A 144,179-nucleotide genomic window follows, 5' to 3' on the forward strand; every position below is an offset into this window, starting at 1 on the left:
CTAAGAAGTTAGGTAAATATTTTTCTAATTGTATATGATATAGGGCTTTTTAGCTATAAAAGCAATGGAGAACATTACAGAGGAGAAAATGGGTGGTGATATAAAGTTTCACCTTTAGTTTTAATTAAAGTGTAAAGCGAAATGTAAGATACTCCTTTGCTCCTCATATCGGCACCCCTTGAACACATCCTTTATCAGCAGTTCATATCCTATTGCTGGTAGAAAGAAAAATGGTACAATATTTCTATTCCTTCTGGTGGATGATATTGCCAAAATAAGATTTACAAGGCAAAACTGATCTGCGGGCTGTGCTTTGTGATGCACCAGATAATTTCGGACTGCTGTTGTTTTTACTCTAGTGATAAAAAGTTGCTTGCAGAAGGACCTGGGGAGACAGTCCTGGTTGCAGAAGAAGAAGCTGCTAGAGTGGCCCTGAGGAAACTCTACGGATTCACTGAGAACAGACGGCCTTGGGACTATTCCAAACCCAAAAGGGATTTCAGAGCAGAAAAGACCATCTCTGCCAGCTAGCCAGCCAAAGATGTGGGAGCCTGAACGTTGTAAGCAAAACATTGAGACAAGAGTCAGATGTCCAAACCTTTACATTTTTCAAATTGTAAAGAAATATGTTTTATTCCTTGTACCGAGTTTCTAAAAGTAAACTGCCGAGCCACACTGCCTGGGCCATGCTGTATTTACATCCCATGACACAAGTATTCATCAGGGCACAGGTTTTTTTGTTTTTTGTTTTTTTAATAATTTTTGTTTCATCATCGTTTTTGATGTTTTCCCAATAAATTTTTTCTAGGTCCTTGGTTTTATTACTGTATATAACTTGTACAATTAGGTGTATTTTATTCCCTTCTAGCTTTGAGGTATAATTTGAATGTATTTTTTTTCTTTTTCTTTGTTTTATGTGAACTTTGCTGTAATACCAATAAAAAAGGTACTCTTTCTCTAATTGTTTCTTTGTAGTTTAATTTGATATACCCAGGTGAGTGAACTTTGCCTCTTTAATATAATTTTAGCTAAAATAGTAATGTTATTACTTAACCTTTAGAAATGTAGGGTGCATATTACAGCAATTAGGTGTTTACATGATCTCTAGATTCTATCTAGGTTTAAAAATCTGTATAGTAATGCGAAGATAGTTGCTATGACCATAGGAAATTGGTGGGGATATAAAAGTACTGATACTTGGACTTGGCATAGGAGAAAGACATTAGAGTTATTTACTTTGAAATTCTGACACCCTTTCTCACCCCTTTGCACTCCATTCCCTAAGCCCAAAATGTAATGGCACCAAAAATGTAAGGTTGATGTCTACAGACTCAATTACATAAGCCTTATTCTTTTTAGTACATGTGCTCTTATTATCTGTATATATATAAAATAGGGAACATTATTCTCAAAATGATTTATGTGGTCATGAGAAAGTGAACTAACTATATTACTGAAAACAAACTCCCAAGAATGAAATAGGGGCTGTTTATTGTGTTCAGCACGTACATGTATACTAGAGGCCGATGCACAAAATTTGTGCAAGGAGCTCGGCCCTTGCAGCCCTGGCTGCCTTGGCCCTTGTAGCCCCTGCTGCTGCCACGGGCCAGCCCACTGCCATCAGGTCTAATTAGCATATTAGCTCTTTATTATATAGGATTTGGCCACGAGATGGTGCCCTAATCCCACTTCACAGTTACAGTAAGTAGTATGCAAAGTGCCATTATGTGAGACACTGCCTTTTATCCCAATACAGGAGACTATGTATGTATGTATAGGGTATATGATTACAGTGATGACTTTTCTAGGCCCTTTAGAGCTCTAATGAATATGTGTGCAGAAGTTAACTTGCCTCTTCCCTCTGGATGTAAAGTTGAGAATTTCATGTAAGATCCATTCATGCCAAGGTCTGGATGTTTTAGCTCTTATATTTACTGGAAAGAAGGAAAATGGCAGAGCTTTCATAGATAAAGCTTTTTAAAGACTTTTTTTACCCAATGCTTGCTATATTTTTTCTACTTTTTTTTTTTTTTTTTTATGATGGAAGAAAATGCACTGACTGCAGAGTGTCCATCTTGACAGTTTGTAAAATCAGATGTGGACATCCCTCTTATCAGGGGTCCAGCTCACAAATTCCTCAGCTGAGGGATGCCCAGCTGGCAGCATGCTGCCCACGTCTGCAACCTTAAACCCATTCTGTTCTCCCCTCAGCTGGCCTGTGTTGTCTCCAACCCTGTTTGTAAAGCCCTCTACCATTTTGCAGCTCCCAACTTCGGCAAGCAGAGCACGTGAAAGTCCTGGCTCTCTCTAAAGAATACCAGGTGATTGCTAAATTGAATCCCATCTTGCAAACTGAACTTTTCCAGGAGAAAAGTCATGCAATCAAAAATATAATCACAAGCACATATACTTCTGAAAAAAAGCAAGCCGGTTGGTGTCGGAACTTACGTGCTTTCACTAACACTCGCTTGCTCTTGTTCATGTACCTGACTGCCTGTCAGTGCTCACTAGCAGCAGAAGACTGAGGTTTTCAGAAATATCTGACAGAAAATCAATTGAGAAAATTAAAAACATTAAATTATTTCCCCTTCCGTTGAGGAAGAGCTCCATTATATGATTATTCACATCTGTTGTACATTAACATTGCAAAGAACTGATGAATTTGATCTAATGAATTTTGCAGAAGAAATGAGTAATGAGGTCACTGACAGGTAGAGAAGGATATTTCCAGTCAGAGAAGGAGGGGTTTGCTTGACTTTCTGAAGACACTTCCTCTACATAACTTATAGCGTTGTCATCTCCACAGTCAGAAAACAGTACGGGCCAGGGGATACCATCAGTACACAGTTTAGTTAAAAAGACCAATACAGTCAAGGATAGGGGACCGTCCTTAGAGTAACATGACAATGATGTCTGTAGGGGTCCCAACAACCTGACACTAGGACTCACTTCTTCGTCCCGGGATTGTTTTCCTGTCTAGCAAAGAAAAGCACTAGGGATATCACCCTTCTCTTTGCCTTTGGTAGCTGGGATTATAAACTTCAGATGGAGGAGGTATACCACTAAGAAGTTTAAAAATTCACTTTTATTTTTCTATTTAATATTCAATTAAATCTGCAAACACTAACAATATACCTGGTAACAATGTACCATGACCTCCTGGTTCATGGGTTGACAATCAGCCACTGGGCCACACCAGCCGGGCCAGATACTCAATTTTAATGTGCCCAGTAAAATGTGGCTGATTTATATTATTGGGGAGCTGCCCACCTGTGTCACATAACAGGGCTACTCTATTGGGCAGTAATAAAAAGGTGAAGTCTTCTGGTCTTTTCAGGAATGAGCAGTGCTGAAGTCAAGAGCCCAGGGAGCTAGTCTTGGCCCTGCAAGTGTCTTTTTGTCTTTACTCTTGGACTAATGCCCATTGGATCTTAATTCCTATCATGTAAACACACTGCAACAGTCAGATACCTCGACGTGCTAAGATTCTCTCTCTTCTAAAATTAAACTGCGTAGAGAAATACTTATCTCTGTACCCCCTGGTACTTGGTACCCCAAAGGTAGTTGAATGAATGAGTGAATGGAGTGCACAGTTTTTGGATTACTGATTACACTATTCTTATTTTAAACTATTTAAAGTAATATAACTGAATGGGATCAGAAAACTGGAAAACCAGTAAAACTAACTCGAAAAGGCATTAATAACTAACTGTACCAGCATGTTTGCTAGAGTACAAGTGTTCTGAGGTAACTGTTCAAAATAATTTTTGTGGGCCCGGCCAGTGTGGTTCAGTGCTTGACATCAACCCATGAACCAGGAGGTCATGGTCAGGACAGTGTCTGGGTTTTGGGCTCAATCCCCAGTAGGGGGCGTGCAGGAGGCAGCCAGTCAATGATTCTCTCTCATCATTGATGTTTCTATCCCTCTCTCTCAAATCAATAAAAACATATTTAAAAAATAATTTGTTGGCATCTTTATTTTAACTAAGGAAAACAATTCCCCCTTTCTCCCTTCTCTCGGGGTTAACCAAAGTACCCAAACTTAGGCAAAGCTCAGCCCACTTGACAAATAAGAATTATAAATGGCAAATTGGTAGATTGTTGAATGTGACGTTTTAATATATAAAGAGTAGAGTTCATGGGTTAGAAAAGGTTTTTAAGCTTTTATAAAAAAATATTTGAAACAATTCTGATTTAGATAAGACTACCCAAATCTTGGAGAAAGTAGTGGGAAGAAAACAAAAAAAATCTCGGCAACTAAAAAATGGTAACATTAGAATTGTGATTACTTCTCCAAAAAATCAAAACAAAAATCTTGTCATTTCACAAAAGAAGTGCTCCAGCCTGCCACCCAAAGGACACATTGACACACCCACCATTCACTCCGATTTCCAAAGTATATGAATCCCCAGGGGCTTCTTTCTGCGCTGGCTACCAAATCCCATTAGCTGGTAATACTTGGCCCTCACTTGAGTGAACAGGCAGCTGAGATGAGAAGTGCGTTTAACCAGATAGTTCTTCTTCTGAAGGGATCTACAGACGGAAGGGGTGAAGCAGGGAATAGTGTCTGATTGCCAGGTTTAGAGGAGAAAGCCAGGGGCTTTGGGTTTCCTGCAGTTTACCAAAGTGCAAAGGTTTATTAGAAGAGATTGAAGTCCTTTCAAAAGGCTCTGTTTCTTTAAAAAAAAAAAAAATATATATATATATATATATATATATATATATATATATATATATATATATATATTTACCCCACCCCCCCCCCGGACTGATTTTAGAGAGTAAGGGAGAGGGAGAGAGAAACATCAATATTGAGAGAGAACCATTGATTGGCTGCCTTGTGCAAGCCCTGCACTGGGGATCGAGCCTGCAACCTGGGCATGTGCCCTGACTAGGAAGTGAACCGTGACCTCCTCGTTCATAGGTTGATGCTCAGCCACTGAGCCATGCCTCTCAGGCAAGTCTCTGTTTCTTGTGTTGTACTTTCAAACAGTAGACAAATAACTTGCTTTCTTTCTTTTTATTTTTTACTGCTCATAACACTTCATTTTTACTTTGTACAAAATACAAAAATGCAATCCAAAGAGTACAGAAGACCAGTAGCGACAGGCACACTGCACAACAGCAAACCTTGTCTAGCAAGACATTAGTTTTCACAACTTTATTTTAGGGAATACGTGCATTATATAAAACAACAACAACAACATCAAAAACACAAAGAGGCTAGAGATTTCGCTATTTCTACCCCCCAAATAACGCTTACTATCAAGACTTTGGATAAGACCAAAAAAAAATTTAAAAGGCCAATAATATTTTTTTTCATAAAAATGTAAAAGCTACGATAAACTGTCTTTTCCCCCATCACACTGATTCAATGTCTTCTGCAAAGCCATACATTAAACAAAACAAAACAAAAATCCTGAACTGGACAGTAAATACTCAAGAGGGTTGTTACCTAGGTAACCACTCAGTAGTTTAAAGACTCTTTTAAACATTTGGAAGCCCTCTAGTCATTGCTCAGTACAGTGTTCCAGCCATCCTGCCCTTTTTCCCGCCTTTAACACACCTTGGAATAGAAATGCTTGCATCATTGAGTCTCTGTTCCTAAGAACTAGTTTTGAAAAAGAAAGTAATGTAAAAAAATATTTAACAGAACTATGAGAGATGTAGGCAAGGAGTCTTCTCTTCATAGCAAAGTTGGGTTTGCTTTGCATGGCTTCTTCTGTAGGACCTTTCAGGGTTTGTTGATCTGCCCCATGAATAAGAAGGCACCTACAGAATTGAAAGAAAACAATGCATGACTATAAAAACAGTTTTTAAAAAGTAAGATGGAAGGCACATTTAAGGGAAGGTCCCTGGGGTGAGTTTAAGTTACTGCTCTCCACAGAAATTTCTGCAATGATGGAAATGGTTTATACCCTCATGGTCCAGGATGGCAGCCACGAGTCACATGTGGCTACTGAACTCTTGAAATATATTTATATTTTATGTGATGTTATGAAATAACATTAAATGAGTTAAAAGTTGAAGTGAAATAGCCACATGTGGCTAGAGATTAGGCTGCACACCAATTATGACATTGAACTTGCAATGAGACAAGAGGATAAGGAACTAGTTTATATTATTGATTTAAAAAAGGGTAAGAGTTAAATGTATTATTTCTACTCTGTGCCAACATGAAGCCAACCTTTCCAAAAAGACAATATTATTTATTCTTCAGAGTTGTACTAGGGGACAGGAACTACTGTTACCCTTAAAGATGGAGCTAAAGTTTGAACCAATGACTCACAGAGCCCAGATCCACTGAATTAACAAATCTCAAGTCCTAACTGTGGAGTGGGCTTACAGAGGTTGATGACATCTAGCTTCTTGTAAAATTTTACTGCATTTATTTAAAAGAAAATCAATAGATGTTAAAAATAGCCCAAAGGGTGGCAGAGCTCTCTACATGTTAAATAACAAGTCAAAACAAAACAATACAAACATACAATCTTGTCCTTGTTTAAAAGATTCCATCACCTTTTATAAACACAGCCTGATTTTCCTCTCTCTTCAACGTGCGTGTTTATATTATTTGAAGTGCTTGCGATTGTTGCCACATGGGAAATAGACTAAGAGCAGCACCATTGGATGTAACTACAATGGCAATCCACCTTTCTGAATTCTAACTTGGGACCAATGAAAGAGGAGAATCACTTACCTGTAGGATTATGTCGGATGAAAAATAGAAAAGGTCTGTCCACTATAAACCAGGGAGGAGATGACCTTGCAATTAGAATCGCAGCTGTGGGAAGAAAAAGAAACATGTTGTGCACCCAGCATGCAGCCAGCAAGGCACCTAGCCCAGTGAAGCCTTGATGCTGGTGTTTGGGGACACACCACTTAATTTTTGTTCTAAGGGCTGGATGTATCACTACAGGCCCAATGGTCCCCATTTACTGAACAGCTACCATAGGCTAGGCCGGTGGTCAGCAAACTCATTAGTCAACAGAGCCAAATATCAACAGTACAACGATTGAAATTTCTTTTGAGAGCCAAAATTTTTAAACTTAAACTTCTTCTAATGCCACTTCTTCAAAATAGACTTGCCCAGGCCGTGGTATTTTGTGGAAGAGCCACACTCACGGGGACAAAGAGCCGCGGTTTGCCGACCACTGGGCTAGGCCCTTTGCATTTACCATATCATTTAGTCTACATGAGCACCACCTTTAATAAAAGCACTTACTCTTTGTAGGGTTTCTATGGGGGTTAAATGACATAAACATATTATAATGATGGTTTGTTCACCATCATTAGTGGCTGTTTTCTTTTTATTCCATCTGCCTTTCTGATGAAGGCAGCTGGTCCTTTCAGCCTATTCACATCCCTTCTGCATATCAAAGCCCAGCTTCATGCTCAACTTCTGAGTCTGTGCCTCTTTCTCTGGCACGATCTAGGTTTCCCTCCCATTGGCAACATAGACCACTCGTTGGGACCTAATGGGTTGTCCATCACATCTTGGTATAGACGTTGGACCTTGAAAGCAAACTTCTTTAGTTCATGGTCTTAGACATGCTTACTCTGCCATGCTTACCAACAGTGGCTTCAATTTAATAAGCCCGTGGTAGTGCCAGGCATAACTGCCCCATGCTTGCTGCGTTGACCCAGTCCTCTTGTTCAAACCCCAGAAAGCATTAATTACCTGGGCTTGATGTTACAAAGAAAACATCTGCAGCTGTGTTGGGATAAACCCGTGGTCAGCAAACTGCGGCTCGCGAGCCACATGTGGCTCTTTGGCCCCTTGAGTGTGGCTCTTCCACAAAATACCACGGCCTGGGTGAGTCTATTTTGAAGAAGTGGCATTAGAAGAAGTTTAAGTTTAAAAAATTTGGCTCTCAAAAGAAATTTCAATCGTTGTACTGTTGATATTTGGCTCTGTTGACTAAATGAGTTTGCCGACCACTGGTGATAAACCATTCAACCAAGGGTTATTAATAACAACTCAATAGCAAGTGTTATGGAATAAATAGAATACCCTCAAAACATATATGTTGAAGCCTTAATCTCCATCGTGACTGTATTTGGACATAGGGCCTTTAAGGAGGTATTTACTTAAATGAGGGCATGAAGGTAGAGCCCTAATCTAATAAAACTGGGGTCCTTATGAGAAGAGAGGGAGACACCAGGGATGGACACACACAGAGAAAAAAACCTATGAGAACACAATGAGAAGGCAGATATGCACAAGCCAAGGAGAGGACTGAAGAGAAACCAGCCCTGCCAACAGCTTGATCTTGGACTTCAGCCTCCAGAAGTGGTGAGAAATGAATTTCTGTTGGACTTGTTATGGTAGCTTGAGCAGACTAATACAGCAGGGCTGGGCTTCATGAGGATTTGACCTGGGCAGTTACGCAGGGCCCCACACTCACAAGGTCCCTGCACGTGGTTTAGTGTCCTGCGGCTGCTGTCTCAAATTCTCAGTCAGTTTTGAACAAGCGGCTCCATATTTTCATTTTGCAAAGAACCCTGTAAATTATGTAGCCAGTCCTGATAGTTATGCTGTTGCAAAATGGGTCAATAACTTTGGAAAAACTTATATGTCACTTATAATCACCCAGAAAAGGCAGGAGGCATTTAAAAAATTCCAACTCCTCTTATTCTAGGTCTTTGTTTCAAATGCTATTTTAAAGGAATAAATATTAAATGTTAATTTTAGAAAGGCAATAACATGTCTACTGTGGATATAAATGGTACTTTTAATGACCAGAAATATTTGACCCAGTTACAAGTGCAGCTGAGATATGATTCACTTTATGCGCTCACAGGGCTTGGTCATATCTATTCAAGCAATCTCATGTGGAAAATCAAGGGGTAAAAAGGAAACAACCTAAGATTGTTCCATTTTCTCCTTCATTATATGAGCCGTCAAGGGGAAAGCAGATGTGGATGTTCAAATGATCAATAAGGGCTGCACGGCAATCCTGCTCCAATCAGCAGCTGCGTGCTAGTTCTTCACTTCGTCCTGGGTAAACCCGATTGACTCGTTTCCTATGAGTTAAGTGCTATTATGTTATGTTTCTATCTGAAGATTGGTCTTCTCTGCCAAGAGAAGCCAGAATACGCTCTGTCCTGCTGAGAGCAGGTCTCAGCACACTACTGTGCTCAGGCCAAGTGTGGGGACAGATCCTGCCTTCATCAAGTTTTGTAGAAAGAGCCAGGCCCTATGGCTTGCATCATCTCTGCTGCTTTGTCGCTTCAATGGCAGAGTTGAGAAGCTGCTTTGGAGCCGGTAGGGCCCACAAAGCAGAAAATACATGGTTTACAGAAAGAGTTTGTCAACTCTTGTCCTGGAGGAATTTCTCTCATGGAAGTGCTTTCCTTAATGATACAGACTCGGAGGCCCATGGGCACTGGTCCTCAATCTGTCTCATTTCCCACTGTGTCCGGACAGTCACCCCACAGCACCTAACCGGAAGTCCATGAGTGAGCTGGGGATGCCCATCACCCTTCACCCCTTACCCCCGCACCAGGACCAGCCCCGCCAGGACCCCGGCTTACTGGTAACTGCTGAAGCTTTGGTTCCGTCTTCACTGACTTCAATTTTTGCTTTTTGCAAGATGTGAGAAATATGAAGGTTTTCTGACCCTGTTTCCAGAAAATAAGACAAAAACAACAGCGTTTGTTTGCTATGCAGACCATCTGTGTAGCTGGAAAAGGAACCTCAGCCATGGCCAATTCTAGTTCTTAAAAGGTATCAGAGGAGAAGCGACCTCTCACAGTCCCGATGACTGAAGGCTGTAGGAGGCCTGCCCCCTGCCGTGTCTGCTCTGAGACCTGGGATATCACTCAGGGGGAGGGCGTCCCAGATCCCAAATACGTTAGTGCTGCTAGCCATTCAACTCCAATCACTGAGAACTTCATAAACAATGAAAAGAGCGGAGCTTTAAGAAGGAAGCCCAGTTACCCAGAAGCAGCAAGCCAACATTATTTTTCACTTACAAATGTCAGATCCAGGAGGGATTTCAGATGGCATTGACAGATGGGGAAACCAAGGCTCGGAGTGTTAAAAAACATCTGCCCTTAAATCACATGGCAAGTTAGTGGCAGAGCAGGTGCTGGCTTTTCACAACAAAAGCCACTCATCTCGTGGGTGTATTAGTAAGAGAAGAGGGTCAAGCAGGAGACCAGTCAGACTGTTGGGAGGACCAGACTCAGAAACACAGTTTTGTTCCTGGAACCTTCTAGTGAATTCACTTTCCTTCTCAGCAAATCCTTACCATTCCAGCAACCCCCACTGGGGGCAGCTTTCGGGGGCAACACAAACAGGTTAATGGTAGCCTTGACTGGACATGGGTCAGGATGCAAAGGGAACTAGTGCTTCTTGTGTCATCTGGTTTTATTTTATTTTAAATTATCGGGGTGACATCTATATATATAAAAACCTAATATGCAAATAGACCAAACGGCGGAACAACTGAACAGGTGAACAACTGAACAACCGAACAAACGGTTGCTATGACATGCACTGACCACCAGGGGGTGCGCACAGAACATGGCTGGCGTTGGCAGCAGGTGGCAGAGCATGGAACATGGTGGGTATTGGCCACTGTGGGATGGTGGAGCAGGTGAGCGGGGGTGCCAGACCAAGGTGAGGCGCCAATCACTGTCATCGGGGCAAGCCTCTGGTGGTTACTGAAAATTCTTTGCTCCCGCACACTGCGGTCCCATCTGGTGCTTGCACCTGCTGCCGGCATAGCAGCTGCCACTCGCACCCGCTGCCGGTGCCCAGCACTGGCCCCGTTGCTTGGCGCCATCAGTGGGTGCGAACAGCAGCTGCTGTCCCCGATCGCCCCTCAGGGCTTCTCCACCTCCCTCTGCTCCTGAGAGGTGATCCGGGCCGGCAGCCACCTCTCGCACCTGCTTACGGCGCCGGCCCTGCTCATACCTGCTGGTGGTGTCAGCCCCAAGTGCTCTATGCCGGCAGTGGGTGAGAGTGGGGCCGGTGCTGTCAGCACATGGGAGCAGTGGCAGAGGCCTGGGGGTGCAGCGGGAGGGGCTGGGCGAGGGCATGGAGGATGGGCTGAGACCTGCCCCTGTGCCCACTGCAGCCTCATGATCCACAGTTCCTTTCAAGGTGCACGAATTCATGCACTGGGCCCCTAGCTAGTTAATAAAATTATATAGGTTTCAGGTGTACAATTCTACAATCCACCAACTGTACATTGTACTGTGTGCTCACCACCCCTTCTGGTTTTAAATTGGCTGCACCGATGCTTGGCTCTAATATGATCGATGGTGAGTGAAGGGCCCCTTTGCAGGGCCATGTCATCTGCAGGGTTAAACAGAAGATCTCAGGAGAATTTGGGGAGGCTGGTCTTCCCTCTGAACACCTGTGAACTCCCTGCGGGACACTATGTAGCATTTAGGCTACACAGGCTAACCCTGAAGGGGAAAGTGCAGATTAAAACTGTGCTCCTCAAATGTGTTTGGGCTGAGGAATTTGGTAAAGCAAAGACTCTGATTCAGTAGGTCCGAGTTGAACCCAACATCATGTATTTCAAACAAGCTCCCAGGTGATGGGGCTGCTGCTGGACCGGGATGAGTGTCTGGCTCACAGGAGGAGACCATCAGGACAGCCATGGCACTGCAGTTTCCCCGGGGGGGTCAAGTATGTCCCCGGGACAGGCACTCAAGTGTTCACTAGCAGGCACCTGAGGCTGGTGATGAACGACTGCCTTTGCACTCAAGGGGAAAAATACAAAATGGAGTGCAAGTAGTGTTTAAGCCATGACTTTGCTATGGGAGGAGGTTGCTATGCCCCAAATTAAAAAAGACAAAGGAATGACCAGTCACACATGTCTCCAGGAAAAGCTACCTATGTGGGCTAAGAAGGGATGTCATACCAGATGTATCCTAGAAGTTTTGGCAAAGAAAAATTCTAATCAGACTCTTTGGATTTACATTACTTCAGATTAATGGGCATGAATTTCCAAAATACATATCTGGATATTGTGCATGCCTGCTGTTGTTTGGCGGGAATAAGTATTTGAGAGCCCCAAAGTATCTTGACTTTTCAAACATAGGAGACAAGTGTGCATTTGAAAAAATAACAACTAATACCTAAGTAAGGGCCAAATTTTTCGGTAATAGAGACAATACACAAAATATTTCTTTACCTGTGTAGAGTTATGTGGGCTTCACAGGAAAAGTACACGTGAAATGCAGGGATGACTGACATGCTAATTGAAAGGATCAACAGCAACACTGGGCGATATATTAAATTAAACCTTGGAGAGTTTTAGGTCAACACATTGGTAATTTTGACCTTTCCTTTCTGAACAAATCAGAGACTCAGTTTGTAACAAAGTCTTCAAGTTTAAGAATACCTTTTAAACTGAACCTACTTGTTATTTTAGTAAAATTTGCCTTTGATGGATCAAACATCTCGGTGATGCCAAGAACTTTCAGCGGCTCCTTCAGATCCATTTCTGCTGTGGCCGTGAACCTAGCATGAAAGCAGAAAATAGGAGGAAAAATCACTGGGCTATGAATGATATAAAATTATATAATCAGTGCCAGCGGGAAAATGTTTACAAACAGCTTCTTTTTAAGCACGCTCTGAACAATCTAAATTGCATTGTAAATCTTAATCCCAAGGTAATTAGAGAACAACTCATCCCTCAGGCCCTCAGCTGGCATTAGCAGCACATATAGTAACAGCAAGTGGGGGCTTTCTCATCCTCACATGCAACAGGCTCCCTGTTCCAGTCTCAGGGAGATCCACAGGAGCACCTCTCTTGTGTGGACAGGAGATGCCGGGTGCTGACAAGTGTGTACACTCTGCAATGTCTACAGTCTTTCCCCACATCCAACCAAAGAGCCATCACCTTGGCTGCCGTAAGCGCCACCATCCTCACTGGGAGTGGAGATGGTCAAAAGAGAGGAGATACATTCCTGCTGGTTCATGGAGAGATCTGAAAGCATCTCAGAATGTTAAAATGAGAGCAAACACTGGGAATAGGTGTCATGGTATTGTGTTTGGGTGTAATACTGGTTTCTTGAATATGTGTAGGTTATCTGGCCTTATAGCATCCACATGTCAGCTATTCAATGTGTCATCAGGGGCTATTTTACCAGATTTGATCACATCCTGTGGGAGAGCAACAGGGTAGGTGAATGGATTCTCATCACAGATGGGTAGGAATGGCAATTAGCCATTAATTATAATTGTAATTTACCAACAATGTAACTATCTCATTCCTTTATACCAAGCATTGCCTATGTAAAGGCTTATTTTACAAAAAAAAATAATCTTGGGAAGATTACTAATACTTATTATCAATGTATTTCTCTGATTTCTTAATTCAGTGACTGGAAATTAAAAGCTATTAGAATGGGACGTTACCAACATGAAGTCTGGGTGGTTAAAAGCCCCAGAGACAGGCCCAACACTTACATTAAAATGTTCATAAAAGGAAGACATCGTTGCCCCCTTCACAATCTAGGCAAAACAAGGCATTCTCTGTTAGAAATTCAAGATTCAGACAGAATCGAGATGACTTTTCCCTTGGATTTAAGTCTTAACAGCCCAAATTCCATCTGTCTTATACTTTCAGGGTATAACAGAAAAACTGCCCTAGATACTAATGTATGAATTCTGCCTGGTGGTTTCAAAATATTTTCTTACCACCTACCTTCTGGGCCTTGGTCTTCAGTAACTTCCAGCTAAAACCTAACTAAAATGAAGCTCCTTATCAAAGAACAGAACGCTACTAAACTTTACTATAATTTCATCATACTAATATGATGACATGCATGTGTTTTTCAGTTTTTTGAACAAATGAGATATGTTTGGAGCTTGGGGTTTTGTGGAGGCTCCGAGGCCATCTGCTTTCTCTCCTCCACTGGCATTAGCTGGCCATACCAGAAGCACAAACTTTCCCACAAGCACAGCCTTGCATTCCGACCATGTGATTTCTGCACAATAAAGTGGGCTTCATGATGGGCCAGATTTTAACCTTGTGTTGCCTGGTATCTGGCACAATCACCATCAACCATCAAGAATGGAGCACTTCTGTTGTTTTCTCCTTCAGGGAAAGGAGCCACTTACTTGGGCAAGACGACCTGCACCCTCTTGGGCACCATCATGCTGGTCCAGCTGTCTATGGTCTTGGTGCTGATGTGAGGGATGATGGCTGAGAGTGGGGTGGAGCTCTCGCTCGGCAGCGCAATCAGCATGCTGATGCTCTCCCCGTGGTAGGGCAGTTCAATGAAGTTGTACCATAAGCCACTGGGGGTGCTTGTTGACCCTAAAGAAATCAGAGGCAGGTTCAGTAGGCCGTTGATAACTTCCAAACGTGGTGGGAGTGACTGCTGGTCACCAAGGTAGATTCAGAAAAAAGAGAGCCATGCAAAATAGCTTCCTTAGAAGGACAAAGATAAGGACAGTTATGTCTTCCTTCTGTGGTAAAGAATTCCCTTTCTTTAGTCTAGACCCGTCTAAACAGAATGCCTTTGGGTGGCACTAAACTTACATTTATTCTGTTGAGGGGAATTTAGGTCATAAGGCACTTAGAATACAGTGCTTTGCAAGAAGTTGATCCTTATCATATGAATAAAGAAATGAATTTGAGCTGCCTGAGAAGGATTATTTTGGCCAAGACTACATGTGTATGTTGAAGAGAAGGGAGGGAAGGAATAAACAGCTTCCATTGTTTAGGGCCCAATCTGTGCCAGCCCATACCAACCATTTCCACACAGTTACAATCACAGTGTCCCATAAGGTAGGTATAAGATGTCTATGTTACCACTAGGGAAGCTACCATTAGAGGAATTAGGTAACTTGCCAAGGGACATAGGGCTAAGAAGTGGAGCACCAGGACTTGGGGTCAGTATGTCTAATGCCAAAGACCATCTTCCTACTTCACTACCCTGACTCCCTGCTCACTCTTCATTCATTCTAGTAACTATCATTAGGGCTCTTAGATAATTTATGGTACTTGTGCTTACTAATAACAAACCAAGAATGACTTAACCAGTATTTGTCAAAATGTCGTGTAGAGAACTCTTCCAACTTGCAAGATGCTCGGTGGACAAACTGGGTTCCATACCCAGTGAGTTTAGGAAGGACTGGACCATTGCTTCTTGCAGAGAATATAATACCAACATTATAAAGGCTCTGAAATATTCCGAAGAAAACTGTTCAACTCTAGTTATCCCCAGATCTCCCAAACTAATCTGATCTTAGAACCTTAGAACGCTTTTATCCCATGTAAAATATTCAAAACATTTAGCAACTGAGCAGCATGCCTGAGCATCTCGGATTAGAGTGAATAAAAGTATAGTCACGATGGGCACTGGCAGGAAGCCCAGCTCATGGGGACGGGCCCAGAGAGGCTACCAGCTCCCTGGGGAAAGTCTTCGACAGAGCACTTTAGGATCCCATCAAACCTCTACATTCGGCATGTACTGAGTTATAAAAATAATGTGGTGAATGGAAAACCAGCATTTCTAGACTTATAGTGGATTTCTGAAAAGTTTTATTAAACATATCTCAAATTTTTAAGAAGAACTCGGTGACCTCGGTGAGGTTATTTAACCTCCGTGTGCCACTGAGCATGGAGGATGGAGACACCATTGCAGGAGATCTGGAGTTACAGGACCTGGATTCAAATCCTGGTTCTGATACACACTAGCTCTTGGACTTGGGCAAACTCCTTATCCAGGGGTTGTTGAGATGATTAAATGTGAAAAAAATATATGTAAGGGACTCAGCAGGGCCTGACCCACGGTAGGTGCCCACTGAGCACTGGCCCCCTCTTCCTCCTCCTCTAAATGACCTAGAAGGACACCATATATAAGGAAAAGAGAAAGTGATTTCTCTCATGATTGCCTTTCTTTGAGGAAGACCTTTGCCAATCACTGCACTGGAGATAGATAATATCCACGTCAGGGCTCCAGAGATGGGGGAAGGGAGGGAGAGAGACAGTGAACTTGTCTTTGTTACATAACAAACACTTTTAACTATAAAATGTGATGAAAATAGTGAAGCAGTCAGAATGGCTGACACTACAGGGTGACATTGCATGTTCCTCTTAAGAAAGAAATATGTGGCAATCTGTGCATGTGCAGGCTCACACTAGCCCGGGTTTGTCTTGGGGCTACCTACAATTCAAACATGGGACCCTCATCTCTACTTTTACCCTCCAAAACACAATGGTCTCAGCAGAAACTGAAAAATCCATGGGAAAGTGAGAAAAAAATCACTTCCTAATAATCCCTTTAATCCTCAAAGAAAACATTAGGTCCCTCCTCTGGCAGAGCTAATTTTTAGAAACTGAAATTTGGGAAGCAGTTAATAAATGATTACCCCAGGGCGAGGAGTAAGCACCTGGAGGTATTCATTAACCACTTCTAGAAGTGTTTAATGTTCAGATAAGGATTGGGGCCATGAATAATAAAAACTTATGAGCTGAGTGTGCTTGAGGCAAGGAGACAGCCTCTCTTTCCACCAGTTAATCCAGCCTCGACTGGAGACATCATTAACTAACCATTTGACATTCAGTCACTCACATCTGCCCCATGATTCCTTTCTCCCTGGCTCTGCTTCTGCTTCCGATCACAGAAGCTGATGACAAATGTCAGTGAGGATCCCTCAGAACAAACCCCTTCCATGCTTATCTTTACTTGGCAGCTTGAGGAGCCAGGAGACAAAAATAACACGTGTCCTCTCCTTCTACTCGTCCCCTAACACACTGCTTTCACAGTGTCGCCTTATGGAGGGCAAGCACAGAGGTCAGAGACACGAGATCTGGAGTTATAGGACCTGGATTCAAATCCTGGCTCTGACACACACTAGCTCTTGGACTTGGGCAAATTCCTTATCCAGGTCTTAGTTTATTTACCTGTGCAATGGGATAACAGTGCCTACCTTAGAGAGCTGTGAAAACAAAATGAGAATATATTTGCACAGTGCTCAGCACAGGGGCTGCACGAAGCAAAAACTTTCATCTACTGATGTCAGCAGTTTTGTAAAACACTTCACTTCTTGAGTGTTAGGCTGCTGCTCAAGCGGTTGAAACAGAATTGATCCACCAAGAGAAACCCCATGAGCTGCAGTAGAGCACAGCTCCTGGGCAGGATGAATCAGACAGAGAAAGGGTATTTGGGAAGCTGGTGTGGGGCAGGGTTGCAGACTGCTTCCCCTTAGTGTCCTGCCCGAGGCCCTGCATCCCGCAGCTCTGGGAAGCAGACTGAGCGTGCTTTAATGAGGATGATTTCTGGAGAACGTAACAATGCGAATGAAGCAGGCTCCTTCATTTTGAAGAGATGGGAAGATGTGAAAAGGGGAAAAGCAGCCTTTTCTCTTAGATGAATGGTGATCAACCAAACCTTTAGTGAGAAATAAAAGGCAGAAAACCAAACATTAAAAATATTGGAGATGATTTAGGACTTTGTCAGTGGTGCTTTGGGATGAGCCAGTTTTTCTGGAAAGCTCCCTAAGTGCTCCGATTCCTATTTGAAGTCCTATAAGGGGGGAAAGAGTAGGTAGGCTCAATGAAAGGTTAAGAAACTCTTAACAGTCTGTACAATCAGAGAGAACATTTTAAATATTTAATATCAGGAAAGCCTCATAGATGAGCATTCCCTAAATTATCTTCTACTACAAGTAATTATGGATGTCCTGAGTTCTGAAGGAACTGTTTAGCTATACTTAGTAGATACTGAAATATCTACACAACAAGTAGACCCACGGCCTGTTGTCTGTACTTAGGATGGAACAAAGGGAGTTTGCAGAGAGCTGATGGGGAAGGCTGATGGTTTAGGCAGCTGGGTGAGAACTGGTGCCATTTGCTGAGCTGAGGAACACGGGACAGAGAGAACTCGATGAGCGAGGGTCACAATGCCCTTATCTACGGAACTAGAATTTAATAGACGACCAAAGAGAAGTGAAATGAATAGGTGTATGAGTAGGAAGCTCAGAGGAGAGTGAAATCTAGAAATATACTGATACACACACAAACATGCATATGTATTTCTGGAATTCTTTGTGGCCTTTTAAAAAATTTCTAAGTCTAAATTCATAACCATAAACGCAAGAAATGTGTAACTGCTTTGACTCAGCAATTCCTATTCAGGGAAATTACCTTTAGAAGTTCTGGCACAAGTATCTAAACATTTATGTACGAGAATGGTCCCTGCCATGCTGTGTGTTATGGGGAAAAAGTCAATGGCCGTTTATAGGATATTATGATACATTTACGCCATGGCATATAATGCAGCTGATAAAAGGATCTCATTGACATCAAAAAGTTTCCCAAGATATACCGTCTAATGAATAAAGCAGATTATAGAATAGAAATGATGGTGTAATTCTCTGTATGTGAAAAAGTGTCACGGACATATTTCAGATAGCCATAAAAAAAGTCTCAAATGCTATCCCTGGCACTTAATAGGGGTTTTTATCCTGGGAAATGGAATTATAGGGGAACATTTACTTTCTGCCTTATATATGTCCTATTTGAGGATTTTGCAATGAGCATGAAATATACTTCTACTACAAAAGGATTTTTCAGGCTTTTCTAATAGAAAAGTTTCTATCATCGAAGAGCTATACTTAATGGACAGAGTCAAGAGAATTTTCCCCTCCTTTCCTACTGTCCCCCTCTCTCTTAATCTTACTGTGATGACATCTCAGGGGGAAAAGACGGAAAGACTGATAAATGGGATGGCAATGCTTCGGCGAAGTGACTAGGAACAATGAGGTTTAGGGAGGCCCAGGAATGTTGGGCTGGTGGCACCAGAGGCCGTGTGCGTGGGTTCAGGCCAGCAGCCTGGCCTGTCTCAGCCGGGACTGCCCAGCCCTGAGCCTTGGCTGGTCATGGTAGCCAGCCTGCGAGGAGACACCAGAAAATGAGAGACTGGCTAAGCGGTCTGTAATCACGAAGACGAATGCCTGCTGGGGCCACCACAGACAGCTAGCTCTGTGCTCCCTTCACAGCCGCAACAAGACAAACCTGCCCTGTCTTTCAGTGAAAAGCAGAGTTTAATGAAGGGACTGCTTATAAGGCATGGGCAGAGCACAGAAAAACCATTTAGGACGGTACCCTGGGCTACAAATAGTTAGGCACCCTTACCAGCCTTAAGCTGGGAGGGGTGCAGGGAAGGAGGTGACCTGGAGCTTTGGGGCACGTCCTGATGGCAGGAGCTAAATAAGACCTTGGTGGAGGGAGGCAGGGCCCCGGTGCCTGTAGAGAGAGGGCTGGGAAGTCAGCGGCCTAACCCCTCTCCCCTCCCTTGCCTCTACAATCTGCTAGTTCTCCCCACCAGCCAACCCAGCTGGAAGCCAGAGGGCAAGGGAGCCCACAGATGCAGCCTCCTGGGGGCCCGAACAGGGTGGAGAAGCGAGGACACAAATCAGGGAAGGGGCCCAGTACTGCAGTTCCACAGAGAATGAACCTTTGACGATGAGAATGTATTTGTGTACTGCTTTCTGGAAAACATACACGTATATTCTGAGACAAAGCAGTCCTTAATGGAAAAGCTCATTGGGATATGTCGCTTCCTCTCTGGGAATATCCTTTATACTCAAGAAAAGTGGGTTACATTCATTCCTGTAAACACACATATTTGAATCTTTTGAGAATGTCTGTGGAATTCCTTGCATCTTCATATTTGACTACTGACTTATTTGTCTTTTATTTTTTTCGATAGAAACATACAGTAAATGAGGTCCCCTCACTTTTTATTTTGTTAGAATGTGTACAAAGATTGACCTTAAGATAACACAGCTGCACTTGGGCTCTGAGCTGGTGGCCATGCTAGCATTCCGCTGGAGTCTTCTTGATAGCAACTTTGGGGCAAAAGAGCCTTTCCTTATCCTCAGTTGCTTCGCATGATATGTTTCTGCAGGACTTCTTAAATATATGTTACCTTTTTAAAAAATTATTGAGTGAATGATAACATTTTACCAAGAAGGATGATGAATTGAGAGGAAAGTGATTTTGTTTATTGCATCCCTCATATAAGTCATTCCCTAATTTAAAGAATCAGGCAGCTGGCGAAATGTTGAGCAGTGCTTGAAGCTAATACATACTGAATATACAAAGGAAATACTTGGGAAAGACACATCCAGGTATAGGTTGGAGACGTTAAGGCTAACGTATACAGTGAAAAGAAGAGTAATGTCAATCGGACCACCAATGCTTTGATAAAACCACATTTAAAATGCAACCACCAGCCTCAGTTATCTATGCTGTGGTCATGGAAGCAGAGGTGGGCCATTTTTTTGTTTCCTGATTGCAAAATGGATACATATTTTTTAAAATTTCAAATTGAAATAAAGAAAAAGAATCCTTTGAAATACTACCTCTGCTAACACTTAATTGAACATCCTCCAACACAGGTCTCTAGGGACGTATGAATATATAGAAAGTATTTTATACAAATGGGATGATGCAGCATCTATTGCTCTATAGCTTGTCTGAAATCAACCGTATATTAGAAAGGAGCCTTGCACGTGTGAACTTACCGCTCTGGAACAGAGAGAGCTGGGCTAGCATGGGCACTTGGTAGGACTTCCCGTCGGCTGCCATAAATGGACGTTTCTTTGTGTTCTCGGGTCGAAACCGTGATTTCCACAAACCCTTAAAATACAGGGCGTTGACCAGGACCATTCTGGTGAGCACGCCGTCGATAAGGTCGGGGGAGAGCAGATTGTCGATCTTACCTGTGAAGTCACAGAACAAACAAGGAACAAACTCAGGATTGGCAGAGGCAGCTGCTGGGTCAGGAGAATGGGAAAATCAAAGGGATTCTTAAATGATTTTGAAAAGCAATTTTTTACACCACCCTTGTATACTTTCTGATTCTTTTTCTCACTAAAAAGTAAAGCTGAAAACAAGTTAAAAATCAGAGACCAGGAAAGACTTTAGAGATCCTCTATGTAGGGATTACCAAACTTTTCATCAAGAAATTCTTTTATAGCTAGTCCCTATCAGCCCCATGCTTTAGAAAAATTTACTCATCCAAATAAGCTATACAGTATTTAATTATTAATTAGGTTCCCTATTTTGGCTAATAACGGACACATGTGATGACAGTGAGAGGTTTTGGTCAGCACAAGAGAAGCAGTCGGGCTGTTTGAACCACTGAGTTGATTTAATCACAGTCAAAATAAAGAAACACTTTATCCTGCGCAGTGTTATCAAAGGTGAATGCCGAAGTTCTCTTAAGATTTTTAGAAATGTTGAGCATTGTTTGTAATCCGTGTGTAAAGAAGAGTGGAAGTTAAAATCGGTGTCTGTATTTATGGGTCAGGGATCAAGCTAGGTGCTAGTATTACAGAGATGAAAAGAAAGGAGTTCTCTCCCAGAACTTCTAATTTGGAAGGAAAACGCTCTTCACCAGAGGTCAGGATGTGGGGAGGGTCCACCTCGCTTGTGTCAGGAGTGAAGGAGCAACCACCCCTGTCCTGGGAGGCTCCATGAAGCCACAGGATCCTGCAATGTGCTACCTGGGCTTCACCCTTTAGCTTTTCATTTACGTTCCTTTGGCTTCATATTGTAAGATTCAGCTGAGTGTGTGTGTGCGCGCGCGCGCATGCGTGTTTGTGTGTGTACATGTGCAAGAGAGATCACTAATACCCAAAGCTATTAAAAATTAGTTCAATGCAGCTTAAAAAAAAAAAAAAAGAGTGCATAATATAAATGTAAGTTATAACGTATTAAATGGCGAGAGTTTCTGAAGAAGCAAGAATGTCTAACTCAACGGAGAGATTTAAGTCGTTTTAAATGAAGCACAAGAAGATTCTGATGTACAATAAACAAACATATAAATAAATCACCAGAGAGAAGCAGACCCAGGTTTCCCTGACAGTTTCACCATTGCTCCCTATTTCCACAAGGGGGCACCAACGCCACCTTACCTTAGGATCTGAAGGGAAATGTTTTAAATAGCCATTATTCAATACAAGGCCGGCCTCTGTGAACAGACTGTGGGAAGGAAGTTAGAGCTTTGTGCTCCAGTGATAGCAAGCTCCTTAGAGTTGGTCCCCCATAGTGACTGTTTCTTGCCTTTGCTGGGAACATCCCAATGCAGCCTTTACCTGCCTTTAAAGACATAGCTCCATGGTCCCTCGTGTCCACCTTTCTGAGCCTCCCACTCATCTCCCAGGAGTTTCCATGAAGCCCGATGCTCAGCACCACCATGACATCGAGATATTTTATTCCAGACAAATGTAATGTGTCTTTCCCCACAACTGAACCACAAATTGTGCAAGAACAAGGACCCTGTCATTCATTTCCTAAAATCCCGCCTAGCTCTGTGTTCAGCGTACAGTCAGTGCTCACTAAGTGTCCGAAGAAATCTCTTCAACCTTTTTTTTTTTTCTAAGATAAATAAAACCTCTGATTGCCACTGGCAGGACTAAGATATTGTAAGGAGACGTGAAAAAAAATAAACAGGAAAGATAAAGAAAGGCAAGAAACGCATAGCTTAGAGGCAATGGGGCACACGGGGCACCTGCCATCAGTAATTGCCATAAACATGCATCCATTGTCCATCCACGTGTCTTCCAATACACTCACTGTCCACCTACCCATTCATCCTTTTTAAAAACATATGTTTTTATTGATTTCAGAGAGAAAGGGGAAGGATAGAAAGATAGAAACATTGATGATGAGAGAGAATCATTTATCAGCTGCCTCCTGCATGCCCCACACTGAGGATTGAGCCCACAACCTGGGCATATGCTCTGACCGGGAATTGAACTGTGACCTTCTGGTTCATAGGTCGATGTTCAACCACTGAGCAACACTGGCCTGGACCCATCCATCCTTAGATGCCTACCTATCAGGTACTACGTATTATTTTAGATAAGAAAACAAAACAAATAAACAAATAAGTAAATGAACCCTGCCCTCGAAGAGCTGTGTGTCCTTGAGGTGGAGGCTGACATAAGTAAACCCAGAAAAGCATAAAGCTGCAGTTGTAACATCTACCTTGAATGAAAGCACTCAAGGATGTGAGGGCAAATAAGGGGAATCTGGCCTGGTTGGCGAGGTCAGGCACGGATGGGTTCCTTGAGGAAGTATTACTTAGTTGAGCTAATGGCTATCAAAATAGCTCACACTTGAACATTTGCTAAGTGCCAGGCACTCTGCTAAATGCTTTACATGTATTATTTTTATCCTCATAACAACCTTAACATTGTTATAGCTATTCTAGTAGAGGCACAGGGAGGTTAAATAACTAGCCCAAGGATACACAGCCAATAAATGGCAGAAGTGAGATTCAAACTCAGAACGTACTCTTTTAACTGTTATGCTCTTCATGTGACAGTGTGAAAATGAATAGGCATTAACAAGGGGAAGGGAAGTATTCAGCAGGTTGGGGTCCAGTGATCTAAACATACGCCACAGGTAATTCTTATGCAGGTTTGTCAGGAACCACACTGAGAAACATGCCTGAAAGCTGGAGTTTCCCCAAGTTTTTTCTTTGAGCTGCTTCTCTCTATTGAGTCTGTTTTGCTTCCACTCCTGTGCCCTTAACTCTCCCTTCTATGAAAAATGGTTCCCAAATCTACGTTTCTACACTTAACTTTTCTCTGTTGTCCTGGACCTACCTCTCTTCCTGCATATTTTCACCTGGAACTCCAGTTTACAAAGGAACGGTTTAAAACGCCAGTGTCAGACGTGACTCAGTCTCATGGGAGAAGAGATGCAGGTAAACAAGTAATCATTATGCCGTGTGGCAAGTGCTATAATGAAGGGCATAAGAAGAGGCATAATCATATGCCCATCAGAACTGGAAAGGAGGCACCTGCTTCCTGAGATGACAGAGCAAGAGTCAGGGAAGGTGAGAGAGACCAATCCTGAATATTAAAGGCTGCGAAGGACATCCCAGGCAATGGAGACAACAGATACACAGGCAGGAAGGAATGAGCAGCAAAAATTTCAAAACAGACAAGGGCCAGTGCACGAGGTTTCCGGGCATGAGATGCAGGGAGGAAAGAAGAGGGTCTGCAGGGCTGTATTCTGCTCTGCTGCCTGTGCCACAGGGGAAAAACATCCCCAAGGGACACGAGTAGAGGCACAAAAAGGGAAGGAAGGCTGCCCGAGTTGTGGGGCCTGCTCAGAAAGAAAAGACAGACCAGCCAGTGGGGTCTTGGCCTTTGCCAACAGAAGGGCCACTGGACTTGCAGACATGTGTTAGGATCTTAGAGTCTAACTCACGCTTTCATTCACAAAGTGTAAAATCATACAAAATGTTGCCCAGGGAGGCGTGACCACTCACCCCTGGTTTCATTTTTAACCCACGCGTTGATGGAGTCACAGGCAGAGGCTGGATCTTTAAAGTTCACATTCTGGACTTCACACTGAAACACATCTCTGTTCCTGGTAATAAAAGGCACTTCGATTTTAGAGCCATTCTTCACAAACATTGCATTAGCCACCGTCACAATATCTTTATTCTTCTTGGAGACGATGGCCTTGTTGATCTTCTTTAACGTTTTACCAGCTCCTAGAGGGGAAAGGAGAAAACATGGCAGTATTTCCACAAGAATTTTGAGAAGTTATTTTTCAAAGTATCTTCTATCTTACGGCAATAACAACAGGATAAGCAAGATAATACGAGTAGCGTTCTCAGTGTCCTCGTGTTAAGGAAAGGGGGAGGGGTAATTAAATAAAGTACAACTGTTAATAGGTCTTAAAAATCGGTTATGCTTCGAGCATCAAATCACGCACATTGAAGGCCTTTTCAACACCTTTCCCATGTGGACCTCATTCTCCTCGGGGGCTTTCTTGGTACCAGGTTGACAGGAAGATTGGTAAGCGCCTCAATTATGTAGCCATGGAGGGATACAGGAAAGGAATCTTCCCAACCCATTCTCTTTCTCACTTAACAATCGTGACTGCTATTTCCTTTCCTGCCTAAGATTTAACAACATGATTACCTTTTTCTACTTTGGGAAAAAAATTAATAAAATAAGCATTTGAAAGACTATAAAAAAATGGCCATGTGCCACCATCCAAGAACAATGATTTTTACTTGATATCAAGCTCAAAAAGTAAAGGGATTAATTTTATGGCAACATAAGCTTTATTTTACACAAGCCATCCGTATGCGCTCCACTCAGTTTTAGAGCATGGGAACGAGGAGAATAAGTTATAAAGATGCAAAGTGTTTCTATAGAGAGCTTGTATTACAGATCCTTCTCACTCACGTTGCAGAATGACACTGTCCTAAAATGCCCTGCAAGTCTTGTCACTCTGAGAGCGTTTCTTCTTCTGACTCTTTAACTAGAAATTTTTTATTGATTTTTTTTTAGAGAGAAAGAAAGGGGAAGGGAGAGAGAGAAACATCCATGAGAGGGAAACATCAACATCAACTGGTTGCCTCTTGCACGCCCCCTGCTGGGGATCGAGCCTGCAACCTGGGCAGTGCCCTGACTGGGAATTGAACCTACAAACTCTTGGTGCATGGGGTGATGCCCAACCAACTGAGCCACATCGGCCAGGCTCCTCTTCTGACCCTTTAAACCAGGGCAGGGAAGAGACGCCCAGGCTCCATGAAGAGGCGGTCCTAAGGCCTTTGTCAGGTCTCTCAGGACTCTACCCCTCACACCTTCTGTGGGGCAGGACCGGATGGAGGGGGCTGGCCCATTCCATAAGTCAGGGGGCAGCAAAAGTCAGAGGCCACGTCCCAACTCTGTCCCGTTCAGCCACAAGGCCTCTTCCACACGCCCTGGTCTCCTGCTGGGAGAAGATCAGAGAAGATGTCTCCTCTTTTGCCCCACACAGTCCTGCCTTCATGCTCAATGAGAGCATCACTATTGTGAGTTCTCAGAGGCTGAGCCGGAAGTAAGGCCTGAATAACCACTCGGGCTCCCTGGGATCAGTGTGTCATGTCAACGGATGTCACAGAGGTTTGGGAGGAAGAAAAAGTGGGGTGGGGGGTGGGAGGGGGGGCACTGCCCAAAGGCCAATATCCTCAAAACTTCAGAAGTGCTGCTTAAAATGAGCGTGGCTCAGCATTAAAACCAACAACCAAAACCCAGTGCTGTTTTGGAACTGGACTGGCAGACCGATTGCCCTGGGAAAGGCCCTAAATTCTAGCCGTGATTCACTGTGAAGTTCTAAGCCACCAAGAGTTTCTGAACTCCTGAGCAAGGGGCAGAACAGTGTGTCCCAAGTATTATTCTTTCCCTGCTTCTGACAGGTGAACAAACTGCAAACTCATGCAGAACGTTAACGCCGTGTCATCCGGCAGGTGGTCAGGCATTTGGAGCCGGGAGTGCTGGAGGCCACACTGAGACCATCGCCAACGGGACCCAAAGTGCACAAACCCCACCTCACTCATCTTCCTCTCCAGCTGAAGGCGTCAACTCAGTCAAGGCCAGCAGAGGTGGAGGAGCACGGGTAGAAAAAATTGTCATTTCCCAATAAAGTCACTAAGCTGTGAGAAGTGACTGGTTCAAGGTCACAATGCCCAGAAGGCTCCGAAGCTGGCCCTGCACTCGGTCCCCTGCAGTGTGGAGGAGGCAGTAACCCTGGGTGAGAAAACCCGCACTAAAGCAAAACGACAATGCTGGGACATAAAAGCTCTAGGTTAGGTTTAAGTCAGTTGTTAAAAACAGGTAAAGAAAAGAACTAAGCCTTTTCCAAGAACTGGACCTCACTTAAGAAATTTTTTTTGGAGCCTTTTATTTTGAAACTAGAGGCCTGGTACACGAATTCGTGCATGGGTGGGGTCCTTTGGCCTGGCCGGCGATCGGGGCCAATCAGGGGGTGGGGATGGAGGGGGGGCAGCCAGCCAGGGGAGGGACTGTGGGAGGTTGGCCAGCCATGGGAGGTTGGCTGTGGGAGCACACTGACCACCAGGGGCAGCTCCTGCATTGAGCGTCTACCCCTGGTGGTCAGTGTGCGTCATAGCAACTGGTTGACGGGTTGTTCGGTCATTCGGTCTTTCAGTTGCTTAGGCTTTTATATATATAGATAATTATAGCTTCACAGGAAGTTGCAAAACAGTGTATAGGGTGGTCCCATGTACCTTTCACCCAGTTTCTCCATTGGTGACATTATGTATGGCAATACCACCACCAGAAACTTGCCATTGGGACAGCCCACAGAGCTCATTCAGATGGCAGTGTGTGTGTATGTGTGTGTGTGTGTGTGTGTGTGTGTGTGTGTGTGTGTCTTCATGCAATTTTATCCCCCAGGGAGATTCACATGTCCATCACCCCAGTCAAGACACAGAAGGGTCCCATCACCATAAGGCTCCTCGTGCTGGCCTCCATACCATGCACAACCCACCTTCCCAGCTGACATTGTTAAAAGTGCATTCACAGCCATAAGGCATTTTTAGCCCTGTACCCCATGAAGGTGGGGCAGATGGGCAGTTTCTCTTCAGAGATGAGAAAACTGAAAGATCGAGGGCTTGACCCGAAGCCCTACAGCCACAGGCTGGAATCCAGCTCTCCTAACTTCCAACACCGCAGCACTGTGCTTTAGAGCAGATGGCTTAAGCCCTGGATGGCACCAGGGCTGCTCTGCTGGCTTCTGGGGCTTTAAGAGAAGACCCAGCAAGGGATCCCCAGACTCCTGTCAAGCCCTGTGGCCAGAGCCCATAGCACGCACCTTTCACGCCGTATCTCATCACGGAGGTGAGCTGCGCCTTAGTTCGGCCATCGGCTCCCAGCTGCAGCATCCCCAGCACAGACGCGATCCCATGGGGGGAGACGACGATGTTGTCCTGAGGCCGGGACTTGACAATCTGGTGGAAAACTTGGATCCCTATGTCGGAGCTGAGTTCCTCCAGAGGCTGAGGATTAAACTGGAGGCACACGGAGGGCAAAGTCACTGTGACCACGAGGAAGAGGGGAAAATGCCAAGACATGGTTCCTGCACACAAGGCCAATCTGAAAATTAGATTAGAAAAAGGTCACTTAAATTATCCTGAAATGGGCACTTTGGGGGACTACTTTGTATTCAACCAGATGTGATTTACCTTACCCAGTATAACTGAATACCTTCTTAATAAAGTTCAGAAAGAACAGCACAGATTACATTGGTTTTGACTGTATGTTGTTAGGGCAATGGGGAGGGACAAGAAGGGAACTTCTGCTTGATGGGTCCCAACTAAGTGCCAGACACTATTCTAATTGTTATTTATTACTCATAACCACTGTCCATCCAATTAAACCAACATTTACTGAGCGCCTGCTGTGTGTCAGGCCCACGTCTAAGCACTAGGCATTCAACTGTAAAAAAGGTCGGCAAGACCCCTGCTCTCCTGGAGTTTCCACTCCAGAGGGAGACAGAAAATAAAGCAGGAAGCAATAAAGTAGACAGAGAGGGAGGGATCAGGGCAGGGACAAGAAAACATAGTGATGCCAACGAATGACAGGCTGGTGCGGGCAACATTAGACAGGGCTGTTATCCAGAAAGCCTCCTCTGCAGCGAGAACACAGGTGGCGAAGCCTGAACAATGAGAGACCCAGCAGGGCGCTGAGCAGGGTTCGAAGGGCCTGTCAGGCAGGCAGATGGCAGGGCAGAGGCCCTGAGGTGGGAGCTCACCTGGTGTTGGAGGTCAGGTGGCTGAGACATAAAGAACTTGGAGGAGGTGAAAAGAAGGAGGGGCAGGTTCTGAGGGGCCTGCAGAGCCTGATCCGGCTCTTGAATTTCATTCTAAGGAAGAAACCACTCATGTGGCTGTGATTATCATATAACTATACACAGTATACCTGATTTTCTCACATGAACATATTCCTTTCTTAAAGAATTGTTGATTAAAATAAATTTAAGGGACATTCTTAAATATACAATGGGGCAGGTATTCTCGATATGGTGATTTTATTACACGGATATTCTCAATGATGGTGATTTTATTAAATGTGATTTCTTCCTTGATTACCCTTTACTGAACTCTCTTGGGCTGTGAAATATGAGGAGCGGTACATGTGTTTATGGAAAAGCAAAGACTTTCATTCAATAAGAACCTCAAAGTGGCAGCCAGTAAAACAAAAGCAAAAATCGTGATATGGCTAATTTGGTTCCTCCTTCTGGACTGGAGCTCCTGCTAAGCACAATTTTCCCATGAGGGAGGTTGAGAGTGTCTGTAGAGAACAGGAGAAAGGGGAGCCTCTTAGGAGATAGGTGCCCAGGAGTGAAGGGGAAATTAGGTCTCTGTGATCCAGGGAAAAGAAGGGGCACTGGGCCCATCAGCAGACGAGTGGATAAAAAAGCTTGGTACACTAAGACAACGGAATATTACTTGCCATAAAAAAGAGTAAAGTCCTACCTTTTGCAACAGCATGGATGGACCTAGAGGGTATTATACTAAGTGAAATAAGTCAGACAGAGAAAGACAAATGCCATACAATTTCACTTACATGTAGAATCTAAAGAACCAAATAAACAAACAAATAAAAGAGAAACAGACTCGGCCTAGCCGGTTTGGCTCAGTGGATAGAGTGTTGGCCCATGGACCGAAGGGTCCCAGGCTCCATCCCCGGTCAAGGTCATGTACCTTGATTGCAGGCTCGAATCCCGGCCCTGGTCAGGGTGCATGCAGGAGGCAAACAATCAATGTGTCTCTCTCACATGGATGTTTCCCTCTCTGTCTCTCCACCTCCTTTCCAATCTCTCTAAAAATCAATGGAAAAATATCTTTGGGTGACGATTAAAGGAAACAAACAAATAAACAAACAAAAAACTGAAACAGACTCACGGATACAGAAAACAGACTGATGTTTGCCAAAGGAAAGGGAGATTGGGGGGCTGGATGAAAAAGATGAAGGAACTAAGTACCAATTAGAATAGTCACAGAGATGTAAATTACAGCATAGGGAATATAGTCAATAACATTGTAATAACTATGTATTGGGCCAGGTGGGTACTTGAAATATCGGAGGGAAGGGACCACACTGTAAAATACATGATTTTCTAACCACTATGCAGAATAATACTGAATGTAAACTGTAATTGAAAACTAAAAAAAAGTCTTAGAGATAAAAAGGGCTTTAGAGAAAGAAAGAAAGAAAGAAAGAAAGAAAGAAAGAAAGAAAGAAAGAAAGAAAGAAAGAGAAAGAGAGAGAGAGAGAGAGAAAGAGAGAGAGAGGAAGGAAGGAAGGAAGGAAGGAAGGAAGGAAGGAAGGAAGGAAGGAAGGAAGGAAGGGAAATTAGGGCAGCATTAAGCAAATGGGCATTTGGTGTTTCCTCACTTTCCTTTCTATGTACGTGTCTCCTTCCCCTCTAGATCATAGTAGATGGTCAATAAATACATGTGGGATTAAACCTGCTGGCTTATATACTTCCTATTTTTTCTAATTATTTTTCATGGCATCAAAATCATATTTATTGAGTGTGACTGGGAAAATGATTGTGTTGAGTCACTATTAGCGCCCAAAACTTTCCAAGGAGGGTAAATTCTTTGGGGTGGAAGAGGGCTGGCAGCAAGAGCTCCCGCCTACCACCTCCACACATAGGGCCACAAGGTGAACACCAAGGCCGTCATTCAAGGTGATGTTGCAATTTTTTTCACACATTTTTAAAAATTTAGAGATTCAGAGTTTCTCCAGAGCTTCACAGTAAAATAATTGCATAAAGGCAGCCTGTCTACATTCAAAACAGCTAATTGACCTACATACACTCCTTCTGGGGGCTTTCCTATATGGCCAGCGTGGCCTACTTTGACCTTGGCACCTAGGACTGGCTCTAATACCACTACAATCTCCTGCGTTTCTCTCCGCCTGTTGGACATTGGGGAGCTTCCAAATCCTGATTATGGAAGCTTTGCTCATTTTATCTAAAAATTAGACACTGTGTCTGTCTTCCCTCCCTCTCTCTCTTTTTCTCTTTCTTTCTTTCTTTCTTTCTTTCTTTCTTTCTTTCTTTCTTTCTTTCTTTCTTCTTTCTTTCTTTCTTGTGATAAATTTCCTCTTTAAAATGAAATAGACTAAAAACCCATATATATTTTTTTGGGAGGCTTGGGTGTATAAATTCGATGGCATGCTGAAGGTAGAAGCAAGAATAGATTACAATGCAAGGGTCAACAATTCAGATTGATTTGGCTCCAGTCACCAAATTTGACCATTTGTAACCAAGATTGTACAAATTGTTTTATACTTACCCCTAGAGGCCCAGTGCACGAATTTGCATATGGGGTGGGGAGTGGACCGCCGGTGGTTGGCCGGCCGTGGGAGGTTGGCTGTGTTGAGCATCTGCCCCGCTTATATATATAAAAGCCCAAGCGACCTTTAAGACCAGAACGACCGGTCGACCAGTCACTATGACATGCACTGACCACCAGGGGGCAGATGCTCATCACAGCCAACTTCCTGCAGCCGGCCAACCACCTGCAGTCCACCCCCCCGCCCCATGCACAAATTCATGCACTGGGCCTCTAGTGGTAAGTATAAAACAATTTGTACAATCTTGGTTACAAATGGTCAAATTTGGTGACTGGAGCCAAATCAATCTGAATTGTTGACCCTTGCATTGTAATCTATTCTTGCTTCTACCTTCAGCATGCCATCAAATTTATACACCCAAGCCTCCCAAAGAAATCCTCCTGGATTAGCAAATATTTGAATAAATATTTGAATCTGCACACTCATAAAGGACATCAAATTGGTTTTGCCTCTTACAGTTGATTCACTTAAATGTTATGGATTTCTGTAGAAGATTGTAAAATGGGTATAAAGGATCAGTAACAGATGGAAATTTAACAGCTCCAATGTCTCAGAGTTGACAAAGACAACCTTCCGAATAAATAGCCATCTTATTTAGCAGAATTTTGCTCAGTTATGAATTTTTTCTAAAAGAACAGTTCCATTATGAAGTGGGGGAAGGCTGCCATTGGTATTTTCCTTGGTTTCTTGGATTTGGGACTTCTGGGAGATGATAGTGCATCAGGACAGTGTCAGAGCTGTGCAGAACTTGGAATCAGAGCTATTTTTGATTGATTTTCTGGGCATCACTTCTTCTTGGCCTCCGTTTCCTAGGCTAAATGTTCACTCGTCTGAACTCACCTGACTTATGTACATGTCTGAGACCAAGCTTTTACTTCTCTCCAAAGTTCTGTAGCTAGGAAAGTGGATATTGATGCACGAATACTTTAGGCTTGTAAAATTCCTACTACAGATACCTATGCATGTCCAAATAGACAATCTTTTACATGGAATAACTGTTGAAGTTCAGGCTTTGAAATTCTTAGCCTCTAGAGCAGTGGTTTTCAACCTTTCTAATGCCGCAACCCTTTAATACAGTTCCTCATGTTGTGGTGACCCCCAACCATAAAATTATTTTTGTTGCTACTTCATAACTGTAATGTTGCTACTGTTAATGAATCATAATGTAAATATCTGTGTTTTCCGATGGTCTTAGGCAACCCTGCTAGCGGTTCTCAACCTGTGTTCCCAGAAAACACAGATATTTACATTACGATTCATTAACAGTAGCAACATTACAGTTATGAAGTAGCAACGAAAATAATTTTATGGTTGGGGGTCACCACAACATGAGGAACTGTATTGAAGGGTCGAGGCATTAGAAAGGTTGAGAACCACTGCTCTAGAGGATGAGGAGATTCTCATTTTGGGAAGAACATAGTAACCTCCTGTTTATTTTTAAAAGAAATTACACTTTAAACTTTCAAGTTAAGAGGGGAAGAATAAAGATGTTGCCCAACTGTATTACATAGCATCCATATGTTTCCATTTCTTGAATATTCTTTTCATAACAGTAAAAAAGAAAAAGATTCTTAGTTTAAGTCATCAATGGAGGAAGATCATAAACCTGTAAATAAAGCCATGTTTACAGGCATGTCCTTCCAAATGTGGGTTTCTCCTTCCCCACAAACTTCTAGTTTCTCTTCCTCCAAAGCTTTCATTCTCAGTGTGGTGTGGGGAATGTTTTTGATATAATTGGGTACGGCTTTGAGTTTTAAATGAGATTTAAAATGTCAGATGCCAGACTCCTGGCGTATCCCTACATCTATAAATGCACCACCTGTCAATGGTAGGCAGAGCACCGCTCCCATAGACCCCATGACTTCAATCGTCACTTCTACCAGATGATGCTCAAATCTGTAGCTCAAATCCTCAGCTGAATTTCAGTGCCATACTTCCAACTGTTTGCTGCATATTTTCACCTGATTGCTCAGAACAATATCTTCGCCTGAAAAACTCTAGCCTGTGAAATCTACCAACCCTTATAGGGTGGTACTTCTTGTTGCTAGTCCTTGGTCTCGCCCATGTCCAGGCCTTTGCTTCTCTCCCTTACCCTCTACCTACTAAGCACCAGAGCTCCCCCAACTCCATCCATGGCCTGTGGGAAGTTTCCCTGATTGCCCCAAGATAGGGCTATTCACCCTCTTCTCTGAATTCCCTAGGATTTCCTATCTGCACTCTCATTTTGTTTTTTTCAAGTATTTTTTCCCCCCTGCCAACTAGACTGACAGCTCACAGAAAGCAGGGCCATGGGACTTTATAATCCTAGTGCCCACAGGGTCTTATTCTGGGCCCTACCATTGGTAGATACTAAACCAGAGGTTGACTCATGGGACTTGCAGCTGCTCCAGTTGTTTGGTTTGGAATACAAGGGGTTATTAAAATATTTAAGCAATTAAAAGTTAGAAAATGTCACATACCATCTAGATTTAGAGTTATTCTCAGGAAAAACGAAAATGAATGGGAGTTCCAGTAACTCGGAGTTCTCATTCCTCAGGCAAACATCCTGCATAGCAACCACTCCTCAGGGCTGGGTGCCTGCTTTCCCCTAAGCTTCAGCTCCCTTCACTCCCTGTTACCATCACTGAAGTCATCCCTCTAGGTTGGGAAAGCACTGTGGCCAGACCCCTGCCCTGAATGAATTCCACTCCATTGACCATTGAGAGACTAGGAGAGCCAGTCACAAAGAACCTTAGTTTCAACCTAATAAATTCTTGTTTACAAGATAAAATAAAACATATTTTATATGTGACATATGGGCTAATGAGATACCTGTCAGCTCTATTTACTATAACAAATAAGATGTAAACAGTTTGGGGGGAAAACGCTAGAAAGACTCTTCAGGCTCCAACTCTTAGTCAGATGATTCACATCTGTTTTAGAAGGCCCAAGACTGTCTAATAATGGAAAGTACTCCATCCCTTTCATTCTCTAAAAATGTCTAAAGAGATACATGTTATAATTATCAACTCATGGCCTATTTTATTTCCTTTAAAAATCAAAGCTGTTAAGAAATAAATTCTAGACACCATATAATTTTAAATATTTCTAACACATACTCTAAGCTTCAGTATGAATATATATTTTTAAAATATATACACACATACAATATTATTATCCCACTTGAAAATTAATAATTCTTTTATATGTTAAATATCTAGTTGGTATTCAAATTTCCGATTCTCTCTCTTTTTTTTTAAATAATTTATTTGAATCAGGATCTAAATAAGGTCCACATATTGCAAGTGGTTAATATGTCTCTTGTCTTTTAAAAAGTCTTCCTCTAGTTGCTTTATTTTTAACTTTTTCTTTGGAACTTTTGGTTGAAGAAACCAGGTTATTTGTCCTGTCGAGTTTCCCTAGATTTTGCTAACTGCATTCATGTGATGTGTCTTCTGTACTTCCTGTAAATTGGTGGACCCGGAGCAGGGGTCTACATGCTCGTGGGTAAGATGGGGGCCACACTTTGATTTGTCTGTGGTTGCGTTCAGAGACCATGTGACCAGCAAAACCAGCAACATTCACTACTTGGCTCTTTGCAGGAAATTTGTTACCTCTGCTCTAGGGGCTGATCAGATTCAAATTTCTTCTTTTTTGTTAGGAATATTTCATTCAGGTGTTGCACCTGGTGCTGGAAGAAGGAAACAATGCCATTTTTTCTTTCTTTCTATATATATATATATATATATATATATATATATATATATATTTTTTTTTTTTTTTTTTTTTTTTTTTTTTTTTTTTGTAGACCTTAGCAGCTACTCATAATCATTGCTTAAGTGCATTGTTTTATTAGGGGTTGCCCAATGGTGCTATTGTAAGTTTAATGTTCCCTCTGCATTAGTTGGAACACTTCTATAAAAAGTAAATTTCCATAACCAATGACATGGTTATCCCGAGGTTCAATTTGTATAGCAAAGGCAGGATAAATGCTTGAGTCATTTCCTATATTGTTCTCACAACAATATGTTGGTTACCCAGCATTTTTAGAGTTAACCAGAGGGGTTTTGTTTGTTTATGTGTTTGTTTTCTTAGTATAATTACAAACTCATGTTTTTAAACTTATTTTAAGGGCTTTGACCTATTGAAATTTTATTATCCTCATTGATGTTTAAGAGGAGCCTCTTCAGGTTGGCTCCTGAACCTTTCATACAATGGTAGTCTCATTAGATTTGTTTCCTGGTTTGACAAGATGTTCCAGGCTCATTTTGCCCATTCCTGTCCCAGGAGGAATCAGCCACTTTTCTAGGGGGCTCTGCTTCCTTTTAGCGGGAGACAGACTTTAGAGAACACAATCTGAGTATGCTCACCTAATAAACTCTAAATTAGCTCTGGGAATACTGGGCATTGCCAATGGGGAAAGTCCAAAATGCATTTGCATCACTCTCTGGACTATATCCAAATATTGAAGTTCAAATTATGAAAGATAGACTGTTTATGTATGAATTGCTTTGCCTCCCATGGCAATACAGCTCAGGGGAGGCACACTGGATGATGAAAAGCTACGGGAGTGAGCTGGGCATTGAAGTTGGGCTAGAATATCAAATGGAAAATCCTCAAGGGAAGGCAGTGAGTCTCATCCTAAAAGTGGGATGCTAACAATGCAAGTGTCTGAAATGAACAATTGGCACACAGTATGACAGGGAAAGTCCCCTAATTTATCTCGGGGCGGGGGGGGGGGGCGGTATGATGACCAGCCCCTGCCCCCATCAAGCACTGAGAATGCTTTGATATCCTTCTGATCTCTGTGATTCTAGGATCCTCATTCTTAGTACCTAGAACCCTTTATTATTCTGCCTTTGGGCTAACTCTTCCTTCTAGAGGGGCTACAGGAGGTAGAGAAAAACAGTGCATCAGATTATATGAGAATCATCAGATTCCCCAACAGTATGTTTTTTTCATGACATTTTTTTCTTCTCAAAGAAATAAATGTGAAGGAAAAGTATTGGGCTGCCAAATTGAGATTTAGTGGCCTTAAGTAGGATTGACCTGCCTAGCAGCCATGCCAAATGCTTCTCACCAATACTCTTACCAACAGGCAAAGGTCTAACTCTTCAGGGTGTCTGGCAAGGGGCATTCTAGAGACCTTCAGGGGTTGACCGGGAAAGCGACAGGAGTTAATGCACAAACAGTTGAGGTTGAGCCTCAAACATGGTCCTGGAATGGCCGGAGGACTCTGGTCTCTCAAGCCTCTACAAACATCCCTGAGATACGTTCACCCAACCCTGTCTTCATTTTCCAAACATCTTCCGCATTCTCTTAAGGCAGAAAGTTAGAGGAACAAGCAAAAGTGAAGTGCATTTTGATACCCTGGGAAATGTACTGAGTGGTATCCGAATGAGTCAGCATCTTTAAAACTTCAGAGAAGAAACAGGAAATGCTAACTGATCAAAGTGACTGCAGTGTGGTGGTTTTAAATGTGTTCTTTCAGGTTACTGGGGAGAGGCTTAAAGACCTCAAAGTGTGTACTTGATCTATGATGCTAATTAATGTAGCCAAAAATGAACTTAAAAAGACTCAGGAAAGAAATGCTCAGCCACAGAGGTGTAGGTGTAAGGCAGCAATGCTTAAAAGGTTCCTCCAATGAAGAGGTATGCATTTTATTAAATACTAGGGACCTGGTGCACAAAATTTGTGCACTGGGGAGGGGTCCCTCAGCCCAGTCTGCCCCCTCTCACATACTGGGAGCCCTCAGGGGATGTCCTACTGACGCCTCCTTTGCGGGAGGCGACCGGGCTGATCAGGGGAAGGCACCAGCCCCATCACCCCGCTGCTGCAGCCACTGCCAGTCACTGCAGTCACCAAGGTGTTTTCATCAACACGGACTCCAGTCCCTTCACCATGAAAAAATGACAACTTTCTTTAAGCATTTTCAAGATGTGTCGTTCATAGGATATGACATTTCTTCCTTTATGTTTCTTTTTATCCTCACCTGAGGATATGTTTCCATTGATTTTTTCCCCTTCCCTCTGATCCCAGGCTTGGCCCCTGCCCAATCCTAAAGCCTCCATCCAATGGCCTGCTGGGAGTGTCCTGGGTGCTGAGGAGGTTCCCAGGACCCAGGTACGTATGCAAATTAACCTCCATCTTTGTTGGGTTAATTTGTATACTCACTCTGATTGGCTATGGGCATAGCAGGGGCACGGTCAATTTACATGTTTCTCTATTATTAGGTAAGATACTTGAACTGACATCTAAATGCCTTTTATCCACATTTATTTATTTCTCTCTCTATATTTATTTATTTAATTTATCTTTATTGTTGAGAGTATTACAGATGTCTCCCATCATTTATTATTTTTTTATTTTTTTTATTTACTGTCTAAAGTTTTACATATGTCTCCTTTTTCCCCCGATTGACCCCCCACCCCCCGCAACCATTCCCACCCTGGGAAAGCCTCCACTGCTTCCCCAGGGTCTCTGTCCATTGGTTATGCTAATATGCATGCATACAAGTCCTTTGGTTGCTCTCTAACTGCCCCCCCCCCTGTCATTTGTCTCTGGATCTATTCTTGTTCATCAAATTATGTTGATCATTATATCCCATATATGAGTGAGATCATGTGATACTTATCTTTCTCTGACTGGCTTATTTCACTTAGCATAATGCTCTCCAGTTCCATCCATGCTGTTGCAAATGGTAAAAGTTCTTTCTTTTTTATAGCGGCATAGTATTCCATTGTGTAGATGTACCACAGTTTTTTAATCCACTTATCTGCTGATAGGCACTTAGGTTGTTTCCAAACTTTAACTATTGTAAATTGTGCTGCTATGAACATAGGGGTGCATATATCCTTTCTGATTGGTGTTTCTGTTTTCTTGGGATATAGTCCTAGAAGTGGGATTACTGGGTCAAATGAGAGTTCCATTTTTAACTTTTTGAGGAAACTCCATACTGTCTTCCACAGTGACTGACTGCACCAGTTTTCATTCCCACCAGCAGTGCAGGAGGGTTCCTTTTCCTTCATTCTTTTTTTTTTTAACTATTTTTTTCTTGATTTCAGCGAGGAAGGGAGAGGGAGAAGGAGATAGAAACATCAATGATGAGAGAGCATCATTGATCGGCTGCCTCCTGCATGCCCCACACTGGAGATCGAGCCCGCAACCCGAGCATGTGCCTTGACCAGGAATCGAACCATGACCTCCTGGTTCATAGGTCAATGCTCAGCCACTGAGCCATGCTGGTTGGGCTATCATTCATTCTTAAATCTCTATTGGGCTGAAGGAGGAAGGCTATGAGGAAGAAGAAGGTAATTGGGGCTTTGTTAGTTGCCTTTTAAAATACAACCTTATGAGACATTTATTCTATTTTCCTCTAAGTGTCAGGGAAAATTAATCTAAGGTTCAAATCCCATTCTACTATCAAATAACCAAGAGATCCAGGGCAAGTAACAATCTTTGTCAGCCTCAGCTTTCTCTTGTACCATATTAGGAATCAAGTTTCAAGAGTGGTCATGGGAATTTCATAAGCACAAACAGAAAGATAGTCAGCAACTAGCACAGTATCTGGTTCAGAGAAGGTGCTCAGTAAACGGTGGCTCTCTTCCCCTTGTCTTCCTCAATAGTCAAGACCTGAAATAGTTCCTGATTTTTTTTTTTTTAATTTCAACATCTATTTAAAACGTCTCAAAGATCAAGCTAAGAAAATGGATCAAATGCAGCACTTCTATTTTAATAAAAGTATCTTTATAGCTTCCTTAGACTATTTGAGACATAGAATAAGACATGTTGGTCTGTTTTGATGTCTTTATAAGAGAAAGGAGGAGTTGCATCATGATGGCAGTGGAGGTGGGTGAGTATGTTCCAAAAACCTTTAATGGTGCTGAGATATGTTTTTTAATCTACTGACTTACATCACTAAATCTGTTTTATTCATAGTATCAAGTCCTATAGGTTTTCTTATTGACAAATCTTTAAAGTGCAATAGTTCAAATAGATGATTTCCTAATCGATAGTCCAGAGATGTCTCAAGACATTATGGTGATACTAACCAGTAGTTCTCAATCTTTAATAGAAGATAGCACCTTTTTTGGCATAAAAAAAGTATTGGACACTTCATGACCAATTCTATTTTTAGTACTTGTAAAGAATACATGATAAAAAAACTACCACACATTCAGAAACACTTTTATAAACTACAAATTCTTTTTTATCTATAACAGCATCTTGATACATTTCAAAAATTATATTTTGAATTATATATTCAGTCTATACTCAAAGCTGAACCATGAACATGAGTTTTCTGGCCCCTTAGAATAACGCTGATGCTGTTGATGGATCCCCAATTGATAGGTGAGAAATCAATGTTCTCTAGATTGCTGCTAGTAAAAAAATGAGGAGTGTTAGAAGTGTAAATTGATGAAAATCTTTCCGAAAGGCAATTTTTTATATGCATAATCTTAAAAATGTGTTTACCTATTGGAACAGTAACACCCCTCCTACCAGTCAACCCTAAGGTAATAACAAAAAAAGATGTGGGTGTAAACATGTTCACTGTACAGTTATTTCTAGTAGCAAAATCATTACAATATTCTTTGCAATAAGTAATTGCATAGCAATTATCGTTTGCAACCTCAATTTCCAAGAGAAGGAACACTGTGGGTGATCTTTCACCAGCTTTGTGCACTTCTCCTCTAGCTTCTGGGTGCTTTGACACCAATAATTTGCACCTATCACCTTAGGAGAATTGCTACTGGGAGTTGCAGCCCATTTTCTTAGTGGACTTTAGGTGGCCGGGAGTTGACACATACCATTCCTCTACCCCAGAGGCCAACAGCCACTGACTGACGACTGGTCTGGGAGTATGAGAGCCCAGCTTCTTTGCCTCAAGGTGACACAGAACTCTCCAGGATCAGGCTGAGTGTGGGCCTTCACCTGATACTCTCTCCACCCCCTTGATTGGCTGATCCCCTTTATAACACCCACTTCCCCCACTCTTTTACTCTGGGGACTGTTCCTCAATGAATGGTTTGCAGTTTATTCTTGGCTCAGCAATTCATCTGGGAGACCATGACCTCTGACATCCAACAGTAAGGGTCAGTTCATGACATCCCTCTAACATAATATCATAAAGATATGGTAATATATTCTGCATATATCTTAATTGAAAAGAAAACTATGCTATAATTAACTATGCAAAAATTCTACACAGGCACAAAAAAAAAGACTAAAAAGATGGATATAAGATATTATCTCTATATTTATTTCTGATGGTAGAAATATGAATATAATATATTATTCTTTATACTGTTCTGGATATTTTACGAAATGTATACAATGAACACATTACTTAAAACAAGCAGCCCTTTTCTGGTTATAAAAACACAGCAGCAGGAACTCAGATCAGCTGAAATGTGTAGCAAGGAGGAGCAGAAAAGGCTACAGAGCACAAGAACTGTGGTTCAATAACAGAATCGTAAAAACTGGAATAAAAAGTGCAGTTGCTAGAAAAACAGAGTTGAGAAATAATATAGTGAGAGCCCTTTATATACACTAAAATGAATGTTACACCCCATTACAACCCACAGACCACTCCATATTGAGGTTTTTTCAATAAGTGGTGGTTCTATTTTGATGCATATGACTGGAACCATTCATGTGACTACATCTACACACTAGATGTTTAATGGCAAGGATTATAGTTTATTCATTTTTTTTTTATTCCCTGAGTTTAGCAGAGAATCTGGTATATAGTAGAAACTCGATATAGTTTATGAAATAAATTGTAGTTCCGTGGAAATTAACTGATTTCATTCTTATTTTAAGCAGCAGCAACTTTTATTGCTAACTTAAAAAAAAATCCCAACTTGCTTAAAACTTGTGGAATGCATTCTCAAGTACTCAAAATTAATGGCCACCGTTTATGGAATGTCTACCATGTGCCAGACCCTGTACCTGGAGCTTTATATATCCAACATCTAGCTGAACCCTTGACTTAAGATGTAGGCATGAGTATTTATATGCTATAGATGTTGAAAACAGAGGTCCGGAAAAATTAAACAGCCTGCCTAGACCATACAGATCGTACAAGGTGAAGAGGTGTCTGAATACGGACTCTTAGCTGGTATGTCACAATGCTCCTTTGTAATGGAGTTTAAAGGGTTGACCGAGGAAGAAGTGAGGAAACACTGACTTCTTTCTACCTCTCTGTCCTGTGCTTACATCACCAGTGACTCGGAGTAAACAAGTGACCACAGCTTTACAAGGAACAAGAATGGAACAGAATGTTTGTTACTCCAGTGCAGTGGTTTTCAGCTCGGAGGGGGCTCCACGGCCCCCAGGGGGCATTTGGCGATGTCTGCAGACGTTTTGGTTGTCACACCTGGGAGGGATTGCTACTGGCATCCTGTGGATTGAGGTCAGGGTTGCTGCTTAACATCCCACGATGCACATACAGCTCCTCACCACGGGGAATTATCTGGCCCAAAATGTCCGTCAGTGCCAAGTGCCCAGTGCCAAGTGCCAAGGATGAGAAACCCCGCTGGCCCACAGGAAGGTGCACGTTCCAACTCCTCCCCAAGGTGGCACACGAAGATCCCCTGGACTTTCCTTACTTTAGAATCCAGGCTCCAGTCTGAAGTCATACACTGCTTCTTGTCAAGGCAACTACGACACTGATGCCAATTGTCACCGGGGCTCCCCCTGGAATTTCCATCCAAGGCTTCTCTATGTGGGAGAGGAAGGAATCCAGCCCATTCCCCTTAGGGGCTCTCAGAAGGGAGGGTTTAGTGACCAGTAATGAAAGCTCTGAGCATCAGCCCCCCTATCAAATCAGGCTCCTGGACAGCCTGTTGGAAGAAGTGGGGATGCCTGCGTTACCCGGAGCTTCCTGTGCGGAGATTCAGGGCGGGTGTTTGTCCATACCAGGCCCCCTCATCAGGCAGCTGTTCCTTGCAGGAGGAAGCCTGGCCCAGACTCCTGAGGCTGCGGATCCTCCTGTACCGCTGACATCCTTCCCATAAAGCAGCAGCAGCAGCAGCAGCAGCAGCAGGGAACGGCTGACATAACCAGTCATCACCTCCTGTGGGCCCCGCTCCCCTCCCACCGCCTGGTTGCTCCCCCAGCCCCACCATGGCCTTCGTTTTTGTTTTCTGAACCAAAGCTAGCTTTCTCATTCAGGTTCAGGGAACAGAAATGCCAGGTATAAAGAGAAAAACCCCAAACATGCTCATATACCCTCAATTATTCTTACCTCCACTGTACTTACTCCCTGGGAACTTTCTGAACTAATTAGTTAAGCAAAATTGAGCCCCAACTCCTACTTTCCTCCCTTCCCTCGTGAAAAGAGGGCAGGGCCCAGCGACAGAGGAAGGACGCTCAGCAGGTGAAGGTTGAACTGGGTCTCCACTATCACCCTGTGCCAAATTATCTCCAAAATGCCACCTGCGGGAGGTCCCCTTCTGCCTGCTGCGATGCCCTCCTTTTCTCAGAAGGAGAGCTGGGAGTCGGTGGGAGCCTGTGTATGATGGAGGTTCTTCCTCTAGGTGGGGAGGGCCCCTGCTTGGCAGAGTTAAGAGTGGATGTGGGCTTTATCAGGCTGGACCTCCAGACTCAGGCAGCCTCCCCCGTCGGCCAGGCAGAAGAAGGTCAAGGGCACCAATATTCTACTGTGTCGACAGGAACCAGCATTTCTAGGGCTGAATTCACAATTAAACCCACTTGGTCCTTTTGAAATCGGGGTGCTATTTCCAAGGCTGCCATGTAAAACAGTTAGGTGGTAGGTACAGTTTGCCCATTTATCTACTTCACAAATACTAGTGGAGCACCCATGGTCAGGCAGGGTGCTGAGGTGGGAGCGTGCGCAAAAGTGGACCCAGCCCCACGCTCCTGGAGCCAATGGTCTGGAGCCTGGCTTCTCATCAGGGCAGGTTCATCCCTCAGGCAACATCTAGAGACATTTTGGGTTGTCACAAGCAGTGGGGAGGCTGCTACTGTGTAGTAAGCAGAGACCCGGGATGCTGCTCAACATCCTGCAAGGCCCAGGAGACGCGAATGCAGCCCAGCAAGGACGGTCTGCTCCACATCAACAGGGCTGAGGGGGGCATTGGAGGAGGGGCACGCAGGTGGACATGGAGGGTGAGCTGGATATGACCGGACAAAGGGGCAGAGGAATGGGGACAGGGCCCCGTGTCCCAGACAGAGGATTTCAAGCACCAAAAGACCTGGAAACAGATTCTGGAAATGTGTTCATTTTAACACTATACCACCTTATAGTCTTTCTAAGACAAGATCCACTGGGGGCAAACAGCTCATCGTGACACACACCAGAGTCCAAACTAGACAGAAGCAGAAGACGCATTCACACTCGGCTTCTTCCTCAACCACCAGGCACCGCACACTGGAAGAGGCAGGAAGTGAAACCCTACTTTTACTATCTTAGTCTGATACTAAACGCATGTCCAAAAAAGGAAAGACTGGAAAGGCAGACCTTATCAAGATTACAAATATTTGCTCCACAAAGGACTCTGCAAAGATGATGAAAAGACAAGCTGCAGACTAGGAGAAAATATTGCTGACCACCTATCTGACAAAGACTAGTAGCTAGAAAATACAAAGGACTCTCACAATGCAACAGTAAAAAGAAAACAGCAATCCAATCAGAAAATGGTCCAAAGACACGGACTGACAGTTCACTGAAGAGGATACACAGATGGCAAATAAGCCCATGAAAAGATGTTCAACATCATTCGCCATTAGGGAAGTGCAAATTAAAACCACTACACACCCATCAGAATGGCTAAAATAAAAACTAATGATAACTCCAAATGCTGGAGAAGATGCAGAGAAATTGGATACCACGCATTGCTGGTGGGAATGTAGAGTGGTCTAGCCACTCTGCAAAAACAGTTTGGCAGTTCCTTACAAATCTAAACACGCTTTTAACCATATGATCTAGTAATCTTGGACATCTATCTCAGGGAAATGAAAACTCATGTTCACACAAAAATCTGTACACCAATGTTCATGGCAGCTTTATTTGCAATAGCCCCAAACTGGAAAGTATCCAAATGTCCTTCAATAGGCGAATGGTTAAACAAATCATGACACATTCACACCATGGACCAGTACCCAGCAATAAAAAAGAATGGACTACGGATACACACAGCAACTTAGATGGATCTAAAGGCAATTATACTGAGTGAAAAAAAAAGTCAATTCCAAAAGGTTATATACTATATGATTCAATTTATAAAATAGTCTTAAAATGACAAAATTATAGAGATGGAGAATATATTAGCTGTTACGAGGAATTGGGGAAGATGGGAGGGAAAGGGATGGATGTGACTGTAAAAGGGTGACATGAGGGGGCCTTGTGATGGAACTATTCTATGTCTTGACTATGGAGGTGGCCACAAAATATACAGGTGATAAAACATCACAAAAGTAAGTACACACACACACACACACACACACACACACGAATTGCAAGTAAAACTGCTGAAATCTGATAAGGTGGATGGATTGTACCAATGCCAATTTCTTAGCTGTGGTATTTACTGTTGGGGAAACCAGGTGACCAGTAAATAGGATCTCTCTGTATTATTTTTTTTATAACTGGACAGGAATCTATAACTCTGTTAATGTCAAAAGTAAAAACAACAAAACAAAAAGAACCCTTATTTTAAAATTGTAGTCAGCAAACAAATGTACCTTAAGACAGATCTTTTATTCACTTTAATTCCTTTCCCCATCCTACAACTACACTAGAAATGTACATCTTCTAAAAAAATACCATTAATGTTTTTGCATAATTGTGCCTTTTCATAATTTTTGACAGTCTCAATTCTTAGCTTCTGTAGGCTCCTGAGACAAACCACCCAAGTTCATACCCAAGCTCCACTACCAATTAACTGTGTGACTTTGACAGGTATATAACTTCATTGTGCCTTAGTTTCTGCATCTGTACAATGGGTAAAAGAGTAGCCCCAGCCTTACACACTGCTGAGAGGCGTAAAAAGGAGGGATCCATCTCAGGTTCTTCCACCAGTTACTGAATACACCGAGGGGCACTCGAAGCTGGCTCTGCCACTTACTACCATTATCACAGAGGGTTGAAGCATCCTTGGTCTCTATCCTCAGCCTCTTAGGGTCTACTCTCCAACCCATCTGAACAGTTCCCTCAACTAGGCAAAATGTCCCCAGATTCCAAGTTCTAAAAATTGAAAGGGATGTTAAAATCTGCCTTTTCTATTTACTCATGGTCTTTTCTTCCATTGTGGCCCATTCCCTTCATTTCCTTGTTGTAGAAGAGGCTCAAGGTTCTAGCTAGTATGTGACTTTATCAGAGTTTCACCTCTGGTCACAAGTCCTCAGGGAAGGTGACCTGAGTGGCCTTTCCCTTGGGGGAGAAGCAGCAGGGCCCCAGGCAGCCTCTAAGAATGGCCCTGGTGACGGGACCAGAAAATGACCGATGGTCACGGGTGAATTAGGAAATGGGCCTCAGGCTCTGCTGGTTTTCCGTGTGTTCTTTCCAAGCCATGGCCAGGCTCATGAATAAGGAAAAGTGTTTCCTAGCAGCGTAAACTGAAATAAGGCATGATTAGACTAAAGCAATTTTTAAAACATTTCAGTACGACAAAGCCCATAAAAACCCCTGTCTCAGTGGTCGAGAGACTCAATGGTTGAGTCTGGATTGTAAGCCGAGTCTCATCACTGTGTTATTTGCTTAGATGGAAGAAATATCTAACACAGAAAATGCTTGATGATTGCACAAGGGAGCCACTTAGAAATAACTGGAAAGCCCATTGTGATGGTAACTGAAAAGAAGGGGCAATCCAGGAGAAATAGCCTCAATTTTAGCAAGTAGAGCAGACTCTAAAACCTTGAATTTATTTTTCTAAAAAAAAAAAAAAAAAAAAAAAAAGATTGGTTAGAAAGATATCAAAGTCCCCTTATCCTTTTTCACAGAAATGTTAGGATCAGAGAAAAAAGCCTCCTCATCTCTGGGCTCACTGTTCCTGCAGGTTCTGCATCTCAGAAAGTGGGCATCCCATCCACCCAAGAATCTAAGCAGAAAGTCTGGGTGTCATCCTTCATCCTTTCCCTGCCCCATTGGAACCACTGCAAACTCTTTCATTCTTCCTCTGAGCATTCCTGCATGGCTTGCTCTTTCCACCTCCTCTGCCCTCAGTCCAGCCACCAGACTTCCTGGAAGAGGACATTAGTCTCCTCTACCAAACTCATAGTCTGCTCTGCCCCAGTGACCTTGCTGATAGGAAAGGCTGACCATGCCCCTTGGCACCGAGTCCTGCATCAAACCCTCCAGTGGTCTCCCTAAGCTCTTGCAATGAAATGCAAACCCGCAGCCTGTGAGTTCGCCTCTTGGGCTGGATTTCTTCCTTCTAGACATACACTCTCCCCTTGGGAGGTCGCAGAACCTTTCCAGCCTCAGCCCTCCATATGTGCATTCCTTCTGACTAGAACATTTGTCTCCTCCCCCTCTCTTTGTGTCTGAGGGTGGGGCAGGGACCTTGTTGGGCCTGTCACCACTCTTCTCCAGCATCTAACATGGCACATGGGACACCGAGGTGCTCTCTATGTAATCGAGGCACTGATGATGAAAGCAGGCTTCAACAACCAGCATGATTCACTTCAGGTACTAACCTTGATTACAGAATCCACCATCTTATAAGCAGGTTGGGATCTAAATTATTTGGGGAAGTCATTTGTTAAAATAAGTTCTAGAGCAAGCTTTCACAGCATTGGATCTACTGACATTGTGGGGGGTGTAATTCTGTGTGCTGGGGGTTGTCCTGTGTATTATAGGATGGTTAGCGTTATCTCTGGTTAAACCAACTGATGCTAGTAGTTTCCCCCACCCCTCATTGTGACAACCATATTAAATATCTAGAGACATCACAAAAGTTCCTGGAGGAGAGAGGGAGGATTACCTCTGGTTGAGAACAACTGATCCAGAGAAAAATTAAAAAATGGTGGTTATGATTTTAATTCTGCCCACAAAATGCCTGATTGATTAACCTTTGTCTGAATCACTTGAGCAATAATGTGGCAATACAGTATCTCCTAACATCAAGTGTCTACTGACCACTGTTTACAGCATCATGTCAGTGGGAACATGCATTCCTAACTTCTAGATATGTTTATGAACCACCATGGAGGGCATGGCTGGTCCATCCCAAAACTCACCTTAGCTTTCAGCATCAGTAATCTCTCTCGGTGATGTCTGATGTGAGACAGGTGGCAAAGAGGGGGGGTCAAGAAGGAGGGGGAGAAATAGAAAGTCAGAGAAGAGCTGGGGAAAGGATTTGATCATTCGTCTGTGTCTGGTACATGAAAACAGGAGAGAAAAATGGAGAATGCCCAGTGCCTCGGGTCCTTCCTGAGAGCACCATTCCATAGAACCCTCAGGCAGTCAAGCATTATCTTTCTGCCCGTGTTGTGGCACAAACCAGGAATGAAATGTGAAAGTCTGAATCTCAATACTGCTCTAACCCCTGTCCATACCCGCCCCTTGGACTAAGGGTATATTGAGCTTGGAGCACCTCTTCAAGAATGCAAAATGACTTCCTGGCTTTACCTGCCACACGGCAACAATATTTTCAATTGTTGGTTAAATTGCAAATGCCCCATGAATCATTTAAATAAATCTCACATGTATGAAATAGTCAATTGTGTTCTCAGAGCAATTCCCAGCTGTAAAAATAGAGCCACACAGAACAGATTTCTTTTTCTGCAGCTAATTGAAAATACTGCACATATAATGCATGATTTAAAGCTCCCAGGAGGAATTTCAATTTGTGTTCCCCACTTTAAAATGTACAATCAAATGCTGTCTTAAAGTGCTCCATGCATTTAAGCCAATATTGCTTGCCTGAAGCACCCCAACCACTCCTAAATTTTCACACTATGAATTGATGACCTGAGATTTTTAATGCTCTGGGTGACTTTCAAAACAATGGCTTTAATAGGACCGTGTTTCCTAAGAAAACAAACACTCCTAGAATTGACTGATTCAAATGTCTGTGGCCCAGAGAAAATCTCCAAAACAGCTGCAAAACGCCTGCCAGCAGGAAGGGACCACATAGAACATCCTTCACATGGAAGCTCAAGCAGTGATGTCAAGTGCCCACAGCACCATCCTAGAGTTTAGAAAGGCTGCCTCGGTATTCTGGACGGTTGATCAAATGGGAGTTGGCAGAATCTGTGACAATGAGGAAGAGACTGTCAAAGTAACACGTACCAAAGAAGGAGTGCCCAGGCTCAGGGCCTGGGGGGAAGGGGAGTTAACAGATTGAAGATCATTGTCCATTTCTAATAGAGGTTCAGAGCTTGCACAATACTCAGATTTCCTGCTTAATGCGACAGCTGAGGTCCTGCACCACAACTCAAGCACAGGGAAGACATTACAGGATGAAGGGAGAGCACAGGCTGACATTGAGCTGTAGATGAACAGAGGATAGAAGTACTTAAAGGACTATGAAACAAGGTAGAACGTGGCAGGTAGCATTAAGAGTTCCAGGCGAACAAGGAAATTGTCAAGTTGCCTTTACTTTACATGCAATCACATTAAATTCCATCATTAATGTTCCTCTATACAGCAAATTAGTAAGAGGTGAAACTCTTACCCTACTAGCCAAGACGAGAGAGTGATGAGCAATTCTGGCAACAGACAAATGATAATCAAACTAGCAAAGAATTAAAAGCATCAGAATTGAGAGTCAAATAACATAGTAGACACTTGATGCATATTTATCAAATGAGTTAAAGTACCACTCACAACTTAGTGTTATTCATTAGATATGCAAACCTTTAACCCTTAGTTTTTATTCCATAAATTAAGAAATGGAATTAGAAATGATAGAACTCAGAAATGATCTGTTTCAAAAACTTATCATCAACGGCTAAGATCTTATCTATAACTAAGGCGTAGATGTCCCCAACATTTGGTTATGAGGCACCTACTATGTGGAATTCTTTTGACATCTGACTGAGTAGGAACTGCCCTACAGGCCATAGGGAACTAACTCAGGTTGAGTTCTGTGACTTGAGCCATAATCTCTTTCATTTACTTTTATACTGTACTCACCAATTAACCCAGTAACAACTAGGCTTCCCATGAAGATCTTGTTAATGTGGGGAATGTGCTAACTGGCCAAGGGGCCATCTTCCAATTCTTCTGTCTCTTATGAGTGGTAACTGTTAAGTCTCTCTGACCTGTAACAAACCTGGTGGTCCTAACAAATCTAGTTTATCTTCTGTGTTTCCTGCTGTGGATGCCCCTAAACAATGCCATCTCCAGAGAGTCCACCCAAGCAGGCAGCATCTCAGACTTCACACAAATAAAATGCAGCACCATTTGATGACCCCGCCTATGGTTTTTCTTCTCCCTTGGGCACCAATGACTATTTATTTACAACCTTTTCCCCAGGGCAAATGGAGGGAAGGCAGGACTGAACTTGTGCTTCATAATCTGAGAAGGAAGAAGACAAAGGAAGAGCTCAGTGTAGTTCAGTCAGCTTCCTAACACACATATGTCCCCAAGTTCAGGGATAAATAGACAGAAAACATCCTTCCTACCCCCTCTCCAAATATATTAAAGATTTCACATAAAAAAAAAATGGATTCCATTTTTTCATTGGATGACCAGGGATGCTTTGGACTAAGTTTTAGCAGCCACAGAAGTGATTCTGTGGTACCTGGGTATACTTTCATCTCCTCTTTCTCAGTTAGCCATCTGGTTCTTGTAACTGAGTCCTCTCTCTACTCTGGTGTAGTACAAGAGACGCAAACAGGTTTAGCCTATCCGCCTCCTTCAGAGTAACTTTTGGGTACATATTACAGGTAAAATAGTTACGCAGAGGAAGTTGGGAATGGGAAATTATATGAAACAGCCTCCTATGTAAATTAAACAAGTAAATAGAGATATATGTATCTTTAGGCATAGGATCTGGAAATATTCTAAAGTAGGAAGAGAGAATGAGGGATGGGAAAGATAAGATAATTATTAACCACTTTAAGAAGGGCTCCTCAGCTTTTATCTCTGGTCCTTTGCTCTTTTCTTTCAGTACAAAGAGTTTGTAAACAAATAAAATCCCAAAGAAATATTTAACATGACCACTCTATAGTTACATTTCCCCCTGACAACCATTGGACCAGCAAAGCTCTGCAAACCTTAGAAACCATCTGAAGTGATGGGAAGCACAATTTCAAACATCTTTAGTCAACCAACACTGAGGTTCTCCCTTTAGCTTGACTTAGTTTCTTTGCTGAGGTCCCCGCTGATGCCTTCTGAAGGGATTCAGTGGGGTTAGGAGAGCTGTTCAGCTATTTCCCATGAAAAACCTGTGTCTACTTTAACACAACTTTGGAATAGGCCTGTTGTCTTGTCCTAGGCCTTCCTGCCTCAGATCCATCACATACCTGCTCTGTGACTCTGTTTCCTCATCTATGAAATCAATGATAATCCCCTCTCCCATTCTGTACCTCAGAAGGTTGCTACAAGGATCACATGAGACACCATCCTGAGAACTGACATAAGTCTCAGGCACCAGAGGACTTTTCCTCATAGAACCAACCCTTTCACCTCCCCACATCCAAAGCTAAGGCAGAAGAACATGAATTTCTGGAATTAAAAATCAATGACTTCATGAAAGTTCTTGTCACCTTTGTCTAACCTCTGCTATAAAGCTACCAACTGAGGAATCTTTAGGGATGGAGGAGGCCCAGCCTATTTTTGTCAAAATTTTATAAGGAGAGAAATATTCTAAATTTCTCCAATTTCTCATAACCAGTTATGGAGAAGATGTCCTATTCATCAACAATGGAGCTGGTGAGTAGCTGCATAGGAAATGTGAGGGGGGACATTTATAAAGCTCCTACTATGTGCATGCCATCTCACTGAATGTCACTTAAGCCTGGGATACAGTTGAGGTAACAGAGATGCAGACAGAGTGAGTCATCTGCCCACATCACATAGCAAGGAAGAGATGAGAAACCACACAGATATGTCTCCCAGAGAGAGGGCAGAGACACTTCTGCTTCTGTCACCTGCCTCTCCCTATTCAATCCCTCCAGGTCCTTTTCCATTCCCTTAGTCGGCCCTCAGGATTGGCATTGATCCCATTCTGGAACTTTTGCCTTCACTTTAGTTCCCAGATGCAGAAAAGAGTTTTCAGTACATCGACCACCCTTTCCCACACTGTAGGGGCACCTCTTCTCCCAGGATGGAGTTCTTTCTTTGATTAGGTTCTAATTACATGTGCTTCAATGTATGATGATAATTCCCAAAATAAGACAGCCTACCCTTTTTCCCAATGAGAAGATCCCCAACAACCCTTCTCCACTTCCACCCAAGATTTGGTTAAACAAATAAACTTTATGACCAATATGTAAAAATCACACATATTGCCGAAACCGGTTTGGCTCAGTGGATAGAGCGTCGGCCTGCGGACTGAAAGGTCCCGGGTTCTATTCCGGTCAAGGGCATGTACCTTGGTTGCGGGCACATCCTCAGTGGAGGTGTGCAGGAGGCAGCTGATCGATGTTTCTCTCTCATCGATGTTTCTAGCTCTCTATCCCTCTCCCTTCCTCTCTGTGAAATATCAATAAAATATATTAAAAAAAAAGTATTTAAAAAAAAATCACACATATTATGATTTGGAAATAGTACTTTTCTTTCCATTCCCATCTTCCATGAAGCAATTTAATTCAGAGTTCTCCCAGGCATCATCTACATGCCTGTCATCGCTGTTTGAGTTGTCTAACAATTTGTTTGAGCCCATCAGCTCCTTCTCTTCCAAGTTGTCTCTGATACAGCACTTTGCAAATCTTGTGTGACATTGTCACTGAAAAAATCCATCCTAAGCCACAAGAAGCCCTTCCTGGCGCATCAGGACAGCTGCCCTCAGAGGTAAAAATACATTCCGGATCCCCACAGCAGATCACTGACCATGATACTTTTTAACAGTCTTCATAAAACTTCATTTGGCAATAAAACTGTCATTGTTTTTTCTTCAGGGATTGAATCTGTTCCCTGGAAGGAGTTATTTCCTTGAATTTAGCCATAGAGAGTATGTGAGAGACTAAATGACCAACTCTTTATTATTGATACAAGTCAACAGCAATCCTACAAAATTTAGGGCAAAAAGGTTTTTGTGGAGAACAATGTGAAAAAAAAAATGACTGCATCACTCACGAGGGCTGCCTGGGCATTCGTGTTTATCAGCGACCCCGCCAACAGTGCACACAGGGCACGCACAGACCTACCTCTCACACACGCTATGGTGAGTGATGACTGACATTTGAGAAACTCCTGTGTGTGAGGGACTTTGGTGTTAGCACTGCTGAGCCTCCTGGACTCCTGGGGAGCAGGAATTGCAGCCCTCATTTCATGCAGGAGGACGTTGAGACCTGGAGATGGTCCATCACTGGCCCACATCCACAGAATGAACTTGGGCCACCGTGAGAATGCAGGGAGGCAGTGCCTGTAAAGAGCTTTTGTGGCCCAAAGCTCATGCTGGCCTGTGACTGCTCCATCATTAGGGTCACACACTGCTCCCCCTGAGTCCTTTCACACGAAGAGGGAAAGAAGAGACCTCATGCAGCTTCGCAATGATTCAGTCCACACCGACCACGCCAGTCTGACCCCCTGAGCATCTCATCTGTAGCACTCACTTGGCAGAAGATTACTGAAACAGTGCAGTACTGAGGGTCAGGGTCACGGGTCTGTTCTGGTGGAGGACTAGTTCATCACATGGCACGTGACAGCGAAAAGCAAACCAATTGTGATGTTATTTCACTGTTGAGTTTAACTCCTCTGCAAATAATATGCCCCTTAATTGCCCCCCTCACTCCACTATGGTGTGCCACTGTTCTAGACTATGTTGTATTGTTCAAGTATCACAGATATGCCTGTTCTACCTAAATATGTAAGATCTTCAAAGGTCAATCTGTTTTGTCGATACTTCTGTGTCCTTCAGAGCACCTGTTAACACAGTAAGTGCTCAAAAACTAGCTCTTAAACTGAATGTCACCCAAATACAACAGGGCTGCCACTTTCCAGTCCTTTGAAGACCTGTGTGGGCCAGATTCATCTGGAGTAAGTCTTGAGGAATCTCGTTACTCTCTGGGAATAATCCTCTTTGAGATCACGAAAGTGAACAACATGGAGAAAAGTAGACATGAATCAGCCAACTGGCTTTAAGGAATGGATGGTAACTGTCCCCAAGTCAGTGGGGTACTTTGAGGACTAATCAAGGGTGGATGACAGGTGGTGGCAGATCTGTTACCACATTGTACCCAGACTTGGCATCTGGACAGGTGACAAATGACAGGAGCAGAGACATGAGCTCTCAACCTGCCACAGCCCTGACCTTGCCAAGTGACCTAAATCACTGTACTTCCTATCTCCCTGTCTGTGAAACCGGGACAACACTGTCTTTCACTGCATGGAAGGTAACAGCCGTATCATCTCCATTCTCTAGCTATGGAAATGGGGCACAGAGTGGGGTGTATTTTTGTGTCTACAAAACTACTAAGCATAGACCTGGGGTTTAAACCCAGGTTCCTTGGACTCTCAAATTTATCCTCTGTGCAGCAATGTCCCAACCCTTAACCTGTGGGTATTAGGAAAAGTTAAAGGACTGTTTTGCCTCAGTCATCCACTAAACACAATGCTTCAGAATAAAAAGTCTCCATGGCAGAGACACATGGGGGGAAGTCTCAGCAGGGTGCTTCACACACCCAAATCTCAGATTTCTCACCTATAAACTAGTACCAATCTCTACTTTACAAGGGCTGTTAGGATTCAACAAGATCATATATAAAATGTGCCCAAAAGTACTTGACACACTGATGATCCATCATCTTTCCTTTGCTGCTCCCTTCAAGCATCTTTGGGCAGGCACTGTGGAAGGAGCCCAGAATGATAAGACAGACCAAACAATCCTCAAGGGCTCCTACCAGGGCAGAAAAGACGCACACATAAGTAAAACACAAGGTAGAGAGTAAGACAAAAGCATAATTTTGCCCATGGTACATGTGAAAAAAATACTATCCTACTCACAGAAATTTTAGGCTAATAAGTGATAAAATATACACACACTGGAACAACTATGTTGAAAGGACTTGCTTAATTAATTCACATTAGTATGACTAGCACTTGAATATTCATAATTTACCTCCTTGCTGCACAAGAACAGGTTTACTTTGAATACTTCGGCATCTCTGGCCAATCCTCCAAATGGCTACTTTAATTAACATGTCATTAAGAAATGAACACAGGTTTGGCATAAGATGATATGAGTCTATCGGTAAATGAATTTCAAAGCGAAAATCTGCACCTTTAGAAAGAAAGCTCTCTTTATAATTAAGTCATCACACAGACTCCTTGACATCTACCATCCCACTGTCCGAGCAACAGTTCAGGTGTGGGCGTGCGTTGAGTGCTGTGTAAAATCCCAAATGAATATTTGCCAGTAAATTTCCCAAAAGTCGTATTAATGGCAGCATAGAATACATTTCCTATCTGGGTATGCTTGGTGAAGTTAATTGAATATTCATAGAACTCTTTTGTATATTGAGGGAATCAAATCATAATTAAATGACCACATGCTTTAAATACATTCAGCATATGTTTCAAATGGTTATTACTGGGTATCTGGACATCACTGAATACAGTAAGAATGACATTTTCACATCTGAAAAACAAAAAAAGAGAAGACTCTGGATGCTCTTTATTATTTGGTTTAATATTGCAAAGACAGGAATATTAAGCCAAATAGAGTATCTTCTACTCCATAGACCTTTATTCATTCTTTGTAACTAACATAAGAAAGAAAACACACCTACCCTGACAGGGTTAGCCTGAAATGTGCCCCTAGAAAGACCTCCTGGGAACACAGCTCTCACATTTCCTCACACAAGAGGGGTAAGAGGGAGTTTATTTCATGCACGAACCATCCTTTCTCCACAGCCAGTCTGGAAGACCTGGAAGCCTGCGGGAAGGACAGATGACCACTGATCACTGGGAGTACTGCCAACCAAGAGTGCTACAGGAAAGGAGTCCGGAAACAAAGCATGTGAACACACAGAGCAAGTCACTCATTCACCAGGTCAAAGACAGAAAGGAAACAGGAGTCCCAGAGGAATGAAATGCTCACCTGGACAAACGGAAGCCCCACCAGCACCACGTCATGCCCTGGAAGTCAGCTCCATTCTAACCCCTGTGCTCAGCACCTGAACTATACTCTCTACCTCATCCTCATGAGACTTAACACATAACTAACTTTATGCCCAACTCACAGATGAAGAAACTGAGGCTTGGAAAAGTTTAGCAAATTGGCTATGATCTCCTGGCCTGTAGCTAGTAACTGATATCTAGATTCAGACCAAAAACCATTGGCCTCCCAATCCTCCACACTCCAGATTACTACATGAAACAAAGGAAGGGGAGGAAGAAGGGGACTAAATATACTATTTAGATGTGACAAATTTTGAAATAAAGGTAACTATTTAAAACAGAAAGAACTATAAAACTAGGAAAAGTTAAATCTCAAACAATAGTCTAAGCCAGTGGTTGGCAAATTCATTAGTCAACAGAGCCACATGTGGCTCGCGAGCCGCAGTTTGCCGACCACTGGTCTAAGCTAAGTCTTCATAGGTTTGTGGAGTTTAATTAGGCATCTTTTAAAAATCATGCCCCACTTTTCCTTTGGTCATCTTGAGTCTGACCCAGCTCAGCCTAAGTTACTCCCTTGGAGTCTGGGTAAATGCACTCTACCTTTTCAATCCTTAGAGTTTGAGTCCCATGAGAAAACAAGTGTCTAAGGAACGAACTGGGGCAGGGGAGGTCCAAGGCATAAAAACATTACTTGAAACATAACACAGAAATATTAGCCTCTCCCTGTCTCGGGTGTTTTGGCTGTGTGATTGAAGGCTATTACACAGCAAAGGGAGAAGATGATCTTTTGAGAGGAGGCATATTGTTTGACAGGAATTTATTTTTGAGAAGTTATGAAAATTGATGGGATATAAATATTTGAACATTTGTGGTATCAGCTCACAGTTCACACATTTACAGACCTGGGTTCAGGCTCTGGCATTGACACACCCAGGTTGTATGTATGTCCGAGGACACTCCGGCTGCTCCACACTCTTTCCCAGCTGTTCGAGTGGAAATGATACTGCCTCTGTCCTACAGGCAGACTCAAGGCTCTGGGAGACAGCACAGATCCTCTGCCAACTGAAAACAAAACTAACGGCAGTTGGGGTAACTTGCCTGTTGCAGCACACCTCTCTCAGTGCTCCCTCCCCTCCTGACCACAGGCTTGAACATGTGACTCAGACTATGGCCAATCATAATATCCCATTCCCCTGACCACAGCCATTGGTCCAGGGAAAGGCACATGACCCAAACTGAGCCAATCAGAGTGCCTCCCTACGATTTTTCCAATTGGAAATGGCAGAAAGCCCCTCTTTCCTCTTTGATCATGAGGCTGTAGGGAGGTGAGCCTGAAGCTGCCTTTAGTCATGGTCCCTGAATCAAGAAAACCTCCAGACACAAGAGACAGGGGGGAGAAAAGAGAGCACCAAGGCCCTGAGTCTTTGGTTCCAGTCACCTCCAGGGCCAGAGGCATCTCTGCCATCCCTCAGCGGTGGCAATGCAAACCAATAGCTCCACCTTGCACCCCATGATTGTGTCAATTATTTTTATTTAGGTTTCTGCACTTTTAAGAAAAGATAATGCATTAGTTGATAGCTCATATAATCTAAATAGTAACGAAATCCTCAATAAACATAATTTCTTTCTAAGTGGATTTCTTATTTTAAAAATGAACAAAAAATTAGTAGAGGAAGCAAACACTGCATTACCTACACAGCATTTTCTTAAAATAAAAAAAGAAAAATCTATTTTCATTTACAATCACCTTACTTATTTTAAGTAGACTTTGTAGTTGGCATTAAACCCTCTCACATACCCAAACCCACTTTCAAAATTTGGTCCATTAAAAACTTAAGCTAAAGACCAGCAGTTGTTTTTTTTTTTTTTTTTTTTTTTTTTTTCCTCTCTAGAACTATATTAGTTGGCACTAAATGGAGGGGAAATAACTGATGCTAGTCCTCCAGGTTACCAGAGTACTCACTGTAGGACTGAGGAGGGCATTACAAAAACAAACCAAGTATATTTAACAAGATTCCCAGTCACTACAACAAATCCTTCTGCCTTTGCAAAGGATTTATTTCTCCTTTTAAATGAAAATCTCCTCCACATTATCTCTCTCTCAAGAATGAACTGATAAAAATAGAAAGTCACCATGGATTCCAATTCTGGAATTATCTTCTGAAGCAAAGGACAAAGTCTGAGGTCAAACTGTGGTGTTCCGGATCTAATCTTGAACGAGGGCGTGTCCACCTAAACCTTTGAAGGAATTCAAGGATGAAACAGGGGACACGTTTGTCAATATGCATGAATGGAATTACAAATAGAAGATTGCCTAGGCTCAATAGCCATCCACATGCACAAAAAGCCCCAGAGGGAACGCCAACTTCTCCAAACTGGGCTTACATCCAGACCTAGAAATCTAACCAGGATACAGGGAGAATCATTGACTGTGTAAATAGACTTGGCCTGCTGGGTGAAAGGCAGCATTTCTCAAAAGAGAAATAAAATCTTACTAATCTCTCAGTGTTCATAGGCAAATTGTGAACTTATGGATAACAAATAACTTAAAGATGTAGTTTGTTGCATTTAACTCCATTCTACACCAAAGGGTTGTGTGTGTGTGTGTGTGTGTGTGTGTGTGTGTGTGTGTGTGTGTGTTTAAACCCAACACTGATTTTTCAGGTCAGACCTGTAATCTATTTATGAGGAAAGTTGGTTTTGGAAAGAAAAGATGGGCACATTTATGGATGAAGATAATGGTTTACAAAGAAGAGCCAAGTGTATGGGACACAATTTACTTAATATTTTTTATGAATCCATCCAAGTAGGAATACAAACTAAATAAATCTTCATGTTGGCCCTCAGTGCTATTTCTAACGACTAAAGAGCCAAGCTGAATGATTTCATAGGTTTAAAAGAAAAAGAAGAATTTCATGTAGATAAACATGAGACCAGGCAGACAGCTCTTTGTTCATGGGGGGATGCAGGGCGGGGTGGAGGGATTGAGCAAAAAGGAAAAAAGAGAGAAATTTATGGGCATGGACAATAGTGTGGTGATTTTGAGGGTGAAAGGGGGTAGGTAGAGGTGGAAGAGGGCATAGAGAGGATAAATAGGGATGGGAAAAATAAATTAAATTAAAAAAAAACATTTAAAAAAATTCCTCTAGATCTGATATTTATGAGAAAGCTGGATCAGACAGAAAAATAACCCTAGAACTTACATTTCTTAAAAAATAAGACACCTTTCCGATAATTATTTCAACATACCCATTGAGCCATTGTATAGACAAAGAAATTAAGTTCTAGGTGGTCATCTATATAAATCATTGTAGGCACAGCCCAAACCCTCTTCCAACCCAGGACTCTTTCCACCGCACTTGGCTGAAGACATTAGCCAAAAAACTACTCTAGCGGGGGAAAAGCCAGCAAGAGGGCATGCATCACCATCAATGAGAAGATTAATGGAAATAAAGCAGAAAGCATTCTCCTACCTTGTACAAATCATGAAATACAGAGCACAGCCCAGCCAACGGACCTCAAGGAAGACAGAACCAAGCCAAGAGAGGTTCAGATGAGGATAACTGAACACAGACACAACAGAAGCACTTCTGTATTAGACTTCTGCTTTTTTTCTCTGGCCTTTTTTCCAAGTAATGCTCACTCTCAGAAGACATGGTTGACCAAAGATTTCCTTTAACGTAAAGATATACAGTGTGGGGCAAAAGTAGGTGTAAAGTTGTGAGTACACGAAACAGAGTTAACAGAGCTATTGTAATAATCATAACCTGCATGTCTTTTTCCATATGAACAATTGTAAACCTACTTTCTCCCCACCCTGTAATATTAAATGCGGAAGTACCAGAACCAGGGGTGGACGTCTGGGGGGAGAGCTCCCTTTCAGCCTGAAAAACAAGCACTCTTTCATGAAATATGTAGTAAACTTATAACAAAAGGGAATATAGTTTAGTTCAGAAATCCATTAAATACCTTTGGGTCATGCACCCCTGCAGGTGCAAGTGAAACTAACATGAAGGCTTGGTGGGTAAAGCACCTATACTAATAAAAGGGTAATATGCTAATTAGACCAGACATCCGTCTGGACGTCCTTCTGGACAAAGCCACAGTGGTGGGGGCCGAGGCAGAGGCAGTTAGGGGCGATCGGGCTGGCAGGGGAGAGCAGTTAGGGGGATCAGGCCAGCAGGGGAGAGCAGTTAGGGGCGACCAGGCTGACAGGGGAGGATAGTTAGGGGTGACCAGACCAGCAGGGGAGAGCAGTTAGGGGCGACCAGACCAGCAGGGGAAGGGAATTAGGGGTGATCAGGCTGGCAGGCAGAGAGGTTAGGGGCAATCAGGCAGGCAGGCAGGTGAGCAGTTAGTAGCCAGCAGTCACGGATTGTGAGAGGGCAGGATCAGGCCTAAACCAGTAGTTGGACATCCCCCGAGGGGTCCCAGATTGCAGAGGGTGCAGGCCTGGCCTGGCTGAGGGAACCTCCCTCCCATGCATGAATTTTGTGCACTGGGCCTCTAGCATTACTATAACACAGAAACTATCATCAGGGTAGAGTGGGTGTGTGTGTGCACACATTATAGATCTGCCATGAAAGGCTGGGGTTATTGATTTTCAGGAAGAACTTTTTGGAATAGGTGATACTGAACCCAGGTCTTGAAAAGGGGGAAAGATTCCCAGACAATCAATGCAGACAGAAGATGGAGAAAAAGAATTCTAGGCAGCAGTTCAGTAGTGGCAAAGGCAAGGAGGGTATGAGGAGTCTGCAGAAAGTTCTGTTTTGCAAGAAAATAAATTTTGGGAAGGGCAGGAGGCAGGGAGGTGGGAAGAGGTTGAAGAAAGCTTAGGCTTTGTCAGTCATTACCAATGGCTGGCATCCTAGGGTGTCCCTGTGGGGGACAGTGGCGCACTGTGGAATGTTCCTGGCTGAGTGCTAAGGAGTTCTTGAGGCAGAACTGTCCAATGCAACTGAGTGCCTTTGGGAACATACTGTCTGACTCTGGGTACCATGTGTTAAATGGGGCCTTCCATGTTCCAGACGCTGGGAGCTGGTGGGGCAGCCCATGCCTCCATATTTAGTCCCCTACTGCTGTTTTGGATGTGGAATCCACCACGTCCCACTTCCTCCCAGGGAGGTTGTGAGAAAGCGGGAGGGTGGAGAGGTCTATGGAAATGGCTGTAAACAGCAGAGACTGCATCGCAACACAGGTGAGGTAACACTAGATTCATGTATCAACCATGCTCCGTAAAGAAACTTGGGTACAACGCCATAGAAAGATGCTAGAGCTCACCTCTCAATGTGAGACACCCAACCTGTGATACAACATAACCACTTCTTCAGAGTTGGGTTTGTCCCAAAGACAAGAGGGAGGCACTGGGTTTTTTTTTTTTTTTTTTTTTTTCCAGGAGGGACACGGCAGATTTGGGTTTGAGGGGCAGGAGGAAAGTCATCCCAGCAGTACATGGAAGACGGTTGAAAGGGGTGCAAAACCAGGTGTGAGAGAGTAGGCAGACCGGGTGAGCCAATAGGGAATCACAGGCTGTCAAGGTCTCCCAGCCAATGGTCTCCCAGCCTGTGGTCGCTAGCTCAGAGCCCATGGGAGCCAGCAAGCTACTATAATGAGGACCACAGGTCCATGGGGAACCAGAAAGCAAGCAACCTCCAGCGTGGCCGGGCACTGGAAACTCCGTGCCAGCCAAGTATTGCCACATAGGAATGTTAGCTTCATGTTCCAGGTCTTCTGACTTTTAAGAGAAGCTATAAATCCAAATGACATCTTAATATTTCTAAATATAACTCAGTGTTTGTATACTTGTCTAGGCCAACAACACATCTGCCAGCTGGAGATGACACACTGGCCACCATTTTGCCAGTTCTACATTCTGAAGCAGGGCAGGGCCAGTGTGACCCAGCAGAGGTTTCCAGGACTTCACAGCATGGAGAAGCAATGCGACTTGGCGGGTGTCTGGATGTGGGAAGTTCTGGAAGAGACTAGCATCACGGTGAGGTTCCTGATTTAGCACCTTGGTGAATGGTAGAACCACCATAAAAAAAAGGGGGGGGGGGCTTATGGTGTGGCTCAGTGGTGGAGCATAGATCTATGAACCAGGAGGTCATGGTTCGATTTCTGGTCAGGACACATGCTTTGGTTGCAGGCTCGATTCCCAGTGGGGGGCATGCAGGAGCAGCCAATGTATGATTCTCTCTCATCACTGATGTTTATTTCTCTCTCTTCCTCTCTGAAATCAATAAAAATATATATTTTTTTAAAAAGAGAGAACGACAAATTTGGGCTAAGGATGAAATGGGTCCGGAGTGGATGGTGAGAACTAAAACCAGTTTTGGATTTATTGTAGGTTTTCCTTAAAGGGCATGGATAAGTCCACAAGCCTGCAGGTCACCAGCTGGAGACTCACTTTGTACTTGGTGAAAGTTGGAGCTATGGGCACATGGTCACCCAAAGACTACATAGAGGGTAAGGAGTCTCCCCAGGAGGTAGTGGAGAAGCCAGGGAGGCAGAAGGAAAAGCAGGAGGAGATGGCAACCATGGAAGGAAGAGAGCACCAGGAAGGAAGGAAAGATCACCTCTAATTCCACAGGCGGTCTGCAGAGGACCTGCAGGGTGACCCATTCAGGAACTGTGGGTCTTCTACTTTGGGGAGATTTGGGCCAGCTTGCACAGAGCTCAGAAGGAAGGGGCGGTGTTAACTCATTTCAGAAGCCCGGGGAGACATGGTGGTAGTTGGAGATGAGGTGAGGATACAGAGATAAGGGAGGTGATGGAATTTTAAAAATACTTTTAAAAGAGAAAAGAGTTCATAGGGAGACATTAGGCACTGCCACAGGGAGGCCTTCTCTGTAACCTTCTTGATGTTCCCAGTTCCAACTTGATTTTTTCTGTTCTTCTACCCTATTCATGTCTTATTATCAGACATTTTGTGGTAGCATAATTTGGTTTGCTCTTTGTCTGTTTCCTCCCACAAGAACGACAATTCAAATAGAGCAGGTACCTTCTATCTTTACCACACATTACTGGCTGGACACAGTAGATGCCTAAGGAGATTTTCTGGATGACTGGGTAAAGTTTGTAGGAGGGAAATGGGGTAGGACATGGAGAGATTTTAATCCAGTGGCCCCTATAGTAAGGTAGAGTGGGCCATGAAGTCACCTGCCCAAAGGGAAAGAGGAACGGGAGAGATCTCTTGTGTTGAAGAAGAGTTGCAATGGGAGGGCTGGTCAGCAACTTGGAAGGATGGTTCAGAGACACTGAGATGCTGAAGTGTCTTATTTCACAAGCTGAGCATCTCCGGGAGAGGGCAAGACTTGGATGTAGAGCACTAAGTAGCTAGAGTGGGTGGAGGTCAGTGGATTTGAGACGGTCAAGGATCGAGAGCACCCCTCCGCCCCCATGGACTCTGGGACTGGAGGAAAGAAAAGCAAGGCCAGCAGCCAAAGTCTGCCCAGGGAGTGACCGGATGGCAGAGGAAGCCACATAGAGGAGGAGTAGCAGGGACCTGGCCAACTCACCACCTCACTTCCGAACTCTGCCACCTCAGTCTGATTAGTATCTAATCCCTTATGTCTGGATAGGAAAATGAATGTCCTTTTCAGACTGAGTCATTTTTGTCCTTTTAAAATTACACCCATATGTGAAATTCATGGAGGCAGAAATTTTCTGTATATATTCATTTTTTAAAGGATAAAAGATAGATGACATCTTGATGACCTTCAATAATTGCCTCACACTGTACACTATTTTCAAACACTATTTTAATAGAGAATGAAAATGTAAAGGTTGAAAGAAACATTAAATTATTTAGGCTAACACCTTCGTTTGCAGAGCTGAAGAAAATTACTGCTGAAATACTGCAAACAGCACATAATAGCTGATGGAGATGTGCAGAAAGCCTCGAAAGTGTCTTCGATTTTGGAAGTGCGCTTTAGACAGACAAATTAGCAAAACGCTTACGTTTCTTTCAGTTATCTGTGTTCAACTTTGGATGTAAAATCTCCAAAGTAAAAAAAAATTATCACATACATTGTCCCTGAACAGTTCAGAGAAGTAAATTGCTTCCTGGCTTGAAAGAGGAAGTCAAACCTTCAAACACCTTTTCATGTGGATGCTAAATATAAGAATGTTCTCTGCAAAGTAGTCAAAGCAAGACACGGCAGCATTTGAGATTTCTCAAGAGCGACACACATGAAGATTGTTTTCTTGCACTAAAATACTAAAACCTCCGATAGCACTTTCCACAATACCTCAGGTACAGTGAGTGCTGTCTTATGTAATCGGAGCCTTCCCTTCCCAATCGGTTTGTAGGCAAATACCCAATTCCGCCCGGAATTTCGGAGTACTTTTCATCTTACCTGTAGTCACTAACCAGCATCTCAATTCCCATGGGTACAGAAGATGAAAATAGCAGAGACCTGCCTCATAGGATTAAAACGGATGCCAAAGGCCAATTTAAAGCCCCCCCTAACCCCCCAAACCACTGGTCACCCCCACCTTGTTCAGGCAATGGAAACAAGAGTCCGTTTGTCTTTCCTTGTAAGGGGGCGCACATGCAAACTACAGGAGTACCTGGGCACCTCGGGTTCAGGGGTACGGGGGCCAGTTAGGATGGACCCGCAGAAACCACGCATTCCCCAGGACTCCCAGCTGCGGGCACACCTGGACGCCCCAGCGGCGCGGACCCTCCTCGCCCTGCCCGGGTTCCGGGGCACAGGGGCCGGGCGCCGCAGCCTAAGGGCGGCTGAGAAAGTTCCTCCGCCCCGACGCCGCCGCCCCCGGGCCCCGCTCGCCCCGCAGCCTCCCATCCGAGAGCAAGGTCGCAGCGGGGAGCCAGTGGCGCGCGGAGGGACAGTCCCCGGCTCAGAGGCATCGCCGCTGCTCCCCTCCCGGCCCTGGACGCCCACGACCGACCGGGGCGCGCACCCCGTACTCACCGCCCCTGGTTCGGGATCCCCAGTTGGCAAGCCGAAGCCGGGTGGCGGCGGGGCTGGTGATCGGAGGCCGGAGAGTGGCGGCAGCGGCGGCGAGGAGGAGGAACCGAGAAGGAAGAGGCGGTGGCGTCTGCAGACTTCGAGTAGCGGGAGCAGCCAGTGCACCCCGGAGCGCTAGCCAGTAGCCGCCGCGGCGGGGGCTTTATCGCCGGCCACCCGGCCCCCGCCCCTTCCTGCCAATCCCGCCCCGCCCCGCCCCGCCTTCCCGCCGCCTCCTTTGTGTGCCAGCGGGCCGCCGTGTCCCCGCGCCCGCACGCTGGGACGCCCCCACTTTGGGCGCCGCCTCGCGGATATCGCCCCCAAGGGGTCACAGTCGTGTCACTGTGCCCAGAAAGCGCCAGGAGACGCGGTGACACCGAGGTGCGGCGCCTGCTTGGGCCGAGCTGCACGTGGGTCGCGCGGGTCCGGGTGTAGGTGGGAGGAGGAGGGACCCACGGGCTCCCGGCGTGTCCCTGGGACGCTGGGCGAGTGGTCTTAGCTGTCCCCTGGGACAGTGCCCATCGGTCTGGGTGATGGGGATAACGGTGCCAGGTCGCGGCCGGGAAGGGGTAGAACACCCCTCGAGGTGCTTCTCAGGGTGCCCCAGGGCCGACTGCTCCAGCCACGGGGACCGAGGAGCGGCAGCTCATCGCCTTAAGCGGAAGGCAGACGAGTGAATTCAGAAAATTGGATCCTTGGCTGCGGTGACAGCATGAGGAACCGCAGAGTGCTGGGAATTCAGCCCTTCCCAACCCGCAACTGCAGCCCAGGGGACTGGACCTTGTGCGCAGCGAAGTGCAGACCCTTGAGGCCCGTGACAAATCACCACCGTCCGGCTCCCAGCTGTGTTACCCAGATCTCTCCTATTTAGCCCTCCTTTGGGTCAATTTAGGTTTGTGGGGGCCCAACTTAATGACATAATTATGTTGCCCTTAGACAGCGCAGAACCCTCACCAGCAGGCCCAGGGCCCCAGCTGTGCAAAAGAAATGAGGTAAATCTAAGACACAGCCTTGAGTGGAGGCTGTATCCACAGATTAGAACAACTTGGAATCTGCAACTGGCGCGTGGGCGACCATGCTAGCCGGTGTGTGCATGTGTTAGGGTGAGAAAGTCGCTTTTAAATCTGGGCTAGCCGAAGGGTATTCACAGCCTCTCAGAGCTATGGGAGGTTTGGCCCTTAAATAAAAAGGAAACAGTCCACAAAAAGAAAACCTGCCTTGTTATTTACAGCCAAACCTAATATTTATATCCAATTACAGAGCAAGATTTAAAGCCCTTCTTCTTGTTCCCTCTGCCTGAAATGCTCCCCTTCCCCCTGCCCATGATCTCATGATCTTATGACTGCCTCCTTATACTTCAGGTCACAAGTCAAGTGCCACCTTCTTAGGAAACCTTCCCTGATCACTTGAGCTAACTTTCCCTGACCACTTGACCACTTCCTCCCTTCTACAACCTATTGCTTACTTCATAGACCTCATCATGGTTTGATTTCTTTTTTACTTGTTTCTTGGCTAGTTTTCTCCCACCCTTCCTCATGAGAAGATGTGCTCCCAGAAAGCAGGGAAGAGAAACCAGTTCAGCATGGTTTCCAACTCAGCCAGTCCCTAGTGCCTAGAGCCAATTCTATAGAGATAGTAGCTGCTCAATAAATGATTGTTGAAGGTTGGTGAACAAGTGCCTGGTGGCTATTGACATGGTAAGTACTGCTCTGGAGACAGTCTCCTCAGGAGGGTGAGCTGGAGCTGGGAAGAATAATAGGGGTTTGGAGAAGGCTAGAGGAGAAGCAGCCTAGAGGTGGGTATGAACTCGGTGTATTTGAGAAGCTAGGAGTAGCCTCTTCCTGATGGAAGGAAGTCATTCAAGGGACTAGTGAAGCAACTAGAACCAAAAAGTGTGGGTGAAGCCAGGTTATAAAAGCCTGCCTAATTCCCCATGTTCATTTCTATCTCAATCACTTGTTTTAATTGAAATTTTTTCCAGAGATAACCATAGCTTCCCATGCAGTTGTAAGAAATAACACAGAGAGGTCCCTTGTAAACTTTGCCCAGTTTCCCCCATCGGTAACATTTTAGAATATCACAATCAAGATATTAACAATTATATAATACGACAATAAGGACATTAACATTGCTACACTGATGCGTATTGCCAACATTTTGGTTAATTATTTGTAATTTTAAATTTTTAGTAAAGTTACTCTAAAGTTAAAAAAGTAAAAGATACTCTAAGTTTTTGAAAGAAATGCACAAATATTATTTTAAAGGGTTACAGTGTCTTGTTTTAATGGAAGCAACATTTTTAAGGGAAAATGTTTTATTTTACCAATTAGAGTGTATTTAGATTCCAGATTCTTCATATATAAAAGACGATCAGGTGTCTCTGGAACTTATCTCTTTTGTTTACATCCAGTACTGTCGAAGGAACATTTTGAGCAATACTGTACATGACTTGTCGATTCTGAAATCAGACAGGATGCAGTGTTAACTAATATGCTAAACTAAGCCCAACCACTAATGTGCCTTTCTCTCTCCTTGGACGTTGGATGGGACTGCCAATGAGTGTCTCCCAAAGGGAAATGATTCAAGACAAAGACCCATTCTGCCTGCGGTATATGCCGGGAATACCAACTATGCTTATTATAGAATGAGCATGGCTGGGGTTGGCCGGCCTTCCTGATGCCAGTAAGAGGATACGGAAGAAATCTCCCAAGCTTTCAAGTGACATTCAAGTCACCAGGCACTTTGACTCCCATCATTAGGAGGCTGCTCCAAAGAAGCCGTGTTCCTACCTCTGTTGGTGCCCAGGAGAGCAGCTCATCTAGTGTTTGACCCTCTTTGAAAACGATTTCTCAGATGTGCTCTTTCAAGCAGCATGTGACTCGCCTCTCTACCTTGGTCTTATTTGAGAAATCCAAATCATTAAACGCTCCTACCTGCCTCTTTCTTTGCAACTTTACATTCACTGTAGAATTTCATTTTGTCTTTCAATTGTGTGGCTTGCCTTAATCCTTGGAGAGAGCTTCAAATTGTTTATTCCTTTAAAAAGTAAAAAAAAGTGACCTGGAGTTTAGCCAGCTCCAGTCAGTCTCTGAGTTTGGCTTTGTGTCCATAAGCCGCAGTTGGGAGAAACGCAAGAAATGCCCAAACAGAATAAAACAAATGATCTATTTAGTCTCGTTTCCTCTCTTGGAAGAGGTCCAGTGTTGAGTGCTTTGGATGAAGATGAAAATCCCTCTGCCCCACCCCCCTGCTCCCCCAAACACCCTAACAGTATGGCCTTGTATTTAAGTAAAAACTATCCTTAGCTTCCAATGGGTGATGTATGTTGTCTGGAAGAATGACTGATGTTTCAATAATAAGATAATAGTTGCTCCTCTTCTATCTAACCCCCATTGAAAACACATTACCCCACAAGACGGCTTGTTACACAACATTATAGATGTAAAGGCTGTTATGTAAGACTGTTTCAGCCAGGGGAAAGAAGACTGGTTATAACAGTTCACTTAGACAATTAGTTTCTGGGACTGTTGCATTGTTATGATTTTTTTTTTTTTTTAGCTTATAAAAGACATTTTTATTTCCTTTTCAAGTTGGCTTTCAAATAAATTCAATTTCTTCCTTCTGTAACTTCTGAAACGTTAAACCAGAGCATCAATTCACACTTCTCCATTTTTGTCACTACCTTTCACCAAGCGCTTCAGAGAAAAGACATTGGCTAAGTGCTAGGCTAAGTATTATTGTCTAATTGCACTATTTGGTCAAATAGGGATGGGAAACCCTGAGGGTCATTGTGATATTGACCCCTTCAAACAACAACCTAGCTTTTTTTCCTTTTACACTCAAGGAATAGATGTTGTCTCTCTACTTCCATATAGGTCTCTGACCTGTCTTCTTACCTGTATCACTGACTGTGTCTCCCTTTCTCTCCCTCCCTTCATCCCTCCCCCACCCTTCTCCCAAAGCTCTGTTACCAGTCACTTCCAATGCCAGCCTCAGTACGTTTTCATCATTCTTCACCACCCTTGATGTCTGGGCAGCATTTAACTCTGGTGTTTTGCCCATTTTTTTGAAACTCCTTTGTCTAGTCTCTCTCCTCCAATTCCTTACGCAGCCTTTATCTTTTGCTCATCAAATCCTCCTCCTCTATATGTGGGCGCTATGCAATTGCCTGCCTGCTGCTTTATCTCCTCTCCTCCTCACACTCTGCATGGAGGGAACATTGACTGGCTTGTGGCCACCCGGCATCTATTCCCCAGTCTTGATCTCAGAATCCGGTTTGCTCTCGGGCTCTATGTGCCTCCCCGTCAAAAATGGGAGTCATGGTGTCTTTCCTTCTTCTAGCCAGGGGGTGAGCATATGATCCCCTCCCAGCACCCTGAGTCCTGAAGGGAGTGGGGAAAATCATTGGAACTGATTTGTCCCAGCTTAATGAGATTGTGAATTCTTCTCATCTGGGCCCCCAGAACCCCTGTGACCCCTGCCCCTTCTGAGCAGAGGTCCACAGCAATTCTTTTGAGCCTTTTCTACTTCTAGCCAGATTCAGTTTCTGTTCCTTGCAACCAAGGACTCCCTAACTGACACACCTAGATGTGTAACTTGGCTTAGTTCTATATGAATTCCAAGCCTGTGTCTACAGATGGCCTTGTTCCCACACACATATCTTCAAAAGCCTGGTAGAAACTTCCACTTAGTACCCCATCGTCACCTCCCATCTAACAAATCTAAAGCCAGTTTAGTCTCATCCTTCCCAAAGCAATTACTCCTCCTGCATCCCCAAAGTGTCTGACAGGGATGACTGTGTCTCCATCATCAAAGCCAGGAAAATGGGGATGAACTCTGACTCCTCCCCTTCCCTTGATTCATTCCATATCCACCCTGAGGCGGTGGATTAGTTTCTTTCCCACATCCTTCTTATTCACCCCTTTCCCATTATTTTTCAGAAAAGTTTAGATCCTTATAATTTCATACCTGGGCCACTTCCATAACATCCTAAATAGCCTCTCAACTTCCAGATTCTCTTCATCCCTGTCAGCATAATCTTTCTAAAATGCTGCTTCAATCATGCCACCACTTGCTTAAAATAATTCCAGGCTTATCACGTAGGTCCGAATTTTTTGGCTTAGGCTAATCTTCTGTAGACATTTTGGTCACAAGTTCTGGAGTTAAATTGCCTGTGTTCAAATTCCAGTCTCACATTATGTAATTTTTTCCAAGTAATTTAACCTGTGGGCCTTATTTTCCTCATCTGTAAAATGGCAGATAATAATAGTACAACCTACTCATAAGCTTATATGAGAATCAAGTAGTTAATCCATGAAACGGGTTTAGCTAAGAGTCACCTAATAAGTGCTCAATAAAAATTTATCACGATGAAAGCTCTCCACAATCTAACTCTAATCCATCTTGCTAGCCTTATCTTCTCATTTTCTCTGATATGGCTTCCAAAGTTTTTACCGATCAGAATCATTCCTATTGTAGTGTCCTGCCACTGTGTCACTGTTTAAACCATTCTCTCTATTCTGAATACCCTTCTCTCAACCCACCTGTATGAGTAATTTTTGAATTGCAAACTATCCCAATCTTAATGGCTTCAAGTGACCATTTTATTTGTTTATGATGCCATGGGTTGCCAGGCAGGGTTCACCCCAGATGGTTCTCTGCTCCACTAGGTCATCTGATCTCACTCGTGCAGCTGCAGGATTCAAGATGGCCTCACTCATGTGTAGCCCCTCAGCGGGATGCTGCAACTCAGTCTTTTCTCTCCTCCAGCTTTTTCATCTTCACTGGCTTTTCCCCTTTGTCATATTTCAAACTGAAAGGCTTCTCTCTGCATGGGTTGTCCAGCAGTCCTCAGACTTCTGTACATGATGGCTCAAGACAATAAGAGGGTGAAAACAGAAATTAAGTCACAAGACCTCTTAAGGACTAGCCATGGTTTGGGCACAAGGTCACTTGTGCTGCATTCAAGGGAGTCATAGGGCTATCTCAGACTCAGGGAGGAGAAGCAGACTCCACATTTTAATGAGAGATGTTGCAGTCACCTTGGGCTGCCATATAAGATACCACAGACTGGGTGGCTTAAACAACATACATTCATTCTCTCCTAGTTCTGGAAGCTGGAAATTCAAGATCAGTGTACCATCAGGGTTGGTTTCTGGTGGGGCCTCTCTTTCTGGCTTGTGGCCACCTTCTCATTGTGTCTTCCTATGGCCCTTCCAAGAGCACAGTATGAGAGAGTATGGTGTCTCTGTTCTTCTTCTAAGGACACCAATTCTATCAGATTATGAGCCCATTCTCATGACCTCATTTAACCTTAATTAGCTCCTTAAAAGCCCTGTCTTCAAATAGAGATACATTGGGGGTTGGGGCTTCAACATATGAATTTTGAAAGGACACAATTCAGTCTATAACAAGAGGAGTGGGGAAAGTTACATTGCAAAAGGGCATGCCGGATGGAAGGGATGGTTGCAATGCCCATTTTTGGACACAATCTGCCACCATTCTCTGCCACTGAAATAATCTTCATCCTTCACAATTTTCCCCTTAGCCAGGCCAACATTGATGTCTCCTCCCTCAGCACTCCTGTAACTCTAAGTATGGGTTGCTTATTTCACATGACCACATCCTGTCTTGGATGTGAGAGTTTGGTTTAGGCTCTAACCTCAAGGCAATGGCCATATTTTTTTTATATCTTTAAGTTTTTACACAGTGCCTTAAACAGAAAAGACCATAATAAATGTTTGTTATTATGAATGAACAAAAATGCAATTAATTTTACTGTTCTAGCAGACCAAGCTAGATTTGGTGCCTGGGTATCTTTCGTGCTTCGCTGCTTCTTATATGCCCCCTGTCCTCCACCTCCTCCAGTTCTCTAGACCACTGTGTGTTGGAAGAACTCAAAAGGCTGGACACTTGGGGCCAGAAGTCCTGGTTTCCTGTCCCATTTCTGCCACCTCTTAATTGTGATCATAGGCAAGTCCTGGATTTCTCAGGGCCTAAATTTCCCCGTCTCTAAAAGAAAAATAACAATACTTTTATGGAATTGTTGTGAGAAAAGAATGATAATCTAGGTTAAAGCTGTTTGTGAAGTCCAAAGAGTTTCACAGGTATTACCTGTATTAGTCTGGTTGGGTTGCCATAACAAAATACCAAAGACTGGATGGCTTAAACAATAGAAATTTACTTTCTCACAATTGGAGGCTCTTCCTTGGGTTGCAGATGTCTGTCTTCTCACAATGCTCCATGTGTGAGTATTTGGAGAGAGAGAGAGAGAGAGAGAGAGAGAGAGAGAGAGAGAGAGAGAGAGAGACCTCTGATGTCTCCTCTTTTAAGGACACTCCTATAGGATAAGGACCCCGTCCTCATGACCTCATTTAACCTGAATTACTTCCGTAAGAGCCCTATCTCCAAATTCTGCCACATTGGGGGTTAGGGCTACAACACATGAATCTTGCGGCAGGGGGGAGGGCACAAACATTCAGTCATGATACTATTATAGTTAATTCTGAAGCACACAGTTAATTTTTATTGGTCTAGCTTGGTTCCTTGCTGATTCTGCTCTATGCACCTTCTGATTCACCTTCTATAGTGCCTGTCACAAATTAATAAATGATAGCATTTATTTTAGTTATTCCCAAATCCTATTAACAGATGTTAGGGGAGTAGAAAGTGAAGATAAATATTTGAGATTTTTCATTCTAACTATAAGGAAAGGATTTGTTCTCTTGGGTTTCTAACTTCATAGCAGATTAGAAAGCTTCCTGAGAACTCTGTTGGGTTGTCTCCAAATTCTCAGGAATACCCCCATCCCAAATTATCAAAGCTCATCCGGACTCCAGAGTGAGAAAAAGTAGCTTGTAAACTCTCAAAAATGGCTCCTCAGCTAAAAAATAAAAAGTTTTAAATATGGCTGGCTGCCTAGCATGCTCTGCACCTGGTCACAGGGCAGCAGCTTCTATGTGCTGCAATGTTTGTGCTGCGGTTCCCAATGTTCCAGGTCACCAGCATCTCCATCATGGGAAAGGACCCACCTCCCTCATCTGCTTCCACTTATCACCTCTCCTTACACGCCATTTTAGATTTAATGAGGATAATGATACTCCCATCCTTATAAGACCTCAAAAAAAGACTGGTTTTTATTAAAGAATAAAATTCAGTTATTAAGTTCTACCAGACACAGATCTCGTGTCACTTTTAAAGCAATAATTCCATAAAGTACCACTAGAGGACCCTTTTCAGCTTTGCCAATCTACACTTTGTATATATCTACCCTAAAGGATTTAGGAACAAGCGACTCAACAGCGAGGGGGTCTGTAAGCCTGAGCTTTGACTGACTGTATCTATTGACATATGCTGTTAATGCCAACATCATCTTAGCTCTGAACATACCTTCAAAAATTTCTAGAGTGAGAATGAGACCTTATAGATCAATAATCTAGCATTTCTTAAAGTGTAGTTCAAAGATAGCCAGCATGATCATCTTTAAGATTCTTATTAAAAATGTACCTGGGCCCTGATCAGGTGGCTCAGTTGGTTGGAATATCATCCCATACACCAAAGGAGCACATACTTATGTTGTGGGTTGCATATGGGAGGGAACTGATCAATGTTTCTCTCTCATATTGATGCTTTTCTCTCTCCTCTCTCTCTCTTCCCTCTCTCTCTAAAAGACATATTGTCAAGTGAGGATTTAAAAAACTGTACCTGGGAATCCATTCCAAAATCAACTCATTTGATTCCGAGTTCTCTAACATGCCTGCCAAGTGTCACTTATACACACACATCTAAGCACTGAATTAGCCCAAGCCCTACTTCTGAAGATGAAGTCCTTAGACAGGTAGTATCAACATCACCCAGGAGCTTGTTAGAGATGCAGAATCTCAGGCCCTACCTAGAACTCTTGAATCAGAATATACATTTTAACAAGATCACCACTTGAGTCATATGAACATTAAAGTTTAAGAAGACCGGTCCAACCCACCTATCTATAAGGCAGCTGGGGTCCAAGAACCCAAATAACTTGCCCAAGGCCACATAGATACAACAGAAGGAAATGTGGATAACTGAGTAAGAGCACATGCTTGGCATCAGAAAGACCAGTGTTTAAATCTAGGCTTTCCCCTTCGCTATTCTAAAATCTTGGGTAAGTTTTATTATCATTATTTGTTGTTAAAGTAGTCATACTACCTCAGAGGCTTGTTGAGAAGATAAAATGAAAAAGCATATTAATAGCAGCTAGAAACAGATCTGATGATCCTGATTCCAACTTATATTTCCAGATTCTGTGCTGCCTCAGAGGTATCCCATGTTGCATGTAAGAAGTGGGAAAGAGTGCTTTAGATAAATTTGGTCTTTTTGAGACTAATATGTCCACTTTAGATCCTAGGGTTTGAAAAAATGAGGACAAGGGTGGGGGCTCTCCAGTGGAAAGTAAACAAAATGTGGCACAGCAGAGAGATTTCTCAGACTCCTGCTAATCCCACTCCTCCTAGCTTGGGTGGCCCATGATGACCTGCAGAACCATGATGACCTAGAAAAACATCCAGGACAGTGAGACTTCTGCCAGCGCTTTTCCTCAGCTTTTGGGTTCTATTCCTCTCTGTCCTTATGGCTGTGGGTGCCTGGCCTCTTGCATTCTCATTCAGGCTCCTTATAGCCTTTCTAAGAGGGGCTCCTTCTCTTCCTGCTTCCTGAGATACCTGATAAATTTGGGGCCCTCCTTCCACACCTCCAAAGTCACCTGCTCTGTGCCTCATTCTAGAGGACTATCCCTCTAAGGTGATAAATCAAATTCAACACTTGCTTCACTTCCTTCCAAATAATATTTGCATTTTAATGAGATCTTGTCCTATTTTAAACCTTAAATAGTAAGCAATGGATCACTCAGTGATGCAGATATTTTCGAGTGGAGTAGCACTGGGATTCCTTTAGCACCCCACAAACTCTGCAACTGTGAGCAACAGCCAGCACCACCTTCGATTAAAACAGTCTCTAGAAGTCTACCCTCTCTCTATCCCTCCCACTCTCCTTCTCATTTTACAAACCACTTGATATTATGTGGTTAAGAACAGACTCTTTAGACCTATGTCTCCATTATCCTGAACTCTTACTTTGATTTACTCATGTGAAAAGGTTTTCATGTGCTGAAGGACACCCACCTTGGTAATATTTGATACCTCCTGCCTCTTGTTCACGGGAAAATATACACTGTACCACACCACAGCATACAATCAGTTCAATATAGCATTTCTATCGGATGCCTATTAACATATCAAGATGGGCATTCATATAATAAACTCTATGCTCAGATCAAAATCTGGCAATATGCCTGTGGAGGGCTTATGATATTCTACAGCACACTGATTGCCAGTCAATGTATAGTGGATACAGTTGTTCATCTGGAAAGGCCATTTGCCTTTCTTGTTAAAAACAATTGAATTTTTCTCAGACATCTATCCATCTTATCTCTCTGGTACTTCTTTTAGGACAAATTCTCGGTAATCTTGGCCAATTTATAATTCCATTCTCTTAACCAATGTTTGATTTAGAGGTAGAAATGTTTTGCTGGGAAGTCAACTGACAGAGCTTCTGAGAAAGGTTTCTTTGATGATAAAAAGAGATTTTTTCTGAAATAAGAGATAACTTCTTCTACCTGTTGCCCAGAACTACAGCAGTCATCTTGTGACCATGAGAGGAACTAAGGCACATGCTGAGGATGGAAGAGACCAAAGATGGAAAGAACCTGATTCTTTCATGATGTCATTGAGCTTCGAGGCCCCTATCGAGGAAACCCTTCCTTATAGATAATAATTATTCTTTACTATCCTTTTTTTGAGTTATTCTTTCTTTTCTTTGCAGCTTAAAAGTATCATATTGAATATGTCCTCCTTTAGAATATTTTAAAGCAATTATTAACTTTTTCTGACTCAAGGCCCTTTATAGAATTCACCCATTCATTCACTTATTTATTAATTTTTTATAAATATTTACTGAGAAAGGGCAGCAACAGAGAGAGTTGATCTAATAATCATATGCACATATAACAACAAACTATAATAAATAATAAGGGAAAGTATAAGGAACTATGTGAGGATAGAATGGGAAAGGGTGGGATTGTAGATAGAAAAGGGGCCACATACTAAACCTGACAAGCTCAGGGGAGGTCTGCATGGCTTATAAACTCAGAGACCAAAAGTAACCATATAGGATGGTTTAAACATAAAATTCTTAACTAAAAGCAGGCCATGGTGGGTAGTCACATCCTAGACCTGCAGCTCCTTGATAAAGGTCAATCTTTACCTTAATGAATCTGTTCATTCACTTTTTGCATCTAAGATAATATACCTTTAAAATGTCAGAGTAATCTTTTGTCATTGTTATCTTGTTTGCCGCATACATCTCTATGTGCTATAAATGTTAAGTATTAACAGCAATGTAAAAGAAGTATGTGTCTCTCCATTTTACTTTTTATCTAATCCCAGAGATTTCCCTGCTGCGTCCTTAATCTACCATCAATGGATTTTATGTAACTCTCCTTACATCTCCTTTAATTCTAATGCATAAAATAAGCTGCAAAACTGCCATTCTCTGGAGCATTTTCTCAATCCGTTGAGATCTTACTTCCAGTCAATTGCTGTGAGTTTGGCTGAAATAAACTCATACAAATTCTCTACAGGTCTGGATATTTTTTACAGGGATAGAACTAAGGTAAAACACTACCCAGCAAGTGATGTGTGAACTGAGGTCCTAAAGCAAGTGTAGGAGTAGGAAGGTATTTTAGGGAGGGGAACAGAGTGTGCAAAGCTGCTGGGTGGGAAGCAGTAGGAGGCCCTGGAGGAACCTGCAGATGACCTGTGGACAGGAGGACAGAACTTGGGAAAGAGAATGTCACACCTAAGTCTAGAGAGGTCAGCAAGGTCCAGAAGATATAGAACCCATCTTGGAGACCATAAGAAGGATCTCTCTCTCTCTCCTAAGAGAATAAAAAAGTGCTATAATCTGGGTGTGGCATGATTATAAAGCTTAAACCAGTGTCTTTTGGGCACCTTGGGGCTCAGTCTTGCCATAGTACTGCATTCAAATGCAAAACATTGTCCCTGAAAGACAAAAATCTTTCTGATCATTATGTGTGACTTCTAGAGGGGATCTTTGCAGAGTATTATTCTCAGGAGAAACTGATTTTCTCATGGTTCTGGAGGCTAGACATCTGAAATCAAAGTATTTGCAGGGCCTTGTTCCCTCCAAAAGGCCTAGATAAGAATCCTTCCTTGCCTCTTCCTAGCTTCTGGTAATTGGCAATCCTTGGAATTCCTTGAGTTGCATCTCTGCAATCTCTGTTTCCATCCCTGCCCAGCCTTCCTCTCTGTGTATCAGATGGCCTTCTTATAAGGACACCAGTGCTGGATTTAGGGCCCACCCTAATCCAGTATGACCTCACCTGAACTAGTCACATCTACAAAGATCCTATTTCCAAATAATGTCACATTCTGAGGTTCTGGGTGGACATTTGTTTTGGGGCACACCATTTGACCCACTGCAATGACTAGCACACAATATAATTCATAACAAACAGCAGCACTTCTTAGAACCACCATTTCTATCCACCCTTGTTCAAGAGCAGCTCTGGAACCTCTCACCTCTTCATCCCCCTCTCTCTCTTTCACCCTCACTCTTCCCTAGCTTCAGCTTGCAGGCCCATTGCTTTATCACAACCTCATCTTCTCTCCCATCCCTCTCTGTACCATCTCTCCAAACATTAGTCTTGATTCAGAATCACAGCATTTGTAGAGACTGGGCTGGCGAAAGCAGAACGTGCACAGAGGGCAGAAAAAAACAAGAAAGAACATACAGCCAAAGCAAAATATTTTAGTGGATGAGAGGAAGGGTAGAACACTCTCAAGTTAACAGCTGCCCCAGTCAAACCTGCATTTTAGAGAATTATTCTGGTTGTAATTAGCGTCTGATTGTTAGGGGTGGGCAAGAGCACATAAGTCAGGAGGCCAGAGGGAGCTTGTAGCCATTCTGAAAGCTTGGATCAAGGTGATGGGGAGGAATGCAGGTGCAGATATATTCCAGGTACAATACTAATAGGATGTAGGAAGGATGGGTGAAGAAGAGAATCTGATCAAAGCTATGGAAAAGGCATATTCAGGAAAAGGCATTTTTATACATATATAATGACTCCTGAAAACCATTCTCATTCTCAATTAACAGTCTTGGCTCTCTGGGAAGCGTTGCAGACCTCTGGAAATATTGCTCCTCCTAGCCGAGCTTCTGATAACTATTGAGCAACAGCCAAGCTGAAGTTATTCTTGTGAGGCTCGCCTGGAGGGTTCAATGCTGCCCCAAATGAGTGAAGCCATCACTTTAAGAGCCCGGTGCCTGAAGGAGCAGAGCTCCATCTGCATGGAGATGGGCCAAGGGGACAGCTGCAGAAAGGACTTTCACAGCTACTTTTATCCCCCACCCCCCAAAAAAATGAGCAGAAAAGAGATGCAATTTCAAAATGGGAAAAGCCAGTGGATATTCTGGGGAAACCTGTGACAGAGGTAAGAGGAGGCAGGTCCCCCACAATAGAACATCAAGTACAGACACTGACAAGTGGAAAGACTGGGGACTTGCACTGCAGTGAGTGCTGTGAATCCGTGTGAACACAGCCTTCCCCACACTACGTAGGGCTGGTCAGTAAAACCGGGCTTCTGCTTTGCAACCTGTTGTGATGATATGTTCAAGCTTGTTTCCCAAGTATGTGGGGACCCCACCCACAGGCTGGGGAGTGGTGGGGAGTAAGCTGACTCAGACTGGTCTGGGACCACAGGTGCTGATACAATTTGGAGTGACTATTTGGGATAACCTCCCCAAGGAAGGTAGCCAGCCATCTAAATTACCAGGTAAGACTGCATTTAATCTGGCCTGCCATCAGGAGCCAAGTTACCAGTTTGGGGACCGAAGGTACAGTAGTACGTTCTCTGTGTAGTCATGGTAGCCAGCATCAATGGATGTCTTGTGAATCTAAGGAGGACATATTTGGAATGAAACAGTGTTATGACAAATGGATTCTGGGTTGAGAAACAGGGATCAGGTCACTGGAGAGAGAGAGGGGCAGGAAGGGGCTGAGCAGGTTTGAAGGGTTCTGGTCCAGTAAACAATGGATCAAAGGCCTGGATGGATACAGCGACTGTGCATGTACAATACTGGTTGTGAGAGGGGCTGTTGTGGGGTAGAGAGTATATAGGTTCTGGTTCTGTTTCATTTCTTGGGCGATTGTTTATCTACACTCAGGACCAGGTAATGTTTTTCAACCTCTGACATGTTGCCATTGGCTCTGGGCTCCACCTGACTGACCTATTAAGTAACAGGTCACTCTGTTCTTTTTATTTTTTAAATATATTTTTATTGATTTCAGAGAAGAAGGGAAGAGAGAGAGAAATAGAAACATCAATGATGAGAGAGAATCATTTATTGGCTGCCTGCTGTATGCCTCCTAGTGGGGATTGAGCCTGCAACCCAGGCATGTGCCCTTGATCAGAATTGAACCCAGGACCCTTCAGTCTGTAGGCTGATGCTCTATCCACTGAACAAAACTGTCTAGGGCTGCTCTGTTCTTTACATGGGGCATGTCTGAGGCAGACATTGTTTCACACATGGGTTGCTGCTAAGACTTGAAACCAGGCCTAACTCCTGGCAGGGCTGGGCAGGCTTGATTGGATTTCCCATATCCTGAGCAGTTCTTGTCAAATTCCCTCTCTGGGGTACTTGCCTTACACCTTCTCCCAGAACCCTCAGGCTGGTTGCTCTGTCTCCACCTCCAGCATTGGATGTCTCCTTTGTAGGACAGCGATTTCTAACCTGGGCCATGGGGCCAGATGACTTGGTCTAAATGGCTCTGACACTTCTTACAAGTGTAATCTTAAATAAATGTTTTCAACTTCTGATCCATAGGCTTTTTAACTGCAGGTAAGAGAAATAACCCTAAATCAAGAGTGGATAAGGCAATTAAATGAGATCATGCATGTGAAGTACTTGACCTATGTAACTATTACTTGATATTATTATTATATTTCATGATTGGTTAATTTGGTTGTGGGCTACTCCCTGACCTTGCCCTGGCTCCTTCTTATTATGACTTCTGTCCCTTCTCCATCAATCTGTGATGAGGTGATGCTAGCATATCTCCAGGTTGAGCTGCCTTACTAGTAATGTACTCATAGGAAACTCTGCCATTGCATTTATGTGGAAAGATACTCACATGCATATATTTTGAAGGAGGGGGATCAACCTCAAGTTAGGCCAATATAATTCTTCCTTTTTTTAAAAAAAAATCATTTCCACTCTGTGTGGAGAACAAACAGACATCTGGGAACACAGTGAAGGTGACATCTCCTTTCAGAAAAGCTGGTTAAAAGGCTGGATACATAGGCCTGATGGGAGAAGGTTGTTTGATTATTCAGCTTGATTCATAGCAGGATTGGGGATAAGTTTTAAAATGGTAAGCATACAACATATATTTATAGAAAGGGTAATGGCATGTTATCCTCCACCAGCAGTAATAATAGTACAAGACTAAATTCATTGTAAGAGGAAAGAGTCAGTTTAGGTCCAAAAGAAAAAAGACAGAGATAGTTCTAGTAGAACCAGCTTAAAAAATACAAAAATTAGAATTGTTCTAGGTATCCTTAAAGTCACATTTAAGATGTGGAAGGCTGTGATGATAACAAAAGCAAGCATACATTCTGGGTCTGTTTATTCTGTATTGTTTCATAGGGAAGTAATCATTACCATGGCTTTTTCCCCCCGATAATGCATTTATTTCATTCCCTTTGCTGTTCATTGTCTGTGTTCATTTTTCACTTCTCCATGTCCTCTATTCCATTTTTAACCTTACTTTAGTGACTATAACAGCATCTTCTCTATGCTCAGTTACACTGAAACTAATACCCTCTCTCCTTTAAATACCCTTAAAATACCTTATCCCCTACTTTCACCCCAGACCTTGTGCATAGAGTGTTGTTGTTTTTTTAATCTTCATCCAAGGATGTTTTTCCATTGCTTTCTAGAGAGCGTGGAAGAGAGAGGGAAAGACAGAGAGAAATATTAATGTGCTCATTGATTTTCACCTCCCACATGTGCCCCAACCAGGGCCCGGGCCGGGGAGAAGCCTATAACCGAGGTATGTGCCCTTGACCAGATTCAAACTTGGGACCCTTCAGTCCACAGGCCAGCACTCTATCCACTGAGCCAAACTGGCTAGGGCTGCATAGAGTGGGTTGTTGTTGTTGTTGTTTTTTTAAAAAAACCAAACAATATTTGTAAGCTACTACATAGAGCAGAAAATGATAGAGGAATTGGGGAAGGGATTTTTTAAAATATATTTTTTATTGATTTTTTTACAGAGAGGCAGGGAGAGGGATAGAGAGTTTGAAACATCGATGAGAGAGAAACATCAATCAGCTGCCTCCTGCACACCCCCTCCTGGGGATGTGCCCGCAACCAAGGTACATGCTCTTGACCGGGACCATTGAGTCCGCAGGCCGACGCTCTATCCACTGAGCCAAACCGGTTAGGGCTGGGGAAGCTATTTTTACTTGAGTTTTATTCAGCTTCCCAAATATTTTGAGCATGGATTTTTGTGTAAACTTCTGTTGTTTTATTACCCAGCAACCTTTTTTCATTCTTCGGGTTGTGGACCCTGATTTTGCCTGGGGAACTACCTCCTTGACTTTTGCAAACACTCTGCTCCATTGAAAGCAGTCCTGGTGGATGGCCAATTGAGATGGCCCAGGCGTTGAGCAAGATTGAGTATGTGACACAAATTAGGCCAAGTAGATACTCTCTTGCTGGAACCGGAATTGTAGCAAAATGGCATAAAAAGCCTGCAAATAGCTGAAGATTGTTAATCACGACAAAGGCAATTTGAAGAGGTGACACCTCATACCTGGAGCTACTATGTTCCTTGTCCTTTCTGAAGTCTGTTTTTTAGTTGTTGTTGTTTTTTCTGTTATTATTAGAGCCATCCCATATCCTTCCCAATAAGTTCCTTTTTGCTTAATTTAGTTACGGTTGATTTCTGTGTTGTAAGCAAAGAACCCCCAAAGACATTTTGATACACTGTGTTTTTTTATGAGATTATTAAACACTATAGAACAATTCCCATATGTTCTTCTAAAAATTACCTTTTTTTGTTTGTTTTTGCTGTAAGGTGTTAATAAAATGTTGATTATTGGTATGGAGATAGTTGTAACATTTTGAGGAAGTCACCAGATGGTGACATTATATATTATTTCCTAATTCAATTTATCTTGAAATATGTGTTTGTTAAATCCTGAGGAAAAGCTTTATCATCATTATTATGTTATAGCTCTGCTTTTTAAAAACCAGGATATAGAATATCATGTAGGAATAGAATTTGGTGTGATAAAAGCATTTCTTTGGCAGTATCTCAGAGGTATATACCTTAACTTCAAAACAATTTAGGTCCAAAATGTCTGAAGGCTAACAAATATCTTCAGAAGAGGAATATATCCTAAGTGGCTGCAGCCAATATATGGATTTCATTATAGCTCTGTCAGGAACCAATGACTTACACATTGCTGCTGCTCACACACAAACCTTTCACAGATTATGATAAATCCTTCTTTGATATGTAGGCACTGCTCACAGCAAAACCCTCAAGCAGTGGACTCTGACCAGAGCCATGTGTTGGTAGAAAAAGACCTTTGCTTTAGATTATAAAAGAGATTGCAGATTACATTGTTGTGATCAAACAGGGGCTAGAAAAAAAGTTCTACATTTGTAATAGGAAGTTCATGGGTAATTTTTTCTTTTCTTTTTTTTTTTTCTTTTTTAATTTTGACCACAGTTATTTTGTAGATCACACCAAAAGAAAAAGGAAATGATAATATTAAATCCCAGTATTACTGACTGCTGGGAACTCTCACTGATAAATATCAGCTTCTACCAAAAGGAAAGAAAATGTATGTATAAGTGAGTATTTGCTCTTTCACCTCTCCTTCCACTTCTGATTTTCCCTGTTTCACTAATGTATCAGTTAGCAAGTGCTGTGTGACAAACCAATCCAAAAGGTGGTTGATTAAAACAGCCAACATTCATTAGCTCATGAGTTTGCAGGTTGGCTGGGTGGTTCTTCTGGTCTTAGCTGGGCTTGCTCATGCATCTATGATGAGTTGGAGGGATACCTGTTAGATCAATGAGCCTCTTCTCTACTCAGCTTACAGTAGGCTTGAGAGATAAAAAGGGAGTGCAAGAGAGAAACAGGCAAGGCATTTTTTTTTCAAGTTTAAGCTTGGAACAGACATACCATCACTTCAGCCTCAAGGTAGAAGCCACAAAATTACATTGCAAAAGATATAGATTTAAAGAGGCATGAAAAGTTATGGTCATTTTTAATTGCCCACACTTAAGAATATCACAACTCTGCTAGTCTTTTTTGTATGTGTAATTTCAAATAAGAAAAATGTGGAGAGAGATCATGAACTAGAGAGGAGAGAAGTGGAAGAGAGAGAGTTCACGTGGGTTAAATCTCAAAGAATTTGGGGGATTTCGCAACTAAAAGAATTTAAAACAGCTTCAGTGTAGAAGAGAAATGGGTGTGAGAAGAAATAGGGTTTGATATGTGTTCTCATGGTTTAAGAATTTGATCCCTCTTGATATGCTATAAGAGATGTAAGTAAATTACTTTTTTGGCTATTGAGCCATGCATTTTTCAGTGTAAGATGGAGCTATGTGGGGTCCCAGGATTTATTTGAATGAAGCATTTAGATTTTGAAAGGAAGACCTTAAAAAAACAAGCTCTACAAAACCACAGGAAAAATAAAACATTGATTTCCCCCTCCCAAGGAGTATAATCAATCATATTTAGGTGTTTTATATTGTCTGAGCACTATCAAGTTCAGCATGTCAAATTTTTGAACAAATTACATTGCAAAAGATATACCACAAATGTGGTATTCGCTGAAGACTTTGTGGTTTTAGTGTTTTCAAATATCAATGGAAATGTAAAGAAATAATGTATTGACTAATTCCTACCTGTATGATGCTGCCAATTTATTTGAACATTTGATAAATTGCTCCTCTGAACACACTCTTTTGTTCACCCCTTTGTATTTTAATGGTGTGGGTGCTTAAAATCTGTAAAACCTATGGAATGAATAAGAGATGCCCTGAAAGCCAAAACTCAAGGGCTTGAAAGGCAGCTCAGGCTGTATTAAACCCCAACTTCACTGTTTGCTATGTGAACTTGGGTGTGTATTTTTTTATTTGTTTGTTTGTTTGTTTTTTGTTTGTTTTTTTTACGTGACTAAGGTTTTTAAAAGTCTTAACATGAGGATAACAATTCACTTGCATAAGTTTGTTGTAAGGATTGAATGTATCATCAGTGTTGAGCACATTGATGTTTATTTTTGATTCCTCAAAAAGAAGCTGTAGACCAGCTTTATTGAGCCAGCATCAGGATACTGCAGATTCCCCAAATTTGCTGAAATAACCTTGTCCAATATCCACTGTCAGGAAGCCATTGAGCCAACAAAGACTTCATTTTTTTTCTTGCTCATAGAAGAGAGCCCAAGGTATAGCTACCAACTCAGGTGTTGGTGTTAAGTGCTATGCCACTGGGGGCATTTGAAAATATATTAATCATCAGATTTTGTTTTTATTTTCCATATAGTTATTCCAGATCTCAAAGCACTTACAACTTAGTTGGGGAGAAAAGACAACAGCAAACTTTAAAATGCAGCAAGTACATAATCAAATGCTACATTTGGAATGTTAGGGCCTTCAAAGAGAGGTAGATACAGTAAAGGCTGATGTGGATAACTGAAAGTGAGGCAAGTTTCTGGGTATAGAGATGGCTAAGGGAATACTCTGAAAGAATAGTTGGAGGTGGATGCAGACTAGAAAAGAAGGTAGGAATTAGAGAGTTGGGTGGGGGAAAAGTAGATGATGAGGGTTTTGAAAGCCAGGCAGAAGCCCTTGATGGGGCTGAAGCTAGAGTATCACTAACAATTTCTGAACAAATGAAAGAAATTGTGAAGATTAGTGCCTGGCAGGGACCTCCAGATTCCCAAGGCAGGGCCTGGAATCAAGTGTTGGTTGGCAGGGAATCAGGCAGTGGTGATGGAGCCTGGCCAAATGTGGTAGTGGTGGAGGGGCAGGAGAGAGTCACAAAGATTCTTCACTACTGGAGTTTTAGAGATCTCTGGGTTCTTCTGAGCCCCATTTAGTTTACACTGACCGGTACTATCCTGGACCAAGCATCTGCTTTGGGCAAAGATTCAGAAGGCAAAAACCGTCCTGTTGGGTACTAGATGGGTGAGCTCAGATTCCCTTTCTTTGTTGTCAACTTGGCAAAAACCCGGGTATTGGCTATTAGAGGCTTACAAATAATGCCTCATCCTTCAAGTGCTTGAGAAATAGGAATGAGAGGAGTTTGCCTCACCTGGTGGTTTGGGCAATAGCTACAATTTCCTTTCTACCTGAACTTCATAATAAAATAGAGGCCAATTTCTCTCCCTATTCCTGGGCAAGGGACACATAGAAAAATGAAACATGGAATGGAATAACATGGGTTATTCTCTCAGTTATTAATGTCAATTTTTGCCTTCCCCAGACTGTCAATTACAGAGAAATCGGCCCACACATCATCTCAGGAAAAACTCAAGGTCAAACAAGTCCTCCGATTCAAGTATCAGAGGGACTTCTGATGTTATACTTTCTGCCAATTAAAGGCTGAGAACTTAAATGTTTTCCTATAACTTCCAAATAAATGACATCTCTGTCTTCAAGCTGGCATTCATCATGGAACAAAGGTGGGGAAAGCTGAACAGAAGAAGCCTATGAGTCAAGGTAAATTCCCTTCTTGTTTGAGATGTTTTCTTAAGGGAGAGGTTGTCATAGTGGGTGAAACAGAGGATAAGAGGGGATATTACTCCTGAGGGAAAGCAATATTAAAATTTACCTACAAATAATCTCTATAGGAACCAGCAATTTAAAGCAAGTTCTAAGCCATAAATCTATTTATTCACCAAGTAGTTAGTAAGGGCCTAGCCTGTGCCAGACTCTGTCCCAAGGATGAGGAATGTATCAGTAAATAAAACAAGTCCCTGCTCGCATGGGTTGCAATGCCAGTGGGGGAAGATGGACAATAGCCTATAAAAATAAACTCCGCTAGGTTATTATAAGTGCTAGAATTAGTCTTGGAATGGGGACAGAGAGGATCAGAGCTGATGATGGTGTTGTGCTCTTCTGGACAGTGCTAAGGGCAGCCTCTCTAAGGAGGCAATATCAGAGGGAAGTGAGAGCTGAGCCATGTAGACTCCTAGGGCCAGAATGATCCATGCAGAGGGAGAACACAAAGTGTTGCCAGGTAAGACACAGGATGCCAGGTTAAGTTACATTTCAGATTTAAAAAATTGTTTAGTTTAAGTACGTCTCAAACATTGCATGGGCACACTCAAACTACTAAAAAGTAATTAATCTAAAATTCCACTTGAACTTGGCTTGATGTATTTTGTTTGCTGAATCTGGCAATCCTTGCCAGGTCTTAAGGAATGCTTGGTGTGTTCAAGGAACAAAGAAGGCCAGAGACATGAGCTAGGGGAAGACTGAGAGAAGCTGAGGTCCTGGAGGTGGCAGGTGGCTGGGTCACAGAGGGCCTTGGTGGCCACTAGAATAACTTTGGCTTTTCCTCTGAGTGTGATGGGAAGCCATGGCAGGCACTGAGGAGAGAAATGTCAAGATTCATTCACTTTTTCCAACTGTTGATGAATTTCACTCAATACTCATTTAAACAAATTATTGAATACCTGTTAGATTTACTGAGCTAGGACAATGTTAAGATTTTTTTCTTGCTTTCCAGGTGCTCATCCACTATCTGGAGAGATAACACTGAATAAATCGGTTAAGCAATAATATAATGTTTGGATCAGCATGAGTGGTTCAGCCCATAGTACCATAACTGAGTGGATTACTTAGCTCGAAAAAGTCTGGGAAGCATTTTGGTGTTTTTGGTTTTTATTTTTATTTATTTTTTTTTTTTTGCGGGGGGGAGGAGTTTATTTGTTAATCCTCACCCAAAGATATTTTTCATTAGATTCTTAGGGAGAGTGGAAGAAAGAGGGAAAGACAGAGAGAAACATCAATGTGAGAGAAACACATCTATGGGTTGCCTCCTGCATGAGCCCCAACCAGGGCCTGGGCCAGGGAGGAGCCTGCAACCAAGGTACGTGCCCTTGACTGGACTCAAACCTGGGACCCATTGGTCTGCAGGCCGACGCTCTATTCACTGAGCCAAACAAGCTAGGGCTGGGAAACATTTTGGAGGAGGTTGGACTAACTGGACTAGGAAGGATGCAGCTTCTGAAGTCAGAATTTCCTGGAGACAGTGCTTGCCCTTGACATAATGTCTAAAGAGGGCATTCAGAACCGAGCAGATTGCAGGATGAGCTGCAATACCCCAAATAAAGGGTCAGAGGGTAGAACTCTGAACAGAGTCAAAGCAGACCATCTCCACCCTGACAAACCATAAGCAAAGCCCTTGTCTAGAGCAGGAATGTGGACCTCAGTCAATGTGCATTTTATAAAACAACCATTACTTTTCCTGAGGCATTCTTACCTCTCACAAGTTAGCACCCAGAAAAGTTCCTGGCACACCAGAGAAGATAATAAATGTTTGTGGAATACATAGCCATCACTTGTGCATCAATTTGCAGAAAGCATTTTGAAGTTTTTTTTTTTTTTTAATATATTTTATTGATATTTTTACAGAGAGGAAGGGATAGAGATAGAGAGCCAGAAACATCAATGAGAGAGAAACATCGATCAGCTGCCTCCTGCACACCTCCCACTGGGGATGTGCCCGCAACCAAGGTACATGCCCTTGACCGGAATCGAACTTGGGACCCTTCAGTCCGCAGGCCAACGCTCTATCCACTGAGCCAAACCGGTTTCGGCATTTTTTTTTTTAAATATATTTTTATTGATTTTTTACAGAGAGGAAGGGAGAGGGATAGAGAGCCAGAAACATCGATGAGAGAGAAACATCGATCAGCTGCCTCCTGCACACCTCCCACTGGGGATGTGCCCGCAACCAAGGTACATGCCCTTGACCAGAATCGAACCCGGGATCCTTGAGTCCGCAGGCCGACGCTCTATCCACTGAGCCAAACCGGTTTTGGCTGAAGTGTTTTTAATGAAGTAATTAGCTTCACCAAGTAGCTTTGATTTAACTCAATTTTTTTTTTCAGGCTGCCTAAGTGAGTACAGAAAAGATCTCATGTCCTGTGGCTTCTCTGGAATGGCCAGAAAATCTCAGAGAAGGGTTACACTTGTAGTCTGGAGCCAGGGAACCAGAGGCAACCAGAGCCTGGGATGACCTGGTTCTCAAGGTCTGGAGGGCATCTGCCAGCCTTGGAAACATAGTCAGACACTCAGGTCCTTCAGAGTTGTCCTGCCTTGATGCAAAGGGGCTGATTCTCTATACCCGCCCAGGATTGTCCAGTCACTGGATGGGGGCTGCTAATGAGAAGAAGGCATGACCTTGTGTGAGGTTGCTCTACTTAACATAGGGCAATTTTTGGAGGAAAACTCATCTGAAAGACTTCTGTTGTCAACACTCCCAGCAACTGGAAGAATGCATGCTTTAATATTGAGAGGAAGGAGAACCAAAATGGCGGCAGAATAGAAAGATGTGTCCCAAGCCTTGTCCCAGAGCAGATAGAAAGAACAGCTGAGGGATGCATGAGGAGTATCTGTTGGACAGTTAAGGGACAGCTATACTCCAGGAGAAGGTGGGGGACTGCTGGAAGGGGCTTCCCTGACCAGGCAGCCCCCACTGCTGCTGGGTTCCCTCCCGGAGCCACCGGACGCAGAGACCGCGCCATCTTGAAAGGGAAAGTGGATGTTATTGGAAACCTGAAAATCTACAACTGCGGCACCCACCGAACAGCTGCGAACTCCAGAACACTGGTCCCCAATTGTCGCAAACACGCAGATTCAGAGGAGCTCTACACTCCACCACGGAAAGGTCAGATTTCAGCTGGGATAAGGTGAGGTCTCTGGTCCCGGTGGGACAGAGAAACACATGCACTGCGGAAGCTGGAGGACCAGGGGAAGTCTGAGCCTAGAAAAATCTGTGGCTGTTGGGGCTGGCTTGATCCATGAATGTGGAAGGGTGTCCTCAGAGCTGCTAACAGAGGGGATCTCTAAAAAGCAACCCATTTTGATTTGACACAGAAGGACAGCCTAAAAAATCTGGGAGTGTGCCAACTGTTTGGACACAAGGGGAAAAAGGGGATTGTGCAGGCTTAGGAGTAAACCCGGAGTTCGCACACTTGCGCTTTCTCCTCTTTGAATCATTGTTTCTGATAACTGAGCCCAATACATAGGATCACTCAGGTGGGGACACCCTAGGAGACTGCAGGGGAAAGTTGTGTTACTGGAACCTGGGGATCAGAGAGGGGAGTGACCGTCAGAGAACCAGCTCTGGGGCAGCCCACTCCCACAAACTGGTATTGCGTGCCATACAGAAAGCAGGATCTAAAGCAGAGGCTAGAAAGGACCCATAGAACCGGAAGTCAACCCAGAAACACTGCCACCCAGGGGCTGAATCACAAATTGACTCCTGTGTAATCACAAATTAAGGAATACAAGAAAGTAAGACACACTGCCTGCTTAAAAATCAGGACTGGCTTACAACACAGAGGAGCAGTGGAACGCAAGGAATTGCAATACCGTCCTGACTGGGAAACAGGTGTGCCAAACAGAACAATAGAGTAAGTGAATGACCTTCACTACTGCACATTTTATTTTTTATTATTTTTTTTCTTTTTCATCTTTTAGTTAAGAAACTAATTTTTTTCTTTTTTCCTCACTTGATTTTACCTTTTTAATTATTACATTTTTATTTTCAATCAGTATTATTACTACTACCATTTTACCCTTTTTTTAAAAAAAGTGTCATTTTATTTTCTCTTTATTTGATTTTGAGGTTAGTGTTCTATATTCTATTTTCATCTTTCCTTTAGCATCATTCTACTCTATCTCAACTCTATCTTTATGCCATCACTCTCTTCCTAACTTTTGCCCTTTTGTTGTCCTGTTTCTCTTACCCTTTTCCTGCCTTAGATTTTCCCTATTCTTTCTTTTTACCCCCTGTTAAAATTTCACCCTACTTATATATCTAATTTCCAATCCACTGCTCTGAGTTCATACACACCTCTCTCTTCTCTGTCTTTACTATGCAAAAATTGTTTTTCTCTCTGTCCTTTTGTTGTTGTTTGCTCTAATGTTGATTATATCATTTTTTATGCTTGTTTGTGAGATTCTTTTGCTTGTTCTTTTTTGTTTGGTTTTCTTGTTTGCTTTGTTTTTGTTTTTTTTTTTTGCATCTGTTTTTCCTCGCCTTGCTTGATATTAATTGTTATTTGTAGTTTGTATTCATCTCCAGGTACTTGTTGCTGGCATTTGCTGGGATTAGTAGCTGTTCTATTGGAGTTTTCCCCCCATATATACAGTTTGTTCCCCTTTTCTTCTTATTATCTTTCTTTACTCTCTTACTTTTTTTTTTGCTTTTTTTTTCCTTTTCCCAATTTCATTTTGGCACTCCTTTCTTTCTTTTTTTTCCCTCTCTTCTTCTTTCTCTCCTATCCCCTAAATGGCCTTTCTCTGGTGGTCATCTATATTTGGGGTTATTAATACTGTGAATACATATCTGTTCAGTGCCTTGTGTATGGTACTTGGTTGTGTTGTATTTTGTGCCTTTAAATCAATGCAGGAGAGAGAGAACTAGACACCTATGACCAGACACCTGGAGAAGCAGAGACCCTGGGGAGACAAAGAAACAGCCCGCATATGAAAGAAAAGCCAGCATCACCAGAAAAAGAAGTAAACTAAATGGAGGCAAGCAATCTGCCAGAGAAAGAATTCAGAGAAGTGGTCATAAGGTGGCTGAAAAGAATGGACGACAAATTCGACAATACGAGTAAGAACCAAGAGGAAATGAAGAAGAACCAAGAAGAAATGAAAAATGACATCGCTGCTGTAAAGAACTCAATAGAAAGCATCAAGAGTAACTAGGAGAAGCAGAGGACCGCATCAGTGAGCTAGAAGACAGGATAGGAAAAAATACCCAAGTAGAGAAGCTTCTAGAAAAAAAAAAATTAAAAAGCAGGAGGAGAGCGTAATGGGACTTTGGGACAACACAAAACAAAACAACATCCACATAATAGGGGTTCCAGAAGGAGAGGAAATGGAGCAAGGAATAGAAAACTTGTTTGAAGAAATAATGACAGAAAACTTCCCTGATATAGGGAAGAAAAAACCCACACAAATCCAAGAAGCTCACAGAGTCCCAAGCAAAATGAACCCCAAAAGACCGACACCAAGGCACATTATAATTAAATTGGCAAATACCAACAACAAAGTAAGAATCTTAAAAGCGGCCAGAGAGAGACAGAAAGTTACCTACAAAGGAACCCCCATCAGACTAGCAACCTATTTCTCAACAGAAGCTTATCGGGCCAGAAGGGAATGGAATGAAATATACAAAGTCATGCAAAGGAAGGGTCTGAATCCAAGAATACTGTACCCAGCAAGGCTATCAATCAAAACTGAAGGTGAAATCAGGAGCTTCACAGACAAAAAAAGGACTAAGGGAATTTATTACCACCAAACCAGCGATGCAAGAAATGCTAAAAGGTCTGCTGTAAAAAAAAGAAATAGGAAGCGAAGAAGGAACACAGGAGTAAAGAATAAAAATGGCGACAAATAAGTACCTATCAATAATAACTTTAAATGTAAATGGATTAAATGCTCCAATCAAAAGACATAGGGTAACGGATTGGATTAGAAAACATGACCCATATATCTGCTATCTACCAGAAACCCACCTCAGAAAAAAAGAAGCACACAGACTGAGGGTGAAGGGATGGAAAAAGGTTTTTCAGGCAAATGGAAATGAAAAAAAAACTGGGGTAGCAATACTTCTGTCTGACAAATTAGATCTCAAAGTGAAGGACATAACAAGAGATAAGGAAGGCCACTTCATTATACTAAAGGGAGCACTCCAACAAGAAGAAATAACTCTGGTAAACATATATGCACCCAATACAGGAGCACCCAAATACATAAAAAATCTCCTAGAGGATATCAAAGGAGAAATTGACAGCAATACAATCATAGTAGGAGACTTTAATACCCCACTATCACCATTGGACAAATCCTCTAAACAAAAAATCAGCAAAGAAACATCAATCCTAAATGACTCACTAGACCAGATGGAACTAATTGACATCTTCAGAACATTTCACCCCAAAGCCACAGAATATACATTCTTCTCAAGTGCACATGGGTCATTTTCAAAGATAGACCATATGTTGGGTCATAGGCAAAGTTTCTTCAAATTCAAGAAGATAGAAATCATATCAAGCATCTTCCCAGATCACAGTGGCATAAAACTGGAAATCAACTACAATAAAAACAACCCAAAGAAATCAAACACATGGAGACTAAACAGCATGCTATTAAACCATGACTGGGTTACCAGAGAGATCAAAGAAGAAATAAAAAACATCATGGCAACAAATGACAATAAAAACACAACAATCCAAAATCTATTGGACACTGTGAAAGCAGTCTTGAGTGGGAAGTTCATAGCTCTACAAGCCTACTGCAAAAAACAAGAAACAATGGAAATAAATTACCAAACCCTACAACTCAAAGAGTTAGAAAGAGAGCAACAAGAAAAGCCCAGTGTAAGCAGAAGGAAGGAAATAATAAAGATCAGAGCGGAGATAAACGACCTTGAAACCAAAAAATATATATATATATATATATACAAAAGATCAACAAAACCAAGAGCTGGTTCTTTGAAAGGATAAACAAGATTGATGAACCTCCAGCCAGGCTCACCAAGAAACAAAGAGTGAGGACCCAAATAAACAAAATCAGAAATGAAAGAGGTGAAATAACAACAGACCCCACAGAAATACAAAGGATTGTTAAAAAATACTATGAACAACTCTATTCCAACAAACTGGACAACCTGGAGGAAATGGACATATTCCTAGAAAAATATAACCTTCCAAAACTCAATCAGGAAGAATCTAAACATCTCAATAAGCCAATAACTATGGAAGAAATTGAAGCAGTCATCAAAAAGCTTCTGACAAACAAAAGCCCAGGGCCAGATAGCTTCACAGGGGAGTTTTACCAAACATTCAAGGAAGAACTAAAACCTATCCTCCTCAGACTATTCCAAAAAATTCAAGAGGAAGGAACACTTCCAAGTTCATTCTATGAAGCCAGCATCACCCTAATACCAAAACCAGATAAAGACAACACAATGAAAGAGAATTACAGGCCAATATCCCTCATAAAAATAGATGCCAAAATCCTCAACAAAATTCTAGCAAATCGCATCTAGCACTACATCAGAAAGATCATACACCATGACCAAGTAGGGTTTATCCCAGGAATGCAAGGATGGTACAATATCTGCAAATCAATAAACGTGATACATCACATAAACAAATTGAGAGATAAAAATCACATAGTCATATCAATTGATGCAGAAAAAGCATTTGACAAAATCCAACACCCTTTCTTGATAAAAACTCTCAACAAGGTGGGAATAGAAGGATCATACCTCAACATAATAAAAGCTATATATGATAAACCCACAGCTAACATCATACTCAATGGGCAAAAACTAAAACCATTTTCCCTAAGAACAGGAACAAGACAGGGATGCCCACTCTCACCACTCCTGTTTGACATAGTACTGGAAGTATTAGCCATTGCAATTAGACAAGAAGAAGAAATAAAAGGCATCCAAATTGGAAAAGAAGAAGTAAAGCTGTCCTTATTTGTAGATGACATGATATTGTACATAAAAAACCCAAAAGACTCCATCAACAAACTAATAGACTTAATAAATGAATTCGGCAATGTAGCAGGATACAAAATTAACGCCAAGAAATCTATGGCATTTCTATACACCAATAGTGAACTTACAGAAAGAGAGACTAAAAAGGCAATCCCATTTACCATCGCACCAAAAAAATTAAGATACCTAGGAATAAACTTAACTAAGGAGGTACAAGACCTATACATGGAAAACTACACGAGACTGAAAAAAGAGATAGAGGAAGACGTAAACAGATGGAAGAACATACCATGTTCATGGATTGGTAGAATCAACATCATTAAAATGTCCATACTACCCAAAGCAATCTATAAATTCAATGCAATTCCCATTAAAATAGCAATGGCATATTTCACAGACCTAGAACGAACCTTCAAAAAATTCATCTGGAATAAAAAGAGACCCAGAATAGCTGCAGCAATCCTGAGAAAGAAGAACAAAGTAGGTGGGAACTCAATACCAGATATCAAGCTGTATTACAAAGCCACAGTTCTTAAAACAGCCTGGTACTGGCACAAGAACAGACATATAGATCAACGGAATAGAATATAGAACCCAGAAATCGACCCAAACCACTATGCTCATTTAATATTTGACAAAGGAGTAATGAACATACAATGGAGTCAAGACAGTCTCTTCAACAAATGGTGCTGGGAAAATTGGACAGATACATGCAAAAAAATGAAACTAGATCACCAACTTTCACCATACACAAAAAAAACTCAAAATGGATAAAGGACTTAAACATAAGATGGGAAACCATAAAAATACTAGAGGAACCCACAGGCAGAAAAATCTCAGACATATGCCGAAGGAATTTCTTCACTGATACTGCCCCTAGGGCAATGAAAACTAAAGAGAAAAATAAACAAATGGGACTACATGAAAATAAACAGCTTTTGCACAGCAAAGGAAACCATCAATAAAACAACAAGAAAGCCCACTGCATGGGAGAACATATTTGCCAATGATATCAACGGTAAGGGTTTAATCTCCAACATTTACAGAGAACTCATACAACTTAACAAAAAGAAGATAAACAACCCAATCAAAAAATGGGCAACTGATCTAAATAGACACTTTTCGAAAGAAGACAGAAGGAAGGCCAAGAGACATATGAAAACCTGCTCAAAGTCACTAATCATCAGAGAGATGCAAATCAAAACAACAATGCAGTACCATCTTACACCTGTCAGAATGGCTATCATCAACAAATCAACAAATGACAAGTGTTGGCGAGGATGTGGAGAAAAAGAAACTCTTTTGCACTGCTGGTGGGAATGCAGACTGGTGCAGCCACTGTGGAGAACAGTATGGAGTTTCCTCAAAAAACTAAAAATGGAACTCCCATTTGACCCAGTGATCCCACTTCTAGGAATATATCCCAAGAAACTAGAAACACGAATCAGAAAGGATATATGCACCTCTATGTTCATAGCAGCACAATTCACCATAGCTAAGATTTGGAAACAGCCTAAGTGCCCATCAGCAGATGAGTGGATTAAAAACCTGTGGTACATCTACATAATGGAATACTATGCTGCGGTAAAAAAGAAGCTCTTACCATTTGCAACAACATGGATGGAGATGGAGAGTATTATGTTAAGTGAAATAAGCCAGTCAGAGAAAGATAAATATTACATGATGTCACTCATTTGTGGAATATAATGAACAGCATGATGAACAAGAACAGAACCAGAGACTGAGAAGTGTCCATCAGAACCTCAAACCTGAGGGAAGTAGGGGGTCGATGGGAGTAAGGGGGAGAGATCAACTAAGGGACTTGTGTGCGTGCATATGAGCCTAATCAATGGACACAGACAACAGGTGGGTGTGGCATGATTGGGGGGTGGGGGTTAACGGGGGAATAAGGACACATATGCATAAAAATAAAAAAATAAAAAAATAATTAAAAAAAAATAGAAAAGGAATTGTTAGGTAACCAGAACCCCAAGAATGCCTGAGAACGTCTTTCTTGCCATGCTAGCAGTCATCAGCTGTACGGTAATATTACCTGGGGCAAATGGGGAAGTATTTTGGACTTATGTTCCTAACCCTTCATGGGTAAGAGCCCTTACGTGGCTGATCCCCACCTAATGTAGTCACCAATAATACCAAACACCTTGGTCATCCAGGAGGACCATAGGTGGGGCTAGGAAGTATAATTACACAGGGGTCGCCACCCAGCTTCCCTTTTGTATGACACAAAATCAAACCACTGCTCCTTTGTGTGTAAAATTAAAGAGGTTTCTGGCTTGCGTGGACACCAAAGGAAGGGGCTATCACTACTTGCTCCTGGGAGAGGTGCAGAAAATGTAACTAAGACCTTGTCTATACAAAAAGAAATTGACAGCCAGTTTGAAATGGAATTGCCATGGCCTAGAGCAAAAAATATCCTTACATGATATTATTCTACAATCTCATTATAATTTTTCCCAGATTTGTATTACCCGCATTACCTATAATAGTACCTCGCACCCTTGGGAATCAATAAAAAATCATCTTTTTGGTGCTTGGAGACAAAGGTAACACATCTCTTGATATTTTAGAATTACAGCAGCATAATGTACAATTATCCCAAACAAACTTACAAACTAATCCTTCTGGCAGCAATTTAAAAAGGACACGAAGGGATTTAATCCCTTCCACTGTATAGAGGGCCCCCTGGGAAGGCACCAGAGCATTCTATATTGGCCCCTCTTTCCCCTTTGGCCAAGAGGGACCCTCTTTTCACAATCCAAATGCCACAGCTGTTGCCTGAGCTTTCTGTTCATCCTGAGGTTGAAGCCTCGTGGTGACTGGTACCATGGATCTGTCTCTCGCCCAGTGGGGTGAGCTGGGCCCTCCCCGGAGAAGAAACATGGATTCCCCAAGATATGTGATCAGTGTCAGGGGCTCCACCAGCAGGCGAGGGGATCCCAAGGCAGGTGCTGGGCGTGGCGGCCACGGGGGCATAGGCCACCAAGGAGACAGAACTGAACCTCACATCACCCTGCTTGGCCCCGGAAGATGGCTGGTTAGCCAGAGACGGGTAAGATTCCTCAGGGAAGGAACAACCTAAGACAGGCACAGTCACAGAGGGGCCATCAGGAGAGAACTTGGGAGTCAACAGAGGTGGGGCACAGACCCTCACCCTCCCCCCCAACTTTGCAGGGGCCTGAACCCTCACCCCTTCTGAGGGAGGTCTCCTGCCCCCATGGCTGCTTCGCTTCCCATGCCCAGCTCAAATTGGGACCCAGGTAACAGACAGAAACTTGGCCGACAGCAGCTGCCCTCTCACTGCAACAAGACTTGTTTGAGTTGTCTTGTACCCATGGTGTTGGAAAGTCGATTTTTGATATCTAAATCCAGCTTAGCACCAGGAATGCTCAGGGCCTACTCAAGAAGGCAAATAATCCTTCCCACTAATATTTACAGGGTAAAATAAGATTGTTGATAGAGTATTAATTTTGATAGTAAAATAGTAGTCAAGTTCTCAGACTAACTTATATTGGCTAATTGAAATAAGCGAATATTCTAGAAAAATTCATGGTACTGGACAAAAAGCTGTTCCTAAAGTGTTAACAAAAATTTTTATTGGTAGTTCATCTCATGGTAAAATTGCATAACATGTAATGAACCTAAAGCAGTCATATTTTAGTGCAAAAAATTAAAATTTAAAAGCTATCAAGACTACATTATAAAATTTCCAAAAGCCTCCTAATATTTAAATCAAAAAAGGAGGGACAGTAGAAGAATATCATGTAAGAAAAAATATCCTGTAAATAAATTACATCTAGAAAATTTTTACTTTAGAAAATTAACTTTCATTTGTAATGCTAATAGCAAGACACCCATGAAAAACACACATGGTGTCAAAACAAGCCAAAGGAAAATTGTTTGGGCAAAAAAATGAAAAAGGATCCCAAGTCAAATTTATAGAAAAGATTCCTTTATTAACTTTTGGTCGAGAATATGTTTGTATATTTTCAGAAAACAACTCCAAGACCATGTGGATTCCTGCAACAGAGAGGAATTGCTCCAGCCATGAAGACAAGAGAAATAGTCCAGAGATGGAAGATGCTGACGACGCCTTGCCATACTAGCAGTCAGCAGCTGTGTGTCGCTGCAGGTTGCCCAGGACCAAACCAGAGAGGGTCGGACCTGCATTACCACCATTTGTCCACCATCCAGAACTGAAATATCATTGCTGACATGTACACATAAGGAACTGTTTGACATTGAAATTGGGACTCAAAAGAACTGTTGGCCCAGAAAGAAACTCACTACAGACTAATTCATTTGCATCTCAGCATAACCATCATTGCTTGTCCCATTTTTGGTTCTTATAAGTGTATTTCTAGTATCACATGAACTCACTCATCTAGGGGAAATAATGAACAACATAAACTGATGAACAAAAACAGACCCGGAGACAGGGAAGCATCGATCAGACTGTCAAACCTCAGGGAAAGTAGGGGAGGGTGGGAGTAAAGGGGAGAAATCAACCAAAGGACTTGTATGCATGCATATAAGCCTAACCAGTGGTCACAGACAACAGGGGGGTGGGGGTATGTGTGGGGAAGGGTTCGGGAGGGGAATGGGGGGATGAGCACAAATATGTGATACCTTAATCAATAAAGAAATTAAAAAAAATTTCCCATTATAAAAAAAAAAAATATTGAGAGGAAGGATCTGGGTGGTGCCATATTCTCTACACTTTACACTGTTTGGATCCAAGTTTTTCATATAATACCTTCTGGGAACAACTCCCCAGGATCCTGGCTGATCTCTTCCCCTGGGTAAACTTATAAGAAAAGGTTTGTAGGATAAATGACAGGCCCCACCACTGTAGCTGGTCTCAAAACTGCAAGTGATCTGCCACGTCTACATTTATCTCACCCTCAGTGGTCATTTCGGCTGGTTTAAGTGGTTTTCTTGGTGAGATAACCCAGAACCTCAACCACGAGGGTTCTGAACACTGGTCAATATACCCTTCTCAGGCTATGGCTGCCATATTCATCCATTCAGTATCAAAATTGGATGGGGGAGTACCAAGAGAAGTTCAAGTGGATCACATGGGTGCTAAACAGTCTTTCCTTTCCAGTAGCCTTAATCTCCTCCTTATGAGCAGAATCAATCACTCCTGCTATGTTGGAGACAACTTGCTTTGCTTTCTTAGACCCCTGGCATAAGAAGACGGAAATGACTGGATATAGCCCAGGAGCTTAAAAATTAATGAGTCTACTGTCTTACCTCTTGTAGCTAGTGTTTTCTTGCTGGGAACTGGGACCTTTAAATCCATAGAAACTACAGCTATTGATACCAAAAGCACATTACCAGACATGATGGATAGAACTATTTCTACTTCCGCCTCTTGCTTCTGGTTATATGTATTCCATCTTCTGTGGACCTAACCCCATATAATGATTACTGATTTATGCTGAATCCTTCCTTAGTTGTGGAGACGCAGCATCCTTTCAGGGTTATCATCTCTAAGCTGGCACCTTAAATGCACCTTCAAAAATGTATCCCATTGCTCTATCAGGCCAGCAGCTTCTAAGTGGTGCAGTAAGTAATGGGACCAGTAGATTCTATGGTCATATGACCATTGCCACATCTCTTTGCTGTAATGTGGGTTCTTTGATCCAACATAACATTATATAGAAACCATGTAAGTAGTTCAAATGCTCTGTATACTCTCAGATAGTGTTGCTGGCTGAAGCCCAATGAAGAGGAAAGTCAAACCCAGATCCTCCAAAATGTGTTCATATGTCTGTCAGAATCAAACACTGTCCCTTCCATGGTGAAAGAGTCCAGTGTAGTCCTCATCAAGGGATGGTGTCATATCATGGCAGTTGCAATAAAGGTTTCAATAGATTCCACCGGGAGCTTGAGAACAAGGATGGCCCCTCAGTGTTGTCTTTATTTAAGATAAGGGGGCTGGACCTTCATACTTGCTCTCCTACTAACCAGTTATTGGATGCTGGCTGTTCCCAGAAAGGCACAAGACTTTGGGAGAGATGGCTTCCTTCAGCTGACAGGGATTCCCAAAGAGCAATTTAGCTGAGAGCCTTCAGCCCCCAACCACCCCAGCAGGTGGGGGCGGAGGGGAGGTCTGGCAATACAGCATCCACTGAGGCGCCTACATTTTCCATGAGCGGGACCTTGCTTGCCATTGTTTTTCCTCCCTGGAGAAATGGATTGGCCCTGAATAGTCCTTACTCAGGACAGTTAGCAGATTGTTGGTGGTTTTAGCAGGAATTATTTTAATGGAGTGTTGGTAGGAGGGAGGAAGCCAGACATTTAAGAAATAACTCTGAAATAAGGAGGCAGAGCTAATGAATGTAAAACATCTCTTGCTAGAAACTTAGTTGAGAAGAAAAAAGATTCTGTAGATTTGGGGAGAATGAATTAGAATACCCTTCCTTCCCCAGTGAGTGTACTTCCAAAATAGATGGCTTGGGGTTGTAAAGGAAATTTGGAAAACTTTTTTCCTCTGTGTGAAGCTAATTAGTCCCCAGGGGAACTGAATCTGTAGCTCCAGCTTCATTAGTATCATTCTAACAGAATCACTGGCTGGAGAGCAACCAAGATTTGGGCAAGTTGTAGCAGACAAATCCAAGATTATCTGAGAGGTCAAGTTATTTACTAAGTCAGACAGATAGAATGGGTTTACATTCATTATCTACAAAATGCATCATAATGTGTGAGGTCTAACACTAGGGAATCTAGTGGGGTTGGCTGAAACTTTAAGAAAGTATTCTTATTTATGCCCCAAAGGGAGCATAAAAAGTTAAAGAAAGATGAAATTAGTGGCTCTGAGATATTTTTAATGGGACAAATATGAAGAAGACCAATGGATTCAGATGTGATCAGGACCTTGCATGTCATCAAATCAGGTGGTTGAATGTGACTATACTTTTTCAGTTACACATCTGTGTAAAATATGAAAAACTGAGCTCATTATGCTACAAGTATAACTGATGAGGGCAGGTGGGAATTCTCACCCGTTCATGAACCATTTGACAAAGCTCTGTTCTCATCCATAAGCAGAAAATCTATTTTTTCTTAGGCTGAGAAACAAGCATAAATATTTTTTTCCATTTCTTGGGTTTGAAAAGAAGAGTCATAAATTAAAGAGGTTGGTGGCCTGTATTTGTGATTTGTACTAACTACTTCCACTTATTCCTGAACCATCAAACGACAAATTATTATTGAAAATAGTGGGTTGCTGCCAGACCACTTAAGCCAATTCTGAAGATGAGTCATTAGATTTAAACCCCAGGAAGTGAAGACTCAGAAGGAGAGGAGATGTGTCCATGACCTCCTTATTCGTCCTCATTCCCCATTATAAAGAGAGAAAAGTAAACATATGGATAAACTGGAAACACGGAAGGGGGTCTAACTTCACACCTACTTCTATCACAATTAAGAAACCAAATAATAAAGTTTGTTAGCTTCTCTTGGTTTTCCTACCCACGTGAGACTGTCTCAGGGTTCTGATAATAATTTCCTAAAAAATCTTGCATTGGCGAAGCAGCCACAGTGGACAGTTTCAGTGATCCTAACACTCAAAGGCTTGAAATGCTACTTAAGGAAAATGCAATGAGTCTCTGGGAAAATAATTACCATTTGGCCTTGAAATTCTAACTGTATTTGTGCAAAATCAGGTGGGCCTGGGAAAACCAGGAACTGTTTTACAGAGTAGTACCCCCTTTTTTGTTTCCATTTAGGAATTTAATGAAAATTGCCACATAAGATTTTATAAAGCTTTGGGGGAAAGCCGAAACTATTCAAACCGGAAGAGCATTTAACGGTCACTTTCTCGATGAAGAAAATGATTCACAGAAGTTCTGAAACCTGCTCAAGGTTGCAGAGAGGTCTGATAGTTTGTTGTTTTTCTGTTTTTTGTTTTTTTTTGTGTGTGTGTGGTTTTTTTTTTTTGAGGGGGGGCTCAGTCACCAGGATGACGTGGAAGTGTTAAGCATTTCTCACAAATTTTGCCCACCTCAGTCATTCTTAATGTGCCTTGGAATACTGGTGAACAGATGTTCTGTGCATAAAGATTTTGCTAGACAAATGAATTTGGGAAATAACATGGGCTATTGCTCTTCTTGGAGCATAGTAACAACCCAGATGTCCTAATTAAAAAAATATTTACCTGTATTTATTAGAGAGTTGGCCCAGTATATTTGACAAAGGAACATTTATTCTGGGGAACACCTACCTATTTTAGTAGACAAGCTTTCCATGTGGGAAAGACTGATATGTTCATTTGGTATTAGCTCTGCCACATGAACTCAAGCTCCTGGGAACACTTTAAACTTTGTTCTGAGATTTACTGGGCCAGATTAGATTCTATTTAAAATTTTAAATTAACAAATAAGTATTTTGCTGAGGAAAATTTTCAAGCATATTGTTTCTGGTATTTTTATAGCAAAGCTTAGGAAATACCAAAGTTCCGTAACTCATTGAAATTTAGCATGTGGTTCTTGGAATCAAACAATCTGACGATTAACTCCCTAAGGGTGAAATATAAAACCATGAGTCAGGATTACCCAGCCAGCTCCACATGGGTGTGCCTAGCAGACTATGAGCTATTAGTAACTCTAAGTGAACCTGTTAGCCAACACCACTGAGCACATCAAATGACATTGTTACATTTCTTTAGGGTTTACCAATTAAAATGATTTTAGGCAATAACGTAAATGGATAAAAATGCAATAGAGTGGTAGGGACCATGTTGAACCAGGAAGCACTTGACCCCTAAAAGCAAACTCCCTCCCAAACTCCCCAAACAATTTGCCTATAATATATTTTCCAAACAAAACTCATTTGGGGTCTGAATTAGTTACATGGGATTTCAGTGTGTAACCTTTGTCTGGAACTTAAAAGAGGAGTCAAGATTTAATTATTCGTGGCTATTTATGAAAAACAGTATGGAGGGCCCTCAAAAAATTAAAAATTGGACTGCCTTAGGATGTAGTGATTCCACTCCTAGTTATATATCTGAAGAAACCCAAAACACTAATTAAAAAGATATGTGCACCTTTATGCTCACTGCAGCATTACTTACAATAGCCAAGATATGGAAGCAACCCAAGTGCCCATCAATAGATGAATGGATAAAAAAGTGGAATATTACTCAGCCATAAAAAGGAATGAAATTTTACCATTTGTGACCGCCTGGGATGGACCTGTCCTAGAGGGTATTATGCTAAGTGAAATAAGTCAGACAGAGAAAGACAAATGCCATATGATTTCACTTATATGTGGAATCTAAAGAACAAAACAAATAAATAATATAGAAACAGACTCTTAGATACAGAGAACAGACTGATAGTCGCCAGAGGAGGGGTGGTGTGGGGGACTGGGTTGAAAAGGTGAAGCAATTAAGAAGTACACATTGGTAGTTACAAAATTGTCACGGGGATGTAAAGTACAGCACAGGGAGTATAGCCAATAATATTGTAATAACTACATATGGAATCAGGTACTAGAAATATCAGGGGGAACACTTTGTAAAGTATATGATTGTCTACCATTTTGCTGTACACCTGAAACTAATACCAAAAATACTGAATGCAAACTAATTGAAAAATAAAATAAAATAGAGAAAAAAGTACAAAGGAACTTTCTAGAAAAAAAAAAAGATTTAAATAGTGGTGGCTAGAATGTTCCCAGAAATAGTGGCTTTCTGCTATCTAGTAAGATCAGGAAACTGAGTAATTGGCTATCCATATCATGATTTATGATGCATGGTTACAATCCATGAGCTTCATTTTACAAACAATATGCAGATTTGTTATTCCCTTGAAATTGGCAGAGAAATGGGAAATATATTTGGCATCCAGACTTGACTGATCATTACTGATTCGTCTAATGATTTGGAAGACACCAGGGGAGTCTGACAATGCTTCTGGGGCATCATTTGGGCCAATAGTTGCACTGTTCCAGGGAAACCCAAGGGCGTCACAGGTAGAGATTTTTCATCTGATAGTGTAGCAGCTCAAAGGGAGTTTGCTGTGGTGAGGTTAGATCTGTAGAATTTTCTGAGCAAATCAAAACACCACAATTTAAGAAAAGATTGCTAAAAAGTGACTGGATGTTTGAAAATTAGTACTCACATGGAAAATTACTTGGTAAGACTTGTCAGGAAATTGCTGCAGAAAGCAAGTTTTCAGGAGAGAAAAGGTTGTTATTGAAAGATAATTTCTTTTGGGGAGAGATTTAGTAAGCTTTTATTATTATTGATTTGTTTCTCCTTCCTTTCTTCCTTTCTTTCTTTCTTTCTTTCTTTCTTTCTTTCTTTCTTTCTTTCTTTCTTTCTTTCTTTCTTTTTAGAGAGAGGAAAAAAGAGGGAGAGAGAGAAAAAAAATCTATGTGACAAACATCCATTGGTTGCCTTCTGTATGCACAAAGGGATCAAACCCAACAACCTGGGTATGTTCCCTGATCAGGAGTTGAACCTGTGACCCTTTGGTGCGCAGGGCAATACTCCAACCAACTGAGCCACACCAGCCAGTGCTAGGGAAGAGGTTTAAATTAGTATAAATACCTAGTATCAGTAATGATAGTGCACATCTTCCTAGACACAGAAAGAGCATGATCCATGCAGGTTGTATTCTGATTCAAGGGCTTTACTGAGCCTTCTGCTTCTTAGAATTTCAGAACATAAAACAATCCATGAATTCTCTAAGGGTGATGATGTTTCTTCTCTGGACTCAGAAACCCTCCCCACAATGCCTGTTACTGTGCCACATCTAGATAAGGCACTCAATAACACACAGAAAAATGTGTTTCCTAGAAGAAGAAGAATACTGGCTAGCATTGACTGAACCCTTGCTACTTATGAACAAGGCAGTGAACTGAGTGCTTTATATATCATGCCCTTAATTCTTCTGGCAAACACTGTTTTACAGATAAGGAGACTGAACCCTGCAGCGGTGAGTACCTCATTCAACGTGACATGACAAAGTTGTAAGTCACAGGGTCAGGATCATATGCTTTTCACCATATTCTGTAACTGGATATGGATTTGTAAAAATGAAGATGTCTGAGGAGCAAATGGGTTTTGGGGAGGGAGTGGCTGGAATCTATAAAATATTAAATATGTTTGAGAAAATATAAATGGAGAAGAGATTTAAAGAAAGAGTGAAATAAGGCTTTAGAGAAGGGAGGGATTATTACAGGTTAAAAAAGTTCGATGCCATTCATCTTATCTGTGCTTTAAAACCAAGTAATGCAAACATTTGTGGCTATGAGACTGGGAGCCTACTGAAGTGGCGTCCTCAAACTACGGCCCGCGGGCCACATGCGGCCCGCCGAGGACATTTATCCGGCCCGCTGGGTGCAGCGGCCTGTTCTGCTTAGCAGCCGACTCATCCCGGGCTCGCAGTGCGCATAGGAATTTGTTCATAGTTTTTTTTTTAAACTATAGTCTGGCCCTCCAACAGTCTGAGGGACAGTGAACTGGCTCCCTGTTTAAAAAATCTGAGGACCCCTGAGTAGGTTAAGAGTGTGTAGTAGGTTGAATAGTGTCCCAAAAGACACGTCTGAGTTCTAACTCCTGGAATCTTAGAATGTGATCTTATTTGGAATAAAAGGGTCTTTACATCTGTAAGATAAGAATCTCCAGGTGATATCAACAAATCCAATGATGGGTACCCTGTAAGAGACAGAAAAGAAGACACAGAGAGGCACAGAGGAGAAAGGCATACAAAGACAGGGGCAGATACTGGAGTGATTTGTCCATAAACCAAGAAATACCAAAGATTTTCAGAGCCACTAGGAGCTAGGAGAGAATAGAAGGGACCCTCCCTCAGAATCCCCAGAAGAAATCTACTTTGTCAAAGGCTTTATTTCAGATTTCTGGCTTCCAGAAATATGAGTGAATAGATTTCTGTGTTTTAAGCCACCAAGTTCACAGTAATTTGTTATGTCCCCCCTAGAAAACTAATTCAGGGTGCCTGGCAAATTTATTTCTGTGGACCTGATTCCTGTAGCTCTCACGTTTCTTCTGAGGATGCATTTTCAGAGAAATGGTTTGATAAGAGAGAAACTGAGCTGGATATTCTGGTTTGGAAGCTAGAAAAGTGTCCCTTAAATATGACCTCTTAGGTGGGAGCTTTTATGTTCTCGCTGTGGAATTGGCATTAAAAACCAGACCATTAGTTTGATTCCTCAACTCCTCCACTTGATTTCTCTTTAATTCCTTCTGTGACCCAACCTTAAGCAATTAATTCAGTATCCGTTTCCAGGTCGGTAAACCAGGCTGCACTATCAGCTGCTTTTTTCAGCCAGAAAGACCGAGTAGTCTGCACTTAAGAAATGTCACAGACAAGTGAATACTCACAACGCCCAAGGAACAGGTGTCACGGCTGCTTCCCAGTCTGTCCCAGAGCTTGCTGCAGACTTATGCTTTTCTGTGACTGAGTTAGTGAGGATCTCCCGTAAAGGGTTAATGTTCTGGCATTAAACTATTTGGGCACAGACTCATTACACAGTGTCTCAGTGGGCACCAACAGCAAGCCTGCTATGGAAACAAACCCCCAGAGCTCTTAGAAGATGCTCTGAGATATACCTGCGGTGTTGCCACGGACTCAAAACACACATGGTGGGTCTGTAATGAATTGAGTCACTTTTCCCAGTGGACAGACTGATCTACTAACCTATGCTGCACTAACAGGTTCCTGTGGGTAAACGACACTCAAATACTGCACTCAACTACATGCACGTTTATGAACAGGTGTGAAAACGAAATTTGTCCACCTTAGAGATTTTGGGCTGTGCACTGTCCAAAATCACCTAGCATTATCCCACTTTTTACTTCCTGTTCCCTTCTGTTCTCATAGGGTTTAAATAATGTGTTACCCCTGCAGTATTTCATCTGTGCTGTCTTTTGAAAACATCTGCTATCTTTGCTGGGAAAGGGGAGAAATGTTATACTTTTAGCTGGTGAAAAACAATGCTGCTTCGACCCTTATTAATGCTAAAGAATTCCCTATTTACCCATTCATTCAAAATTTTTAGCAAATATTTATCAGTAGGCTCTTTATGCAGCCCTCTTTTAGGTATCAGAGAGAGGGCAACAGACCAAGTTTATAAAAGACAAAGATTCTCCTCTGGGAGTATGTAGTTCGGTGGGGAGAGACTACAGGCAGGGTAGGTGGGCAGAGGGTGCTGGTGGGTGTCTTAGTCAGCTTCAGCTGCCATACAAATACCATAGACCAGTGGTCGGCAAACTCATTAGTCAACAGAGCCAAATATCAACAGTACAACGATTGAAATTTCTTTTGAGAGCCAAATTTTTTAAACTTAAACTTCTTCTAATGCCACTTCTTCCGATAGACTTGCCCAGGCCGTGGTATTTTGTGGAAGAGCCACACTCAAGGGGCCAAAGAGCCACATGTGGCTCGCGAGCCATGGTTAAACAACAGACTTTTATTTCTCACAGTCTGGAGGCTGGAAAGTTAAAGTTCAGGGTATTGGCTGATTCCATTCCTGGTGAGCATTCTCTTTCTGTCTTGTAAACAGCTGCCTTCTTTTCCTCACATTGCAGAGAGAGTGCTTACAAATAATCAGAGTAGATCCCCATCCTTGTAACCTCATTCAACATTAGTTATTTCCTTTTCCAAGTGCAGTCATATTGGGAGGAAGCATAATGTAGTCCATAGTAGTGAGACAATGGAGGCTGCTATTTTATGTAGGATGGTCATGACAAGCTTCCCTGACTTTTGATCTGAAAGCTAAAAGAAGTGAGGGAAGGAATCTTTTGGATAACTGGAGAATGCTTCCCATTCCAGACAAGAGAGCAAAGGCAAAGTCCTTGAGATGAGAAAGTGCTTGGGGAGTTTGGGAAACAGCTAGAGACCGGTGAGTCTGGAATGCAATGATCCAGGGACAGAGTTCAAGAACTTGGACTCAAGAGAGGCTCAAGGGTTGGAGCAGGCTTTGCAGCACTTTGCAGGTCATTGTAAGATCCTCAGTGGAGATGTGGCATGATTTGACTTGTTTTAGAAGAATCCCTAGGGTGTGTACTTCTCTTTTGTTTCCCATGGTAGTGAGTCTTCCAAGATGGTACACAACAATTCTTTCCCAACCTGTACATGTACATCTCTTGTCATATGAGTAAGCAGAGATTATTTTCTCTCTTCTTGAATCTGACATATTCCCAAGATTTTACTGAAGCAGATAAGTGTTTTTAATGTGAAGAATGGGTTGTAAACAGGAGTATGACTCAAGAGGGAAGGGCATTTTAAAAAGTGCATGAGGCAGAAAAGGAAGTCTCTAAAACAACCCAAATTGTCCCCCAGGGAACTCTCCACTGAGTGCACATTTTAAAAGGTCATGTAAAAAAAATTGAATGAGCAAGAGATAATCAAGAATGAAAGCCAAGGATGGTGTTGTGAAAGCTAATGACTGTGCTCAATTAACACTTATGAAAAATGAACGAAGCAAAGGCATCGTACCTATTCTCAGAACAGAATATAAGTAAAATGGCTCAACCAATGTTCTGCCAAGATGATGCAACATTAGCAAGTAAAAAAGAGAGATCCGCATTTACTTGCTCCTCTCATCTTTCCATCTCTTTGGTCAGGGCCAAAGGGCATCAATCTGGGTGCATAGGGAAGAGGCATTACTGAAAGAAACTTGAATTTTTCATAAATGGGGACATCTATCATGGTCCTGGTCAAAGGAGGTAAGTATTAAATTCTTGCCAAAGTTATGTATAGATTTAATAAAAACTCCATTTAAAATCCCCATGGGTATATATCCTTCAAAGCACATGTTCAAGAATGATTGTAACAGCACAACTCATTGTAGCTAAAAACTGGAAATAATCCAGCAGAGTATATATAACCTTTTTAGACTAAGGTTGATTGCAGGCAACCAAAACCACGAGAAACGGATAAGCAGGGACAACTGTACTTCCACTGTATTTAGGTTTCCCAGTGAAGTGACTGCAGCTCCCACTGTAAGGTCTGCGCTACAGAGAAGGTGGTTCACCACACTCTTCAAGGATGCCAGAGCTTGCCCCATGAACTTATTTTTCACAGTCGTGGTGAAAGCTATGTCTTCTGGACCCTCCTAGTGTGACTGAGTAGATCTTAAATAATAAATCCACTGTAACATTGATTCTCAGCAATCTCAGCCCTAAGGTTGCAGATTAGGGTCTCCTTCAGGGCACATACTGAAGCTTTCAGGTCATTTATCCATTCCCAGTAGCACCTGAGCTGGGAATTAGAATCCCTGAACTCATCCTTTTATTTTTTTTACTTTGTCCAGCACAATTAAGAGCACCCAGCCTACCTCATTATATTCATTAGTTTGCAAAAATGTTTGAAAGTATTCAAAAATGTTCAAATGTTGGAAAGTACAAAAATGTCTGGGTGACACTTCACACTTGCTTTTTATAAGTTGTTGACTAGAAGTATTAAATGGTGATTTTTGCATTTCTCTATTGCCAGGTCACACCATGGAGTGTCTGTGCTGTCTTTCCTATTGGAAATAGAATCATACAACCACAAGGAATTGAATTCTGTAACAGCCAGTGAGCTTGGCAGAGGACTCCAAGCCTCAGATAGGAGAAACCCCATCAGCCTTGTGAAATCCTGACCCACAAAAACTGTGACATAATAAATTTGTGTTGTTTTAAGTCACTATTTGTAGTAATTGAATCGATGGCACAGCAATAGAAAAGTCATACTTTAAGAATTGCTTTAAAACTTTTTTAAAAGGAGCTTATTATATTATATATTAAAACTCATTTCAAAACTTTGATAATCAAAACAGTATCATTCTTAGCACCAAAAGGTAATGTAAAGAAATCACCAGAAAAAAAGCAAGTAGTTCTGTAACCAATTGAGTGTGTATGTATAGATATTGCACCTGATATAAAGAAATGATTTTGAACAATATTTTTGGGAATATTGACTACTATTAAATACCTGGGGGTAAAATTAAATTTAAAGTCATATCTTACAACTATAAAAAATATGACAGAGTTAAATCTAAGAAATAATATTATGAGAAAACTGGAGATGGAGAAATATTTGCAAATGTAAAATGTGGTGACATGTACCATGAACTTTAATAAAATTCATATTTCTAAGTCTAGTAATTTCCCTTCTAGGAAAACATTCTCAGAAATAAGATAAAGATTTTGAATAAGTATTTTCCTTTTAGCATCCATTATAATTCAAAAAATATGCAACAATAGGGAAGTGTTGAAATAAATTGATATAGTAATATGCTAGTATGTACATGTCTTCAAAGAGAAGAATCTAAGTGCATCAGACAAAAACTTTTTACTAAAAGCATTTACCATTTAAAAAAAACTTGAACTTACACTATGTTAAGTAGAAAACTAAGGAAAAAAACTATAAAAATATTTAAATATAACATGTGTATAAGGAAAATTTAAAAACATGAAAAATGAAAGAAAATATGAACTTTGCATAACAAGCTCACCATCCAGTACCAATTACAGTTACCATTTTGTTAAATATCTTTCTTGACTTTTCTCAAAAGTTAAGTATAACTTTAAATAAAACTGTAATAATGCCTTATGCTGTATTTTATAAATTGTATTCAATAATATATGATAGACATATTTTTATGAAAATAAATCGTATTTTAAAAATTTGACTGGCCTCATAGCATTTCTTTTTATGCAAGTGAGTTGTTTTATCATTTCTATATTGACTTTTTTCACTTTTTTTTCTTACAATATTCAATGCTGTGATAATCAGTCTGGTAACTAATTCACATTATTAAAAAGTTACATTAGTGTATATGTTTTTTTAAGCCAGAAAAATAATAAATTATATAACTTGTAATTAATATGAAATTATAAACATAAATGGAAATGAGCTCTAAGATGATAGAGAATTTAATAAGAAAGTTACTTCAGGTTTTAATTTCCACATATATAAAAACAACTTTAAAAAATATGTGCGTAGTTAAAAAGTCAAGTCTGGCTGGTGTGGTTCAGCGGTTGTGTTGACCTAAGAACTTGGAGGCCATGGTTCTGTTCCTGTCAGGGCACATGCCTGGGTTGTGTGCTCAATCCCCAGTGTGGGGCATGTGGGAGGCAGCCTATCAATGATTCTCTCTCATCATTGATGTTTCTCTCTCTCTCTCCCTCTCACTTCCTCTTTGAAATCAATTTAAAAAAGAAAAAGTCAAATATGCCAGAGGTGTTTCTAAGGAAAGCAGCTGTATGAAGAAGGGGGGAGCTTGTTTATTACCTAATTTAGGGTGAAAGTGTGGTATCTTAGCTCTTTTGCTTTGGAAACCCTAATGTTAGAATGTACAGACCATTTCTTTGGGGTACCTTTTAACAACAAGGGCTTTAGTTCTCTTGAATTTTTTGTTTAATTTTTAATAAAAGACTTGTCCTTACTGAAAGGGTGAATGCCTGTCTACTTGTGCATTCGCTCTTGGGGTGAAGGATGATCGGACCTGCATTCTATAGATTAAATTGTCCCCTGTCCCATATTTTGCCTCATGGTCCACCCTGACCCTCCGTTGTACTTAGAATGCCCAAATTCAAGGTTGCCTGTGGTTCTTTAAGTCAGGGCAGGTCACCTTCCTTCTCAGATGCTCGTCCATCTCTGTCTATTCTTGACCACAAATTCCTCCACCTGGATCATCCATAATACCTGCATCTACTTTCCATTTTTCTAGAAATTTATTGAAAACTTAAATCTACTGATGCCCCCCTTTATCTTCTTAGTTGTAAGTTAAAATTAATATTAATCGTTAAATTAATATTATTAGTCCCCTGCAATAAATTAGTGGAGGCACAGGTAGGAGATGTGTATGTCTAATACACCACTTTGAACTGGAAGTTTCCTACTTGTTTTAAATGTGCTTGATTATTGATTCTAGCATGTACAACCTGTGCAGTAATTAGGAAGTTGATATCACTGAACTTTATTTTCTCCATCTATACAATGGCTGTAAAAAAAAAAAAATGCCTTGTCTACTTCTTAGATGGGATCAAAGGAAACTATCACAGCCATACAACAGAGCTTCATGAAGCCCCAAAGCTACACACAGCCAGAGTTTCTTTTATTCCCTCAGTTTTCTTCCACTTGATATTTTAGCTCATAAAGGATTTCTCAAAAAATAAAGACTCTTCTATAGTTATTTTATGCTAGATAAAACTTAATATGCTTTGTAACTGTCAAGCAAATTTGTTCAAAGAGGAGTTATTTTTTGAATCACTTTCATGGTGCTATTTTCTTTTTATTGTTTCAAAATATCAGAGGTCTAAGCAAAATATTATAATAGGCAAGACCATCCAGGCTGCTAATTTTTTATTCAATAAGAAAACTAATTATCTGGTAAAAGGAGAATAAAAGCACTTGTGAAATCTTTAATCAATGTGTTAATTGAAAAACTAGTTCATTTTCCTTGTTGTCAGATCATTAGGATCATGTTGTAGCTTATTCATCAGCCTCTGAAGAAGAATGAAATGTGAGATCCTTCAGTCAGCTTGACTCCTGGTATTTTTACTATATAATTTTCCTATAATGCCTTGCCTTATGCATGCTAGCTGCCTAAGGACAAATTAAAAATGATCAATATAACTAAGCTTTTATTCTCTTTCATTTGCTGCTGTGACTCAGTACAGTTCACTTTTTGGTGATTAATAACTAGCTAAGAGAACTTGCCTGTAGACATACACAGGACTTCCTGTTCAGTCATCAAGCCATTAATCTTTTAAAAAAATATTTTTATTGATTTCAGAAAGGAAGGGAGAGGGAGAGAGAGATCGAAACATCAATGTTGAAAGAGAATCATTGATTGGCTGCCTCCTGCACGTTCCCCCATTGAGGATCAAGCCCGCAACCCAGACATGTGCCCTTGATCGGAATCGAACCCGGGACCCTCCAGTCTACAGGCGGACACTCTATCCACTGAGCCAAAACAACTAGGGCTCAAGCCATTAATCTTGAGCATGTATCAGCAATAGGTATTAATCATTAATATTAAAATACAGTGTTGTTATTAGGCAAGGGATTAGAAGGAGTACAGAATGTGTCTATTGCTTAAACAAACAAACAAACAAAGAACCACAAAGAATTCAGTATCTATTTCCAGGCTTCCAAATTATGAACTTGAAAATCATTGGTACCATAGCTCGTTACTCTAGAATTAACACAAGAATCATCCCTTACTTTAAACATTGTGTTCTTTATTTCTAGAGATAGAAAAACAGAAATACATTTTTAGAGACTGTGATGATCATGGAATATGGTTATTTTTATAGCTTTCAGTGGATATTTAAGCTATTAAAAGTCAATATAAGCTTTTACTAATTATATTTGTGTTCAATTAATGGGACAGAAGAGCCAAATACCAAGGGATTTATAAAGGTTGGCATTCAGATTTATCTCTTTATTTCAAGGAAGTTGCAGATATCTTCCAGGCTAATGTTTCCTAAGCTTGCTTAGCTATAGAAATTAGTTAGGGTGTGCATTGGTTAGGTACCTCAAAACTCAGTTCCTTAACACAGCTCTCTAATATTGCCTGCAAATCTGTGGGCTAATGGTGTGAAGCTGCCAGTCAGCTCGGCTTGGGTGATCTTGGCAAGGCTCACTGTATGTCTGCAGTTAATTCTTGGGCAGATCTGCATCGTCTCCCTCATATGTCTGATGACTGACTGGCTGTCAACTATGGGACAGGGTGACAAGGGCCACATGTCTCTATTAATCCAGATATCAGTGTCTGTCTTAACACAGAAGTTTGTTAATTCTATACAATTCCAAACCCAGGGAACTTTCTAGTCCACTTTATCTCACCCACAACCTCTTCTCTTTCCAAGATTGATGAAGTTAGTGAAGATCTCTCAGAACCCCATTTTCTGCAAAATAAGATAAACTAGGCCGAACTTTTTAGTTCTTCTTTCAAAATATAGGACAACAACATGTTCCAGAGATAGATGGTAGCTCCATGGGGTTCATATGTCAATGTCACTCACTGGCCCTTTGGTCAAACTTAGCCTTTGAAATACGGCACTATTAACCCTATGGGAATATATCGATAAATTCATTCCCTCTACAAACATGTTGAGTATCTATTATGTCCCAGGCTCTATACTAGTAAATATAAAGATATTAAACAAAGACTTTTTTGCTTAAACATTGGATTTGTTAGAAGAAAGAGAAGGACTTTCTTGCCAGAGAACTATCCAGGAATGACTTGAAATTAATTATAGCAAATAATATATTTTACTACATATACTTTATCTAAACATCAACAAAAGCCTTTATCTTGAAAACTCAGGTAACATTTGCACTTGTGGACGAAAGGGGCCACATGCTAACCTGACAAGCTCAGGGAAGGCGTGCTTGGCGGTCTTGCAAACTCAGAGACCTAAAATAATCACAAAGGATGGTCTGAAATTGAACGTTAACTAAAAGCAGTTATGGTGGGTAGTTACATCCTAGGCCAGTATCTTCACTGACAAGGTCAACCTTTTCCTTAACTGAGCCTATCTGTCTTTTTTCATCTATAATAACTTACCCTTGAAATGTCTGGGTAACTTGTAACTTCACTTTTTCTGGAGCCCCTGGGGCACAACCAAATGTGCCTGGGTGCCAGTACAGATACCACAAATTCCTTCATTATCATGTTAATTGTTCCTGCACCCACCTAAGTATGTGTGTATCATTTTGCTTTTTATCCAGTCCCAGGGGTTTCCGCACTTTGCTTTCTCCCACCGCTTTGGTCTATCACCAATGAATTTCATGTAACCCACCTAGGTCCCTTTCACTGATTGCAATGTATAAATATAGATGTAACCCACCATTCTATGGAGCATTATCCCAATTTGTTGAGATTCTGCTTCCCGGCAATTATTGACAGATTGGCTCAAATAAACTCACAAAAATTCTTTACAGGTTTGAATGTTTTTATGTTATCACACTATAGGAATATTTTTAAAAAATAATTTAATGTCCAGATTAAAAATAAGCATCCTTAAATTTTGTATTCTTGTGGGTTCTCTGTTGGGATACCTTGATTATTTGAAATTCAGTAAAATAAAGAGTGGGACAAATCTTAAAATAACTTAAATTCACAGTGTGACCACAGGTTGATGAGACACTGGTATAGGTTAGATTATTTCAATGTTTGTACTCAACAAGCTCTATCAATGAGTCTCTCATGTATTTCCTAGTCTTTAGTAATGGTTCTTAAATAATGAGGCCTTTCCTCCCTTCAGAAAATGTTTTCCTGAGTGCCTACTAAATGTTAAGCACTTGGGATATACCAGTATACAGAACAAAGGCCCTGCTTTCGTGGAGCGTAATTAAAGCCTATTGAAATCCAAATGATGTTCGAATCTTTAGGATTTTCAGTGTTGGTTATAGTACCTTGTGCTTAAAAAAAAAATAATTAAGGACAAGGTGAGGCAAATACCATGTTATAGGAGTGCTCATTTTGTAGACTTCCCCAGAAAATTTTTATTTTGAAAGAAATCAATTGCACCTTCCCTAAATAATATATATATATATATATATATATATATATATATATATATATATATATATATATATATTTAAACTATGAAGTGCTGAAAAATAAATACAGGAAATATTCTCCAAGGAGACTGGGGACTGGGGATCTGGGAGTATCTGGGGAGGAGCATGGGAATTTGGGTATTCACGGTTCTCAGAGAGGCCAGTGGAGCAGGAGCCTGAGGAGGAGGAGAACAGGGAATGGGGACAGGCGGAGCTGCTCCAGCTGCAGGCCCCTGGGACAGGCCCACAGGAAGCAGAGGGCATGGCTGACTGGGGCTGAAGGAAAATTCCAGACTCCAGGGGCAGTGCCTTCAGCCAGGACTTCATTAAACAAACAATAACCAAAAAAACCCAGAAAACAACAACAAAAAAAACCACCCCTAAGTGGGAGTATTCAGGAATGAAATAAAATAACATGGAAGTAGTTTATTTTGTTAAAAAAGAACAAAACTGATTTTAGCCTTCAGGCCCTGTTAATAAAGGATCCATCAGAAAAGAGAAAAGATACTGATTGCAGAGGAAGCAGGAAGGATGAAAGAGCCCAAGGGAGCCACCATTTGGGAGGAAAATCCAAATTTGCTGAAGCAGATCTGGGCTGTGGAGGATGGCCTGGGAGTGACTGGCTAGAAACAGTTGGCAGGAATCTGAGCAGAGAAAGAAGGCACTGAGATGAATCTGAGAAACTTGACTTAGTATGTGGTTTGGGCCAGAGCACATGTTGTGTCCAAAAACCCATGAGGCTTAGAAGCTCTCGGTCTTCGTGACAGCCACATTCATCTCTTCCCCACACCCTTGTGGCCACCTCCTCTGGGAACCAGTCATGGCTCATTTCTACCAAAAAGCTGCCAATATCTGTACCTTAGTTTTCCTGCTTCCTTAGGACCCTCAGAATGTGAACAGGCGAATAAATATTTTGTACATAAAGGGTGGGGCAAAGTAGGTTTATAGTTGTGAGTACACAAAACACAGAGTTTATTCTTGTAATATTTATTAATTATTGCATTATTTTCCATACGAACAATTGTAAATCCAATTTTGCTAATAGACATAAAATGTATATACAATGTGGCTAATACTATAATAAATATAAAACTTACTAGAAGCCTGGCCTGCGGGATAGGGCCGAAACTGGCTTTCTGACATCCCCCTGGGAGGTTGGCCAGCTGGGGAGGGACCGTGGGAGGGCTCCAGGGTATGTCCGGCCCATCTCACTCAGTCCCGATTGGCTGGACCCCAGCAGCAAGCTAACCTACCGGTCAGAGCGTCTGCCCCCAGGTGGTCAGTGCACATCATAGCCAGTGGTTCAGCGGCTTTAGCATATCATTAGCATATCATGCTTTGATTGGTTGAACAGCCAACTGGATGATTGGACACTGAGCATATTAGGCTTTTATTATATAGGATTACTTATAGTATAATAAGAACCTGTATGTAAATGTACATATACATATGGTGAGGAAAACTTATGAGGCTAGAACTGAACCAAGTTATTAAACAAAAGAGGGATCACAAAACTAGAAAAGTTTTAAAGAACCAGTATGTTTGGTCCATCTTAAAGGCAGGGTAGATTATAGGTCAGGCATTGGGATTCCAGAGTCAACTCTCTCTGGTTTTCTTTGGATTTCTGTCACTTAGAGTTGTGTGAACTTCTCTTGCCTCAGTTTCCCCTTTTGTAAGCTGTGAATATTGATAGGATACATTTCATGGAGTTGTATGAAGTTTACGAGTTCATATCTGAAAAAAACTCAGAATGATGTCTGGCCCATTGTAAGCACTTGAAAAATTATGGCTGTTGCCCTGGCTGGTGTGGCTCAATTGGTTGAATGTTGTTCCATGCACCAAAAGGTCACTGGTTCTATTACTGGTTAGGATACATACCCAGGTTGCAGGTTCACTGCCCCATTGGGGTGTATATGGGAAGCAGCTAATCAATGTTTCCCCCTCATATCAATGTTTCTCTCTATCTCCAAGACTACCCAGCAAGGTTATCATTCAAAATTAAAGAAGAAATAAAGAACTTCCCAGACAAAAAAAGGCTAAAGAAGTTTATTATCATTAAAACAGAATTGTAAGAAATGCTAAGAAGACTGCTATAAGAAGAAGAAATATAATAGGGAGAGGAACATAGACATTGTGCTAAGTGAAATAAGTCAGTCAGAGAAAGATAAATATCACATTATCTCACTCATTTGCAGATTATAATGAACAAAATAAACTGATGAACAAAAACAGATCCAGAGACAGAGAAGCATCGATCAGATGCTCAAACCTCAGAGGGGAGGGTGGTGGTAAGGGTAGAGGTCAACTGAAGGACTTGTATGCATGCTTATAAGCATAACCAATGGACATAGACACCAGAGGGGTGAGGGCATGAACAGGAGTGGGGTGGGGGGCAATGGGGGATAAGGACACATATGTAATACCTTAATCAATAATAAAAAAAAATTTTTAAAAAGAATAAAAATGGCAATAAATAGGTACCTATCAATAATAACCTTAATGTAAATAGATTAAATGCTTCAACCAAAGGACATAAGGTAGCTGAATGAATAAGAAAAACATGACCCATAATATGCTATCTATAAGAGACCCACCTTAGAACAAAAGACTCACACAGGATGAAAGTAAGGGCATGGAAAAAAAAAGCTGGGTTAGCAATACTTCTGTCTGACAAAATTGACTTCAAAACAAAGTTCGTAAAAGATACAAAGAAGATCATTGTATAATTCTAAAGGGACAGATCCAACAAGAGGATATAACTCTGGTAAACATATATGCACACAATTTAGGAGTACTAAAATATATTTTAAAAAATAAACTCCTGGAGGATTTTCAGGGAGAGATTGATAGCAATACAAAGTAGGGGATTTTAACACCCCACTTATATCACTGGATAGATCTCCCCGACAAAAAATTCAACAAGGAAATAGCGACCTTAAACAACACACCAGGTCAGATTGATTTAATTGATAATTACAGAACATTTCATCCCAAAGCTGCAGAATATACATTCTTCTCAAGTGCACCTGGAACATTTTCCAAGGTAGACCACCTGTTAGGACACAAAATAAGCCTTTGCAAATTCAAGAAGATTGAATTCATATCAAACATCTTCTTAGATCAAAATGTCATGAAACTAGAAATCAACAATCATAAAAGCACTCAAAAATATTCAAACACATGGATAAAGGAAGAAATAAAAAAAATCCTGGAAACAAATGAAAATGAACATAAAACAACCCCAAATCTTTGGGACACAGCAAAAGCAGTCCTGAGAGGGAAATTCATAGCATTACAGGCCTACCTCAAGAAACAAAAAAAATCTCAAATAAGTGATCTAACTCTATAACTAAAAGAACTAGAAAGATAACAACAAGAAAAGCCGAGGGTAAGTAGAAGGAAGGAAACAATAAAGATCAGAAATAATAAATAACATGAAATAACAATATAAAAGATCAATGAAACCAACAGCTGATTCTGTGAAAAGATAAACAAGATTGATGAGCCACTAGCCCAACTCATTAAGGAACAAAGAGAGAGGACCCAAATAAATAAAATAAAAAATTGAAAGAGGTGAAGAAACAACTGACATCACAGAAATACAAAGAATTGTAAGAAAATACTATGAACAGCTATATTCCAACAAGCTGGACAACCTAAGTGAAATAGACAAATTCCTATAAATATACATTTTTCCTAAACTCAAGCAGGAAGAATCAGAAAACCTGAATGGACAGAAAACAACTAATGAAATGGAAGCAGTAATAAAAGAAAACTCCCAGCAAACAAAAGCCCTGGACCAGATGCCATCACAGGTGACTTTTACCAAATATTCGAAGAAGAACTCATACCTATCTTCCTCAAACTATTCCAAAAATCCAAGAGGAAGACTTCCAAGCTTTTTTTATGAGGTCAGCATCATCCTAATTTCAAAACCAGATAAAGACACACTACAAAGAAAGAGAATTATAGGCCAATATCCCTAATGAGCATAGTTGCTAAAATCCACAACAAAACATTAGCAAATTAGATCCAGCAATACATTAAAAAGATCATACACCATGACTAAATTGGATTTATTCTGGAGATGCAAGGCTGGTATAATACTTGCAAATCAATACATGTGATACATCACATAAACAAAATGAAGAATAAAAATCACATGATCGCCTGGCTAGTGTGGTGCAGTGGTTGAATGTTTACCCATGAACCAGGAGGTCAGGGTTTGATTTCTGCTCAGGGCACATGCCTGGGTTGAGGGCTCAATCCCCAGTAGGAAGTGTGCAGGAAGCAACCAATCAATGATTCTCTCTCATCATTGATGTTTCTTTCTCCCTCTCCCTTTCTCTCTCTGAAGTCAATAAAAAATATTTATTTTATTTGTTTTAAAAGAATGGAGGACTTGGAAAGAAAAGGTTTAAAAAAAACCATATGAGCCCTGGCCGGTATGAGCGTCACTTTGTGCACCAGTTCAATCCCTGGTCAGGGCACATACCCAGGTTGCAGGTTCAATCCCCAGTTGGGGTATGTACAGGAGACAACCAGTTGGTGTTTCTCATATCAATGTTTCTCTCTTTCTCTCTCTCTCCCTCTCTCTCTCAGTTCCCCTTTCTCCCTCCCTCTCCTTTCCTTTCTCTCTAAAATAAAATAAACATATTTTTAAAATCACATGATCATATCCATAGACACAGAAAAAGCATTCGGCAATTAATGTAAACTTCATTGAAAAATAAAATTTTAAAGAAGTAGAGATTCACACAGCAAGTCTAACAACTTTAACCCCACTCACCCCATTTTTAAATTTGTTCTTGAAACTACTTATATCTGCTGGTTCATAAATTATATGTGGCTGCCCTCCTTATAGCCTCCTTCTAAAGAATCTGTTGTGAAAGGCTCAGTTTGTAATCTAATTCTTCTTGTCTGTCAGGGACCCTCCAACCCTGACCACAGCAGACTGGTCCTCTGGTCTTCGTCACAACAAAAAGGATCATAAGGAAACCCAGCAATGAGATAGCTTGGTATGATGCTGACTAAGAGTAGAGTTTTATAGTGAAAAGTGCTATATTGGCTAAAATAGATGTTCTTTCCTGGGAAATTCACCAGGGAGAAAAACAGGGAGAATGAGGTTTTGGGGAACAATATAAGCAAAGAAACCACTTGGAAGATAATAGTTCAATTTGTTAGAGTGAATTAACACTAAGAGAATGTTTCATTTATTCATTATTCATTTATTCATTCATCAAAATAGGTTGAGCATGTAAATGTTTGTTGATATTATAGGTACAATGTGGGATACATCTGAGCTCATTCTAAAAAAAATTAAGTCTACTTGGGACGTGAGATATAAAGCTAAATTTCAATTTAGAAATTCAATATCAATAAAAGAGTTGTACTTTACTTATTTATTTATTTTTAGCTTTCCCAGAACCAGTCTCCTTTTGTGCTTTTTAAACATCAAAGGGGTTTCTCTTTTGGTACAAAACTTTTTGGAGTCTTCCCTAACTACTCTGTTTAAAAGCATAATCTGTCCCTTCCATTTCCTATCTCTCCTGACTTCCATCATCCTTGCCCTATATTTCCTCAACACACTTAACACCTTTTAACATAATTGTATTGCTTACTTATTTGCTGTATTCACTGGTTATTGCCTGTTTATATCTGCAAAAATTTAAGATCCCCAAAGACAGAGATTTTTGTCTGTTTTGCTAAGTGGTGTATTCCTAGTATAGAACAGTGCCTGGAACATGACAGGTGTTCGGTTAAGATTTAGTGGATGTTAAATGAATGAAACTTGAAGAATCATAGATAAAAATGTTTCTTAAAATCTTTCTTCCTGCCTACTTAACTACAATATTCTGGATAAACTGAAAACTTTTGGGGGAGGGGATTGTCATATTGAACTAGTCTTATTTTTTTTTTAATATATTTTATTGATATTTTACAGAGAGGAAGGGAGAAGGATAGAGAGCTAGAAACATCGATCAGCTGCCTCATGCACACCTCCCACTGGGGATGTGCCCGCAACCAAGGGTACATGCCCTTGACTGGAATCAAACCCGGGACCCTTCAGTCCGCAGGCTGACGCTCTATCCACTGAGCCAAACCGGTTTCGGCTGAACTAGTCTTATTTTGCCAAGTTTTTACATTGCTCTCAGGGCCCATCGAGGAGGGTAGGACTATTTTATCCCACTCTGGGCCTAAAGACTCCAGAAAGATGTATCATTTGAGTTCTAGTGTCAGCTTTTTCTTTGATGTCAGTGGACCAGGGATCTTTTCTCACCACTACCATCTAGCTAAACTTCTTCCTACTCTGAATTCTTGGCTGATTCAGTGGTGGACTTGTGGAAGTCCAGAGGAGAAAGCCTGCTGCACTGGTGTTGGAAATACAGCTAAGTAGGTCAGAATTAATTTCGAGGTCATATTTTCTCATTTCTAATCATACCAGCAATCATTTAAGCTAAGTTTCATCTTGCCCATTTATGGATAGAGAACATAAGGGCTAGGGAGCTGCCTCTTACCAAAACTCACGTGGTTGGTGAGTGGAAAGGATGGGACTTGGCTGAGGGCTGCGTAGCTTCAGAGTTAGTATTGTTTTCTTACCATCATTTTGCTTCTTTGAGGATCTGGAAACGTGTTTGTTCAAGTAATCTGTATAAAATTCCATTCAGAAAACTTACTCTGTGGCTTCTGGCTGCTCATGGGACTTTTATTTCCTGGTTCACTTTTTCATTTTTGTTTTTTTAAACCTTTCTTATAAAGTTGAGGTTTAAAGTGGCTGAGTTCTAGTCAGAGACACTTTGTAGCATATGCCAATGAGTTCTATATGCCCTTGTTTCTGGAAGGTATTCTAGAGTCCCTTTTAAAAGCCAAGTATGGATTTGAAGGTTAGTACTTAAGTTCAGAGCAGCAGGAAAGAGCACATATTTGAGCAAATAGCTGCCTTGGACATGGACAGCTGCCTATGATTACATTGGTTGACAATGACTGACTAAAAATCGATGGAGACCAACTCTTTCATGCTTTTCCAGATTAGAAGGCCGTTCTCCCTCCTAAGAGGAACTGTTGTGTATCTGTTCCTGGCATCACTTTAGAGGTTTAAGAGAAAAAATTAATTATTAAACTCCCTACACAGTGAATTTAAAAAAATGAAAGAGAAAATGACTTAATGAAATTAGGGTAACAATAATACCATTTTTATTGTAAAAAATATAAACAAACGTTCCCTAAATTGGCCTTGGAGGAAGATCTTCACATAGAACTGGTTTCAGCTTGACTCCTAGCACTCATGCTTTTCCAGATTAGAAGGCCATTCTCCCTCCTAAGAGGCCCATTCTCCATGGCAACTTCTCCCTCAGTCCCTCGGGGCCTAACAGGGACAGATAGCCCTAAGACTTGGGAACAAACACAGACTTTGGGCTGGGAAAACAAACAAACTTTACTTCTACAGAGCCCAAGGGTTTGGGTTTCCTCTCACCATTTCTAGAATAAGTTTTTACTCTTAATAATTATGCCTGGCTTTCGACCAAACTAAAGAAGTCACCAGCTGCTTTTTTGAGGTCCAAGACTATCTTTGCATGATCCCTACTCTCATCTTTCATCTCCACTTCCTCTCCTCTTTCCCAACATTGCCATTATTTTTCAGCTAATTTGGCCGCAGACTGTTGGTCTCTACTTCCAAGAAGCTGTTTTCTTACTGACTTCCTCTGGACTAGCCTTTGGTGGCAGGTGGTCCTTCGGGATTGACTATTGAAACAGCTCTCCTTATCTGAGGGCAGTGGGAAGAGTCAATGCCTTTCAGATTAAATTCTTTGGCTGATAATATAGAGACATGAGATGATTCATAGAACATTTATTTATTAAAGCCCTCTTTCATTCATGCTTTCAATCTCCCAACAAATGGGTTTCATGCCTCTATTTGCCTTTAAGATAAAGGCAGGACTTACCACTCTATTTGGAATGCTTCATCCTTTCTTCACTTAGTTAACTCTTACTTATGGTTTATATTTTAGCCCAGTTATTATTTCCTCATCTTTTCTTCCCTAGCCTATAATATTAGGTATCCGTAGAATCCTTTCCTTTTACTTAATAGTTCTTTCTTAATGCTTTTATTTTTCTATGCGATAATTTGATCACTGGTGTTCTCCAACGTAAGCTGGATATTTGTTTTGATCAGCTTTGAATATTCAACATCCAGCAAGCACTCAAGAATAATTGTGTGATATAAATAGAGTAGGGAGACAATCAGACTGGTGTTTGTCTAAGGCATATTGGGTTATGGGATAAATAGAATATAGGAAAAACTTCTGGAAATGACACTTAAATTCTAGATTCTAAGAACAAAGAACTTAGGAGGTGGGAGCTTATGATGACAGCATTCCAGGTTAGGGCAAGGTGTTAAGCCAAAACTTGGAAGTGGGAGGAAACATGACTGCTGTTGGAGGGAAGGCAAACAGCTCAGAGAGTCTGAGGGATGGAGCGAGAGCTGGGGAGTTGACAGTTGAGACTGGACATGGAGATTGAGGCACATCCCGAAGACCTTGCACACTGTGCTAAAAAGTTCTGACCTTGTAAGATATGTACACATATAATACCTTAATAAAAGAAAAAAAAAGTTCTGACCTTATCCTGCAGGTGATGAGGAAAACACTGAAGCATTTTCCTTGGGGCAAAAGCATGAATAGACATATTCCATGCTCAGAGGGATGTGTAGATCCTAACTTGAGTCACAGGCTCCTGGAGGAAGGTCAGGAAATTCCTAGTCCTGCACGTCCTGGAGGGAAATTGCCTGAAGAAGTTAGAGCTCTGCAGCACTGAGGGAAGAAATCTGGATATGATTAACAAAGAGAAAGATTTACTCCTACTTCAGAAGCCAGGATTTTAGAAACTCATCTTTCATTTTCTGGGGGGATAAAATATTATTTTGGGTATTTGCATGGCACACAGTTGACAGGAGACCAGAAAGGCCTCCATCACTAATCTTTTCCTTCTGGGGTGAGGTTCACGGATTATGCTTCATCTCTCATAATGGTCAATGGGACCAGCCACTTTTTCATCTTACCACAATGATTGGTGCTTTAGTAAAATGCACACAAAAAAAATTCTAAGGAAATGATGTAGAGAAAGAAAATGCATTGTATTCACTGTGGACATAATTTATGATTCAATCAACATGATTTAATTAGGATTCTCTTGAAGTTTCTTCTGGGATGTTTGAACACTTGCTTTTCCTTCTTTTGAAGAATTCTTCCCTTTTTATATACAGACTCTTAATTTTACCCCTTGCCAAGCTGCCTCTCCCTTTTAGCTCAGGATTATCTCAAATCCTCCCTCTTCCTGTCACTCTAACCCTTGATTCACCAGCTTTTCCAATTTTTACTACACTCCTGTGCCTGATCTGTGGGGAACAATTTGAAACTATGAAAATCCTTACTTCAAACCCATTTAATTGTTAACATTCCCAAACATCTCATCAGCCTCAGCTAAAGATGGGGCGACACCTCTCAGGGGCAAAGCTGAATATGCTTCCTATGTCAGACTAGGCTACCAGCTCTGTGCTGGCCCCCCAAATGGACTGGCAATGTGTGGCCACTTCCAAGGGAATTGTGAAATGAGTGACCTTAAGATGCTTTTCCTCGCATCTTAATTTGTCCCCAGATTTTATTCCTTATCCATTTTAGCCTCATTCCTCATCAATCACACAGCCTTGCCCTGGAAAGACCCTGGGTTTAAAATAATAATGAGATTTGGGTTAAACTCCCAACTAGAATACAAACTGCATGGACATTGGGTAACTTCTTTCCTCATTCATAACAGCAGAATCCGACCAGCCATGTTGGCTATGAGAATCCCATTTTATGGTACATTTATAGATGCTTTGCAGACTATAGAGTGCCATGTAAGTGTGAAGGGTATTATTAATGGTAATGCACAAAATCTGGAGTCTGCTGGGCTGCTTCCTCAACCTTTCCCTCTTTATTCTAAGTCACTGTTGAGGCACTTAGCCTGGACGTAGCCCTCTCTGTCCTGTGTGTTTATCCCTATTCTCCCTTACTCACAAAATGGTCCTGCATATTTTTTCCTTAGGTTGATAGTTTCTCCCTTCAACATTCCACTGAAATATTCAGATAAACTTATTATTGATAAATCAGTAAAACAAAGAAGGCACTGTGGTATGCTGTGGGTTACATTATGTATAGTATGATAAACTTGTGTATATTATGATAAACATACATATTAATGAACTAGTCTAGAGAAGGTAGACTGTGTGGCAAGCCATAGATTTACATCTCTCCCCTCCCTCTTCTTCTTACCTATTCTTCTGTTATTTAGACCAGCATTTCCAAAGATGCTATATAGGAATAGAGAGATCACAGTGTGGGAAACCCTGGGTTCAACAAACTTAAATAAATGTCTTTACTTCAGGATTAATGTGCACTGGAAATACTCAAGAAGGAAATTTATGCATCTTTTTTCAAACATGCTTGATCATAAAATACTTTTTTAAAAATTGAAGTCTCTGGTTGACTAATGTTTTATGGGGTACACCTAGAGAGTTTGTCTTTAGCAAATTCTGAAAAATGGGGTAATGATTGTTGGCTCCAGAGTAATTACAGGGGTTAAATGGAGTAATACATGATGGTGTAAGCAAGGGCTGTGGGTGTGGAAGGCATAAACACCAGGGCCCAAGAGGCTCTCGTCTGGGGGATGCTTAAAGGGGATGCCTATGGTGTTGACAGATGCAGAATGCAATCTCTGAAGGACTCTAAGCAGGAAGAGATTCCTTCTACCGCCTTACAAAGGGCTCCAGAACCAAATCCTTCTCCTCATCCAGCACCCCCATGGGTGGTTCAGAACATACAGATAGGATTTCCGGGCTATGAGAGCCGATTAACAAAGACTGAAGACTCTGTGATCATACAAGGAAGGGGAGCTTGGAAGACAAAAGCAACTTGAAACCCTCAAAAATATATACAGATGGGACCCACATGAGGCTTGAGCCACCTTGGGTAAGTTGGGTACCAGCTTGTTAGTGAAAAGGAACTAAAACCCAATTTAAAAAAAAACACTGTCGGCCCTTCATAGTCTCTCATGTTTGACTGGGTTTAAGATACTGAAACTTGTTCTCATTAGGAGTGTGGGATTGTCACCAAACCTCATCAATGGCTTTTATCTTTGTAATAAATCTCAAATTCAGACTCCCTCAGGCATTCTCTCAGGTGGATATCTGGGGTGGGTGGACCTGACTGGACCTATTAGTCTGATTTGGTATCCACAGGAGGTAAACACAGGTTAGCAGTGCCCTTTTACAGAATGTTGTCTTATAATAAATAACATCAGTCACAGAAGGCACATTCTTGATGGTATACTAGTACACTAAATGTTCAATGCATTATCTCATTCATTCATTAGTTCATTCCACATTCACAGAGACCACAATATTCCTTGAACACCTTTTCTCTGACAGGCAATGTGATAAGAGCTGGGAACTCAAAGTGAACACCAAAAGATAAGGTCCTGATTCTCATGGACCTATATTCTAATGATAGAAAATATTGCTAATTTCAATCGGAAGGAAGGATGGGAGCAAAATCTTCCATGCTAGCCAGGCAGCTTATGTCATTAGTGTTATAATCTTTGAAAGGCATAGAGCATTCATACTCTGGTCCCAAGAAGTGACTCTACCTTAAGAGTTCCAGGTGCTCCATGTAGGTGGATAGCAGCCCTGTGTCCAGCTTCTGAGAGAGGTGTCTGGAAAGGAAGGTCCTTCTGGAGAACTCAGCTCTTTGCAAGTAAAGTGTCTGGTTGGTCAGTAAATGGCCTGGGTGCTTTGAAATATCACATTTTCTTTTTCATTCTCTAGATCAGAGTCTTCACTCTAGAAGACAATGCCCCTCTGCTCTGATTTGAAGTAGAAGCTTGGTCCAGGTCTACTCAAGATAATTGGCCAATCCTCGACAAGTGGGCAAGTTGGACTATGAGTCAGATTTCCATTGAGGAATGTTCCCGGCACACAATCTTCCCCTGTGGTTTACTTCCCACCTCCTGCTGTTACGCACACAAGGATATGTGAGCTGAGATTTCTCTGGAGAACTTACAGATGACTATTGTATAAAGGATAAGCCTAACTTTTCCTTTTTAAAAAAATATATTTTCTTGATTTTTTACAGAGAGGAAGGGAGAAGGATAGAGAGTTAGAAACATCGATGAGAGAAAAACACCGATCAGCTGCCTCCTGCACACCTCCTACTGGGGATGTGCCCACAACCAGGGTACATGCCCTTGACCAGAATCGAACCTGGGACCTTTCAGTCTGCAGGCCGATACTCTATCCACTGAGCCAAACCAGGTAGGGCAAGCCTAACTTTTCATTCTGTACTCTATATAGTCTTTCCCTTTCCCCTAAGTTATTCTGATTGAACTAAAAATGGATTCAAGTTTTTAATCAACTATTATTCTTATTATGAAGAAGATTATAATAAATAGATGAAGGATGATACCAATAGTCATCTAAAAGTTCAAATATCACCGAAAAAAAATCCTTTAACTTTCCTGAATGAAAAGGCAAAGCTAATATAAAAGAAACAAAAGAGAAATAAGAATAGTTGCAAAATAAGGCATCATGACACATGGTGGACATTTTTCATAAATTTGATTATCATAGGTTTATTGACAAGCACAGAGAAGTTTAATATGATTGGAGCTCTATTTCCCCATGTACTGCATGAACATCAACAACATATGAGTTCTGCATCCAAGAACAGCATGTCACCCCCACAGCTTCCCCAAGGACCTGAATTTCTGGCAAGAGGATTACACACTTCATGCTTTCAATCTTGTTTTTCCATGTTTCACAAGGATGAAGTGACTTGCTCAGGGCAATGGGGGCTCCTGCTGGTCTGTGATTCAGAATAGCAAGGCTAACCAATGAACATTCACTGGGCAGTTCTTTACCTCATGTGAGTCATTGTTGAATAACGTAAACTTGAATTCAAGGTATTAAATCTGACATAAATAATCCAGAGTATAGGAGGGGGGGGGGGCGTGGACAACAAGCACAACAAAGTAAGGAAAGTGATAAAGTTAATATATCGACTCTGGAAAAAATGTGCTAAAATACCTCAAATATATGTTAAATTAAGTTGTCATAATAATTGAAGCATGTAAATTTCTCATGTTGAATGAAAGCTATGAAACATGATTGATATTTTGTTGACCATTAAAAAAATAAAATTACTCCAAATGTGTCATTGACTCTGTGCCAAAGAAGCAAGACATTTGTAATGTGGACAAGAAAGGGGCCACATACTACACCTGACAAGCTTGGGGGAGGCCTGCCTGGTGGGCCTTACAAACTCAGAGACCTAAAGTAACCGCTTGGGATCATCTGAACATAAAAATTCCTAACTAAAAGTGAGTCATGACCGGAAGTCACATGCTAGGCCTGTAGCTTTCTTGACAAAAATCAATCTTAAGTGAACCTGACTATTGTCTTTTTGCTTGTAAGATAACATAACTTTGAAATACCAAAGTAATCTCCCTTTCCAGCGCCCCTCCCCCACACAGGGCACGAGACAACAAAACCTCTCATTGTTAGCTTGTTCCCCAATACCATCTCTATGTGCTGTAAATGTTAATTATTAGCTATACTGTACCCACCAATGTAAAGGAAGTTTCTGTCTTTTCATTTCATTTTTTATCTAATGCCAGAAATTCCCCCCACCCTTGCCTTTCTCCTTATTCTCCCACCAATGGATTTCATGTAACCCTCCTTACTTTTTTTCAGTCTGTTAAAATTTTGCTTCTGGGAGGTTGTTGTCAGTTTTGCTCAAATAAACTCATAAAAATTCTCAATAGGTTTGGATGTTTCTTACATCAACAGGAATTAGCAAAAATGTTGCTGAACCAAGAGATCCAAGTTGCACAAAATTAACTACTGTTATCCTGGGAGTGTATAACAAAGAGAAAAACTTTACCTAAAAGTAATTCCCAAGATCCTAGGGAACAGTTTGCAAAAACAATTCTTATATACAAACCAGTTCAGGCAAAGAAAATAACAGAGGCTGCCTATTGAAATTCCAACACTTTTGCGGTTTCTTCTGGCCAGTAAATGGTTACAGAAAATTCAAGAATAAATAACATCTGGTCTAGCCTGTGTGTCTCAGTGGTTGAGCGTTGTCCCATGCACCAAGAGGTCACTGGTTGGATTCCCCCCAATCAGAGCCGGGTTTGCAGCCTAGATACCCAGTAGAGGCATACAGGAAGCAGCCAATCCATGTTTCTATCTATTTCCCTCCCCCTTCCTCTCTCTGAAATCAATAAAAAAGATATATATTTTTAAAAAGAATAAATAACATCTGGAAAAAATAAAGGTGCAAAAGTAATAAACCTATTTGGACTTTAAAAGAAAAATTAAAATTATTTCACTGGATCAGATGAACAATTTCTGTAACTTAAGGACTTAATTTTCTTCTATCTCTTGTCTGTTATGTGTGCAAATGAAGGGAAAGCATGTAATAATCTTTCAAAGCAACAAGTAAATCTTTTTTTCTTTTATGGCAGGTGAAGAAGGAATGGATTTCTTCCTAAATATCAAGAAAATTGAACCATATGAACTCCAGAAGTAATATCTTGTCATTCATCTTCATAAGTATTTGGACTTTATTAGGTATCATATTGTCTCTCTCCCATCAAGGTCCCTCCCCTTTTATTCTCCTTTTAACACTAATTTTTGGAGAATATAAATGCCAATGAACTTAACCAATAGAACTAAGCTTGTCAATATTTGCAACATCTAAGGCAGACCAAGACATATTATACTCTTATCTATTATATTATTACCTATTGTACTCTTATATTATTATATATATAAAATCTACATAATCAACTAAGAATATATTATAATCTTTATAGTTATTATACAATAAAAATCTTGTATATCAATAAATATCAATCAATAAGTAAAAGTTTAATACTTCTGCCAGAAAAATAGGCATAGGACATTATGAATAGGTAATTCATAAAGAAAATATATAAATGGACAAAAAATAAGATGATGAATCTAATGGGTAATCAAAGGAATAATTTAAGATGAGATAGGATTTTTTGCTTCTCAATGGACAATGACTTTTTTATTTTAATTTTTCAATTATAGTTGACATTCAATGTTATTTTAATTTCAGGTGTACAGCATAGTGGTTAGACATTTATATAATTTACAAAGTGATCCCCTGATAAATCTGGTACCCTCCTCACACCATACATAGTTATTGCAATATTATTGACTCTATTTCCTGTGCTGTACTTTACTCCCCCATCACTTTTTTCCACACTAAAATTTTTTTATTTATTTTATTTTTTATTCCCCTCCCCCCCCAAGACTCTTAAATGATCCTATCCAGTGTTAGTGAGGGGGTAAGAAACAGTCCCTCTTCCATACTGTTGACAGAAGTATAAATTGACTCATCCTCTCTGAAGGAAAAATTTTTAATATTTATCTAATATATATAATCTTTTTTAACTTTTATAGTTCCAGAAATTTAATCTTAACGGCTTGTCAGAGGGGTTAGGGCTAGGTAAGAAGGGAAGGGATTAGTAAAAAAAAAAAAAAAAAAAAAGACTCATGGACACAGACAACAGTGTGGTGATTGCCAGAGTGAAGTGGGGGTGGGGGAGTTAGAAGAAGGTAAAGGGGGTATCTACACTAATAAAAGAGAAAAATGCTAATTGACGGTACTTCCTATGCCCACAGCCAATCAGGAGTGGTATGCAAATTAAGCCAACAAAAATGGAGGGTAAATTTGCATATGCAGGAGGGGCAGCTGCGCCTCCCATGGGATCCAGGCTGCCATCAGAGACCAGGCAGGCCAGGCAGGCAGTGCCTCACGCCACCTGCGGGGTCAAGGCAGCCATGGGGTAGGGCAGGCCTGGCGGGCTGTGCCTGAGCCGCCTTGGGCTCCAGGCAGCCATTAGGGTCGGGCAGGCCTGGCGGGCTGTGCCTAACTCCGGACGCCACCGCAGTGTCCAGGCCGCCATCAGGGACCAGGCAGGCCAGGCGGGCAGTGCCTCACGCCACCTGCGGGGTCAAGGCAGCCATGGGGTAGGGCAGGCCTGGCGGGCTGTGCCTAACTCCGGACGCCACCGCAGTGTCCAGGCCGCCATCAGGGACCAGGCAGGCCAGGTGGGCAGGCCTGACGCCGCCTGCTGGGTCGAGGCCGCAATAGGTAACCGGGCAGGGGGGCTCAGCACCTGACGCCGCCTGTGGTGTTCAGGCCGCCATTGGGGACCAGGCAGGCCAGGCGGGCTGTGCCTGACGCCATCGCTGGGTCAAGGCAGCCATTGGGGACCTGGGTAGGTGGGGGTGGCCAGGGTCTCTGGGATCACTGTCTGCCCCCCCCGGCCGCCTGTAGACACCGGTGGAGCAGACGGGGGTTGAACATTTTAATGAAAATGGGATGCCTGTGCCCCGGCCCACCGCGCCCCGTCCCTGGCGAGGAGAGGACAGTGGGCAGTTAGCACACACCAGGGCTTGGAAGGGACCGGGAGAAACCTGCAGGCATGCTACCAGGAAGAGGTACTGAACCACGATGACGCAGAGGGCTGGCTGAAGGAGGCGCGCAAAGGTGCAGATGAGGCGGCTCTCACTGGCGCTGCGCTTGAAAAACACATGGACAACCTGATGAACTAAATCGCCTTTCTGAAGAAGGTGCATGAAGAGGAGATCCTCGAGCTGCAGGCACAGATCTAGTACGCTCAGATCTCCGTGGAGATGAACATGTTCTCCAAGTCCGACCTCTCTGTGGCGCTCAAGGACATCCGCGCCCAGTACGAGAAGCTGGCTGCCAAGAACATGCAGAATGCAGAAGAATGGTACAAGAGTTGTTTCACTATGCTGACTGAGAGCACTGCCAAGAACACCTACAGGGTGCGCGCCGCCAAGGAGGAGGTGTCTGAAACCCACTGCCTGCTCAAGGCCAAGACCCTGGAGATCAAAGCATGCCGGGGCATGAACTAAGCTCTGGAAAAGCAGCTGTGAGAGCTGGAGGATAAGCAGAACTCCCATGTTAGTGCTATGCAGGACACAATCAACAAATTAGAAAATGAGTTGAGAACTACAAAGAGTGAAATGGCATGATATTTAAAAGAATACCAGGACCTCCTCAATGTGCCTTTGGACATTGACATTGCAGCTTACAGGAAACTCTTGGAAGGTGAGGAGACCCAGCTCAGTTTTACCAGAGTGGGAAGCATAGCCTGTGGCTACTCCCAGAGTTCCCAGATCTTTGTTCGATCTGCCTAAGGTGATTTACAGACTAGCTCCTACTTAATGTCCACTCACTCCTTCCCCTCTTAATACACCAGCCACGTCCAGGAGGAGCAGATCGAGGTGGAGGAGACCATTTAGGCTGCAAAAGCCGAGGAAGCTAAGGATGAACCCCCCTCTGAAGGAGAAGCTGAAGAGGAGGAGAAGGAGAAGGAAGTGGCTGATGAAGAGGAAGGAGAGGAAGAGGAAGAAGGTGCCAAGGAAGAATTTGAGGATGCAAAGGAGGGAGAAGAAGGAGGTAAATGTGAAGGAGAAGATGCCCAAGAAGCTGAGGATGAGAAGAAAGATGAAGGTGCTTGGGAGGAGCAAGCAACCAAGAAAAGATTGAGTCCCCCTTTCCTTAATTATTTCAGGAATAATCCTCCTGAAGTCACCAACCAGCAGTTGAGTTCCCGATACTATATGAATTAAGAAGTCAATATATGTAACATTCTGAGGTGACTCAGGTTGGACATTAAATGTTGTGCTATGACTTTACTCCTTATGCAGAGTATCTGCTTGCAGAGTGGCTTCCTGGCTTGCTGCCAGCCTGTGCATGGTCCATGCTTATGAGTTCAGGATCTATGACAATGTGAATAATTCAGATGTTTACAATAAAAACACATGAATACATGAATTCACTGATGTTAATGTTAAACTTCATGGAAAAAATAGTCCTTTGAATCTTTGGTGGTTAGAAATTAAAGACCTCAAATCATGTGCAATAAACAGTAAATAAAGTTACACTGAATGACAAAAAAAAAAAAAAAATTAGGGGCCAGGAAACGTTCTAAGAACTGGGGAACCATTCCCAAATCAGTAAGGAAAGTCACAGGGTGTATATTATTGCTATGAATACAGTGTTTCCTACTACTTACAACATATACAATGTAATGTATTAGATGCCTTCCTATTGCAGGAAGTATGTATTCTCATAGAGTAATACTGGTACATATGTTATAGTTATGGCAGTATTTCATATCCTATCTATATTAATAAAAGGGTAATATGCTAATTAGACCATAAGACCTTCCAGAAGTCCTTCCAGACAAAGCCATGGTGGTGGGGCCGAGGCAGAGGCGGTTAGGCATGATCAGGCCAGGAGGGGAAGGCGGTTGGGGGTCATCAGGCCAGGAGGGGAGGGCAGTTGGTGCTGATCAGGCTGGTGGGGGGTGGGGGCAGTTGGGGGCGAGCAGGCCAGCAGAGGGGACCAGTTGGGGGTGAGCAGGCCAGCAGGGGGGTGCAGTTGGGGGCAATCAGGCCAGCAGGCAGAATGGTTAGGGGTGATCAAGCAGGCAGGCAGGTGAGCGGTTAGGAGCCAGCAGTCCCAGATTGCGAGGGAGTTGTCTGCCAGTTTAGGCCCAATCCCACGGGGTCTCAGATTGGAGAGGATGCAGGCCTGGCTGAGAGACACACCCCTCCCCCCGTGCACGAATTTCGTGCACCGGGCCACTAGTAAATAATAATGGAAAGAGGCTTGACTTGGGGTGGTAAACACACAATATAATATACAGATGATGTATTGCAGATTTGTATTCATGAATTCTATATAATTTTATTAACCAATGTCACCCCAATAAATTCAATAAAAAACAAAGTGAAAAATATATTCTGAGATGTGAAAAGATAATTTAACTACAAAGATATTTTTCAGCATCTATAATAATAAAAGCATAATATGCTAATTAGACCAGATATCCTTCCGGACGGCCTTCCGGACAACCTTCTGGATGAAGCTGGGGCTGTGAGGGAAGCCCAGGTCTTAGGTGCCAGCGGCTGGAGGGAAGCCCAGGTCCCAGGTGCCAGAGGGAAGATGGTGCTGGCAGCCAGAGGAAGGAAGGCCTACTCTTGCATGAATTTCGTGCATCGGGCCTCTAGTCCTATCTAATAAAAGAGTAATATGCAAATTAACCATGACTCCGCTACACCCAACAGCCACACCCACCAGCCACGCCCACAAGCCAATCAGGAGCACACATGCAAATTAACCCAACCAAGATGGCGGTTAATTTGCATATCCAGGAGTAGAGCGAAGACTGAAGACAGCATAGAAGGAAGCCAAGCGTTGCAGAAGAGAGTGAAGCTGCGGAGAAGCAAGCAAGTGGGGCCGGCGGAGAAGGGAGGGAAGCAGGCTGGCTGGTGGAGAGGGAGGGAAGCAGACCGCTGCAGGAAGCCCTATTGCAGGAATCTTCCTGCAACGGGCCTCTAGTTTTTAATAATAGCAAACAACTGGACCATCTTAATATCTGTAACATGTTACTGCTTAAATCAATGTTAATCCATCTTTGGCGGCCTCTCTGACTCCAGGGAGCACAGTGGACTGGGGCCCCCAGTGGCTGCACACTGAAATGCATCACCTGCCTATGGAGAACTGGAGAAAACCTCCATACAGTATGTTACTGAATAGTAACTTACATAATGTGGCAGGAGTTAAGATTATTTTCAAATGAAACTGTGTTTCTGCTATTTGAGTTTTATTTCACATGTTTATCCATGTTCTAATATTTATTTATTATTTGCAACTTAACATTAGATGTAGAAAGTGTGATATTTTAAAGAAATAACTAATTTCTAAATCATAATGAGTTTGATGTCTATAAGAACGTTGGTTCTCAAAAAAGCCATTCTTTCCCTAGCCAGTTTTACTCAGTAGTTAGAGTGTCATCCTGTGGACTGAAGGGTTGAAGGTTCTATTCTAGTCAAGGGCACATTTCTCGGTTGCAGGCTCGATCCTCAGTGCCAGTCAAGGTGCATGCAGGAGGCAACCAATTAATGTGTTTCTCTCACATCAGTGTTTCTCTCTCTCTCCTTTCCTTCTACTCGCTCTAAAAATCAATGGGGGAAAAAAAGTCATTCTTGAAGACTTTATTAAGTTGTTAGATGAGACAGATGGTTTTATGGGTGAATATTTCCCTTTAAAATTATTTTAGTGTTGTCACAAAGTTGTCTTGATGACAAACCACATGGCACTCCCCATGCAGCCAAGTGAGCCGACATTCACTGGACCCTTAGAACCCTGGACTTTCTTGCCTGGCCGAGGGGATTGGAATTGAAGCACAGACAGTTCTTCTGTGCAGAACAGAGCTCTGGCCTTTGGCTTCCTCTTGGTACCAGTCAAGACTCTTCCCACTCATGGCCTCAAGAGGGTTTTGCTTTTGCTCAGGGCCCTGAGCCCACAGCTGCCTCTGTCCCGCAGTGAGGGTATCCTCCCAGCTCAGCCTTTGGATGGAATCCTAGTCTCATCCTCTCACCCTAACTCTTGCCCTCAGGTGCTTCTCAGAGGTGATTTTGCCCTTAATCGGGGTAAGTAGACTTTTCATCTGCCTATTTCATTTTCTGTCTAATACTCTTCTAAAAAATATTTCTTAGCTCTTTATAGCCTGGATAGGTGTAAACAGCCTCACCTGACATGTCTCTCTTTAACCCCCTGAAGACAAATTCCATCTGGCTTGGAGATGCCTCCTTGATGGTCCCTCAAACTATTAGAAATACCAAAGAGTCCTCACTCACCAGTGGATTCATAGGTCTCCGAAGTCTAGTTTTGTGCCCTAGACATACTTCCTAGTGGAGAAAAGGGGATATTTTTTTTTTTCTTATGAGACCTCTTATCATCCCCAGGTCTTGGAGGATAGGTACCTCCTCTGGCTTCCCATAAACACCTGCATACCTTTCTCTTCTCTAACTTGTCAAACATCACTTCACATATCCTATCCCCTCCAGGCACCAATTTGTGGACCATTATGAATCAAGCTGGCTAACCAAGGTTTTGTGTACATCAGAATCATACAAAGAAGATTTTTGAAATATAGTGGCCCTAGCTTCACGCCCCTCCCCTGGAAATCCTAATTTAGTGGGTCTAGGTGGTGCCAGGTGTGAGGGCTTCAGTGGTCCTCACATTTCAGTGCACATCAATATAACCTGGGGAGCTTTAGAACATGCACGTGTCCAGACACCATCCTAGACCTCCGCAGGTGTTTGATGAGTAAGGGCAAGGATTTGTCATTTTGCTTATCATTATATCTCAATGTCTAACATGCATCAGCATAGTGGTGTAGTTTGGCATATAAACTGAACGTCAGGGGGGAATGTCATTTACACAGATTATTGATTCTTACTTCTCTTGCAAACGAGGCATCTAATAACTATTGAGTAAATGAATGAGCGATTGGGAAAGAAAGTCTTTCCAAAGCATCTTACTCTCTTTTGCATAGCAAAAAACATTGAAAATTAAAAACAATTAAACAGACCAAAGTGAGGGAAGCCTTTTACAGAAGGCTGAAGAATGCTCACATCCTCATCCCTGGAACATGTGCCTACCTGACACGGCAAAGGAACTTTACATGTATGATTAAGAGTTTCTTTAAAATTCAGCTTTATTGAGGCATAACTGACATGTAAAATGGTAAGATATTTAAGACTACATCATAGTAATTTGATATTGTGAAAGGATTCCCCCATCTAGTTAATAAACACATTTATCACCTCACATATTATTCTTTTTTTGTGTGAGAACATTTCAGTTATATTCTTTTATCAAATTTCAATTACAGCCACCCCTTAGTATCCTTGAGGGGCTCATTCCAAGGCATCCCCACAGATACCAAAATCTGCAGATGCTCAAGTTCCTCATATACAATGAGATACTATTTGCATATAACCTATGCACATCCTCCTATATACTTTATATCATCTCTGAATTTCTCATAATACCTAATACAATCTATGCTGTGTAAATAATTGTTATACTATACTAGAGGCCCAGTGCACGAATTCATGCACTGATGGGGTCCCTCAGCCTGGCCTGCACCCTCTCACAATCTGGGACCCCTTGGGGAATGTTGGACTGATTTCAGCCTGATGCCCACAGGCCAGGCCTAGGGACCCCACCAATGCACGAATCTGTGCACCGGGTAGTTTCAGCTCAATCCCTGCAGGCCAGGCTGAGGGACCCCACCAGGGCATGAATCCATGCACCAGGCCTCTAGTATGCATATAAGATCTTTGGTTAATCTCTTCCCACCCTCCCCTTTCCCCCCTTCCCTCTGAGATTCATCGGTCTGTTCTATGTTTCCATGCCTGTGTGTTGAGCATCTGCCCCCTGGTGGTCAGTGCGTGTCATAGCTACTGGTCGAACGGTTGGATGGTCGCTTAGGCTTTTATATATATAGATTGTTTAGGGAATAACAGACAAGAAAAAAATGTCTGTACATGTTCAGTACAGATGCAATCAGAATAGGCCTAACTACCTAGTACACATCAGCAACAAAGTAACTTTTTTTCAAATATTTTTTATCTGCAGTTAGTCAATCCCTAGATGTAGAAACCGTAGACAAAACTCATGGATACAGAGAGCCACTGCATACAATACAGTGTTATCAACTATAGTTGCCATGTTTTGCTGTATCTCCTCAGGCCTTATTCATCTTATAGCTGAAAGTTTGTTCTCTTTGCCAATTTCTCCCTAGTTATACCACCTGCAGCCCCTGGAAACCCCTTTTCTGCTGTTTCAATGAGTTTGACTTTTTTTAGATTCAGGATCATGCTATGAGGAGAGTATCCTAGATTGTCTGGGTGGGCCCAATGTAATTAATCATATAGGTCCTTACTAAGAGAGGGAGGCAGGAGGGTCAGAGATGTGAGGATAGAAGCAGAGGTCAAACCAATGTGATTGTGGAAAGGGTGCTCTGAGCCAAGGAATGTGGTCAGCCTCTGCAAACTGGAAAAGACAGGAGACCAAGTTCACTCAGAGTGTTGGCCAGATTTAGTTCCTTGGGAACCAGTTTCCCATTCCCTTGTTGGCTCTGAGCCAGGGGTGCTCTTAGCTCCTAGAAGCCACCCACATTCCTTGCCATGCAGCCCACTCCATCTTCAAGCCAGCAAAGGTGCATCAAATTCTTTCTGTGCTTCAGATTTCTAACATCCCCTTCTGTGGCCAGCTGGAGAAAGCTCTTTTGAAAGGACTTGTGTATTGGGCCATCTTCACTGGGCAATCTTCCTTGTCCATGTAAAGTCACAATCATGGAGTGACATCTCATCATAATCACAGGTTATACCCACACTCAAAGGGAAGGAAATGATACAAGGACAGGTGTCTGTGTCATTCTTACAATTCTTCCTGCCACAGGAAGATTCAGTGATAGACCTGGTCATCATTAAGAGCAAGGATCTTCCTGCCCCAGGCCTTGAGTACCTAGCCTAAGGACTACGGGTCAGCAATCATGGGCTCTCTGCGTCAGGATGGGGCTTATGCTATGCTAGTTATGGATGAACAGGTAAAGGGACTTTGGGTTAGGCTGGGGTGGAGAATGAGAGGTTGAAATAAAAATGAAAAATAAAATTGTTCACTAACTTTAATCATAGACCTTTCCATATTCTTGATTTTTTTTTTATTGATTTCAGAGAAGAAGGGAGATGGAGAGAAAAAGAGATAGAAACATCAATGATGAGTGAGAATCATTGATCGGCTGCCTCCTGCACACCTCACACTGGGGATCAAGCCCACAACCTGGGCATGTGCCCTGACTGGGAACTGAACCATTATCTCCTGGTTCATAGGTCAACGCTCAACCACTAAACCATGCCAGACAGGCTATTCTTTATTTTTTGATGGCTAAATTTTACTAGTAGTCACTTGTTTTGGCAGAAATGTGGCAGTTGTCAATAGGGGCTAAGTCAAACTCTGTGCCCTAACTCTCCTCCCTCCTTGTTTTTCTGCCCTCTCATAGGCCTGACCACTCCCTTATCAGAAGACTAAAAAAGTCTACCAAAGTCCCATGGTGAGGTCAGATTCTCATGCATATAAAAGAAAACAGGGAGACGACCACAGAGTAGATGAAATCTTTCTTAAGCAAGGCCTTTATTTTCTTTAAGCAGTGAGTTCCTATTCATTTAAAAAGGCAGATTCATTTTTGGTTTTAAAAAAATAATTGAACTTCAGAAATCCCATTCATTTGTATGTGGCGTAGAAATCTTCTGAGAGCCAGTTAGTCTTTCAATCATTCTCCCCTGAGTCATTTTTACTCTATCTCTAATATTCAGGGTTTTGTAACTTTCTGCCTTCAAAGCAATTTGGTGGACAGGGATCACAGAAGCCTCTTCTCACCTGATTTTATCCTAAAGTTCTGCCACCCCAGAGCCTGAGCAGGAATTTAGTGCTATTTTTGTTCTCTCTGGTTAATGTTAAAGAACAATGCTCTGGTCCCATGGCTGCGGCTCTCGGGATCATCAGCTACCTAACTTTTGCCTTCCTCACTTCCTGTCTTTTTCTCTCATGTCTTGCAGCTTCATAAGGTTATTAAGTTTAAAATTTCTGACTTATTTTCTGATATTTGCCCATTCCCCTGAAAAGAAAGATTTTAGCTCCCTCTCCTAAAAGCAAATTAATTGATGGTTATATCTTTAATACCTCTCTTTGCTCCCACCTTGTTCATGAAAATATGAAGAGTTATAAATGGGGATGGTTACATCTTATCTCATCAATAGCTCCCACTATACTCTTTTAAAAGGAGCCATCTGTGCTAAGTGAAATCTGGCCTATCAGATATGCATTACCTCTTCTAGGGGGGTACTGAGGAAGAAGGTGGGAAGGCTTTTAGTATCAGTTATCTATTTCACATAATAAGTTATCCCAAAAAGTAATGATGTAAAACAATTTATAATCTCAGCTTCTGTGGCCAGGAAATCAGAACTGGCTCAGCTGCATAGTTCTTGTTCTGGGTCTTCCGTGAAGTTGCAGATAAGATGTCACCTGAAGCGGCAGCCATGTAAAGCCTTAATGGAGCTGGAGGACCTGCTTGCAGGAAGGCTCACACACCTGGTTGTGGGCAGGAGACTTCGTTCTTCCCTACACAGACCTTGCCATAGGGCTCTGGAAGTGTCCTAATAACATGGAAGTGGGCTTGCTTCGATGCGATGTTACAGAGAGAGGCAGAAGTCGCAATCTTTTATAACCTGCCCTCACAGTGATGTACCGTCACTTTTGCCATATTCAGTGGTCACCCAGACCAACCCTGATATCATATGGGTTGAACTATATAATGGTGTGAATATCAAGAGTTGAGAAACATTGGGGGCCTTCTTGGAAAGTACCTACCATACCTTTCCTCACCCCTACATTGCTTAGATTTTTTTTTCTGTCTACAGAACTGACTTGCTATGAGAGATAAGGTTGGAACAGACCAGGGAAGTGAAGACTGGAAATGTAACCACTGACTGTCAGGTTGAGGGAGGAATGAGCCTGTACAAAAATGCAGAGAAAATTCCAGAGCAGGTATCTGGCCAGTGACATACCTGCGGATGCCTCCAAGGCTGAGGTTACGGTATGGAAGACAGGAGGGCAGAGGAAAACCCACAACAACCTAGAGGTGAAACTTACCTGGATAAAAGACTGTACTTCACAGCCTTCCTTACAGAAAGGCCTAGTCATGTGACTAGATGCTGGTCAGTGGGACTTCAATAGAAACTGTGTTAAATTTATTTAAGTGTCCTTAAATGGAGCATCCTTAATTCTTCCCCTACCTCTTTTCTGCGGTGGAATGTGGACATGTTGACAAGAGCTGTCATGTTGGATCATGAGCTCACCAGGAATGCAGGCTGCCGAGGGAAGAGCATTGAGTCAGAGAGAACCAGGTTCAGTGACCCCTGCAACTCCACACTGGCCTTGGGACACTCATTTCAGACTTTTATATAAGAGAGAAATATAGTTCCATATTTTTTCCTACTTTTTGTCATGTGTAGCCAAGTCTAATTGTAAGAAAGATAGGCAGTTTATACAACTTCCCCAGGGAAGGTTGAGCTTCTTAATGTCTTAAAACTCAACTATGTTCCTGGCCTTGAAGGCGCAACATTTTTACTTATTTAAGATTTTACTCATTCAAGATTGTGGAATCAGAGGCCTACAAACCGGCAAAGTGAGCTTGGGAATAGAATACAGTTGCAAGTAAACACCATTGAAAAACTCCTTGGCTTTTGAAGAAAAAGAATGCTAGTGAATATTCTCATGGAGTCTTAACTCTGGCCAACACTGTCTCCTCCCAGGAGTGTCTGTGCATTTAATAGTCTGTGTAGTATGGAGTTATAGACAAAACTGTCCAGTGAAGGTATGGGATCAGTTTTGGAGGAAGAGTTTTCTGGAAGAGTCAAGGAAACCCTTCAGACCATATTGATCTGTTTCCTCAATTCATTTCACCATGCAGAGATGTATTTGAATACACAATACTCCCCGAAAAGTTTCAATGATAATTGCTTTAATCAGACCAATAATTATCGGCAGCCAGCTTCAAATGAATAGAGTTTGTAAGCAGACGATGGTGGGGAGAAGCGGACTTGGGGGTTCAGAGTCTGTAGGCCTGGAGAGAAAGGAGTGTGAGAAAGGATGGGAAAGACTTGGTCCATATCCCAGGTTGGCTCGGAGCTCCATCAGGGCTTTTGTGCACTGAAAATCACCTCACTGCTGCCCTGGCACATCTTTGGGGTCTGGAGATGCCAGACCTGCCAAGTGAGGACTTGTCTGGAGGCTCTAAATCATGGCTTATTCTGGGTTGGCCTGGGCCCATAGCTGACTATGGCAGCCATTTAGTGAGTGCTATTGATGAGAAAACTGAGGTTCGGTGAATTAGGTAATTCACACTGGTCACAAAGAGCCAAGAAACCTGACTGCACTGGGTCCTACCCCAAAATGCAGATATCACTAGTACAGGGCAGGCAAGGCCTTTTCATTCAGCTGACCTTTACTCTTTCCAGTAGCTGGTGGACAGACAGAAGAAATAAGGGATGAGAAGTGTCGGATTCCTGCTACAGAAGGACATAGAGAGATAGCCAGCCCCTCCTCCAACTTGGCCTCTGCCACTGGTCCCCTCACCTCTTTCCCCTCCATCTTTCCTAGCATTCTTGGGGATTTTCTGTGCTTACCAAATCTGGTTGCTTAGGGGAATTTTGAAAATACAGATTTATAATCCCTAAGACCAGGACACTCTAATTCTGATGGCTTTGGTGATTGTGATTGGCAGCTCAAGCAGAGGCTAGGAGGGGACTGGGGTAGGAAAAGGCCTCAGAAATTTCTTCTCATATGAAAAGGCCTCCAGTATGTACAATTCCATTTTGATTGCCCAAAACACCACCTCTGTGTAAAGCCAGTGGGATGCTTTGAGAGAAAATATACACTGTCTAGTGGCCAATTATGAAAATTTAATTATTTTAACATACCTAAAAACCAAGCATTTAAAAAATGTTTCCTAGAAAAGTTTATTCTCTTTGGATAATAGAGAAGCAACTGGATTGACTTAAGAAAAGAGAAAGGTGGATGAAGTTTGCCTTGGTCATCCTTCATTATTACTTTCCTCTGAGCAGGTGCCCAGGACTTTTCATTGGCTCCCACAGATGCTCTGAACAAGCTTCCTGAACCCCTTCTCAACCCCAAACCCTGTGCTTTACAGACTATGCATCTTTCTCCTCTCTCCACCTACTGCAACTCCAGACGCACCTGAAATTCCAATATCCTCATGGTCATTTAGGCCAAGAGATCAAGTTCTGATGTCCAAGGACCCTACTGTTATTCCAAATGGGAGCGTTCAGTGCTCCATTTATAAAAATTTGCAGTCCCTTGCAAAGCAAGCTAATGATGTCCTTAGATGTCCTGGTGACTTCATATATCCCTGGAGAGTGCCATAATTCCTGAGCTTTCTTTCACTAACTGTTTCCTTAAAGGGTTGATTTTACAATCTTAGTAAGAGGCCATATGCTGAAGAACTAAATAATTCCCTTGAGAAGAATCAAGAAGTGATGAAATGACTACAACCCAGGAAGCCTAGTATTTTTGAATTCTAGCTATTGAAGATTAAAGATGAATGTGTACATAAGGACAACAAGCCAGATTTTCAGTGTCACTCTGAATCTATGACCTTGAAATATTTTTAAATGAATTAACTGCATGTTGTCTCTGCTCAAGTAATGTGGCAGTTGTATGTATTGCCTGTTCATTCAAAGGTGGTGGAAAGATTAGCAGAGTGCATTCCTGAGTATTGCCATTCAGAGAGGAAGGTTTGAGATGGGTCCCTCAGAGTCAAACTCTAATTTAAGGGCACTATGATGGGAGGTGGGTACTAGGAGGTTTGCTTATGAACCTAGATCACTGTAGTTGGAAGGGAGTTTACAGAGTGTATATTTCTTTGGCTGATAGCAATATTGGTTTGCCATCTCTGCACACCCCTATCAGCTCCCAGGAGAAAGAGTTAGCTCTAATGATTGCTGTGTGTTGGGGGCTGGGGAGAGAGATTAAACACTTGCAAAACAAATGGAAAAGAAATGATCCTGGGTTTCCTCTAGACCCTTCTTCCTGTGTGCTTTAGTAATCAGCATAATTAAATCAATTTCTGATGGACAAGGACCCTACTGGTATCCCTAATGGGAGCGTTCAGTGCTCCATTTATAAAAATTGTCCTCAGATCCTAGGGGACCAGCTGTTTCCCAGAACTATTCTTTGCACGGGAAACACCACTGGTAGATGAAGACCAGACCCATCTCAAAGCTCCCTCTTATACCCATGACATGGTGAGCAAGGCCAACTAAAAGTCCCCAGAATACCCATTCTGCTAGTAGAAGTCACAAAAGTTCACACACACTGTTGGGTAAGACTTCTTTGTGAACATTAGGCAGCAGTAAGATGCACTTTCAATTCTTGCCCCACTTGGATATCCTATGTCTGTATGTCCACAGGCTTTTCTTTACTTGGCTATTGTTATTTGGACATCACATAATAGCTCGAAGTCCTCTGGCAACTCATGTCCCCTCTGACTCAACCTTGACTGCCAATGTGTACTTGCCATGATTCTTTGAAAGGTTGGTCCTGCCATGCAGGTTTTTATTTTTAATCCAAACATTCCCATAAGTCACGAGGCACTAGATTTTTTCTTCCATGATACACACTTTGGGACTCTGTGTTTGTAATAAAGTTGTTAATTTAGGAACTCATTGAAAATGGGCTCCAAAGCACCAAACTTACAAAGTTTAGGTTCTACCTCTGATCATAAGATAGGAGCTCAGTCTGTTCTTGGACCTTCTTGGTGTTGGCCAGACAGAGACACAGGTTTTGAAAGAAGGTGCTCTAAT

The 144,179-nt window shown here is 42.0% G+C and overlaps 2 protein-coding genes across 2 annotated transcripts in view; one reads left to right on the plus strand and one right to left on the minus strand.

Annotated features, from left to right (window-relative positions):
* MRPL44 (mitochondrial ribosomal protein L44) overlaps window positions 1–961 on the plus strand; it is a 5,774-nt gene extending 4,813 nt beyond the window's left edge. The window contains exon 4 of the mRNA XM_080670345.1: window positions 360–961. Within this exon, the coding sequence (XP_080526471.1) occupies window positions 360–531 (172 nt within the window). The 3' untranslated portion in view covers window positions 532–961. The remainder of the gene's footprint in view (window positions 1–359) is intronic.
* Window positions 962–5,029: 4,068 nt separating this feature from the next.
* SERPINE2 (serpin family E member 2) lies at window positions 5,030–64,522 on the minus strand. Its single transcript, XM_080670703.1, has 9 exons — window positions 64,286–64,522; window positions 27,618–27,898; window positions 24,274–24,501; window positions 20,510–20,707; window positions 14,090–14,288; window positions 12,384–12,484; window positions 9,538–9,624; window positions 6,701–6,784; window positions 5,030–5,772 (listed from the first exon to the last, which is right to left on the minus strand). The coding sequence occupies exons 2-9, from the start codon at window positions 27,874–27,876 to the stop codon at window positions 5,735–5,737; spliced, it is 1,194 nt and encodes a 397-aa protein (XP_080526829.1). The 5' UTR covers window positions 27,877–27,898; window positions 64,286–64,522; the 3' UTR covers window positions 5,030–5,734.
* Window positions 64,523–144,179: the final 79,657 nt, after the last annotated feature.

The sequence above is a fragment of the Plecotus auritus genome (assembly GCF_963455305.1).
Source record: "Plecotus auritus genome assembly, chromosome: 5".
In the NCBI taxonomy this organism is placed as follows: domain Eukaryota; kingdom Metazoa; phylum Chordata; class Mammalia; order Chiroptera; family Vespertilionidae; genus Plecotus; species Plecotus auritus.

What these genes read in the sequence shown, in the direction of transcription:
- SERPINE2 (XM_080670703.1), bottom strand. Translation starts at nt 27,876, where the DNA reads ATGTCTTGGCATTTTCCCCTCTTCCTCGTGGTCACAGTGACTTTGCCC. An exon ending in GGTTAAAAATGAAACCAGGG is followed by an intron (nt 20,708 to 24,273) that starts GTGAGTGGTCAC and finishes GTGACTTCACAG; the next exon opens with GTAAGATCGACAATCTGCTC. An exon ending in GCTCTCTCTGTTCCAGAGCG is followed by an intron (nt 14,289 to 20,509) that starts GTAAGTTCACAC and finishes TGATTTCTTTAG; the next exon opens with GGTCAACAAGCACCCCCAGT.